At 36.6% G+C, this 121,896-nt stretch overlaps 1 protein-coding gene across 2 annotated transcripts; it reads right to left on the minus strand.

The window, feature by feature from the left end:
* Window positions 1–9,667: 9,667 nt before the first annotated feature.
* MEMO1 (mediator of cell motility 1) lies at window positions 9,668–120,517 on the minus strand. Of its 2 annotated transcripts, XM_052648314.1 has the most exons (9): window positions 120,188–120,517; window positions 71,554–71,635; window positions 59,714–59,782; window positions 52,722–52,834; window positions 50,366–50,477; window positions 29,930–30,072; window positions 21,914–21,990; window positions 11,685–11,789; window positions 9,668–10,334 (listed from the first exon to the last, which is right to left on the minus strand). In XM_052648314.1, the coding sequence occupies exons 1-9, from the start codon at window positions 120,246–120,248 to the stop codon at window positions 10,203–10,205; spliced, it is 894 nt and encodes a 297-aa protein (XP_052504274.1). In that variant the 5' UTR covers window positions 120,249–120,517; the 3' UTR covers window positions 9,668–10,202. The 2 variants fall into 2 exon arrangements, with proteins under 2 accessions (XP_052504274.1, XP_052504273.1); XM_052648313.1 differs by lacking the exons at window positions 9,668–10,334; window positions 11,685–11,789; window positions 21,914–21,990 and adding an exon at window positions 25,040–25,325 and having other exon boundaries at window positions 120,188–120,381.
* Between the last annotated feature and the right edge of the window lie 1,379 nt (window positions 120,518–121,896).

The raw sequence follows: 121,896 nt of genomic DNA on the forward strand, positions 1-121,896 counted from the left end.
AGTTCAAGTAATAAACCAGCAATAACTTAAACACTACATATTTACCTAAATTTCTATTAGCTAAAAAAATTTTTTAATCTTCATTTTAAAAACAAGCTTAAATGAAGGTAGAAATTTAAAACACCACTTACTAATAAAGTAGAATCTGTACATTACACTTGAAATGCAAATTATAATCAGGTGATTTGGAATCCAATATTAATTCTAATGCATAAATACCTGAGTGGAAACTGCCATCCTTTAGATACTCAATAACAAAACTCCATGCAGAATACCAAATCTAAATTTCAACCTGTTTTAGTCCTAACCACGGTTTGACTTTCCTCATTCAATAATGTAAACATTTAGCTAAAAATTACTTCTGTTAAGAGACAATAAATGTGAAGATTTTTAAAACAGTAAAAAAATACAAATCAAGCACTGCGAGGTACAATATTTTCCTAACACAAAAACTACCAGAACCATAATCACTAAATTATCTGTGGCAATTATGGAGATCTACTCCTTATACAGAAATTTTGAAATATTTTAACTGTAAAACATGCATCATTGTTTTATCCAAGTTAATTTTCTTGGACACTGTACCAAGTAGAACTTTGAAGAACAGACTAATGCTGTTCATCAAATTAACTAACATCCAGAAATATAACATTGCTAAATACAAGTACTTAACATTAATGCTTTGGCCACTTCATGTGAAGAGTTGACTCATTGGAAAAGACTCTGATGCTGGGAGGGATTTGGGGCAGGAGGAGAAGGGGACAACAGAGGATGAGATGGCTGGATGGTATCACCAACTCGATGGACATGAGTTTGGGTAAACTCCGGGAGTTGGTGATGGACAGGGAGGCCTGGCGTGTTGCAATTCATGGGGTCAACAAAGAGTTGGACACGACTGAGCAACTGAACTGAACTGAACATTAATGTAAGCAGGGAGCAATTTTTAAACCTTAACAAAGTCAGGTTGTACTTAAATACTCAGTACAGAGGTACTGTATAAGTGGCCTACTGGTGATGGAAAATATGTAAACTCTGAAGAGAGAAATTTTTCAAGCTTGTTTTACATCAAGTTATCGTAAGACTGTTCACATTTAGCACAAGGAATCAGCTTCCAGTAAAGACAGTAAAATGATATTCCACATTTTTTATCTAACATTCCTTATAGAAAATATTTGGTCTTTAGGAAATGAGAATTCCTTCTTGATACATTTTAAAACCATCTCTGGTTCTTATTCCAGCTTTTGAACCTATCATACTGAGATGTTTCAAATGTCAAAAGCCTTGACTGGACTTGATAAACTAGGTAGTTGTTGGGATATAACATGACTAAAAAGTAACAAGATTGATTTGTTTTACACAATTGAGCTTATACTTATAAAATGAGTAAGACTGATTTTTTTTTAAAACAATTGAACTTATAAATGAATAGTTACTTGTATTCTGGCCTGGAGAATACCATGGACAGAGGAGCCTAGCAGGCTATGGTCCACAGGGTTGCAAAGAGTCAGACACTTAGCAACTTAGCACACATACACAAGCTATTCTAGTATGCCACTGCAGGGATTTTGAGGAATTTCCACTTTAGACCAGTTTGATGTATCCCAGGAGAAAGTCAGACTTATTTTCCCTTGAACATATTTTTCCCCTAAACCGTACTATCCAATTTAATCACCCAACTGACCTCTGATCATTTCTAACAGAAAAATGCAACCTCACAGGTCAATAAATGCCCTGTCCTATATTAAAAAGAACATGGCAGAATGTGAAGGTACCACAAGCAACTATATTGAAGGAAAATACTCTGTATACACTAATATTTTTGCTTAAAAAATACAAATGTTTAGAGATGCTACTTTACAGTAAGGATAACTAACTAAAATATATTCTTTAAATATTTTGTTTTTCCTATGGAAAAATATCTGTGCATGATAATCTTAGGATGGCCCCATAAACACAACTATAAACTTGGTTAAATTCATGCATGTTCCATCACATAAATCAAATAGATAATACATTTCAGACACACAAACATAACTTTTACATGGGGACAAAAAAAGGTTGATAATATGTGCCTAAAATGAATACAAATCTCCCAAATCAATTTTCAAAAATCATATAAACATTATTTCTAATTTTTAAAAAGGTATCAAAGAATTACAAAGATGTACTTACAATACACTGGACTTAATGTAGGGCTTCTTCAATTTAAAAATGCCCTATTCCTTAATCCTTAATAAATCAAAAAGTTTTTTACTTAACAAGGACCAAAGAACAACCTTTGGGGAAATTAGCCAGGGACTAAATTTATCCTTACAATCAATGTTCAGCAAGGCTAACCCTGGTCCCTGCTGGAGAATAACCAGGTCCAAATAAGAGATGAGAAAGTTGGATTCAAGTAGACAATAATTTGTAACTTTGGCTGAACCAAATTCCATGTTAACCCAATTTCTACCAAAATAGATAACACTGCGTCCTTATAAAGCATCTGGAAAATCAGGCTATAATTTTTTTAGAAGAAAAGAATAAACAGATCTAGTAGAAAGATTTCCACATAAGACATTTACCTTGAATTTCTACTTAAAGAGCTTTTTACCTTGAATCTTTGTTATGAAATGAAGCTAAGGAAACAATTTTGAACATGGACATGATTATGAGACTAATAAAGTCAGAATATTAAATACTTGTTTTTAATTTTATTCACAATAACTGCCTTTAAAAAAATCTTTCTTATCTAACAAACACTGGTAATGACTTATTTTTCAAATCAAACATGTTTTTTAGATGACCCCAGAAACTGAGACAGGATTCAAAGACAACAATTTCATTTGGGAGGTAATGTCAGAAAACACTGATAAATGAATCGGAAGTGAGACAGAGAAGAGGAGGAAGAAAATAAAGTCTTCTTTATTAAACAGTCCAGTCTTTCTGCTGCAGAGGACAGTGAGGTCTAGCCCCACTGCAAACTCTAAGAAACATGCCTCGAAGTATTACCAGAAGGGTAAGGAAGCTGGAAAAATTATTCTCCGATTCGCATCCGATCTGCCTGCACGTGGATGAGAAAATCCCCAACAGAGCCGCAGGTACTTGCAGGACACTTTAATGCATGAACTGGAATGGTGGGAGTCAAGTGTCTGCTGCAAAGTCTCACCATCAGAAAGACTTACATACAAATAAATTTCATTTTCTGTTATGATCTCCTAACAAAGAAGTAGTGCATTTTTAATGATGAAAGCAATGGATCAGAATTTTGAAGTCTAAAAGTAAACCTCCCAGGAAAAAGAAGTCTGCAGTTATTAGGAATATTTTAATCCACCAAAAGAAATCTATTTTTGCCAGAATTAATCAAAATAGACCTTTACATAAATGGTTCCCATTTTTACTGAAGCCACACATGCACATTACTGTTTGAATTCAATGTGATATCTCAGAGTGAGCACCAAAAACAAAACACAGAATAATATTATATAGTATAACATTTGTAACACACAGAACTAAAAATTAGAAGAACTGAATTCTTAGACTAGCTCTTGATACTAACTAGCCAAACAAATTAATATGTCATGCTATTTATATGGGCTTAGGATTCCCTCAGTAAAAATGCAGCAATGTATGGCCTTCTTAAAGTTGAGATTAAAAGAAAAACCCGTGAACATATTTTTAAAATTAAAAGTATAATATGTTAAATAATAGGGTATTTCTTTATTATTGTCATAAAAAGTCAAAGGTGGAAAGGCCCTTAGGAGTCATACTATTCACTTCCAGCACACATTAAAGAGATAACCTCTGCTCTAGGAAAGACCTGTGATATGTTCCAGCAAATCAGTAGCAACTGACTGGCAAAGCTGAAAATGGATTCCAGTTCAAAGCTTCTAGCACCCCATAGCATCTTTCAATTGAGAGCTGGCTGGACATGTCATTGGGCAAACAGGTAGATAACACATAAATAACAGTAAACACCATAGGATATTGTAAAACATGAGCCAAGAATCGTAGGCCAGTGGTTTCAAATTTATCACTTATATTACCATTCACTTCACCTGGCATTACACAGAATTTAGGAATATAAAATTCTATCATCTTTTAAAATTAATAAGAACGCTGGTTCCCACATCAAAACCTGAAAATAGAAAAAGCCAGTTAAAATTGTTTCCAGTTAAAAGGCTTATGATTTCCAGTCCTTTAAAAAGCACTTCATATAGAGCATGAAGTTTTTGTTCTCTTTGCTTTAAAAATCCAATTCATCAGAACTAAACAAATATCAACTGAAGCCTCTTAGGTGCTAGATTCAAATGGATAAATCTTAAATGGGAAAAAAAACTTCTCAGAAAAAGCTGCTATTTAAAAAATTGTTAAGGTAAGAATATTTTATTAAATCTAGTATTTAATTTTAAAACTTACAAAACTCAGCCTTGTCATGTATATGACATCATTCATATATCACTCTAGTTTTCTTAGTTTTCATCTTGCTTTAATACTTTTTACTTAAGTACATATAATATCACATTCAGTAATTCAGAGAATACTGTGGTGAAAAAATTAAAATATTTTCCAAAGTTTACATTGGCAGGCTTAAGACCAAAACTGATATACATGGCCTTCAACAGGTTCTTCATGGTACTTGCTTGCTCTTTGGTTTCCTTATTAGGCTGATAGGAAAAAAAAAAATAGGACTACATCTAGTAAAGTTACAAACCTCAATTTATACAGTATGAGATATGCATTTAAATACAATGTGTAATTTATAAAGAAAAACCAACTGCACTGTATTATGGCTTTCAAAATCAGGACAACTGGCTTTAAAGTTTTTTCTCATTATTTTTATAGGGTGATGGCCAAAATCTTGTATTAGAATTAAACACATACAAACAAATACTGCAAATGTGATACTCCCTAGGAACAAACCATCTGGGACCACTGGAAAAGCCTTGAACAAATGACAAATCTAAAACTCCTAAGGTTCTTCACACAGGACCCAACAAACAGAACGTATTAATAAACTCATGACAGGCAAACAAACTCTGTCCACAACAGTGACTTTAAAAAAGCAGAGGTTCCAGTTACTAGCATTACTTTTATCACAGGCATACAGCCTGGTCAATGGGATACTGTGACATGTCACTTAGTAATATTTTGACATTAAAATAATGTAACGGTAAGCTATTTCAATACCCTTTTCTGCTAGTGATACAGCTCTGTTTTGGATTAAAACAGAACCTCTGCTTAGGAAAAGCTAAGTCACTTTCACTAATAAGTAACATCAGTTTATAATCTCTGAAAGTCAGTGTTAAAAGATCAAAATCAGTGTTTACTTTAAAATGATCTCCCTTAACAGTTCCCTTGACAGTTTTACACAAATGAATTTTCATATTTGTACTAATTCCATTACCTGTTTTTCAGCTCGGTGATCCATAATTTCAGGTCTATACAGGTAATATGCCCCAGTGATGCTGATAGTATAGGGATTCTACTTTGAAAACCACTGATTTGGCTTTTGTTTGGATACTTCAAATGATTTTATGAGGAAAGGGCCGATTTTCATTTAGAAATTCTCATATGGAACCTTAAATGTGGAACCAGAAACTTTCATTTCTTATAATTCATTTGTCCACCTAGAATAAGACAGAACAATTCTATTCCTTCTTATACATGGCAGTCACTCAAATGTCTGAAGAAAACCCCCTCTCTTTATTTACTCCAAAATAAATATCACCAATACCTCTGCATTCCACTCAAGCCTTTCTACATGCTGTCTGCCTTCCTATGAACACTACAGTTCATGTCCCTCTTGATATGTGGCACTTACAATTTAACACAGTAATATAAAAGTTTTAGTCTTAGTATCAGAGTGCATGTGGTTTATTACACCCTCTAGTCAATAATAATTTTATAATTACATTAGACCTTTCAGCAACTGTATCACAGCACTTTTCAACTGATAAGTCTCTAGACTGATACTTCCCCTTGATGAAGTTTTCAGTGATCCAGAGTAAATGAGAAAAGAATAGTGGAGTAACTTTTCCATCAATTTAAAGTCATTCAACTTAAGTTTAACTCTCTTTTATTCTAAGTTTATGTTTTTCCTAAATATGGAGGGAGGAGGGGGTCTTAAAGTGATAGTGATGGAAGATGGTAGTTATTTTTCCAAAACCCTTTCCTTACATGACAAAATAAAGTCTCACATTTCACAATTTCTCTTAAATCTGGTCTCCAAGTGTCCTAGAATATGAAGGTAAAAAGGTTTATCTGTAAAAGGCTTATCTTATTTGGTGAAAAACTACCACCTAGGTAGCCAAGTGCTTAGAATAATTTATATAATTTTCAACAACCGATTACAATCTCTATTCTTCAATCTTTTGGTTAATTATGGCAGCAAAGCAAAGTTCCTAATCAGCTCTAGCAAATAAAAGGACTTCAAAATGCTTTAACACTAGTTCTTAAGAGTTTCTGTTTCCCTTACCTACTTCTCACTTATGTTTATAGTCCTAAACAACACTCAAACTCAGCAACCAGGCCATATATAGAAAATTAAGAGAGGGTTGGGATGACAGAAACTCACAACCACCTGTTACAGTTTAAAATTACTAAAACCATCTAGGACAGCAAACTGTGACCAGTGGACCAAATTCAGCTATCTTTTCTGTGAAAATAATGTGTCAGCGAGGCACAGACACAGCCAATTATTTCCACGTTGTCTATGGCTGTGTTTGTGTTACAGTGGCAAAAGTGAACAGCTGGGAAGAAACTATATGGCCTGAAAACCCCAAAACATTTATTGTGTGGCCCTTCACACAAAAACATTTACCAACCTTTAATCTAGGATAGGGCTTCCCTGGGGGGGGCGGTCGGTAAAGAATCTGCCTGCAACACAGAAGACTACCTGCAGCACAGGCAAGCCGGCTTCAATCCCTGGCTCAGCAAGATCCCCTGGAGAAGGAAATGTGCAACCCACTCCAGTACTCTTGCCTCGAAAACCCCACGGACAGAGGAGCCTGGCCAGCTACAGTCCACAGGGTCGCAAAGACGTGGACACAACTGAAGTGACTTAGCACAGCACTGCACAGCTGGCCCTAAAAGACTAACTGTAATCTAGGATAATGAACTGTGTGCTACCAAAGAAAAATTTGAGATTTCCAACAATAACCGTTAACTAACTCAGGACACCTACTTTCTCTACTGCAATCTGAATGATCCTTTATTCCTACTCTGTTGCCATAAAGATTTGTTGCCCACCCAAGACAGAAAGCACTTACTTACCTGCTCACTGAGCTAAACTATAACATACATTTCTCAAGGACTCACTATGAGAATAGTGAAGAATCCATGAATATACTGGTCTGTGCAATCTAAGGTTAAAAGAAAGATGCTGCAAATAACTCAAAAGTATATTATAAAAAAGAAACTATAGAACTACATAAAATTTCCTTTACATTTTGTATTTCAAATAAAAACACTTTTAAAGGCACTTAAAGTAGGAAAGTTTAAGTTCAATAATTTAGGTAATAACAACTGCATTAAATTAATTTCCTTTTGTATTAAAAAAAAGGATTTTCATGTATGCAGAGTTGAAATCAAAAGATAATACTTCTAATCCAATTCAATCAGGTAGTTTTTTCAACATAAGTGACATTAGAATCTCTAAAGAGCAAAGTCACAACATCAAAGGACTTTGAAACTGTAAAGTATTTAACAGACTACCTCAGTATTTTACAGTTAAAGTTTCAATACAATATGAAATATTTATGGTGTGACAAATAATCAGTGGCAGAAGCAGAGCTAGAAACCAAAACTTCTCTATCAGTTTGGAACTCTTTCTACTTTGTGACTAAGTAAGAAAGATATGCTCATTCCAGAAAAAAGTAATATTGAAGTACTTTGGATATTTAAATGTACAGTAAACATATTCAGAGGGCTATAGCCAACTCAATCTAAAAACCCTCTTGTGTTTTTTTATTAATCAATCAACTATAAAATTACAGAAGGGAGAAAAATAATTCATTATAAAGCCACTCCTAATAGAAAGATCAAAAGAACAACCAACTATTTGCTTAACAAATTGTCAATGATTAGAAAAAATAGTAATAGTGAAGTAGGGGGCAGTATGATGAGTACTTATATATTGCTAATTTGGTACAATCTTTCTGAAGGGTAACTTGGTCATATTTTAAAGAGCTTTGAAAGTTCTCACCTAAATAGAACTAGTCTAATATAGAATTCAAATTTCACATACAAAGATGTCCATCCCACTATTTATAATTGTGAAATATTAGAAACAACCTAATATCCAAAGAGAGAATTGGTTCAATTATGTTATATTCATACAACAGAATAATAGGCAGCCATTTTTTTAAATCACATTTTCAAAGACATGGGCAAGTACTTATGACGGGGAAGTAAATTATAAAAAGCAGGGTATACAACTATATGGTCAGCAAAATCTCAATTCTGTTATTATGCACACACACAAACACATATACACACCCATACATATAAATAGCATAGACAAAGATTGAAAGGAAATACAAAAAATATTAACAGTGTTATCTCTGGATAGTGAGATTGAAGATAATTTTTTTCTCTTCTTTATACTTATCAATATTTTCTAAATTTTCTGTAATAATCATGTATTAGTCTTATATCCAGAAAACATTAAAAATTTACTCTGTAGTCAATTTTGAAAGTTTTATGGTCTATGTAATAAATAAGGAATAAATATTTACAATACTCAAAAGTAAATCTGAATGTTGGGAAATAAATCAATAACATGTAAGAATATAATTTCCATACATGTATAGGTGGGTAATTTTGAATCCAAAAGATTACAGTATTTCATCTCAGTTCTTGAGTATAGAAAGTTGGTATTTAGTAAGAAATGCAAATCTTTAAATAAAATTGGTGCAAGGCATCTAAAAATTGTGCTATTCTGGCATAACATTGAAGATATAAATGCTCTCCAATGTGATATAAATACCCAGTGTATATTAAAATAGGTATAATCTAGTACATACATCATGGCCAATAATTAACTAATTGAGTTACATTTTTTTTTTTTTTGCCAAAGTGACTAGGATTGATCTAGGCTAAAGAAATACAACACCATACCATTATTTTAGTTGGAAGAGCCGCACCAAAAATCATGACAAAAAACACTGCAGAACTATAAGAAAATCCAGTGGTTTTCTGTTGTTATTGTTAATGACTTCTTGCTAAAAATTCAAGTAAGACAGTCAAACTGCTTGGAGCACTAAAAAAGCATAGCAGCAGTGTATGGTCTGCAATGACTTGAGAAACACTAAGAACATTCTTCATTGTTTCCTCATTTGCAGACTACTGCCTATCAAACACCATCTGAGAATTACAGAACTACATCTGTGTTCTTTACCAATCTTGAATTTATACTGTATTATAATATAGTCATGACACAAAGTGATGTCACACATAAAAAGGCAAACTGTATGTAATTTTAAAAACTAACTTTAAAATATGACTCTATTATCTGTGATTAAAAAATCACATAAATATGTAAAATATAAAAATACATCCTAACATACTTTTACATAAGAACTAAAGTTTACCGCTTTTAACATAAAAATTCTGAAATGGAACTAATAAAAAACAATTTTCATATGTACCACAGAGCAATAAGTTTAAATCAGACTATTTTGAGTTGTGTAGCCCTTTATTAGCAACTAAAATAGAAGGTATCTGTTGTACAATATGGGTAGTAATTGACTATAACTGGAGAATTTTATATTCTAATACAGATCATTTATAAATGCAACTTCTTTATTAAAAAGCTTCCACCCTTTTTGTTTGTTTGTGTACAATTTGCAAAACTATTCTGAAAGCAGAGTATATGTGCACAAGTCTGCAAAGAGTGCAAATTAGGATATGGTAAATGCTTCACAAGTTACTTTCAAAAAACTGACTGCCACAACTGTGCCTTTACATTGCCTGTTTTTTTTTTTTTGATCAAAATATTTTGATGCCAGCGTTCCTTCCACTGCTCTAAACTATAAAGCATTTTTTTTAATGAGTTGAAATTAAGGAAGGACTACACCTACTAGAAAAGAAGAGAAGAAAGTTCTATTAGTTTGAGGTTTCAGAATCCCCCCAAACCAGGACCAGTATCTTGGTAAGGGTTAGGCTGGGACCCTGGACAGAGTATGAGTATGTGCAGATGGCATTCCTGAGGATTCAGAGCTTCAGTGAACCGTGAGTGCTCCAGCTGCATAACTCACTGAACTGTCTTGCCAGTTTCTACACTGGCTGGACTGGGCATAATTCAAAAAGGAAAAGCTCATATTCATTCCATTCTTCTGCAGCTCTGTGATAGCCTAGGAAAAGAAAAAAACTGGTTATGACAGACATCACATAAAAAAGTGAGCACTCTCTGAACGCACCCGTAGCTTAACTTTGTTCACTTCACAAACGAAGCCTAGATCCCTCCCACTCTACGTTTCTTGGATTTCTCATCATCTCACATTAAATAGGAAAAAGAAAGGATTCTTTATTTTATTCTCTCAAAGAACATATCCTAATCTAGCTTCTTGATAAACATCAGTCATCTTCCACTTTATCCCTCCCTGTATTTAATAAAGCCACTTAAAAAATAAAAAAATTTTAAAGCACAGTATTTTTCTTTCTATTCGCTAAACCAAATCTTGCCCACTTTCGTCTTGAAATGTTGGGAGTCTTTTCTTTGTCTGACATTGATTAAATTTTAAACGTATATAAGTTCAGTACCAAATCTAAGAGGTATAATTTAATCTAACTGTAAATTGGTTCATCATTTTTAACTAAAATTTTACTTAGTGAAGTTTTATTTGATTCAATTCAAACTTTAGTAAATTAGTATAGATTAGTCTTGTTTAAATTTCAAAGATCAATTTAAGCCTTTAACAGGCTCTTACAGTCAATACTGCTTAAGAGGAGACCTTTCCTAAAAATCCACAGTGTACTATCTTTCAAATTACAGTACAGTAATGCTAGACTTTCAGGTTTCTACCCTAGACTATTCTAGACTACATTACCAATTCCATGATTTCTCTACCTCTCCGAACAATGAGCCCATTATTCCTTCCTCTTCCTATTCCTGAGTACACACTTTCTTCTTTTTGAGTCTCACATTTTCTTCCAATTTCAGTTTTATTAGGGAAATTAATGTTATTATCTCTTTAGAAAGTCCAGTTAATCAAAAACTTCTGCCTCTTTACCAGTCTTTAAATGAAATACTATTGTCTTTGTTATAAGAAGAAAAACATACCATTTGCCTTGCTTTATTAAATTATCAATATCTAAAACTCCAGCACAGAATCTTCCACTTATTTTTCATGGAGTCAAGAACACTAAGGAAAACCCCAAAATTAGTAAGACCATGTTTACTTTGGTTTATATTTGTAAAGAGCATACTGGAACTGGCTAAGAGTCAAGAGGAAAAAATGGGTTTCAACTCTAAAAAACTCTCTTTATTTGAAAGAAAGTCTTGGCCAGTCATACAGTGATAAATAACCTTAAAAACCAAAACAATAAAATTTAAATTATCTTAAAGGTACTAGAAAGAAAATTTATTACATATACCTAAAACTACAGCTAATAAGCTATCACAGATGGTATCAATTAAGATATTCCAAAACATAATAAGATTAAATTTTTTTAAAAAAAAAAGGCTTCCTAAGGATACTCACATTTAATAACACCCCAATGGGATGTCTTCCACATATAGTATTATGGTATTTCTTCAAGTAATTGCTAAAAGATACAGGATCTAATTGTTCTATAATACTCATACCCTAAAAAAAAAAAAAAAAAAAGAAAGAATGAAAGAAAAAGAAAATAGGACAACTTATTATTTCCTAATTAAATTTAATTACATTTAAAACAGCTACTTAAAGCTAATGAACATAATTTTTCAATAAAGAAAACACATTACTTAGTGAAGTTGATACTTCACTCATTTATCCAAGGTAATCTCATTACAGTGAACTCTCAACAATACACACATTTTATTAACAAAAACATTTAATCCCCAGTTTAGTTTTCTCTAACCTCCTGGGATGTTTCTACACCACGTTTCCCAGTTGCCACTCAGCTCACAAATCCTCAAACATTTCAGGATTTTATATTTTTCATATGTGTGTGTACACACAAGATTTATACAAGTAAACCTGTTGCAAAAATTTTCATACAAAATCTAAAATTAGATTTGATATATGGTTATTTTTCTCATGTCTGTTATATAACTCATACCACTGACATAATCAAGAGCTGATTATAATTTTACTACTTCCATTACATATACATAAATATCAACAGTGTATAAGGCATTTTAATTATCAGTGATTATTTAGGTATGTGATAAATGATACCACAAACTAAGAAAATAGTTAATATATTTTTAATCAATTTAAAGCTCATAACAGACTGATAAAAGCTTAAGCAAAATAGGTCTTTACAAACAAGCTGAAAAAATAAAAGTTCTCTCTCTCTTAAACTAGAATGTTTTGTTTTCAAAATTTTAACTGAGAATCAAAATTTTTTAGACTACTATTGAAATGACCTCTGATTTGGACATTTGTTTACACTTAATTCTGTATTCTGCAAGTGTCTTCAAATGTGTTCATAATACTTCAATATAGAGCAACTTTAACTCATCTGAATCAAGCAAATAAACCAATGATTCTAAACTCATTCATTCACTAACTACCTCACCTTATTTTCTTACCCAGCTAAAATACTTTATACTTATGTTCAATAAACTGGATTAATATCCTCTGGGAGAAATGTAAATTGTGGTTAATTAATGAATCAAGTGACATAATTGTGTCTTTTTTTAACATAATTTGTGTGTTTTTAAATTGTATTTCAACATATTTTAACAAGCACAATGTAAAAGTATCTACAGTAATCAGATGAACACTCATCTGGAAAATGATAGCAGTTAGCAAGTGACATAGTACAAATATTGCAGTGGCAACATTTAAATCAAAATTTAATTTTATAAAGAATCTTTCATCAGAATATCCAAGTTTTTCATAAACATTATCATATTTTTCTATAAATATATCTGAAAGATAAGCCTATGTGTGTGTAGTCAACTTCCAACTTCTTGCACATCAATTAGCCACTCAAATTTATCCACAACCAGTGTTTAATGCTAAGTTGGTTTTCTCCTTCAACTAGGTGACTTCCAGGTCAACATTCTCCTAGAGAGAAATATGAACTAATTTAAAAGTTAAACCTAAGACAAACAATTAGTATTATGATTTTGGTACACAGAAAATCACTCAATATGTTTCTAAAGCAAATAATAATACCAAGATGTAATTATAAATCTATTCCATAAATATGAATAATCAAGGTCTAACTCCCTAAAGATGAAGAAACTATACATTAAAAAGGTTAAAAGCATGTCTTTAAATTTCTAATCCTAGGCTCCTTCTCATTTACTTACTCTACATCATACAGAATAACAACAGAAATATCAATAAATCTTTAATACTTGCACATAGCTACAAAGGGTATACATCTTATAAAAGAATTTTCAAAACTCCTGGATGAAGTCTAGGACAGCTTACCCTAAATCAAATTCTACTTTGTAATAAATTATGTAACATTAAAGGTACAATGTGTACCTTAATATTAAAATCTCAAAGCACTCTGAATAAATGTATCACATATATATATAAACATGAATAACTCAAAGAGAAAACTAATTATCACATTTGTAGAAGACAAAGAATTCAAAGCAAGTGGCCAAGAAATTTCACACAGAAAATATAAAATTATAAATATAAAGAAGACATTACTAAATAAAGTGTTCAAAATGAAGATACAATAGTTAAATTACAATCCAGAAAGCAAAAAATTGAGGTAATGGAAGTTAAGAGATTAAATTTAAAATTTTAATTCCCTGAAGTGCACTGTGTACCTACCAGGGCAAGAATCAATTTTATTATACTCAATTCTCTGACAAATACAACACTTAAGAGGTATGCCTTTTTACAAATAAGGGATAGAAAAATTAAGGCATTTCTCATGAGTGAACCTCTCCAGCTAGAAAATTCATAAAGTATGCAAAAACAATAAAAATGATTAGTAAAACTGCAAAATGGAACACCCATTAATTAACACAGAACAGTGACAAATAAACTTTTATATATATTTATGTTTTGATTCTAACAATTCTGAAACTACTATTACCAAAATTCAAAGAAGATAAAAAATGCCAGTTTGATGCTACTGCCCAAATTCCAAAAAGATGAAAAACAAAAGTATTTCCCAAATATGCCTAAAGAACTCTTCTATTTCTTAAAATACTGGAAGAGATGATCAGTAAATCTAATGTCCAGGTGACAGAAAGCTTGGTAGGGCCTGGTATATTGAGAATTTGAACTTAATCTAATAGGAAGCAGTGAAGTGGGTCACTACCCATTCAGTTCTAAGATACAAGAAGACATTATAAACACCAATTGCCTACCCATCACAATGACCATATGAGTTTCTGAGGAATTTAGCAGCTTTGGCAAGAAATCCTCAGATTGAAAGCTAACTTCCTACCTCTAAGGGAAGAAGAGCAAAGGGAATCTATCATTGTGCTGACTCTCCAAGTAATAACTGAACGTTTGTAATGTCAAACCCTACCTGGTCATCCTAAACTGAACAGGCAGTTCACCTAGCAGAGCTGCAAATTCAGAACTCTAATAAGATAACAAAGGTCTTCTCTTTTTAAGTCTACCTATATATAATAAATTACATACATTTTATTTAATTTTAAATACTATTACCTAGAAATAATCTCCCTCTAAAGAAACAAACACCAAAAAGAGTAGCAAAACATTTTTAGAAGTCTTTGAGAAATAAGAACTGAACCATATCTTTCCATTATTAACACATAACTAAAACTATATTATCACATCATTAAGACTGTGGCCTTATTTTTTTAAATAAGGATACACATTTATGTTGGAGAGATGGGTACACATTTAGGAAGATGAGGTAGGAAAAGGAAATATTCTAGTTTCTTTAAGAGGTACCAAGATAAAACCTTATAATGAAAGAAGTTTTATGGGGGAAAAAAACCACTCTAAACACAGCAGTGCTAAGAACAAATGTACTAATAAATAGCTACCTTAAGGAAGACATTGTAAAACTAGTAGCAACTACTGAAGAAACAACCAGGCTAAGTTCAAGGGAAAGTGTGAGGAGACAAATATGAACAATTTCACTTTCAAAAGACTCACAGGAAGAAAAGAAGTTAAAGTTCAAAGTAAATAAAGTGACTATTATAAATCTGGAAGAAAAAGAAGTTTAAAAGATGACTACAATGACATTTCAGATTCTCTCTGCCAAATCATAAATGCCAGTAGCCATAAGGAAACACTGGTCGACATCAAAAGCAGTATGGAAAAATAACCTGCAATTAAATATATATAAAACATGTATAAATGTGGCTGCTGTTTCAAGTATGTAATCTAAAAGGTTCACAGAATCAACATCTTAAAATGTGCTCTGCTTTGGTCACTATACAAACTGAAATTGCAACATACTAATTACCAAAACACATGGCCAGTAGTCAGTAACATTGTAAGGCTTTCAGAATCTACATCTCTTACAACTAGTTACTTTTTTTCTCCGAACTACAACATTTGAAAGATTCAGCTTGTTTTCCTATATATTTTTCTTTCCTTATGTGTTTTCTTCACATAATTAATTTCCAAGATATCCAAATGCTAGACATAAAACAACTCCCATCAAAAATCAGCAATTTTGATTTTGGAGCCTAAAAACTTTATTTTCTAACATTTTATTAACTACGTTTTAAAAGACTCTTCTGATAACAAAAAAGGCACCAAAACTTAACATAACTTTCCCCAAAAATCTAAAATTTTATAATTTTATACTTAAAAATAATCTTTTCACTCTATCAAACTTTCCAAAGGTATAATTACAATTCAGAATTGCTAACATTTTTGCAATACTCGTATAGAAGTATCCTACTATATTCTAAGATTGATAAACAGAAATTATGATATTAATTCTTAAACCATTTACAACATAAAACGATACTCATAAAAAGGAATATACAGTAGGATATTCACCATTTGGTCACATAAATCAATTAAGAAAACACACTGCGTAAGAGCTGGCATAATAGTGAGTGTATAGATATACTTACATGTATAAAATCATATATACATAAGTGTATGTATAGAGCTAACTATTCTTGTTATTTTAATCCATTTATTCTAACTCCCAGAATGGATTTATAACTTGAATTAACAGCATGCTCATTAAAAAAAAAAAACACTTAAGAGTCCTTTTAAAATTATATAGACATATATTACAGAAGTGTTTCAATAAATGGACCACAAAAATCAAGTTCAAGTCAAATGTTATATCAACTATTAAACTCAAGCATATTAAAATGAAGCAAATATTCAATATTTATTCCGAAATTATATTCCAGGCTATTTAAATAAAAATTTTAAAGCTAACCTCCGATAATCTTGGACATGTAAAGTAAGGTAGATTTGGAATTCAACCTAAAGCTTATTGGTTCTCCTGAACAAAAATTTCTAAAAGTTTCAAAGCCTAAGAAGTGAGCAGAAGAGGCAAAAAATTTCAGAAGTTACAAGAATCATGCCAATGGGTAAATGTGACTCCTCTTGCTCTTCCTCAAAGTAACCAGGGTCTAGTTATCCAACCGATCATACACATCAAGAAAGACAAACAAAGCTAGTCCTTTTAATATAACCTAAAAATCAACAAAGTTAAAAGGCAGGCTAAAAGAAATGTTAAATATAGATGTTTGTAATATACAACATACACAGAGAACAATAGTATTACTTAAATATGTCCTCTATTCTAGAAAATTCCAAATGATGCTATTATATTCAGTAACTTCAGAATACCAGGTAAACCAATGTTTTGAGGACATTTCTCTTGTGCTAAAAGCATCAATTCATTGATTGATGAATTCTTACATTTGCAAATTTAAATGCTGCCTGATTAAAGTCCACAGATTATTTACATAGCTGAGTAGGAAACAAAGGGAAAGAAAATGAATAGGAAATTCTGTTCTATTTCAACAGATCAGAGTCCATAATAGGCTAGCTCCAACTCACCTTCAAAGATGGTTTTGGAATACAGTTGTTTGGACTCTCTCCATATTATTAAAAGGGGATCCCCAGGGGCAGGTATGGGCAAGTCTATTTTGAGAGAGTTCCACAAGTGATTTCAGTTGTAAAGACGGGGTTGGGAATTACTGCAGTAGACAATCCCATCTCTGCCTTGGCTTTGATTAACAACTACCTGTTGAGAACTCCCAAACTTACTCCAGATCTCTTCTCTGAGCTCCAAACCAATACAGTTAATCCATTAGCAAAGCCCTGTTGAATACAAGAACTCAAATCTATGAACTTCTTTCCATCTTCACTAATACCACCCTGGTTCAAATTACTAGCATCTCTCCCCCAAACTCCTGCCAATGCCCACTGTTACTACTCCTGATCCTTTTGCAGAATCCATTCTCTATACAACCAGCAAAGCAACCTTTAAAATAATTATTTTATTATTCCATCATTTCACTTCCCACTGTATTCACATAAATTTCCTATCCTGGAAGTTAAAGCCCTACATTTCCTGATCCCCTGCCCACCTCTCCTACCTGAGCTGTATCATTCTTATCCCTATAACCCTGACCTTTTTCCCTTTCTTCTAACACACTAGCCTCTTCCCATCATAAGGCTGTCACAATGGCAGTTTTGTCTAGAATGTTCTTCCCTTTGATCTACTGAGTTTGTTCCTTCTTATCATTTATAACTGAATTTAATGTTCCTCCTCAGGAAGTCTTTTTCCAAGCATTCAATCTAAAGCAGCTTAGAATTATATGCTTTTTCAAAACCCTGTTAATATTTTCTGCATAGCACACATCACTTTTGAAAACTGACTTATATAGTATATCCTTAACTCTTTAAAAAAAAAAAAAAATATGCGTCTCCTCCAGATAGAATAAAATTTCTGTGAGATCAAGTGAGCTTATTTATTGCCTTATTTTCACCAGTGCCTAGAACTTTAAATGCACTCAAAAATATTTGGTGAAAAGAAAATCCAAATGCCTACTTGCCTGATATCTCCACTTGGATGCCTTGCTATTTGTTATAGCAAATATAACATATCCCTAATATTTGAATTTATGATCACCCTACCTTGTAAAAAAAAAAAACTAGTCCTATCACCTTGTGATTCTGACCTAAGTGAATAGAATGAAGATATAACCAGCAGCATCAGCCAGAAAATTAGGAAACATCTTTTTTTTTAATTTTTAAAAGATTTTTTTATAAATTACATCCCATATACAATTATTACAAAATACTAACTCTATTCCCCATGTTGTACAATACATCCTTATAGGCCTATCTTACACCCTATAGTTTATACCTCCCACTCCCCAACCTATGTCGCCCCTCACCCCCTCCCCACTGGTAACCACTGGTTTGTTCCCTGTATCTGTGAGTCTGCCTCTTTTTTGTTGTATTCACTAATTTGCTGTATTTTCTGGAAGGAATTACCCTTGCCACTTCCTTCTCCTCCGAGTTTTATCATCAGTCTGTCTCTAAAATATACTGGACACATCCACTCTGTCCCTCTCTCCCCCATCATCAACCCAACCAAATTACCATGTCTCACTTGGATAATCAAACTAGTCTACTCATTTCTCCTCTAGCCTACGTCCAACCCGTTTGCTGCAGTACAGCTATATGATCTATTCACATACAGTCTTCTTTTATCACTTTCCTATTTGATATCCTTTAAACAGCCTGTTCTAGATTCTCTAGCGTAATTTCTCACTCTCTCTCATCCACTTAGCCATTGATTTGACAGATACACATACCGAGTACCAGAAACAGGGTGATACAAAATAAAGATCTTGATCTCATGAAGCTTACAATCTAATGGCGGAGGTTTTTACCAACAAATCAACAAATATTAAGTCACACAGTAATAAGTACTAAGAAGAAAAATAGAACAGGGTAAGATTTTACACTGTGTGACGGAACAACAAAAGGTCTTACAATGGTAGATTCCCAGATCGCTCAGTAGTAAGGAATCTGTCTGCCAACGTAGGTTCGATCCCTGGGCCGGGAAGATCTTCCCTGGAACGGAAGATCCCCTTGAGGAGGAAATGGCAACCCACTCCTGTATTCTTGCCTGGAAAAATCCCATGGACAGAGAAACCTAGCAGGCTACAGTCCATAGGGTTGCAAAGAGTCAGACCTGATTGAGCGCATCATGGAAAGGTCTGAGAATAACGGTTCACCACAGGGGCTTAGCGGAGACCTGTGGGCGTCTTTCTAGATGCTCCAATGCTCCATCATGTCCAACTCTTCGCAGTCCGATAGCCGGCCAGGCTCCTCTGTCCATGGAATTCCCCAGGCAAGAATACTGGAGTGGGTTGCCATTTCCTATTTTAGGATATCTTCCCGACCCAGGGCATATTTCTGGGTTGTGCCAATAACCAGAAGATACTGCTGGGGGATTTAGTGGGTGGCAACCAGAGATGCTGACTGTCCTGCAATACAGGACAGTTCCACACACAAGGAACTGTTCTTATCCCTTAACACTTTCATATGTCCATATATGAGAAAAAACCTGTTTATAATTATCCATACTCTTAACACCATTTTACACACAAACACAAAGATGTTTTGCATGATTTTAATACACCATAGATTTCCCAAAAATAAACTATCATATAAACTGAGGGAAAACTATACTTTGTTAAATTTACAGTTTTCCTAAGAATTATTCACCATTTTAGAATTGATGAATTATTCATTCACCCATGTAACTTGGTAATGTAAGTCACAAATATAAACATCTTTAAATAGATGTTTGTGTGTAGCTGTTGAATTAATGATACTCTGTAAGTATCTAACTACTCCACTGTCTCCTCGAATACAGTTGGTACCTGGGCATGTACATTATCAAACATATATTAATTTACTATAAATTACTTTTCCTTTTATTTCTTCCTCAGATTACAATTAGGGTATTTGTTTAATTTAATTATGTACACAGAAATTATATTATATTAATTATATTATAATTATATTAATTATGTTATATTATATTAATTATATTCACCAACTCAATCATTTGAAAACTATTTGCTGGGCCCCTACCTACGTTTCAACAGCTAGTCTAAGCACTTTGGATACATTCGTAAAGAAAACATATATCCTTACATAATAAATAAGTGAAACATTTAGTTTCTTAGAGGAAAAGTAAGGTGGACTATGGATGCTGAAAGGGTGGAGTGTAAGATGTGCCAGTAGGCCTCACTGGGAGGATGAAAACCAAGCAGTCATAAAGTAAGTGAGACAGTCCAGTGCAAAGGGCACAAGCTCTAAGCTGGGGCACGTGTATGGCATCACTGGGGAACAGTAAGGAGACCGGTGTGTCCAAAATGCCTCCTAAACACCTTACATATCTATATTGTAATGGCTTCTTTCTAAGTCTACTAGATGATGAGACTGTAGGATCAATTAAATTAGAGATCATGCTTTCTCTTCTTAGTATCTTCAATACTTCATATAGTATTAGAATACAGTAGACACTCAATAACCATTTGCTTTATGAAGAAAATAAATGACATAGAACCGGAAAAGTTTTCCGAGGCAACTGAGAACTAAACCTCAGAACAGCAAGATTAGAATAGTAGCCAGAAAAGAATTAATTGACCGACATGACAATATAATAAGGCCAAAAAAGAAAGTCAGTGAATTAAAATTCAAACAAAATTTCAAAGGCAAAAGTATTAGGCCATAATCGGATTTAAAGTAACATGATAAATTTAAATATGATAAAATCTCCTGAGTAACTGCATTTATTCCATTTGGCTTTTAATAAAATACTACTACTCAATATAATCTACTTATAGCTTCAGATCCAAAATCCTTACTAAAATGTTTTTCTATTTTAGACCAAATATTCTTATATTAAAACATACCCATAAAGCTTATCACAAACTGGCCAAATTGATTTTAAGATTACAGAGTGAAAGGCTGATAAGCGTTTAAAGATAATTTAGAGACTAAGTCTCTCCAAGTCTCTCATCTTAGAGAGACAAATTGAGGACTATAAAACTGAAACAATCTGTTGAAGATCAGAAAAAATTAGTGATATATTTGCTAGATTTAATATTCCATTATGAGTCAATACCAAAATGATCTGCATGTCTCTAAAATATCAAATATTATCTAAAATATTAAATACTAAATATTAAATATTAAAGCAAGTACTCTGACCACCCTACCTCAAGGAAAACTTGAGGTTTTGACTCAAGACCTGCAGGATATATTGACTGCAGGTTTTGACTCAAGATCTGCAGGATATTTTGACTGCAGATTTTGACAATATCTGCAGTTTTGACTGCAGGATCAATATCTACTGTATTCCTGGGCTAGTAAAGAATACAACAATGTTTTAAAATTCTAATTTAAAATGAATCCAAATTCCATTTAAGAAAAACCCAAATGGCCAAAAAATAGAATTAAGTAATAAAATAAACTTAGAATTTACTATGGTTGCTTCTGCTTAACAGTAAGTAATGGCATTAGTATCCTATTGTCCCTAAATCCAAGACATTCCCCAAACAGTATCTAAAATCTGTATCTATTCAAAGTATAATTAATTAATCAAATAAAATTAAGATGAAGGAAATCTCTACTAATAGAACAGGGATTATTTTATAATCAATATCACATGATTACAATATATATTTTGCACATTTAAAGATAGGGAAAGAATTATCAGCCCATTGTATACCTTAACATAATAAGTCTTGAGTCACTAATCTGAAATTAAAGAAAAAAATCTTAGAGCAGTAAAACCCCACACCTGAAGGACTTACCATTTTATCTAGATGTTCAATGGATCTATAAATCTCCCCCTGGGATTCATCATAGTAACTGTAACGGAACCTTTGACCTTGAAACAAATATCATGTACAAAATAAAATAGGGAAAAATTAGAAGCTAAAAAGAAAGCAAGCGCTTACCAAATAATTTCAGTTCTCATGGAAGGCAAAGCACAGCTTAAGCCTCTGAGAGAATGATTCCCAAGAGCCCTTGTATGTAAAAATAAAAGGCATTTTTGGGAAGGTAATAAAGAAATGATATATCATCAGTGTTTTACAAGGTTAAAAACTATTTCAAACTGTAAAACCTTAAAGTCACAAGCAATACAAAAGACTAAGGAAAAACAGTTTAAAAGTTAGAAGCATTGTTAAAACATATTATATCGGTCTATAATGGAAAGTAAACCCAAAGAACATGATTCAAGAAGATTTGGCTTAAGGAAACTATCTCAGTATAACAAACCAACGATAGCTTGGCTTTTGTTGTACAAATGCAAAGATTTAATCTCTACTACAGAAAATAAAAAAAAGTAAGTCAGGGATATATGTGGCTTGTATAATTTTTATGATCTAAATTTTAAAATTTATGTCATTGTTGCAAATGTTAGAAAACAATTAATACAAGTGCCTTTAAGTAGGATACACAAAAGTATAAATTTAACAAGTAGTTCTACTCTGACAATAAAGTCTCAGTAAGGGTTCAAGCACAGAACAATCAATGTTTAGTTATTCTCCAAAGAACAGAGAGGGTAAATGGAAGAAGTTTAAAAAGGGAGATGCAAAAGCCTCAGGAAGTGAATTTTGCTTCCTACTATGTTCATATAAAAGCCAAAAGTTAAACATATTCATAATTAATTACAGATTATTCTTCAACTGATTATGTTGTATTTCAGATATATCAAAACTTGTTTTTCAGCAATGCCTTTATTTTCAAGAATTCATTATTTTTATATTCCTTATTTTCAAAGATGCACCAAAGTGCAATTCTGAAGGCATTAGAGTACACTAATCATGTACACACATACCATGCGTCTTTGTGCTGAAATTTTACAGCAAAGTTCACATAGCTAATTATTATCCTCGCATCTGAGAAGATGGGTTTCCTTGACTAGATAATTATGATTTTTAAGTTTTCTATTTATCTCACTAAAAAATATCATCTTACAGATCACGAGCTATGTAAAATTATAAAACCCTTTGGATGTCCTTTTTGAAACTACACATTACAGTTTTTAACATTTCATTAACTTGTTGATGCTAATCATCTCTGATAGTCACTTTCTACAATATACCATATTTCCTTAGCTTTCACATATTAACTTTTCACATACATTAACATGTACAACCACTCCATGTGGCAATTCTTATTTCCCCCCACCTCCCCACCAAGCACCATTATTAAATCAATACTGCATCTTACAATTCATGATATCCTAGAATCAAGCAATAGGGTTCTGAGACAATTACCTGCATTCTGAATATTAACAACCTTTTCTGGTAAACACTGGAGATTACTGTATGTTGCTATAACTATCAGATCTATTACAGTTCTTGAACTAAAAAAATTCTTAAACAGTGACAACTCTATCACTCAGTATCTCTATATTAAACAATTCATCAGACATTTCCTTCAAAACTTAAGAGTTAGGTACAGCTTTGTTTTCCTTTAAAGAATATATGTACTTACTCCTACCTAACACACGTTACATAATTTACTCTATTTTTCCTATTTGCCAGGCTGCTCTCAGAAGGTTCAAAGCCAAATCTAAAGTCTATCATAATAACTTAGTGATTCAATTCCCTGGTACTAAATTTCTACTTTTATTGCAAAGTTCTTTTGATAAAGCTGCCTCACATCGTCTGTGAAATGAATAAACAATCAAATAAACAATCCTGGACAAGAAAATTCTAACTCACTGTCACTGTAATTAGAGTAATATTCTTGGATGAAATCAAGATGAATATTCTTTGAACCTGAGCTGCTTCAGGTTTTTACTAATACATTCTCTTTTTCTTACTTCTGACAATAACTGTTAGTTTTAGTTGTCAATAATCCCTGTTACTGGGACATAATTGTCTTATCTCAAGATGGCCACTCTCAAGTGCAGAGAAAAACGTGTGTAACTTTGTGACATTTGCTATTCAGAAGTCTTTTCTACTTATTTTCAATTTTAGAGCTCCTGTTTCAAATTGCTGAAGTTGGTTAAACCTGCCCTAATCATACGTCAAAAGTGTAACTATATTTTAAAATGCTATCTTATTCATATGGACCATTTTCAATGTAACTTTCACTTAAAAACTACTTCTGAAGACAGAAGTACACCCAATGTTTAAAATAAGTTAAAATACTAAATCAACATGTGATTTAGTAAGAATGACAAAATACAAAGAAAATCAATGAGCAAATGTTTTAATATTTTGTTATCTACTTTTTGCTATGTTTCAGTAGCCATCTCAAATTTAGGAGCTGAAGAACTGAGTAGAAATATTTGATACGCACTGAAGAATTTGTTAAGAAGCTAAATTCACACGTCTATAGCTACTACATTGAAAAAAGCATCTTACTTGTAACAGCTCAAACTGTCTCATGATAACTTAATTATATAAACATTTCAAAATTACTTCAGTAATTCATTCTGGTCAATATATTTGGAGAAACCATCAAATTTAAAGTAAACAGTTGCCATTATCCTAACCTAAATGCATTAATATGTACATACGTATGTATGCATATACATGTGAAAGCACATGGGTACACACACATAACAAGTTTACTTAAACACCATTTGGAATTTGAATTGAAAAGATTTTTTTGCTTCTAATTATTAAAAATAAAGTTTGTCAAGATTTTATTTACTAAGAAATAAAAGAAACGACACTAATACAATACATTGCTCATTAATGCACCTTCAAATATTGTTCATTTAAAATATATTATGATTTCATGTATCTTATCAGTTTTGCTTTACAGTATTTCTAACATTCAGTAAAGCTTATGCATCTAAAGTGAACAAATACGGTTGCCTATGTGCCTGGAGAACTGGACGTGTGAACTTTTATATAAGTATGAATTAAGCATATCACATAGTAAGAGAAAATTACTTACCTGAAACTTATCCTTTCAGAAGGTACACTGGGAAAATGGATTCTTTGAGCCCCTGTTTCAACTCCAAGTATGAGCTTTCTAGCTTTAAGAGCCATTGACACTGCCCCTAGGGGCAGCACAAGCTTTGGAACTCCCCTAGTGAGTATGTCAGTAGTTTCTTCAGGTGCCTTCCCTCAGTTCTTTTCAAATTCAAAAGATGAGAGGAAAAATAACCCAAGAAAAAAATCCTGTAAAGCAGAAACCTTACTCTTTGAGGGAAGGAGGGTAGCTCATTTGTGAATCCATTCCAGAGCACGCTTTCTGAGAAAAAGAAATACAGGTAAGTAATTTTCCCATCTCCAAAGGTGACTGGTGATTAATGAGTGGATTCACAGAGTGTGGAGAATAAGCTCCAGGGATGTCTGTTTAACACACAACAATCAACTAATGAGGACAAACATAACAATGAATGGTACAAGAACCAACACTACTTTTGAAATACCTCAAAACAGAAAGTAAAAAAAAATATTAACCATCTCAACATTAAGCTATATACTAGATTGCAGAAATAAACAATGAGCTTGGAAAGTTGTTCTATAAAGCCCCCAAAAGATCAGTGAGTAAGACAGACTTCCAGATGTATGTCCAGGAAAAACTGTACTATTATACATTTACTTAATCACCTTATATGTTTAAATATTTGAGTTCAACCTCACAACACCTGTGAGATAAGACTATTAGACCATTCTACACTAAGGACCTAAACTAGGGACATTTAACTGAAATCACTACCAAAGACAAAATGTTTCATAAAGAAAATATTATCTAAGTAGCATCAAATAAGGTATTTATTTTTATAAGCAAAATACTATAGTCCTTTCATTCTGAAGTCTTAGTTATAATGTAAAAGTATTGGCTTTATCTCAAACTTGCAAAAGATCAAAACCCTAAAAATGTGAAATCACTATGTACCAATATTTGTGAAGACAAATATAATATCTTGAAAAAGATATATTTCAGGAATTAGCTAACTTAAATCAACTTAAATATTTAGAAAATAGTAATACCCAAGAGACTAACAACAGAAAGGGAGAAGAATATGAATAATCATATACTAATACATATCAAATTAGAAATGCCAATTTTAATAAGTGACATCTATTTATTAAAAATTATGTAAATATACAAATGCAAGTTTACAGATAAAAATCCAAACCTGCTGAAGTGACTGTAGTATAAACCTTATTCATCTTTTAACAAAATAATTTCTCATGAACTTTTACCAAATAAATTTATTGAAACTGATTTGAAATTAAAACTATCATTTAAAAGGAAAATTATTTAATAAACAGAAGTGTGAATCCACTTTACAGAATCAACTTCTGTTAAATCCAGTTTCATTTAGAAACTTCTCGGAAGTTAACTGAAAGTTATGTTAATGAAAGCTGTCAATAATCTACATTTGAAAGTATAAAGTTCGGGATGATCGGGAAAAAGCAAGTATTAACAGAATATATGGAAAAGAGAAAAAATAAAACTCAGGAAAACAGAATACAAATTCTACTAACTAGAAAAACTAAAAAGTCCTGACCACAGACAAAATTCTCCATAATGGAGCCATCCAACAGGATGCGGACTTGGTGAGTAAGTGCACAACGTGTGGGGACAGCATCATTTAACCGTGGTGAAAGTCAGATACGAGCAGCAAGTGTCCTTTCGCTTCTGTTACTCTTCCTGATATTCAAATGTTATCAGAGAAACACCATTTGGGGCTCCCAAAAAGCAGGGAGATTCAAATGAGGGGACAGAAAGACAGGGCACAATAGAATCTAGGTTCCAAACTGTCCCTTTGCTTGTCTCACCCAGAAAGAAAAATTCAGAGTATTTTAATCTATTTTTTTCTTTCTCCAATATCTCTTTCAAGTCTAAACAAGAGCTAAGTGGGATCAGAAAGATGAATCTCTTTAAAGCAAAACACCCCTTTAAAAAATTAATTTTTATAATGGACATTGGCTAACAAATAAGGTTGACAAGGCAAAATCCTTCCAGTTACACACATGTAGGTCTCTCAACTGTCTCTATCATTAAGTTTTTCATTTTATTTTTCACAGAACCTGGACTGAATATAAAGAGAAACACACCCGCTAGAAATAAAGATGTCGTTACTGCCAGTACTCTAACATATTATTTAACAACAACAACAAAAAAAATCCCACTGTATATATCTGAGCAATTGGTCAACTGTACCATAATCAAGTGACTTCTCTTAAAAAAAAAAAACCAAGCTATTCAGAAATGTGAAGTGTGTTAAGAGCCTAACTCAATGAAACTTTTAAGATCTCTGAGTACTTGAGAAAATTAATCTTTCCTGTGAAATGATTCTGAATTCAGTGTTATCATTACTTAAGCATGATAAAATCAATCCACATAGTATCATTAAAACAAGAAGAAACTAAGTACTGTAGTCATGAGAAAAGGCTATATTTTTGAGATGGAAATTACTGTTCATTCACATAGGAAAGAGGACCAGTGCCACTAGAGCATGAATTTGAAAAATATGAAATTTAATTTCTGTAAGTAAACACAATTTAACCCATAACTAGCCAATGGTTTATATTATCTCAATAGGCATGTAAAGGAGAAAATAAAGCTTACTTTACAAGAATGGCAGTCACTATTGCATTGTAGAAAGGAGTCTACCAATTTTGGAATATTGTCCATGTAACTCTTTCCACTTACCCTCAAACCTCCATCAAATTTCCTAACAAATATTAGTACAGTGCTTTCCATAAGCGCAAAGTAGGCATTTAATGAGCATTATTAGTGACAGTTATACTGAAAAAATAAACACTTGGAAAGGTTCTATTACTTAACCACTAAATGTAAATATAAATATGTTTTAGTCTCTTGACAATTCCAATAGCTAACATTTACCAGACTTTGGAAAGTTTGACTTCTTTTTTGTAATTATAACCAGAAAATTCAATCCTACAATTTAAATGCCAAAATTTTCAAGAAATTAGTAGACTAAATGGCCTAAATAATTTTCCGAAGATTTAAATAGATATAAACCAAATTTGTTTTTCTCTCTCAACATTCTACTTAAACACAGTAGTGGACTAGGATTTGCTTTATAATCACCAATGAGGTAAAAAAGGATGAGTTCACACAAAAGCAACATTAAAACATCTACTCGTCTTTTAAGTGGATTTATGTTGTGGTTGTACTATACCAACATTGAGGGAGAGTCTAGGCCCTGAAGAATACTATCATATCAGGGAAGTGAATTATTTAAATCACGAAGTGATTTTAAACAATTCAAAGAGCCTTAAAAGTGAAGAGGAAGGGACACATGCTTTAGGAACTTTAAATTTCTAAAACATGCTTTATTCATAATACTAAGAAAAATAGCTTTCCCCCAAATAAAGATACTTCCCAGTTTTATTACTAAACTTCAAAATCCCCAAGAAAAGAACCCTTTCAGATCTAAGTAATACACTTCTATCCATAAAAAATAACTTCTGCCAAAGGTAGCAAACCAACTAGCAAATAGAATTTGTTATTAAAGAACCCTGAGAGCCTCTTAAGGAATTTGGCGAGGTAGCAGACAGAGCTACCTGCGTACCCTAAACCAGGGCTTTCAACCTCAGCACTATCGATATGTGGGCAAGATAATCCTGCACATTATAGGATGTTTACCTAACAGCTTTGCTGGACTGTACTAATTAGATGCCAATAGCATCCCCACCTCCTTCCCACTCCAGCTATGAGGACCAGAACTGTCTCCGGGCTTTTCCAAATGTCTCCTGTGGGGATAATCAGCCCCAGCTGAGAAATCAGTGATAACAAAATATTTATCTATACCATTAGGGAGAATGTTTCTCTTGAACTGAAATCTCAAGGCCACACACAGTGCAGCATGATGTAAGAGAAGAAGAAACCAGCCTATCTAGGCCTGATAAATGTAGAATCAACTCTGGCAATCAATGACAAGACATGTAAAGGCCAGGGTTCCCTATAGCTCATTAAAGGTGTTTTTCTGGCCATTATGTAGCTTAAAATTTATGGTGTTGAGCCTTATGTTTTCACCATAATCAAAGAAACAGCTGAAGAATGAACAGATATTGGCATCCTTAAACCATTAAATCAATGAGTCAAAGAGTGTCCTAAAACGAATAGGATTTAGAAACATTCTATCACAGTAATGGATAAATAGAACAAACTGTATCCAAAGAATTCAAGAAAAAAAATTCAACCAAAAGAGGCATCCATAAACATCTCACTTCCTTTATGATCTATTCGCTGTGAAGCTTCTTTATTTTTTTTTAATTCACAATAATAACAAAAATCTCTTTGAAGTTCTTATCCTTATGAACCAGTGAAGACCACAGTGCTAATAGCTAACATGTTACAATCTTTGGAGGATACTTTGGAGGTATAATCTTTGGAGGCAACTATGGGCAAAAATTAAGCACCAAAGGCAAAAAAAGAAAGTAGAAAGGACTAATTACAAGAAAAAAATGTGGAGCAAGACTGGCATAGCACACAGTGCTCTTCTTCGTTCTAAAGAACATCTGTTTTATCTGCCAAAAAACTAACTTCAGAGAATCTATCACACAGCTCTACTTAGAAATGGGGTTAAAAGATCTTAACTCCTACTAACCTAAGTGTCTAAGCAAGGATGCCCTCACAGTGTGAATCCAATTATACCAGTCGCCTTTGGAAATGTATCCATAATCCCCTATTTACAGTCTCATCCTTTTTAAATGACCGAGAGTTTTTCATTCACCTTTATATATTATTGCTAAAAGTGTAACTTTCCAAGGAAAGTGATAAATAACTGAAGATCAGAGCTTAGAATGAAAAGATACCTTTAACCACAAGTACATAATTTCTACCATGAAATGTTAAAATCTAGAACTTACCCCAATGGCAGAAATCAGAAGAAACCACAAAGAGATTACTAGGATCCGCTAGGTATTTACTGAAGAGTTTTCCGAATTCCTGTTCTTTTGACTCACTCAGAGCTCCAACCAATACAGGAATAATGGTAAACTCATCCTTATGGCTTAAAGAAAACAGAAAGGAAAAAAAAAGTCATTTAAGAAATATAATAAAAATAGATTTCCAATGCTTGGCACTAAAAAGTGGAACATTTATTAACAGTGGTATGGATAATATACATAATGTTGTTGAATCCTTAAAATCTATAAATTAATATTTAAAGAAAACCATTTAAATATGAGAAGTACAGAATATTAAAACTATCTATGTAAATTACAGAAATGTACACTAGTTCTTTAGGTAAAGCAGCTTGGTAAACGAAGCTATTTTACTACTAACAATAACATCAAATATAAAAGTAAGCTCACGAAATCACTATCATCAATCTTCTCAACTACCCAGAAAAGCTACAATCATCGCTGCCCAATGCTTCTGCAGTTTAAAAGAGCATTAAATTTTTCCTTACTTAATTTAATTCTGATTGTAAACACCACCATTTCTGGCACTAGCTCTATAAACCTGCCAAGTGAGACCCACAAAACTTATCTTGGCTCCCAAAAGATTCACCAGCTGCACCTCACACCTAAACTAATTAAACAGATACAGGACACTCTGAAGATACAACTCAAATTTCACTGGCATCTAGGATGGACATAGAATTCAAGGAAATAGGTATTAATTTCTGGCAGCAAGAAAAAGATACCACGCCCATCCACAATGTCTACAGCATATTTACAAGTCCCTTTTTCACTCTACAGATTGAAAGATTTATGGAAAAGGAACAAAGCAAATTAAGAATAACCGTGACGGGCTATAGAAACAGACCTTTAAATTTTTTCATTGTAGTGAAATTTAACTTACATATATCCAATATTATTTATATTCTAAATGACCCCAGATTTGACATTGTAGAAACATGAGTCATGCTTGTCTGACTTGTTCTGAACAGGATAAAAAAAAAAAATCTTATGATAAATGGTTTTTAATATGATAATCTGGCACTTAATTGATACAGGACAAACAGAATTTAAAGAAGGGTCTGTAAAAAAAAAAACTAGGTTTAAGTATTTCCAAAATAAATGTTAGCTCAGCTTCATAAAGCTAAATTCAGGGCACCCAAGCGCCTCCCCCAAAAAGGCCCCCTTACCCTTGTCAATTGCGAAATAAACAGATCATACAGATCTCCAGTCCCTCTGCAATGCAGGGGCTTCTTGGGCAGAATCTGCATCTATGGAGTAAGAAAAAAACAGGAAGCTGGCAGAGGAAGCTGCCATGGGATATCTCTTTCTATGATTCTTACCACTGTGCTTCACAACTGCGTGAATGAATAGGGGCTTTTCAGTAAGGTAAGAGTGATTATCATATGAAAGAAAAGAATTTGTGCTCTAGAAAAAAATTCAAGAAGATTGTTATGAGTTGTTCTAACTTCAAGTACTACCTACATAAATAAAAACACTAAGATCATTAAAATGAAACAGTAGGGAAGCAGAGTATAAAAAAAAACAAGAAGTCAGAAGAAATGGGTTCAAGTACTATCTCTATCACATACAAACAAATGTTGATTGCAAAGATAAGTTACTAACCTAAAAATTTATCTTATTTGTAAAATGATCATAATTACAATATCTAATTCATAAAACTGTTAAAAAGTGAGGAATACTGTAAGAAAAGTACTGTCAGTGTTAATTTACTCTGAAGAAGCATCACAAGTCTACTCTGTAAGAGCTACCAAACCACTCAGTTAACCTCAGTTTGAGCTATCTATACAGGGGTAAAAGTCTCATACTGAGAAATCCAACCTCTGAATTAAGATTCATCTATCTACCTCTTTGCCATTTCGCTTTTTAAAAAATTATTGTTACTACTGTTCTCTATCCCCACAAAGCATAAATCAAAGAAGAGAGCATTTGGCTTTGAAATGTGACATTCCTATAAAAAGTCCAGAATCCAAGTTGTGAAGCTGGTCTTCCTAGCGAAAGAGTATAAAATCTTGCCCTCAAACAACAATTATAAAACTGAATAAAACTGTCCAAAAAACAACCATTTTGTGCTCTGAAAATCAAGCAAAGGCCAAAAAATACAATGAGAAGAGTTAATTCCTGAAAAATAACGTTTTTGAGAAGAACAGTGCAAGCCTGGCACCTTACCAGGAACTGCCTCAATCCTCCCTCCTTCAACATTATGGTAAATGCAAGGTGAGGCTGGCAATGAAAAACCAACAGCTTTGCTGTTGAAGGAGGCTGACTTTGGCTTGGGGCAGAGAACAGAATACCCAGACCCAACAGGAAACAGAAAATCCTGCCACTTTTGTAGCCTGAAATGACCACACCATTTGAGCCAAGCCACAAACCTGAGGACTACCTAGAAACCTAATAGGGAGGTCCTAGGAAGGAGAGAGCCATATAGGGAGGGATAGGATAAATTCACAAGTTCTGAGAAGATGCCCTGGCTGAACAGGAGGCAGCACATGTGTGCAGGGGAGGTCCAGAAGGCTGAAGCTCCACCCAAATGCCAGGGAACCGGGAGAATGAGAGCAAGCACAAAGGCGAGTGGAGACCTGAGGGACAATAAGCTCTTACACATCCCTGGCTGCCTGGAAACAAGGGATGCGTACAAGCACTGGGAGACCAGAGAAGACCCAAGAGAAAGAAAAAGAGGCAAACTTGAAAACTTCTAATGTTCTCCCCAAAACACTCACAACCCACCAGCACACGGTGAAAGCTATATAGGCCCAAGGCATTTAAACACAACTTCCAAACAAACAGTAGCTAGCACCAAGCAGTGCAGACACCAGGGAGAACTCTAGATCGAGCTGAAAACAAGTAAGAATGTTTTAAAAGCTGAGGAGATGCATCAATAGCCAAACACTGGAACAAAGATTCTGCAGACAGAGTCTATGAAAGGTACCTTTTTTAAAAAATGAGGGCTTCCCTGGAAGCTCAGTGGTAAAGAATCCACCTGTCAATGCAGGAGGTTCAACAGCTGGTCCAGGAAGATCCCACATGCCTCAGAGCAACTAAGTTTGTGTGCCACAACTACTGAGCCCGTGCCCAGCAGCCTGGGAGCTGCAACTACTGAAGCCTGCAAACCCTAGAGCCTATGCTCCACAAGAGAAACCACTGCAGTGAGAAGCCCATGCACCACAACAAAGAGCAGCCCCTGTCTGCTGCGACTAATAAAGCAAGGAAGACCCAGGACAGCCAAAAATAAATGCATGCATGAATGAAACCATCACCACTATCATCTGAAGAAAAAAATTGATAAAATTACAATAAAGTTGCTATAATATACTGTACTATGTAAAAGTTCAGTTTCAAGGAAAAAAAAATTCAGAGCCAAAGAACAAGGAAACTGTAACCCATTCTTGGGAGCAAGGAGAGAGCTAGCAGAGGCTGTATTCAAGTGGAATTGGATATTAGATTCAGCAGACAGATTTTAAAATTATATGCTCAATCACTCAGTCGTGTCCGACTCTTTGCAGCCCCATGGACTGTAGCCCACCAGGCTTCTCTGTCCATGGAATTTTCCAGGCAAGAATACTGGAGTGGGGTATCTTTTCCTACTCCGGGGGATCTTCCTGACCCAGGAACTGAACCAGCATCTACTACACTGGCAGGCAGATTCTTTACCACTAGCATCACCTGGGAAGCCCCTAAAGTTATTATAAATATGTTTAAAGAAATAAAGGAAACTATGCTTTAAAAAGTTTAATGTATACATATACACAATGACTACAGCAAATATCAACAAAGAAATGTAAACCATTAAAAAGAACCAAAGGGAAATTTTGGAGTTGAAAAGTATAACTGAAATGAAAAATTCACTATATGGTCTGAAGAGGAGAATCAATATTACAATAAAGAATCAGTAAAATTAAAGACAAAATAAGTTATCCAATCTGAAGAACAGAGGAAAAAAAAGACTGAAGAAAAATGAATAGGGCAGTGGAGACGTGTTCACAACATCAAATACAACAGGATGCACACAATGAGAGTCCCACAAAAGTTACAGGAAAAAAGTTAGAAAAAATAATGGCTGAAAACTTTCCAAGTTTCATGAAACATTTATCTAGAGATCAAAAACACTCAACAACCCAAAGTAGGTAAGTATAAAAAGATTGCCAACCTAGATACAGCACAACGAACTGACGAAAACCAAAGACAAAGAGAAAATCGTGAAAGCAGCAAAAAGACAATGACTCATTACCTACAGGATAGTCTTTTCAACAGATAGTACTGGGATAATTGCATAATCCATAGGACAAAAAGTGAAGTCAGACCTTTACCTCGTACCATACACAAATTGGATCATAGACACAACTATATTATAAGCTAAAATTGTAACACTTAAGAGAACAGGGTTCAGCAAACATCTTTTGAAATGGGCCATACTAGGTTTTCTGGGCTATACAATCTTTTTAGCAACTTCTCAACTGCTACAGTAAAAAGAAAGCAGCCATAGTCAATAGGCAAATGAATGGGTGTGTCTATGCTCTGATAAAACATTACAGTAACAAGCTGTCAGTGAGATATGGTCTGCAGGTTGTGTTTGCTGACCATGTTCAAGAAGAGAAAATCTATGTAACCCTAGATTAGGCAAAGATTTCTTGATATCAAAAGTGGAATCCATACAAGAAAAAAAAAGAAATAAAGAAACTGAATCCATCAAGAACATCTGCTCTTCAATAAACACCATTAAGAAAACAAACAGATAAGATATACCATGGGAAGAAATCTTTGCATATCAATAAAAAACTTATGTCCAGAATACAAAAATCTCTCATAACTAAGTTAAAAGATAAATTATCAAATTAAAACTAGGGCAAAATATATGAACAGACATTTCACAAAAGAAGATACACAAATGACTATCATATGAAAACTTGCTCAACTTCACAAGTCACTGGGGAGATGGCAAACTAACACCACAGTCAGCTTACACTACACATCTGTCAGAAGGGTTGTAATGTAAAGACTGACAATACCAGGTATTGGCCAGAATATGGAGAAACAGAACCCTCATGCTTTGTACCCTAGAATATAAAATGGTCCCATCACTATGAAAAACACAGACTTATCATATGACTCAGCAATTCCATTCACAAGTACCTATTCAAGAGAAATGAAAACATATATTCATATAAAGACTTGTACAAGAATGTTTATAACATTATTCCTAACAGCCAAAAATGAAGATGATCCAAATGCCCATCAACTGGTGAATGGTTAAACAAAATGGGGCACAGTCATACAATGGAATATCCACTTGGCAATAAAAAATGAATGAACCGTTAATACACAATGCAACGTGGATGAATCTCAAGAACAGTATGCTAAGTGAAAAAGGACCGACACAAAGGACTACATATTGTATGATTCCATTTATTTAAAATTTCCAAAAAATACAAATCTACAGAGAAAGAAGGTAATGGGTACCTGAGGTTGAGAATAGAAGCAGAAATTGTCCTCAAATGAACACAAGGTCTCTTTTTTGGGTGATAAAAATGTTAAAACTAGATTGTGAGGGACTTCCCTAGTGGTCTAGGGGCTAAGACTCCATGTGCCCAATGCAGGGAGCCCAGGTTTGATCCCTGGTTAAAAAACTAGATCCCATATGCTGCAGCTAAAGATCCTACATGCTATAACTAAGATCCAGTCCAGCCAAATAAATAAATAAAAATAAACAAAATATTCTTTTTAAAAAAACTAGATTGTGAAAATGTCTGCACAAATCTATAAACTCATCAAAAATTTTACAGGATATAAATTCATACTTCAAGCTTCAATAAAACTGTTAAAAAAAGAAAGAAAATCCATCTCTGCTACCTGCAGCAGGTTACTTACACTATCTATCATCTGTCATCCATAAAAACAAAGTTAATAAAACCCACCTTACAAAATACCTACGAGCACTTTAGTAATACAGATGAAAGTTTTAGCCCTTATTTTTCTGTCCTATGCCTTAATCCAGGCTGTGGAAAATTACTGTATCCAAGATGTGTAACAAACAAAAAAACTGAAATCACAGAACCAATAGTGAAGCACTCTCCTTAAAAACAAACAATATCACTCTATATCACCAATGCTTTTACTGGTACAGAGTACAAAAAAGTCTAAATTCTAATGTAAATATTCTAACATAAAAATGTGAATTCTGTAGCTAACACAGTTCTATAGTTAATGTTATAGTTAATAACACTATATGAACATCTGAAACTTGGTAAGCGTAGATTTTAAAAGTCCTCATCAGAAGAAAAATATGAATTCTAATATGAATATTCTAAGTGATAAGAAGATCATTTAAACGGCAGTTTTCACGAAATTAGCGGCATATAAATAACTGAAATCTTATAAGTGATGACATTTTAAACTAGATCAAATACTGTATACAAATAGTTATTTGATTATTCTTTCCATGGCATTTATTTGAACATTTCTCCTGTGAACAACATTGATGAACACGAGAATTTTCTTTTCTATACAAATCCTTCCAACTTTCCAAAGATTTTAGAAGCAGTCTAGAGCTTCTCAGGTGAGAATTTTTAAAAAATCATAACTAAGCCAGTCAAAAGAAAAGCTATTCTTATCTCTAAGATGCTGAAGCTGTTGCCACAATAGCGCTATATAATTTATTCTCCTCTCCTCTTTTAGATAGAAAATATTCATAGGAGGAAAAAAGAGAGGACAAAACATATGTAGATAAATACTAAAAGTCTACTCTGATAAAAATAAAATATACTCCAATCTTCTCAAATGTCTTATGGTACCTCTTGCTCATCCTTTTCATGGTCACAGAAACAAAAACTGTTCCATTACAATCAAAAATGAAATTTTATTTATTTTGGAGATACTCCATGCTCTGTAATTCTAAAAAATGCTCTCTTCCTGATATACAGGTACTAATCCAAAGGAATCTTCTATGTTCATGAAAAAGAGAAACTGAGCAATATACAAAGAAAACATACGTTTGCTCTAAAATCTCAATAAATGACAATTTAAAAAAACAAGATATATGCAGAAATACACGACCAGGAGTATGAAAGTCAAAGGGTAAGAACACATGTGAAAATCGCACTGCTCTTGTGGCTGTCATTTAAGCTGGATGGGGGTGGAAAATCTCAGGCTGTTTTCTATGCCCATAGACAAGTCATTCCACCCTGTTAAAGAGTAACTACATAAGAGCATACCTTACTTTTTCTCTGATCATTTTAAATAGTTGAAGACCTTGACTGAGGCCAAATCAGAAAGGAAAGAAGAATCTTAAGACCTAGTACAAACCTAAACTATAAAGGAGTTAAAATGGTATTCAGGTGAATCAAAAATTCACAAAGTTGGAATGGCAATACGGCAGCCTGGAACTGGGAAAGTGGCAAGGGAATTCTGCAACTGGGTTAAATTCAGCAGACTTGTTGCGGAAATCCTTAGAAAGTCCTATGTGTAAGACTGGCCTTTGGGTACCTAGCAACTTGGATTCTGCAATGTTATTTAGGTGGATTAAGGCTCTTTTTACCCACTTGGGACATAGTACCAGCTTGCCTAGATTGTTAATATATTATGTGATTATGGCAATGCTTTCCTTCTGCAAGTTTCAGTATAGCTTTATAGTCTTAGTTTTATGTCTATATGACTAGCCCCTAACAAAAATCCTGGATTTAGAATCTTAAAGCAGGCGTCCCTGGCCAGAAGCACTGTATACGTGTTACAGTGCTGGAGGAACCACGTTCTGTTCGGCCCACCCCTATGGGACGGAGAATGCTGGAAGGCTACATTCGGATTCCTCCAGATTGTGCTCGACACGCCTTTTGTCCCTTGCTGGTCCTGCTGCGTATCACATCTTTTCTAATAAACCAGAGTCCTCATACATCTATGAGTCCTTCAACTGAGGCTGGTCGTGGAACTCTCAAAAACGGTGTTAAAGGCACAGAGACGGAAAGGAATCATAACGTGGAGTTTCAGGGAACCCTACGTGGGAGAACTCCGCTAATCTTTTCCTCTTGATCAAATTCACCTTCAACGACAGGGATACACATACAGATTAAATGCAGAATACTGTGACTCACTGTGAGAAAGAATAAACTAGAAAGACCCAGAAGACATCAGGCAGAGCCAAAGAAAATGGGGGAAAAGAGAGGGAAAGGGAGAAGGGAAACTGTCAATGACAACTAAAATTAACATTTAAGTCATTATAAATCTTTACTGTTTGATCAGGTAAGGGAATACAGTGAGACTATCAAAATTAATTTCAAAGGGTATACCTTTCTGAATTTCCATTCTGGTACGAAAACTAGTAAAAAGAGATTTTACAAGGGCAGGTGTATTTCAGGTACCAGAGAATCTTACTGAACTCTATTATGGAAACGCAACTGTTTGAAGCAAAACAGTAGTATGGTGAACTGGCCCAAGTCAGCTTTCAGAATTATGGTCACACCAGTATTTTTTACAGAAACATTCCAGTATTTCGATGGAAACAAGTCAACATTTCCATGCCCTATGTTCTCCTAAAATTGTATCTGGTTTACACCAAAAAGTTAACATCTTGACCATCTCTGATAATTGTATACTCTTACACATTAAAAGTATTTTAAATTATTTTACTCTCCCACACAGAAATATTTACCGAGTTTTCTTCATTGTCCCATAATCTGCTCAGTTTTAGCCATCATTACTTTAGTCCAAAGCCTCCATAATTTCTAAACTATTTCTATCAACCTCCTCCAACTCTAATTCATCCTTCACAGTACCATTATGCCATCGAAGAAGAATACTCTTACAGTCAAGCTCTAATCATCACCCTCCTTCTCAAGAACATTCACTAGCTCTATAACAATCAGGGAATAAAATACAAATATCTTAAAATGACATTCAATGCCCTTCATAATCCTGTCCCAACCAACCATTCCAGCTTTCTAATCTTGGCCCTCTTACTCTCTGCACCTACAAGGTCACCTACTCAGATGGTTCCAGCCCCATGTTGGTACCATATATGTGCAAAAGGTCAGATAAGGTATATGATAACAAGAAGTGGCAGGATCAACATCAAACTGAAAACATTCATATCTGTGAAAAACTTTTTCTACCTATGCAGGTCAAACAAAAGTCATCTAGAGACAGACCTCAGATACTAACCCAGACTTCTGTAACTTCCACAAACTAAGTCAGGTAGGTTCCTGCTCTTAAAATTAGCTTTCTTACTTCCACATTTTATATTTACAGTATTCTGTTTCCAACAGAAAATTCTGCCTCATTCTGTGAAAACTACAGTCATCCTCAAAGTACACCCAAATATCATCTTCTTCATAATTCTTCTCTGTGCTCCCCTAACTCAGCTGTCACCTTCATCCCTTTTTTTCTGCTTCTATAAACTCTTCAATTATACTTATTACATTTTGAATTATATTACATTTATTTATATACAGTTCTTATTCCTCCAACTGGACTATATGCTGAGGAAACACACAATATTGACTTATTTTTGCATCACTCATCATTCCCTGCATAATTAAGCAACTCTACTTATATCTGAAAAATTCAGATTAACCAAATTTTTAAATTTTGAAGGTTCAATTCAGTTTAGTCACTCAGTCATGTCCGACTCTTTGCGACCCCATGAACCACAGCATGCCAGGCCTCCCTATCCATCACCAACAGCCGGAATCTACCCAAACCCATGTCCACTGAGTCAGTGATACCATCAAACCATCTCACCCTCTGTCATCCCCTTTCCTCCTGCCCCCAATCCCTCCCAGCATCAGAGTCCTTTCCAATGAGTCAACTCTTCGCATGAGGTGGCCAAAGTATTGGAGTTTCAGCTTTAGCATCAGTCCTTCCAATGAACACCCAGGACTGATCTCCTTTAGGATGGACTGGTTGGATCTCCTTGCAGTCCAAGGGACTCTCAAGAGTCTTCTCCAACACCACAGTTCATAGCATCAATTCTTCGGCACTCAGCTTTCTTGATAGTCCAACTCTCACATCCATATATGACTACTGGAAAAACCATAGCCTTGACTAGATGGACCTTTGTTGACCAAGTAATGTCTCTGCTTTTTAATATGCTCTCTAGGTTAGTCATAACTTTCCTTCTAAGGAGTAAGCGTCTTTTAATTTCATGGCTGCAATCACTATCTGCAGTGATTTTGGAGCCCCCCCCAAAAAAGGTAAATATCTTTAAAACAATCAAATCTTTACATCAATAACTAGTAAAACTGGACAGGGAGGAATTACCACTATGGAGCTAAAATGAGTTTTGCTTACTAGCCTACTTAATTACTCCCTATAAATAAAATACATTATTCTTAATTTGAGATTAATAGAAACACTGGAAAAGGAAACACCTCTTCTGTGTTCTTGAGGAGGTGGCAAAGATAAAACACATCCTTTGTCCAATCCAAAACAGCAAGTTTTAAATAATAAAATCAGAGCCACGAACTGGTAATAAGTCTTTCAAAAAGAAGGAAAACGATATAGTTCATAAGCTCATATCGACATAGAAAAAAAGAAGCACATTAGAAAGGAATAAAAGAATTTAAAATGACATCTTTATTTCATTTTTATTATCCTTAATTGATCTAACATAATGATTTGTTCAAAATAATACAGCAATAATGAGCTTGGTAATTATAGTTTATGAATGATAACAATGTTATAAGGGATAAGAACAAGAAATTGCAAATAATGTGAGATACCTGCACTGCATGAATCAGTACAGTGTTATTTGAAAGTATACTTGCATCAGTTGCAAATGTACATTGCAAACTTCACAGCAACCACTAAAGAGAGTAAAAAGAAGTGTAACCTATGCTAAGAGATGAAAGAAAATGAACTTGCATTAAATGTTCAATTAAAATCAGAGGAAAAAGAAAAAGAGAGTAAGAAAAGAAAGAACAAGAACAGTGAATAGAAAATGGTAAAAAATGTAACAGATATTAATCCAACAATATCAATAATCTTTTAACAGGTGAGTGGAAAGGTAAGTTTTCATTCCAATCCCAAAGAAAGGCAATGTCAAAGAAGGCTCAAACTACCACACAACTGCACTCATCTCACATGCTAGGAAAGTAATGCTCAAAATTCTCCAAGCCAGGCTTCAGCAATTCATGAACCATGAACTTCCAGATGTTCAAGCTGGTTTTAGAAAAGGCAGAGGAACCAGACATCAAATTGCCAACATCCGCTGGATCATCAAAAAAGCAAGAGAGTTCCAGAAAAACATCTATTTCTGCCTTACTGACTATGCCAAAACCTTTGACTATGTGGATCACAATTAACTGTGGAAAACTCTGAAAGAGATGGGAATACCAGACCACCTGACCTGCCTCCTGAGAAACCTATATGCAGGTCAGGAAGCAACAGTTAGAACTGGACATGGAACAACAGACTAGTTCCAAATAGGAAAAGGAGTACGTCAAGGCTGTATATTGTAACCCTGCCCATTTAACTTATATGCAGAGTACATCATGAGAAATGCTGGGCTGGAGGAACTACAAGCTGGAATCAATATTGCCAGGAAAAATATCAATAACCTCAGATATGCAGATGACACCACCCTTATGGCAGAAAGTGAAGAAGAACTAAAGAGCCTCTTGATGAAAGTGGAAGAGGAGAGTGAAAAATCTGATTTCAAACTCAACATTCAAAAACTAAGATCATGGCATTGGGTCCCATCATTTCATGGCAAATAGGTGGGGAAACAGCAGAAACAGTGGCTGACTTTATCTTTTTGGGCTCCAAAATCACTGCAGATGGTGATTGCAGCCATGAAATGAAAAGATGCTTACTCCTTGGAAGGAACGTTATGACCAACCTAGACAGCATATTAAAAAGCAGAGACATTACTTGGTCAACAAAGGTCCCTCTAGTCAAGTCTGTGGTTTTTCCAGTAGTCATGCATGGATGTGACAGTTGGTCTATAAAGAAAGCTGAGCACTGAAGAATTAATGGTTTCTAACTGTGGTGTTGGAGAAGACTCTTGAGAATCCCTTGGACTGCGAGGAGAGCCAACCAGTCCATCCAAAGGACATCAGTCCTGGGTGTTCATTGGAAGGACTGATGTTGAAGCTGAATCTCCCTATACTTTGGCCACCTGATGCGAAGCACTGACTCATTTGAGAAGACCCTGATGCTGGGAAAGACTGAAGGCAGGAGGAGAAGGGGACAACAGAGGATGAGACGGTTGGATGGCATCACCGACTCAATGGACATGGGTTTGGGTGGACCCCGGGAGTTGCTGATGGACAGGGAGGCCTGGTGTGCTGCGGTTCATGGGGTTTCAAAGAGTCAGACATGACTGGGCCACTGAACTGAATCCAATGATATCAATACTCTTTTAATAGGTGAGTGGAAAAACTGACACCGCCATAAAATGGGCTATTATTCAACAACAAAGGAAAACAAGCTACCAAGCCATAAAAAGACTTGGAGGAATTTTGATAATATATTACTAAGTTCAAAAAGTCAACCTGAAAAAGCTACATATTACATGATTCCAACTACACGATATTCCAGAAACTATATGGCTATGAAAACAATAAAAAGATCAGTAGTTACCAGGGGTCAGATGGAGGTGGAGTGAAGAGAGAAGATGAATAGGTAGAACACAGGGGATTTTTAGGACAGTAAAACTACTCTACATGGGACTATTAAAGGTTGAGAGACATGAAATGAAGCATTTGGCAAAGCCAAAGACTATACTAACACAAAAGAGTGAATCCTAATTAAACTATGAACTTTATTTAATAATCATGTATCAATACTGGTTCCTCAATTTTAACAAATACATTATACTAATATAAGATATTAAGAACAGGAAAAAGTTCAGTTATTAGTAATTAATACCATACAAGGCATTTGGTATTTGATAGTAGTTTTCTCACTCAGGGAACTCAAAAATATAATTAATAAGAATAAACACAAGAAATTATAAGAGTTAGGCTTAACAATCTGGATAAACTATACAAAATCAATATTTTTTTTAATATATATAATGGTATAAGTACTGAGTTGTCAAATCCTAACCACAGTGAATTTCTAAGATTGACTTGAACCTAAAATCTAAGATGAAAGATTTAAATACAGTATACTGTGCTTTCAAGCTGTCCATGTTACAAAAATATTAGCAGTAACAAAAACTACTATATGGCTAAAAATGTAATATTTTTACAGTGAACATAAGTATTTTTACAGGGCCATATTTCTCAAACACTTCAAAAGTTACTAAAGAATTGTACTATTTACTTTGCACATTTTTCTGAACAAAAAAGGACTAAAACTGAGGCAAAGGAATTGTTCTATATCTTGATGGTGTTGCATATTTACAAATCAACATTTATCAATATTCATAGACTTCTATGTCACAAAGAATATATTTTACAGTGAGCCAAAATCAATTAAAATTTTAAACTGTAAACAAAGAATAAATGAGAATAATACAGAGAAAGGAATAAAAGGCAGGAAAGATAACAGAGTAAAATGCAAAGAAAAAGAAGTGGCAGCATGTTGTTAATTTTAAGAGTGTGTTAGTTGCTCAGTCGTGTCCGACTCTTTGCGACCCCATGCACTGTATGTAGCCTACCAGGCTCCTCCATCCATGAGATTTTCCAGACAAGAATACCAGAGTGGGTTGCCATTTACTTCTCCAAATTTTAAGAGTAAATAGCTTTTTCAAGATAGATGATTTCTACATATCCCAACTTAAAAATATCTCTTAAATGCAATCATATATAATATTAAAAATTATTAATTTTGACAGTAAAGATAATATATGGAAAAAAGGATCAGAATAAAATGCTTAAAATAAGACCTCCTCTTAATATGAGATTATTATTTAATTACACAAAAATGTGTATGTATAAGTCTTATATATATATATAGATACACACACACAAACACACACACAGACAAACTTATATATGCATACATGTATTTTAGCATTTCCATAATAATCTTCACTGCCAGTAAACACTGCTGAGGAGAATAAAAGAGGGTTTCACTGCTCATTGTGTATGCTTTTAAATCATGTACACCCATTTTTTAAAAGGACAGATTTAACTTAGCAAGGACTTTATGGGTCATTTCGTTTTCTCCTCTCTATTATTATTTTTTTTTTTTAAAGAAAGCTCTAATGAATATCACTTTTAAATCTGCTCAATATAAGAGAATTATAAATAATACACTTAGATATTTAATTTTTTAGCCCATCATAATTTTCATAATAGTGAAAAATGAGGGAAAAGTTTTAAAATTAGGCAACTGAAGTACTACATAGTCATATACTGGAAAGTCCTATGTATACCCAATTAAAAGGAGCTTTTAAAAAAAATGTAAATAGGTTCATGACATAAAAAGCAGCTAATTAAAAAACTCTGACCTCATTTTTGGGAAATATTTAATGAAAGTATTACAAATAGATTGCTATTAATTTATTCAACAATTAATTGATGAGATCCTGTTTGTGCCAGACACTGAGATGGGTACAGAATATGCAGAGTAAACCAGCTGCCCTGGAGTAGGGGACAGGTCAGGGGAAAGGAGAGAAGGGAAGCAGACAGATATACATGCATACATAACCTCCCAAAAAGCTATTTAACTGCAGTGCTACCGTGGTAGGCTATCTACAAACACAATCAACAGAATTCCTCCCACCTCTGAATGCTAATGCCATTCCTCCCATTAGGTACAATTTTTCCCTCCCCTTGAATCCAGTCTTCCAGTTTGCATTGTCAAGTAAAATACGGCACAAGTAATACTGTGCCACTTGCAAGCCTAAAGATTAAGAGACCTAAAATTTCTACTTACTTTCTTGCTACACTGAATTGCCATGTACTTCAGGATAGATCAGCAGGAAAGGGAAACCATGTGTAGAGAAAGGCCCTGAAGAAAAGTAACAAGTGGAGACAGGACCAAGATGAGAACTAAGGTGCCTAGGAGACAACCTGCATTAAGCCCCAGACAGAAAGTGAGAGCACCCTGGAACCTCTAGCCTAAGTTAACCTATCTTACCTGACAGCAAATGAAATGGAAATGACTGGTTGCCACTCATCCCTGAACACAAATTTCTAGCCCAAAGAATCATAAAGAAAACAAAAAAAGTACTTTGAGGTGATATGCCATGCTACAACTGATAACCGAGACCAAAAATGGGTGCCTGGAAAGTGTATTACTAAAAGAGACACCTAGAAAATATAATATTGGCTTTGGGGACAAGAGGCAGGTGGAAGGTGAAAGGGCAACAAGGAGCCTGAAAGTAGACACACAGTAAGGACACTGCTAGAAGAAGGGCTATCCATATTATTTCCCGGCAGAAAATAATTAGCATAAAACTGTCACACGACAAAACTTAGAAGATTAGAGCATCTATAAATGTAACTAAGATTCCCCAACAAAATATTCAAAGTGTCAATGGCTTCTTCACAGCCAAATATGAGGAGATGCAAGAAGAAAAACATGAGCTAAAGAACTAACTATAAGCAGAATTTAAAAGAAATATTTCTAACTAAGAGTTTCTTGGTTAGAAAATAACTGTTTCTCATCACTAGCCTCTACAGAGAACCAAACACTGTCAAGCAAACAGCCTAAGGACAAAGACCAAATACAGAGTACTACCAAGAACATGGGCTCAGAATCATCAAATCGAAACCACATCTGTAAAAGCCTGTGTTAGGACCACAGGAAGACTTCAGACCATGTTTGCATATTCTCTCAGGCAGGTAAAAGGGCTTCTAAGAAATTACACGGGATGTGAGAGTTGGACTGTGAAGAAGGCTGAGCGCCAAAGAATTGATGCTTTTGAACTGTGGTGTTGGAGAAGACTCTTGAGAGTCCCTTGGACTGCAAGGAGATCCAACCAGTCCATCCTGAAGGAGATCAGCCCCGGGATTTCTTTGGAGGGACTGATGCTAAAGCTGAAACTCCAGTACTTTGGACACCTCATGTGAAGAGTTGACTCATTGGAAAAGACTGATGCTGGGAGGGATTGGGGGCAGGAGGAGGATGAGATGGCTGGATGGCATCACTGACTTGATGGACGTGAATCTGAGTGAACTCCGGGAGTTGGTGATGGACACGGAGGCCTGGCGTGCTGCGATTCATGGGATCGCAAAGAGTCGGACACGACTGAGCGACTGAACTGAACTGAACTTGGGCTCCAAAGTGGAGAGAATCCTGTCTCAGTAAGAAAGTGGAGAGAATCTTGTCACAGTAAGAACTGTGGATGTGACTTTTGTCTAATGGAATGCACTTTTAATCTTATATATAGAAAATCCACAATGTGGTTAACGGAGTTCTATCAGTTTGTACTAAAATAAAACACTATCTCAAATGAAAAGAGGCCTTTAGGCTTTTAACTGTCACCTACAGCAGAATAAAACTGCTACTGAGATGCAAACAAAGCCCATTTCTTATGGAAAAGTAAATAGGACTAAAAGAACAGAGCCAAGAGCCAAAAGGACCCAGCCAAGAGCTAAGAATAATACAGATCTTCCTCAGCTTACAATGGGGTTAAGTCTAACTAAATCCATTATAAGTTGAAAATACATTTACTACACCTAACCTACTAAATATCATAGCTTAGCCTAGCCTACCTTAAGTGTGCTTACAACATTTTTAATAGCTTGCAGATGGGCAAAATTATCTAAAACAAAGTGTATTTTATAATAAAGTGCTGAATCTCTCATGTAATTTATTGAATGTGCTATGCTTAGTCGCTCAGTCATGTCTGACTCTTTGCGACCCCATGGATTACAGCCCACCAGGCTTCTCTGTCCACGGGGATTCTCCAGGCAAGAATACTGGAGTGGGTTGCCATGCCCTCCTCCAGGGGATCTTCCCAACCCAAGGATCAAACTCAGGTCTCCTGCACTGCAGGAGGATTCTTTACCAGCTGAGCTACCCGAGAAGCCCAACTTATTGAATACTGTACTGAAAATGAAAAACAGAATTGTTGTCTGAGTACAAAAGGTTTTTTAAGTGTATTGGGTGTTCACCTTCTTGATCACATGGCTGACTGGGAGCTGCGAATCCCTGCCACTGCCTAGAAACATGAGAGAGTATCATACATATTGCTAGCCTGGGAAAAGATCAAAATTCAAAGTACAGTTTCTACTTAATTATGTATCACTTTCACACCATCAAAAAGCCAAAAAATCCTAAGTGGAGCCAGCATAAATCAGGAACCATCTGTAATGAATTATGAAACCACTATCAAAAGATAGAACCAAGCCATAATCAAGGACATTTTCTGTTTCCTGGTTAGATTTCAGAACTGCTTTAGAACAGAGACTACTACATGCTTTTCATTTTTCCACCCTCCAATGTGATTAACTGTCTTTGTCTCAAAACCACATACTAAGTATATTGCGGGGGGTGGGGCGGGGTGGGGCAGACAATGGGGAGACTTGCCTTCCTAGTTCACAGGTATCCAAATCAAAAAGAGCTGCATTCAAGGAGCCTCATCCACATCCCAAATAAATTCAGATGATAAAATAATGAACTTTGAACCTGATGTCATAACTGGATGAGATTTCTGGGCATCTTAGGAGATGTCCTCCATGTTGGAGAAACATGAATTGTCTACCAAAGGAAGAACTGTGGTAATCCATCAACAAAGATGCCTGCCAACAATCCCTCCTACTTCTGTACACATATGCTACTCCTCCCATCAAGAGGTAGTATCTGTTTCTCCTTTGGCAAACAAAATGCAGTGGAAATGATGATATGCAGTTTTAGGCCTAGTCCTTAATAAGCCAAGAAATGTCTGGTTTTGTTCTGTTACCCAGAATCACCATGTAAAGAAATCCAGACCATCCTTCTAGAGACAGGCCAAAAAGATAGAAAAGCCCTGGCTGATTAAAAAAAAAAACAGGCCATGGAGAACAAATGAGGTATCTCAAGTAAAAGTCAGCACTAAAGTCATCTTGGATCCTCAAGGCCTACTCCAGTCTCTCAGTCAGTGTCTTGTGGACCAGAGCAAGGTGTTCCCTACTCAAACTCCTGACCCCAAAATTGTGAGCAATAAAAACAGTTATGATTTTAAGTCATAAGTTTTGAGGCAATTTGTTATTCAGTAAAGGAAACTGATACAGGTAATGGTAAGCTAGGTGACACAAGCAGTGCTTGCAGCAAAGGTTACAAAGGAAAAGTACTAGGTGCTTTTGAAAGAGTCAGTATTAGGGATCCTAACGGCACCCCACTCCAGTACTCTTGCCTGGAAAATCACACGGACGAAGGAGCCTGGTAGGCTGCAGTCCATGAGGTCCCTAAGAGTCGGACACGTCTGAGCGACTTCACTTTCACTTTTCACTTTCATGCATTGGAGAAGGAAATGGCAACCCTCTCCAGTGTTCTTGCCTGGAGAATCCCAGGGACGAGGGAGCCTGGTGGGCTGCTGTCTATGGGGTTGCACAGAGTCAGACACGACTGAAGCGACTTAGCAGCAGCAGCAACATAATCTGAGAGATAAGGAAGGTTTTCCTGAGAAGTGATATACTTAAAAGTGGTAATTTAATGTTTTTTAATAGGGAGGAAATTAAAAACATCAATTTTGTTCACTGGTTTCAAATTTCTATTTTCCTACATTTCCACATTTACACCTGTTTTACTTTTGAAATAACATTTTAGCCAGGAACAAAAGTTTTTTACTGTCCTGTTGCAGTTGAAGAATGGGATGCTCTGATGGCACTAGCATTTCAAAAAGTAAACAGGCTATACTGCTTTAAAATTTTCTGAAGAATTAGAATGTATTAAAACACAAATAACCTAAAATTGGTAAAGAATCCGCCTGCAATGCAGGAGATCCTGGTTCCATTCCTGGGTCAGGAAGATCCGCTGGAGAAGGGAAAGGCTACCTACTCCAGTATTCTTGGGCTTCCCTTGTGGCTCAGCTGGTAAAGAATCTGCCTGCAATGCGAGAGACCTGGGTTCAATCCCTGGGTTGGGAAGATCCCTTGGAGAAGAGAAAGGCTACCCACTTCAGTGTTCTGGCCTGGAGAATTCCTGGAGAATTCTACTGGGTCGCAAAGAATCGGACACGACTGAGCAACTTTCACAACCTAAAATTATACTGCTTACAATTTAATATCACTCTATTTTTGCAAACTTCTTCAGCTATGTAATCCCTTATAGTTATTTTTGTGAAAAGATGTGGACAACGTGAGACTGAGAGAAATAAATAATACTTTGATAACAGAATTAAGACTGGAAATAACTCCCAAAACTGCAATAACAGAATAAAACCAACATGAAAAAATTAAACAAAATTAATTGAAGAGACATTCACCTTTAGGGTTAAAAAGAAATCAACCACTGAAGCACAAAAGGAGAAAATAATCTAGTTCAACAGTATAAAAAACCCTTGGGGTTTCAGCTGACCACAAATATATGAGACAATAGTAAGCCATATCAGCATAAAAATTGTTAATCTCATACTTCATTAACACATTTAATTAACAAATATTTACTGTAAACCTAAGACATACCACTTATTTTCCTAAGAGAATACAGTAATGAGGACCAGAGAAGGAATAATCTCACCCTATTTAGAACTAATCAAACTAAAAACATATGGAATATTAAGTCCATATGAAGGAAATGGTTGAAAAAATTACAGAAATGTGACCTTCAAAAGAAAAATGTTCTAATTTGAATATTGCCCTAAAGAAGAAAGAAAGGTCTTAAAACAATTCTTTCATTTTACCAAAATAATGACTACTATGTGACAGGCACTGTGCTAGGCACTGGGGTAAAAGTGGAAAACAAAATGTCCCTGTCTTCACTCTACTTATCGTCTAGTGAGCATGCTATCCTCAAAGACCTCTTAGCAGGCACCAAGTCAGCATTTTTTATAACAGAGATCTCTTTTATAAGAGATCTATGTTATATATAGATTATCTCACTTATTATATATTACTACATAATAATTGCTTTTATAATAGAGATTCACATACTTTGATAAGGGCTGAAATAAATTACCTCCAAAGTTACTCCCAAATCTAAAATTTTATGATTACTTACTTGGAGCACTATACCATGAAAGAATATAATTGTTATTCTGAGATAAATAAATATATAATGAATAAGATAACAGGCAAACCAATACATACAAACACACAGATACATGGGTTTTCTTGTTAATATTTCTACCTAATGAAACAACCATGCCACTTCATACATTTAACCTTCATAGCCAAACTACTCAAAACCAACTTCAATCCACATTCAGAAAAATCTAATCTCAAATTCTTTATTCCACTGTACCAAGAATTTTTAAGTCTCTTTATCCTAGTGATCATCTTACCCTAGTTAAAATAATTCCAAAGAAATTAATATCCATGATTTCTCTGGGATTTCTTATATTAATTAGTATACCTTTCCATGGCTTTAGCTGTATAAGGCAAATGCATTTCAATACTGTGTTCATCTTCATCTGTCTGCAGAGACATGCGTTCAAACATTCCTGTCTTCCATAGTTCTCCGTAAACTAGAGGTTTCAAAATATAGTAAAACAAATGTATTAATGTATATCCTTATCCTGTGAGACTACCCAGTAACACAAAACTACATGCTTTGGCAAGAGACAAAAGTATCACGTAATATTCTCCTTTGGCTTTAGTTTTAAAAAAAGGAAAAAACAACTAGCTTCTTATATAAGACAAAACAGTCAGACACGTAATGATTTACTCAGCATTTTCATATGTTATATAGTTACATAAAAAATAGTAATTTAAAATTATCATCAGGTCCTTTCATTATATCTAAAATCACCTCTAAGTTTAAGGTTTTCCTTGACCTTAATCAACCAGTAGATACTAACAAGAATGGTTGATCAAAACTCCTACTGAAATATGGAAAAATCCCCCCGACTACTTCCTCATGAGGTTTAATAATACAGTTTTTGAGTTTTGTTTTATTTTTAAATAAAATGTATAGGATTATTGTTTTACACCTTAGGTTTTGCTATACCAAGAACAGAAAATTCCTACTGAAAATGTTATTTTCCTCAACATTAAGAATTAAACTTGTCAGGTAGACTGGAATATAAATTTACCACAGGACTATGCCTTAATCTTAAATTTTTAAAATGATTTAGCAATTCAGACCCTTCTGATGAATTATACTTAAAACATTATATAGCAAGAAAATAATGGAATTTAATACAAAAAAGACACGAAGAATATTTTTATTTTATCATTGAACAGAACCAGCATTTTCATAACTACAACCTTAAATGGGTTTACCAATATCAAAGAAAGAAACAAATAACTGTATGACTTCTATGAAACTGTATCTGATTAAAAATTCTCATTGTTAGGCTATCCAAAACCAAACTTTTCTGAATGCTCTAACAAGGTTTTACAAATCAGGTGTGACCCAGAGGGTGGATGAAGGTAGTAAAAAGGTACAAACCTCCAGTAGTAAAATCAGTAAGTACTGGGGATGTTATGTACAACATGATAAATATAATGAACACTGCTGCATGTTATACATTAAAGCTGTTGAGAGTAAATCCTAAGAGTTCTCATCACAAGGGAAAAATATTATTTTGATTCTTTAATTTTGTATCTATATGAGATTACATTCACTAAACTTATCATTTCATGATATATGAAAAGTCAAATTACTGTGTCATACTTTAAAACTTATAATGTCATATGTCAATTATATCTCAATAAAACTGGAAGAAAAAATAAAAATTTTAAAAATTTAACAATTACATACCCTAAAGCCATTCCAGGGAGTAAGGTTACAAATATTCCAGTTTTGTTAATTAGCTATATCCTAACAACAAAATGCTAATACTCTATAGACCCCAAAATTATGAAAATTTAAGCCTAAAGTTTAAAAAGAGGTGACCATTTCCTTTGCAAACAGCTTCTTTTATTCTACAAAAGAATTTGCTGCAAAATTTCTTAAAACAATAAACACTCAACATAATTAAAATATAATTTCATGAACTGGAAGGATATACACTAAGTTCATGAATGTGGCTACTTTTGGGAATGTGGGAATGTAAAGTGAGTTCAGATGAGGGGAAAGTCTGAGTCAAGTGTGAATGATAAGTACATGAGTGTTTGTTATAGTAGTTTCCGTACTGTTTGGCATTTTTAAAATTATGTTTACCCATTCCTCCAAAAATACCATTAAAAGTCGGAAAAATTTTACTTTACACATTCAGTGTACAAAATGAGACACAACTAAATAAAAAAATGTGATGCCTGGAATCTTATTTTAAAAATGAAAATAACAGGTATGTTTTATAAATAAAATACACTTAAGATTTATGTAGCACTCTTCTTGCTGAGCTTCACAACTACAGGCTCATTTTTTCCCATAAAAACCATGAACAAGGAAATAAAATCATTATCCTCATTATCCATTTACAGTGAGGGATTTGTTATACACAGAGGAAGACTAACCTGCTCAAAATCTTTCAAAAAGTTGTTGTGGGTACCAATTTCTTTTCTGATGGTACAATGAGTACATGGTACTTCCCTGATTATAAATATAACCACTACAGTTCAGAGGCTAGTGAATCTACAGATTCTTGTGGCTTGGCAGAAAAACTGCAGTTGTCCTTTAGGCATATGGAAGATTTTCTTAGTTTACACCAATTTTATTTTTAAAATTGAAATATTACAAAAGTAATACTTTTAATTTAAAATAAACTCATAATTCCTATTTTTAAAAACTTTGTTTACAAGCTGTAAGAGTTCTATATACTTACTCTTTTGGTCAATACGAAGGTCATACAGAGGTGTTCTATATATATCCACACTGGAAAGTGCACATCGAGAAAGGGGCACATGATGAGAAGGCCCAAGGATGAAAATTCTCCGGCTAGGAGATATACAACAAAAAACACAGGACAATTGCACTTCTACACAAACTTTATTAAATAAAAAGAAAAAAAAAAGTAATTTTTTAAAATTATGTGTAATACTGTTTTCCTTCTTGATTTCATCACCTACTGTTACATGCTAAATTGTGTTCCCTTAGTATCATACGTAAAGTCCGCCCCGCCCCGTACCTTAAAATGGAATCTATTTGGAGATAAGGTCTTTGAAGAGGTGGTTAAGTTAAAGTGAAGTCATTATAGTGAGGCCTGAATTCAATATGACTGGTGTCTTGACAAGAAGAGAAGGAGACACCAAAGGTGCACACATACAAAATGGTAACTGACCACGTGAAGAGACATCAGGAAGACAGCCATCTGCAAGCCAAGGAAGGGGCCTCATAAGAAACCAACCCTGTCAACACCTTCATCTTGGACTTCTCCAGCATCCAGGACGAGGAGAAAATAAATTTCTGTTGTTCCAATCACCTAGTTTATGATATTTTGTTATGGCAGCACTAGCAAACTAGTGTACCTAATGACTTGCTTCTCAATTAAGTTCAGTTCCTTATCTCTGTCTTTCTGTTGAAATGGCTTTAAAAGAACCATGTTCAATACCTGGAAATACCAGTTACTAATTATCTACAATAAACCAACTGACTATGCTTAAAATCACCTCTGTATTCACAATGGCTAGAACACAGGTTTTCAACAGCTACATTAATTGCATTTTAAACATTCCAGCTATTAAATAAAATCTCAAACACATTCTAAACTTGCCTACAACTTTAATAAAACTACATAACAGTATAAAGTCTGAAAATCCAACATATCACTAGAAAGAATTATTCAGATAAAGCTATTTCCACGTTTCACCCATGGCAGAGAAGAAAGGCATCTTGTTGAGAAGAACTCAGTGTAATAATAAGCTTTCTCTGTTCCTATTCAAGTAGAAGTCATTCCCAAAAACAAAGAAACGTAATTATGTGTTCTTTGCACTATAGGCTAAAGAAAAGAATGGGGCTAACTTGTAGCTTAAATCTTTACAATCCCTTTATCTTAAACATCAAGATTAAAATTGACGAATTCTCATTTTATCTCAAACATCTCTATGATCTTAATTCCAAAACTCTCCATTTTCTCTATTCTCCCAGATTTATAAGAACAAAACTTTTCCCACCACACACACACTCACAGACAGGAAACTCTAAGTAAAAAGAATATATATATGTAACCTACACACCTAGAAAATTAAGAGCTACTCATTGCTCGATTAAGGGACAAACACTCAAAGACTGAGACACCAGAGCTCTACCTGTTTCCCATCAAAAACTTGCAGGCCAAGGAATGTGCGCCATATTGCAAAATATTTATTTTGATAAAATTCTATTACAGGTAAGAAAATTAACCTACAGTTGAGTGTATCTTACTTGCTATCTGAGGTGTTAGGAGGGTTGGGGGAGCTAGGAAAGATGTTGGTAAGGAAAAGGTGATTCTCAGTTTAGGTCCAAAATCTCCTGAAGAAACTGCAATCCTCAAGATGTCACTCAGAGCAGACATGTAAGACCACAAAGCGTTTCTAGTCAGAAACATAATCCCTTTTCTCACCTCCCCTGCTAATACTCACTTCCTGTCATCATCTCTATGAGCAAATCAATAACGTATAAGGAAAAAAAAAATCAAATCCACAGATTCCTAAATGAACAAAAAGATACCACTATGTTTTCATACCTTAATGGCATGTAAATAACACCACACTTTTTAAAAGTAAAGTCTAATGTGAGACATAAATAATGGTATATCTGAGTGTTTAGGAAACTTGCTTAAGGACAAGGTACTATATTGGGTTGGCAAAAAAATTCCTTCGGATTTTTCCACAGGACATAAGCAGAAAACTCTAACAAACTTTTTGGCCAACCCAGTATGAATTAAGAGCTAAGTAAGAAAAGAAAAGCATTTTTATGATTGAGGAATGTATTTTTAAGAAAAGAAGACTAGAATACTTAAAATCAGAGCACTCCTGGAAATTCAGGATAATTAAAACATGAAATGACTTTTATAATATCAATTGAGGCACAGATATATTTCATAAGTAAGTGTAACAGGGTTCTTCTGACAGTGACTAAAAGATGAGTATTACTTCAGAAATAAAGACCCGAGGTCAGAAAGCCTAACTGCTTCCTCTAATTTAATACGTGGCTATTCGTCTTGCTTGCGTTTTCGTCAGACTCAACCGAGATGAAAAGATAAAGCCTAGTGCGGAAAAGAGCTCCCATCAGTCTGAATTATCCAGCTGGGTACCCCAAAGGTTGAAACTCACCCGAAAGCAACATAGTGAAGTTCTGCATTTAGTTAAGAGAGAGACCAGGGAAAAAAAAAGATTTAAGTCCCACCATTACAAAATCCTTAAAAGTGATATACCCAAAAACAAACCAAAAAAAAGCTAGGTATTGTTGAAAAGAAGGAAAAACAAAATACACACTGAGTGAGTACTAATCTCAGACTGAATCTCTGTGTTAGCTATATGCTAAAAGACAATTAACAGCATAAATAAAAAATAACATCTTTTCTCTTTCTTCCCGCCTAGACCACTAGGTCCATAAACACCTAAGCCATACACATATTTTGGAGAGAAATGGATAATATAAGCTTTGGAAGTAATGCCACTTTCTCTCCCTTTAATTAATTACAAAGTGCTTTGTCATAAAGGAGTTACTTTTAAAATATCTGCATATAATCACTGTTACCATACATATAAAAGAAACCTTTAATATGAAAAAATAGGAAAAAAAATCAGTAGGCATTCTTTCAGGAAATAATGTAGTTTACATATAATTATACCTCCAGAGAATCCACATTTGTGGAGTTACTAAGAGAGTAGTCTGTGCACTCAACACATGAGTTACTTAAGTGCCTGTTCTCATAAACAGTCAACTATTTATACTAAATAATGGAACACAAGTAATTTTTTTTAATGTTTCATAGTAAGCGGAGATATTTTAACTGAAAAATAAAATGTCATGTGGCCCCAAAGAAGATTCCTTTTGGCTCTCTTTCTGCCCTGCAAGGTTTTCTGAATGATCCAAATTAAAATCAAGTTACTATCTAAGTAACATCCTGAGTTTCAGTTTTTAAAGTTTCAGTAATAGGAAAAGACTTTGCAACTATAAATATGGGAAAGAACTTAATGTATCATTTTAAAAATTCCTTAAAGGCCCAGAGTACTCTTTCTAAAATATGAATCAGATCATATCACTCTCCCACTTAAAATGTCTTTCAAAGGTTTTTCATTTTCATGGTCAGAGGATAAAATCCAAAATCCTTAAAACAGGTTCTAAAGTCTCAAATGAACCAGTCCCTCCAGTGTGATTCTCTCCCACTTAGATCACAGTACTTTATGCACACTGGTCTTTGCAGTGCCCTGATGACAAGGATACCTCTGCCTATTTCAAAGCTTTTTCACATTAATTGCTTCTTTTGCTGGCTTAAAGATCATCTCCCCAGAGATGTCTCCAATACCCTATCCACAATATAAATCCAATCACCTTGAATTATAGCAGTTCTCAAAGTGCGAACTGTGGATTCCTCAATACCCTTTCAAAGAGTTCACAAAATCAAAACTATTTTCATAATAATACAAAGAAGTTATCTACCTTTGCAATGTGTTAAATTTGCACTTGTGGTACAAAAGTGGGACTGTGTAAACTGCTGGCTACAATAAAGATAATGGAATAAAAATGTACTAGTAGTTATGTATTCTTCATCTTCACTCATGCTGTTTTTTTAAAGAAAGTTTCATTTCATTAAATGCTGAACTCTGAATACAGTTTTATTAAAATATGCTGTATGACAAAATGCATTCAATTTGAGGTAATAAATGCACAAAGCACCTCTGCAACATACAGAAGCATGTCTCAAGGAAAAAGCATTTGTGTGCTTTTGAGTTATGAGCTAAAGTAGACATTTTCCCCATGGAACACAATTTTCAGTTCAAAAAATGACTGCAGAGAAATTGTGGTTATTCCAACTTAGCTAACTGGCAGAAATTTTCTAGAAAACAAACAAAATGAGCCTGACTTCATAGAAAACATTTGACATATTTGTTGCCAATGATAAAACTGAAACTTTTAAGTGAAAGTCAGGACTTATGTAAAACTTGTATCACTGTGAGATTGACAGCTTCCCAATAATTAAAAATATTTCTAATGAAATTGATGGTGATATTAACAAATTTTTTTTACATTGTATGATGAAATGTCAACATTTGAAAGACCTGCTTAACTCAATGAACAAGTATTTTCTAAATGTTCATGTAAGATAAAAAATCATGCCAAGGTAAAAGATCTATTCAAAGCCCACGCACAAAAGATGATCCTGGTGGACATGTAGAGAATGGGAAAGTAAGAATGGAAGCCAGTGTATCAAGTTCAAGCTTCTCTCTTGGGCTGTTATTTTTTCTCTATACTTATTCCCAAAAGCATGTGTTCTCTATCTTCTCAAAAGGACTCTGAAGACATTGCAAATCTCAGGGAGAGCCACTTTCAAGAAAATAAAACTATGACTGTCAATGATCATTTTCAACACTCAGACCTTCAAATTTATTTATTCAGAATTCAATTCCAATATACTAATTACAAGAATGAGGTGATCACTCACATTACCCATCATTTGTCTTGCTTCTTACTGATCGCCTTTATCATCGCCTCCTCAGTCCTTCCTTTTTACCTTTTATTCTCTTTCCTTTCTACCATTTTTTCCCTTCCATTCTTACTGTCCATCAGCTTATACACACAATTTCCACTTATATCAATATAGACTCTCTATGTACTCCCAGGCCAAATTAATTCTGGGGTACCCTTTCAGTACGTATCATCATCAAAAAAATTCTGCCAAACCGGAAAACGTTTGGAAAAGGTTGTTATATGAACTAGCCTTGATTACAGATGGTTTATAGACCAGGGTCAAATAAAGGACGTTTCTAAAAAGCTTTACAATCTAATTTCTACTTCACCCTTATTCATGAAACAAGTTTAAATTATACATTAAATATGTATTATGAAATATCTGTTAAAGATGCGCCTCAAATCATCTGGCAATTTTACAGTCTTTAATAATTTATTATTAAAAATTTACTAAAAATAACTTTCAATAAAGGCCTGATAAAGTGTGCAGAACAAACATACTACATAAAAACCAAAGAGAGCAGCTTTTTTAACAATTTGAACAAACTGCTCAAAGGCAAGGAAGCAGGCTGAGGGTGAGATTCTCTTTTTAAACTCATGGCTACTGTGAGTTACTTCTACATCTCACCACGAATGATTATACTTCATCTATGCTAGTACAGGTCTAACCAATCAATCAACATCTGACAGAATTAAAATTTTCCAGCAGAAATTTTTGAACTTTCACAAATTTCTTATTTTAGAGAGTGGTATACTAAGCTTTTAAAGTTCACAACTTTCTCATTTTATAGAGTACTATATGACTCAGTCTCAATTTGCCAGGAAGATTTTTTTAAGCTAATTTCAGAGCTGTCATTAAATTATGATGAGATAATACACTTCAAACACCATATTAAATTCACTGTCAGATTCTAAAACAATTCAGATACCTTTTCCTGTCAATGAGAAATTATTCTTCATTCATTAACCAGAATTTAACAAGTACAATAAAAAATTTTCAATTATAAAGTGATTAAAATAGAAAAAAGGCTTTGGATTTTTCTTTAAAAAAGTGTTCGACTCCAGGTTTTCAAAGAAAATTTTAAAAAGCAAACTATTTAACTGGTAATGTTCCTGGACCCACTATCACTGAGTGCATTCATGGGGGCAGGAGGGGCACACTCAGCTCTGACAATATCTACCTTGAGACATCAGATTCCACAGGTTAAGGGTTCAGTCCTACAAGAATGTCCCCACAGCTATCTCCCACCTCAGATGCCAGCTGCAAGCCCAGGTTGTCACTTAGGCTTTACAGATTAGAGATTCCAACAACCACCTCCTTGAATTTCAATTCAGATGCCAATTAAGTCCAGGTTATTACCCGTACTCCTGACAGGCTGATTACTTCCCATGACCCCCTCCTTGGGTTCAATTTATTTGCTAAGGCGGCTCACAAAACTCAGAAAAACATTTCACTTACTAGATCATTGGTTTATTATAGAAAGATGTAACTCAGTAATAGCCAGATGGAAGAGATGCAAAGGGCAAGGTAAGGGGAAAGAGCCAGGAATTTCCATGCCCTCTCCAGGCAGGTCACTCTCCCTAAATCTCCAAATGTTCACCAACCCAGAAGCTCTCCAAACCAAAGCCTGCCCTTTGGGGCTTTTAATCACGATAATGATTGATTCAACCTCCAGGTCCTCTCCCCTCCCCAGAGGAGGTCAGGAAGTGGAAATGAAAATTCCAACCTTCTAAACACAGCTTGAATATTCTGGCAACCAGTCCCCGGTCTTAGGTGGGGGTCCAAAAGTCACTTTATTAACATACAAGAAACAGCTTTTTTGTCAATGTCACCACTTAGGCAAGTCCAACAGTTTGGGGAACTATGGAAGAAGACTAAATATATATGTGAAATATATTTTGATCCTCTAAATGACCAAATATATATTTCTTACAAAATCACAATAGTGTATTAACCATCTAACATTTCCAGAACTAAATATTTTACCATCAAAGGGAAGGTAATAACCAAATGCTCAGATAATGAAAAACAGTATTAAAGCTTTTTATAACCTACATGTTATAACCAAATTGATAAAAAGTCAAATTCTTAATGAAATCAAATATATAATAAATATGTAAAACAAATTACTTCAGTGACAAAGCAAGTATGATATAATCTCCAACCACCTAATCAAAATGGAATCTAGCTATATTACTTACGTAATAGATGGATCCACTTGTTTGTAAGCATGAGCAGCACAAGACCCACAGTACGTATACCCTGCATGGCTACAAAACAAAAAAATGTTCAACTTAATGATCAGATTCAAAAGCAAATCATTCTGGGAGAAAAATAACTTCTGAAAGAAATATAGTAATTATGGTAAACATAACAGAATTATGTGTATAGATTAAAAAGCAATGTAGGGAATGATGCAACTTCTAGAATAGCACAAGGAACACATGATTGTTCTGTGTTCCAATTTTATATGTTAAAAAGTATTTTGTAATTTTTTTGTTTGATCTGAAGGAAAATTAGATTTAAAATTTTCTAGGCTTATTTGAAGTTGCTGATGTAACACTAAGGGGCTTCCCAGGTGGAGTCAGTGGTAAAGAATCTGACTGCTAACGCAGGAGATGAAAGAGACTCAGGTTCAGTCCATGGGTTGGGATCCCCTGGAGAAGAGCACTACAACCCACTCCAGTATTCTTGCCTGGAGAATTCCAGGGACAGAGGAGCCTGGCAGGCTATAGTCCATAAGGTCACAAAGAGTTGGACACAACTGAAGCGACTTAACACGCAATGTAACACTAATAATAATATATGAGTTTTTAACATTCCTGTTCAATATCATCAACAGACTATTACATACACAAAATGATAAGATTAAAAGCAAGTCAAATCAGAGCAAAACAAATACCCTATAAGAAACAGCTCATGTCCCTCTGCATACATAGAGGTAAGAGAACTGACCTGGCCTTTTATGTATCATGCCCTTTCATTTTCTCTCACTATTACGCATTCTATCCTTCTCACCCTCTGGTCTTAGCTTTACATTAGTTCTCTGATCACCCATACAATGACTACGTTTCAGAACATCAATTTTCTTTCTTGATCCAAGTTATGTGAGTCTAGAAATATTTTCTTTAATGCTTCTAGTGTGTGGGCAGTAAATGTTTAACAAATGGCTCTGCAGGGGGGAAAAAATGTATACACACGTACAGAAGCTTATTATAAATTTTACTGAAACAAAAAGATATATATCACACAATTTCCAAACAATGAAAAAATATGTAACATCCTTTACTGCAAATTCCGCACAGGCAATTGATTGTCCCAGAATGCTTTCCCTGATTTTAGCTGACCTCTTTAATCATTAGCCAAATAATGACTGCAAGTGACAAGAGTGAAACAATGAAGACATATGTCTGAATTTCACTCATTCAACAACTTGAAAAATGTCTTTTGTTTATTAGACAGTAGTTTTTCAAATAATGAAAAACATATTTTCTTCCTCATTTCTTTGTGCTAGTCACAACTGTAAAGCTACAGACATAACACAAAGTTTAATCTGCGTTATTAACCTTTCCCCATTTCTTTCTTTGAGTATAGACATATAATCAACATAAAACAAAGTCCTGATTTGTAGCAATCTGCCTATTAATGTGGAGTAAATCATTCCTATCGTGGCTAATTTCAAGACGCACAGTAAACTGAAAAGAAAAAACACAGGCTGGGAGAAAATATTTGTAAAGCATATATCTGATAAAGGATTTATCTCTAAATATATAAAGAAAAAGCAAATATCTGATATAAGATTTATATCTGATATACAAAGAAATTTCAAAACAACCTAATGCTTTAAAAAGACACAGGTAACTATTTTACAAGACAAAAAGAACTCTGAAGACTGGTTGTACAACAATGTGAATGCACTTAACACTACTATACAAATGGTTAAAAAATCCTTAAAATGGTAAATTTTATGTTATGTATATTTTATTAAGATTTTTTAGAATTTTTAAATAGAAAAAGATGTGAACAGATACTTTCAAAAAGAACACATGGGATGGCGAAAAGCATACAAGAGAAGGCTCTACATCGGTTAGTCATTAAGGAGAGGCAAATGAAAACAATGAGCTACCACTAAACACCCACTAGAATAAGCTAAAATAAAATGAGTGGCCATACCAAGTGTGGCAAGGATGCAAAAGCGAAACTCAGTCTGTACTTGTGGAAATGCAAAACGGTACAACTACTCTGGAAAAAATGGTTTGGCAATGTCTTTTAAAAAAAAAAGCTAAGCATACTTCTGCTATATAACTCCTGCCAGCTATTCCACTCCTTAAAAAAAAAAAAAAGCATTATGTGCACACAAAGATTTATACTCCAATATTCATCCCATTTTTATTTGCAATAGCCAAAAACAGAAACAGTCAACTATCCCTCAAAAGATGAACTGATAAACAAATTAAAATATATCCATACAACAAAGTAACTTTTCAGCAATAAAAAAGGAACAAACTATTGACACACTCAAAATAATTATGCTTTAAAAAAAGGAATGGCAAAATAAAGAAAAATAAATATGCTGAATGAGAGAATACAGACAAAAGTTTCATATTATGATTCCATTTAAATAATTCTATAATTAAAAATGTTTAATTTTGAAAAAGAATGTATACATATGTGTGGGTAAAACCGAGTCACTTTGCTGTAAAGCAGAGACTAACCCAATACTGTAAATCAGCTACACTTAAATTAAAAAAATAAATAATTCTAAAAAATAAAAACTATAGTGACAGGAAATCAGTGGATGTAAGAGGGTGGGGAGAAGGGCAGAGAGGTAAGGAAGGCACAAAGAAACTTCTGAAGATGAGGAGTATGTTCACTGTCTTAATTGTGGTAATGATTTCACAGGCATATACATATTTCAAACTTACATATAAAACTGTACACTTTAGATGCAGCTGAATAGAGCAGCCCAATAGAGCTGTTTTAAAAATGGTACTCATCTTAACTAAACACAGAAAAAGAGAGTCACATAAGTCAGTCACAGTCATACAAGATAGCAATGTGCTTGCTTAATTAGGACTAAAGTAACATGGGACATATGCTAAGCACACTGTAATCCCTGAAGACTTTACTAATCAGAGTAATGGTGGTCACTCCATTCTCACATCTCTGTCAAGGAAGCCTATCAAGCTGCCTCAGTATAGCAATATTCTCACAACCCAGTTCTAACCTTAGCCAGAAGGTAATGTAAGTTGTCCTATGGCTTAGCAAATTCAGTTTTGCTGTCATCCTGTACTAATCTTGATACTCTAGACTAACCAGAGGCTCTATTTGATCCAATTATAACCCCCATCTTTCAATGCCCAAGACACCAATACCAACTGCTTCAGATTCTTAACACCTGTTCCTCATCTTAACATTACTGGCTCCTTCCAATCAATTCAGAAATACACTGTCTTGCCCTGCCATGTGGACCTTAAAATTCATCTGATCCATCCAGACCTGTCCCGGTCTGTCTCAAACGTGAATGACATTCAGATTTTCAACACTGCTTTGCTCTTAGTTATCACTCACTTCACATTCCTCCACTTCTCAATTCTTATATCTTAAACTGGTCCTTTCTTCTTAGATCTGCTTTTCAAGACCTTAGTTACTACTTGCTCTTCGTGTATTTAAAGGCCCTGAACCTCAATCTATGCTCCCATCTCTAAATCAACCTGTCTTTCTGAGTCTCTCCCGATTTTACCAATGCTGTTACTACTAAAGCTTAGTTCTTTTTTTAAAATACATATTTTAACTTTTTATCACAACTCAGCGATTAAACAACATAGCTGATTGACAATGTTGTGATGTTTCAGATGCACAGCAAAATGACTCAGCCATACATATACATGTATCGGTTCTTCCCCAAACTTCCCTCCTATCCAAGCTGCCACATAACACTGAGCAGAGTTGCATGTGCTGTATAGTAGGTCCGTGTTGGCTGACCATTTTTAATATAGCAGTGTGTACATATTAATCCCAAACTCCCTAACTATCCCTTTTCCCAGCTGAACATCTTTTCATATACCTCTTGGCCATCCGTATGTCTTCTTTGGAGAAATATCTATTTAGGTCTTCTGCCCTTTTTTTGATTGGGCTGTGTGTTTTGTTGATACTGAGGCAATAAGCTATTTGTAGATTCTGGAGACTAATCCCTTGTCAATCAAATCATTTGCAAATATTTTCTCCCATTCTGTGGGCTGTCTTTTCATATTGTTTATGGTCTCCTTTGCTGTGCAAAAGCTTTTGAATTTAAATAGGTCCCGTGTTCGTTTATTTATTTCTTTTATTTCCATTACTCTGGGAGATACACTGAAAGAGATATTGCTGCAATTTATGTCAGAGAGTATTCTGCCTGTTTTCCTCTAGGAGTTTTATAGTGTCCGGTCTCACATTTAGGCCTTTAATCCATTTTGAGCTTATTTTTATATACAGAGTTAAAGAATGGTTTCACTTTTTTACATGTAGCTGTCCAGTTTTCCCAGCACCATTTATCGAAAAGGCTTTCTTTTCTCCATTGTATAATCATGCCTCCTTTGTCATACGTTAACTCGCCATAAGTGTATGGGTTCTTAAGTGCCGGACTTCTTAGAAACACTAGATTCTTGAAGAACAGGTAGGACAGAAATAGTAAGGAAAGGGAAGGGAATAAAGGCTGAAGGAAAAACATGAGCAAATGTCCAAATGTATGATGTAAATGAGAAAATATGAAATTGGCCTGAATGCAATAAGAGAGTAGTACTAAGACAGAATGAGACTGACTCATTATCAAGTCTGGACTTGATAAAACAAGTTTCTGAAAAACTGATGTATGCTTTTGAGCAGGGAAGTGACCCTGTGAAACTGTTATCGTGTACTGAAAAACAAGCACAAAGGACATTAGGGACAGAAGTGTTACATGAAGCTCTCTTGGAAACTGTGATTTGAGGTAGTAATGTCATGGTCTAGAATGGTGTCAGTGTCAGTGTCAGTGGGAAATGAGAAATCAATGCACTAGAGTCTAAAAAGAAAAACTGACATATCTTAGTGACCAAGCAGGACGAAGAAAAAGAAGACAGTTATGATTAACGGTGGTAACTAACATCTACTAAGTGCTTACCACATGTCAGGCAATCTTCTGTGTTAACTCAAAGCATTTCTTTTAATCCTAACAACTCTCTGAGATAGGAGTTACTATTTTTCTCTTTCTATAGGTGGAGAAACTAAAGCAGAAAGGTTTAGAAACTTGCTCAAGGTCATACAGATAGTAAGTGGTACTCCAGGATTCAAAGCCAGGCAGTAGAGCTCCAGAACCCATTCTTAACCACTAAGAGAGACCTGTACATATTTGAAGGAAAAGGGGGAAGAGTCCGTGGAGTTGGAAAAGTAAATGTCCTAACAACTGAAGACTAATTCCAGAATCATATATCCTGTAAGACTACAGGGAAAGGTGACAGCTTTAATAACATGATTAACTAAGGTAAACTTGTTTCATAATAAGAACTCAGATATCATGGTTTTAGTCCTTTCTGAAGCTGAAGGCTTAAAAGTATGCTTGAATGAAAGATAAAATAGTGGCAAAGAGAGAGGAGTCTTAACCTGGATAAAGAATACATTGAAGTGTATCTTTTTTTTAAAAATCATTGAGTATACCATCCCTCTTATCCCCCATAGTGAGGAACTCTACTTGTATGCAAGGACTAAGATCACAGTAAAAGAAGAGAATTTCTATTACTTTCCTTTATCCTGGCCCAGATACACGGTAAAGAATAAAGTTGTAGTAATCATCATCAATTCTCACCAGTGATCCTCTGTCCCTATACCTTTCTCTTGCTGACAGAATCTAATTCTACAGGCATGTAAAAAGCTTTGCTAAGGGAATGACTACGTTATTTTCTTTTGTGCATGACCGCCAGAAGAGCAATGAACACTTGCGCTCTACAGATATTTGACGATGCGCCATAAAAGTGTGTCCAAGTCAGTCTTTTTAAAGTTCGTAAAATCCTTAATACAAAGACATCCTTGCTAGCAGTTACAGATCACTCTGATTCTTAATGTAACTTCTCATGAAAACAAATACAGAATTATACTCTAATATCTATAATTTGTCATTAGGCTAGAGCTATGCCTCTAAAAACCGATCCTTCTTTTAATGCAGAGTACTTTCGTTTCTCCCTTTATATCTACACAGCAGACCCTTTATATCAGCAAGTCCAGTTCCTAACCTACCAGAATTTGTGCCCTTTACAGAGCTGCTATTAAATGAGGATGCAATGCCACTGTCCATGATCTGGTTAAGTGACAGTTTTCCATACAGCGACCTTGCAGCGTGATATAATTTAAATTCCTACATCAGGAACATTACCAATCGCTACATGAACTTTCACTTGTATCAACCATGAATGCCAAGTCTACAAATATTCTGAAAGGCTTTTCATCAAAGAGGATATAGGGAATCATAAAAGAACACTTACTTGACTGCAACAAAGTCAGAATCTAGTAGTCCTAGTTCTACTGAACAGCAGCAAAAAATGCAAAACAAAGACCGCACTAGATGAAATGAGAAGACTGGACCAGATGAAATGAGATCTCCTTTCTAAGAGATTTAAGAAAAGTTTGCAACCTTAAGTTATGATCTACAAACCTAGAATCTAAAGTTAAAAACCCCTGTGAACATACACATTACTACATATAAAATAGACAGCTAATAACAACCTGTTGCAGAGCACAGGGAACTCTACACAATTCTCTGTAATGACCTTCATGGGAAAAGAATCTTTGAAAAAAAAAAAAAGTGAATATATATATATATATATATATATGACTGATTCACTTTACTATACACCTGAAACTAACACAACATTGTAAATTAACTATACACCAACAAAAATTTGAAAAAACAATAAAAAAAAATAACACCTGTGAGCATACAGGATCAAGCTAGGGGACAACTGGCCCCAAACAGTTCACAGAAGCAGCAATCTCCATACTGCCCTCTCAATTTTATTCTGCTGCACCTAACTTTGTATTCTTTTCTTTCATAGGCATGGCTCAATGGCCCTAAAGATTCCTGCTTCAATAAAAAATATCAGTAGATTGTTATACCCCAAAAATGTCCAGGTAAAACAGCCATTATTCAGGATATTTTATTTTTATAATTGGAACCTCACAAATATTAAGTAAACAGTGTTATGAGCTAAAAAGTCAAGTAAGAATAAGCTAACCACAATGTTGCATACTGAGTTTCTTTTACTGCTGGAGTATATATGATTTGACATACTGCCATGAATAACCTGCCACTTAATATTAACAAGGACTGCATATCTTTAGGAAATTAAATTAACTAGATAATTTATGAAGATTCACTATTTCATGATATACGCTGGTAGGAGCTCTATAGGTACACTTCACTATATACAACTTGGTCTTCTATGTAAATATTTCTTGGCTTTCAAACTGGTTTTTATACTAAAGGTAATACACGTCCACAGTAAAAAAAAAGAAAAAGAAAAAAGTCAAACAATGTAAAAAGGTACAGAATGAAAAGTAAAAGTATCCTTTATTCCATACTATTCCTACTAGATTAGCCACTAAGAAATCAAACTAACAGACTTTTCTGGTGGTCTAGTGGGTAAGACTCTATGCTGTCAATGTAGAATATGCCATGTGTGTAGCCAAAAACTTATTAAAAAAAAAATCAAACTCTATTGTAAATGTATGGTGGGAGCCTTCAATAGTCATTGTGTGTGCATGCATGCTAAGTCACTTCAATAGTGCCAGACTCTTTGCAACTATGGACTGTAGCCCACCAGGCTCCTCTGTCCATGGGATTCTCCAGGCAAGAATACTGGAGTGGGTTGCCATGCCCGCCTCCAGGGGATCTTTCTGACTCAGGGATCGAACCTGAGTCTCTTATGTCTCCTGCATTGGAGGCAGGTTCTATGCTTTACAGCAAAATATGGTTTCATCATACAAATTAAGCCCCTTCTACAATCACTGGCTTATATTTTTATATTCAGTAAGAGGTTTCTTAAGTGATGTATACCGATACAGCTCCATTTTAACGGTTGCTGAATTATTCAAAAATATTGCAAGATAAACAATTCTGGCATCAAAGTATCTGGCAGTCATGGCAGGAAGGCTTTTGGAACTCCTAGTTCATGAGATCATTTCAATATATATCCCTGGGCCACATACTGTCTCCTCTGCCTTAAGGAACCTGTAGTTCTGTTTCAATCAAAGGATAAGGATATTTTTTACTCAAATTTTTTTAATCCTTCTCCCAAATGCGCCTGCTTATATGTCATACAGATTAGAATTCTTTAAGACGGATCAACAGTTAGTTTATGGGTCAATATTTATTCTTCTAATAATGTCAATAATAAATGACATTATTCTATTTAATCTACATCAAGATAAAAAGGACCTACTGTTTAAGCATTTTTGAAAGTGTGCTACTTAGGTTCTGGGTTTGTCTTTTTAAGGTTCCCCTTGTATGATTTATTCTTATGAAGGCACAATCTAAGAAAAGGTGGTCCCAGAGAGCTAGAATTTATAACATTTTAAAAATACGTTTCTTATTTTAAATAAATACAGAAATGTTAAAATTTTAAGTTGTCTAATTACTATATAAGTATGTTCTTACAAAGACCTTTCTGTGCCTGTGTCATGTCCAACTCTGTGACCCCACAGACTTTAGCCATAGCCAGGCTCTTCTGTCTGTTAGATTTTTCCAGCAAGAATACTGAAGCAAGTTGCCATTTACTCCTCCAGGGGATCTTCTCAACCCAGGGATCAAACCCAAGTCTCCCATGTCTCCTGCACTGGCAGGAGGATTCTTTGCAACTGAGCCACCTGGAAAGCCCTTGTGCCTATTTAACAATAAAACATTTGTTATTGCTTTTCTACCTTAAAAAAAAGAAAGGTAACTCTGGAAAAGTTGCCTCTGGAAACCATATAATAAGATGAACTTAACTATATTTAAAGTTTTCATATATTAACAAAGTAGAAATTATTTATATATAAACTACAAAGTCACTATATGGCAGAAACATGCACACCAAAGCCAAAACTATTTTCAATATTCATTTTGAAACCTCAGGTAACTTAGAAATTTTTTACAAATCAAAGTATTTGTAACTCAGGCCCAAATATCTCATTTCCCAGGCTACTTCCAAAGATTTCAATTTAAAACTAACTACAAGAAGGAAACAAGCATAGCTAGTTTTTCATGAATAACTAACCTCATTTTAATTTTATGTTGATTCAGTTCAGTTCCCACATTTAGAACAGGTTTTATCTAGGAAGTTAATATACCATAATAGTCAAGTATCAGCATAGAAATGGGAATGACAATAGAACATATATTATGAGATACTATAAAAAGATGATTATTAATCTATCGTTTCTCACCCAACTAAGGATCTCACTTATACAAACTTCCCAGCTTATCCTTGCATCAATTTTTCTCTACTGGATTGTGTCAACATTATAAACACTTTAATAACTCTCACTTTACATTGACACCATATTCCCATTGCCCTATTTCCTTGATTTATAGCAAACTTTCTCCCAAAAAAACCTGTCTATATTCACTGTCTTCATTTCCCTCCTTGATTCTTTCTTGAACCCACTCCAACTGTCCTTTCATCACTACCACTCCACAGAAATTGTTCTTACTGAAATAACCAGCAATCTCCACAGTATCCAATTATCAATTATCAGTCTGCATCTTATTTGACCTACTGGCAGAATTTGACACACCTGATCTTCTCCTCCCTGACACATTTTCATCCTTTTACTTCCCAGAAACATCACTCACTCTTGGTTTTCCTCCTTCCTCCCTCGTCCTCCTTCAAAATCTCCTTTGCAGATATTCATCTTCATCCTGACCTCTAAATAAAGCTAGCTTGCCTAAGGGCTTAGTCTTTGAATTTCTCCTATTTTACTCCCTAGGCAACTACAGTCCAATTAGACTTTAAGTGATAAGTTACACACTTAACTGTGTTAAGTGTGATATCCCAAAATAGCCTAGCCCTTGTTCCTTGTACTGCAGATTCACATATTTAGCTGCCCATTTGAAATCCCCACTTGGATATCTAGTAGGCATCTCAACATTACCACAGGGAGAATAAAATGTTAGATTCTTTACAAACACTCAAAATTCCACTCCCCACCTCTACCCTTCTTTTTCCCTTTAATTAATATAAACACAATTCCATCCTTTCAATTTCACAAGCCAGAACTTCAGTCATCCATGACTTTTTCTTCTATTTTATTAGCCTCAAAAATACCCAGAATATACTGTTTCTCATCACCTCTGCCACTAGAGCTCCCAGTCAAAGCCGTTACATCATCTCTTTTCAGTACTAGAGTAATAAGCCTCCTAAACAGACTCCTCGCCTCCACAAAACAAAAAGTCTAGACCACAGCAAGAATAATCCCCTGCAAACCTAAGTCAGATGGTATTACTTTTCTGCTTAAAGCTTCTCCTTACTTGCCATATAACTTGGAATGAAAACCAAAGCTTTTATGATCTCCTACAAAGCCTCCCCATAATCAAGCCCCCACTGCCAATCTCAGCCACTGCTCTTCCACACACATATGCCTCTCCAGCTACACAGGCCTTGCCTTTCCTCAAACACACTAAGCATATTCTGTCCCAGAGCCTCTGTCCTTGCTGCTTCTCAACCTAAACTCTCTTTCCTGGGTATCTGCACAACTCCTCTCTCACATCATTTAGGCTCAATTGCTACTTAACAGGGAGAGTTTTTCTTATTATTCTATATAAACCAGCAACTCCCAACCCATGCTGTCACTCTCAATCCTTTTATCTGCTTTAGTTTTCTTAGCGCCCAACAGCACTCGACACAGCATTATTATTTACTGTCCACATTCCCCAAATACTAAAAGGCAAGCACTATGAGTAGTGATTTCAATCTATTCAAAGAGCAGCACAAAGAAGAGCATCTAGTATTTAGCCTGATAGACATCTGCTGAATGACAAAATAAGTAATAGCAAGTCATTATGCTAAAAGTTTTATAAAGATTAGCTCATTTAATCGTTAGAAAAACTATATGACGGTAATATCATGATTCTAATTTTACCAATAACACAAAGGCACAAGAGATTTAAATAACTTGTATGTCACACAGTTGGTAAGCAGTGTAGTCAACTTCCTGAATCTTTTAAATGAGATCAACTTAGATCTCATTAACTAAATGTTTGGCACATAAAATAGGTAACATTTATATAATACTTATTATGTGCCCAACATTAATGTAAGTTCTTTATGTGTATTTACTTGTTTAATTCTCATAGTGTTTAATAAGTGGTTACTATTATTATTTTCACTATTAATTATTTATCAAGTTACCAACCTGAACTCGAGAAGTCACATAAAAGATGCTGCTGTGAGAGAAAAATAGCAGAAACGCCAACATTTACCAAATCAAAATTAACTGAATTCATACCATACAAACAGTTAACTGTGTTTGTTAGCTTGTAATTCTCAAAAAGTCCTCTAACACAGACAACAGATTGCCTTCTAATAGGCAATAGACTGCCTTCATTTAAAAAAAAATCTACCCATCCTCTAAAATCCTGGCTGCTAGTCCATATTGCACCACATTGTGTTTAATACACTTTTATTTGTAAGTTTAAAATTATGTGATTAAAGTCAATCTTTTTAATGTTTAAAATAGAACTTACTCATTTGTACCAAATACTACTGCAATCACCAAGCTTACCTAATGTTTCAACTGCTTCAACTAATGTTTAACTGTTTCAAAAGTCAGTTTTATTACCAAAAATAAAATGTGAAACTTCTGCATCTGAGAAAATAGCCAATTACTTTACCTTTGAGTTAAAGTGAAAGCCACAGCAATCATGAAATTTAGTGAATATAACTTCTTCATTTCAACACAGCATTTGATTTTTAATTTTTAATTCAATCCATAGACATTCACCCTTTACTAAAAATCAACACATGAAAGATTCTGGGTAAAGACCCTTTAAACTTACGGTGCAATAATGGCTCTAGCAGGTCTTTTTGTAGACTGTACTTGTGAAAGCCAACCTTCTAGCTGGGCATTCAGCTGCGGTCCTATAAAAAGAGAAAGAGGTAAACTGGAGTGAGCAAAGCAATACAGTACCATTAACCATACATGACACAAAGTTCTCCCTGAGCTTATTTGGGACTCAAATAGCTTAATGGGCAGTGGATCATCGTTTTAGATCTTAACGTGTGAAACTTAACCAATTATAAAGTTTCCAGGAGCAAGCCATATGATAAAGACAAGTACTGATTAAATAATATTTGCTTTAATCCATCTACTTATTTATTTACAGTCACCTTCGTTCAAGACCACCACCACCTCCTCAAACCAAGGTACTGATCAAACAGAAAACAACAGTATATGAAAAGAAAATAACTGAATATTTCTGGAGCACCAAAACCTGCCTTAATCACTAAAATCACATCTACAGTGTGATCATTACAATACTCAGTGATTGTTTCTGCCATCCACTCCAGCCCCTATTCCCATATCATATCAATAACCAGGAACTGCTGCTGCTAAGTCGCTTCAGTCGTGTCCAACTCTGTGCGACCCCATAGACGGCAGCCCACCAGGCTCCCCCGTCCCTGGGATTTTCCAGGCAAGAACACTGAAGTGGGTTGCCATTTCCTTCTCCAACGCATGAAAGTGGAAAGTGAAAGGGAAGTCGCTCAGTCGTGTCTGACTCTTAGCGACCCCATGGACTGTAGCCTACCAGGCTCCTCCATCCATGGGGTTTTCCAGGCAAGAGTACCAGAGTCGGGTGCCATTGCCTTATCCAAACCAGGAACTATACCACCTCAAAAATCTCAGGTTCAGGCATCCCACTCTCTATTATTATCCCACTTCCTATTATTCCAGTTCACTTCTAAAAGTCTGTTGGAGTCATTTTGCCAACTATCCCTCATCCTCTCTTCTCCACTTCTTACACCTATCCTGAGATTTGATGATCCATCACTATAATCATCTCCTTGCCTGTGGCCTCCTCCTTTGCTCCTCTCTTCCTCCATCATAGGCAAATCATAGTTAAAACCAGCATTCCACCTAACACAGCACCTCCACCTGAATAGCTGAATAAGACTGTAAAGAAACACAACCATAAGAACTTTGAAATTATGTTCATAAATTTCAGAAGACCCTTAGGAGACAAAGCCCAGAAATCATACCACAACGACCTAGGGAATTTGCTCCTTCATCTTTAAGATAAAGAATTACTTCATATAGCTTCTCCTTTTATCTTAAACCGTCATCCCTTTCCCATTCCCAGCAGATGATCAACCTTTTCACTTTGTTAAGGAAAAACAAGCAGCAGCAGAATACCCAGCCACCCTGGTTTGCTCAGGACTTCACCAGTTTTAGCACTGGAAGTCTGGTGTCCTGGGAACTCTCTCAGTCCCAGGCAAACCTGAATGTTAGTCACCCTAAACTCAGAAGAGAACTACCTCCTCTTCCTCTTTTCCTGCTCCTATCAAAAGAAAAACAAACTACTTCTGCACTGGGTCCCAAATTGTCTTCCTTTCTCAAAGACTCTGCTCTTCCAACTATCCTTTTCTCCGGCTCTGACTTGTCCCTTTGTATGAGATAATTATCATCGGCATGCAAATTTAAATTTTTTTAATTAAGAAAAAGGACAGGCTAAACAAGCCTCTAACAAGCAACTCAGGACCATCTTTCTCAAGGACCCAGTAGCCATCTCTTTGAAATGTGATCATCAAGGAGGATAGGAGCCTAACTTCAGAGGGTCACCTAGCCCCAAGTTGCTAAATTACTTCCTGTCATAAAAATACGTAAGTTTATTTTTCCTGGGATAAAGCAATTAGCTAATACATTATGGTCACCCTGATTACCAAGCGAATTTAGAATGAACGATGTGTGACAAATGTTGCTGTCAAGTCCTCTTTCTTGAGCACTACTTATTATTTATCCTAAGAATATGCATGGAATGGATTTTATCTGCTTAGCTGTATAAAAGGATAAGTGTTCTTTAGGTCTTTGCAATCTCTTAGCAGACAGCTGGTGATGTGCATTGTATTCAAGCTTATTACTTGTCAAAAATAAAATTGTTTCCTTTCTCAGAATTGTTATATTTATTGAAAAAGTTCTTAATTTAGATATGAATGTTTATAGCACTCATGTTTATTTATGTAAAAACAAAAGCAAAATGAATTCAAAATATTCTTAAAATTTTCTTCATATTCACAATCTGATTTCTAAATTTCTTTTTAACTCAGTCATCAATGACCCTGTTTTTCCATAATATCATCCTCTGTACCATTTAAGGAAGTAGAATGTGATATTTCTTTTTAAAATGCTCCTCTACTGCCTCAGAATTCTCCTTCAAGCAACTGACACACATTGTTCAAGTTGTGATGCTACACCTTTCCTGATGTTACCAAACCAAAAGGTATCACCAGAAAGTGCAACTAACAGGTTTCAGAAGACAACACAGACCTGTTCATCTCTTCCTTAAATGATATGTTACCTGAAACACCAATGGGTTGCATTATCTAGTCATACCAACAGGATTAATTATTGAGTTTGGGTATATGTAGGCAGTGATAACCATTTCACAACTGACAATGATTTAAAGATGCCACCGACTGCAAAACGCATTTCAATTTCAGAAATACTAAAATATGGGGAAATCTATATCTTTAAATCAATGAAATATAGTAGCACTATGAAAACCGCACTCTCCACAATATTCTGGTATTTTTATTTCAATGGAGAACAGTGAAAAAAATCATCAAAGACTAGCTGTAACCAAAACTGTTTCTCAAAAGGCTTCCTGAATATAACCATCTCATTTAATTTAAAAAGTAACATTTCAGCAGTTCTCCGCAAATCCTTTCCCTCTTTACTGTTGTCTTACCTTGATCATATACTTAGAATTTATTGCTATGCTTTTTACAAAACTAAGTATTTTATTTTTAGATACATCTCAAGGGATGCTATTTGTTTTTATGTATCTATGACAAGACTCCTCACACAGAAAATAACATGCCCTTGGGAACACAAGAACTGTCTGACTGAATCTGACCCCAAGCCCATCCAGAGCAGTACATAGCAAACCAAAAACACAGAAACAATCTTGTTGTAAAGAAAATTATTGTTCTCCTTGATAAAAACCTCAAAGGGTCAGACCAAATCCAAATATCTTGGATTCCTTATTACCCACTAAAATTACAAACATAAGAATTTGTTTGTAATTTTTGCTAAACTTTGCAGTTCAGAATACAATTCATCAGGGCAAATAACTATCCAGTGAACAATCTTCAGTGCACACCATCCAACTCATATCTGGTCAAGTGGCTATCACTTAACCACATTCCTGCCCACTCATCTAGTCTTTAAAAAATTTTCATATAGTTAATACCAATTCCATTGGATTTCATACCTAAAAGGGATTTAAAATTTGAAGGATCACCGTGTACTCCTCCCTTGAGGTGATTTACAAAACCATAATCTGAAAAATGGGTTCAGCACTGATTCCTTTAACAGTCTATTAACTTGGAATCACTATTCTGAATCTATTTACAAACAAATTCCCTATCCTTATCAAATGCTGCCACTGAACTCCTTGAGAGTACCTGGTTATAGTGTCTCACCTCAACTCTCTTTAAATATCAATATACTGATTTATATCTGCTATTTCTTCATCATAAAAAAAAAAATATGGGGGAACACATATAAAGACAAGGGTAAAACAATAATCCTATAATTATGACACCAAAATTAATATTTTCCAACTTTCCTGCTAATCTTTAAAATGATAGACAATTCTGTAAACTGCTTTTATTTACATAACAATACATAAGTATTTTCCTATATTATGGACACTTAACATTTTATAGTTAAATAAGATTTCTTTGTGTAAATGGATCACTGGTTTCCTTAAATATTACTCTAATATGTTTAGATTTTTTCTAAGTTTTTGTGCAGTTATAAATAATTCTATAACACACATCTCTATTTTCATATTTTCAATTATCTCCTTTGGAGACTCTCAGAATGGAATTACCATGTAAATCAATGTGAATCTTTTTAAGATTTCAAAACATGTATTAAAATTGTTATCCAAAATTGCATCCCTTCATAATTATGCACCATGCATGAACAACACCTGTTTTACCATACCCTCACCTCATTTCTCTCATTTGATAAAAATTAAAATTTAATGCCTGACCTCAATTATATCTGGCATTTCAAAATAAATCATTCTATTTCTTCAAAGCAATTAAAATGACTAAAATATATATATATTGACTCTTAAGATATGTATTTTCTACTTAGACCATGGAATAGCAACATGGTGTTAATAATGGGTAACTTGTGACTGGTAGAATACTGAAGGTTTAACAAACAATTACTATCTATTGGCCTTTACAGTTGTTGCTGCTGTTCAGTTACCCAGTTGAGTCCGACTCTTTGCAACCCCGTGGACTGCAGCAAGCCAGGCCTCCCTGTCCCTCACCATCTCCCAAAGTGTGCCCAAGTTCATGTTCATTGCATTGGTGATGCCGTCCAGCCATCTCATCCTCTGATGCCCTCTTCTCCTTCTGCCCTTGATCTTTCCCAGCATCAGGGGCTTTTCCAATTATTTGTCTGTGCACATCAGATGACCAAAATACTGGAGCTTCAGCTTCAGCATCAGTCGTTCCAGTAAATATTCAGGATTGATCTCCCATAAGACCGACTGGTTTGATCTCCTTGCTGTCCAAGGGACTTTCAGGAATCTTCTCCAGCACCACAGCTCGAAGGTATCAATTCTTCAGTGCTCTGCCTTCTTTATGGTCCAGCTCTCACAACCGTACGTGACCACTGGGAAGACCATACCCTTGACTATACGGACCTTGGTCAACAAAGTAATGTCTCTTGCTTTTCAAAATACTGTCTAGGTTTGTCATTGCTTTCCTGCCAAGAAGCAATCATCTTCTGTTTTCAAGGCTGTAGTCACCATCCACAGAGATTTTAGAGCCCAAGAAGAGGAAATCTGTCACTACTTCCACTTTTTCCCCTTCCATTTGCCATGCAGTAATGGGGCTGGATGGCATGATCTTAGTTTTTTAATACTTAGTCTTAAGCCAGCTCTTTCACTCTCCTCCTTCACCCTCATCAAGAGGCTCTTGAGTTCCTCTTTGCTTTCTGCAATTAAGAGTGGTATCATTCGCATATCTTTGATTGTTGATGTTTCTCCTGCTTATCTTGATTCAGCTTGTAACTCACTCAGCCCAGCATTTTTCATTATGTGCTTGGTGTACAGGTTAAACAAACAGGGTGACAACAGACAGCCCTGTCATACTCCTTTCTTGATCTTGAACCAATTAGTTGTTCCATACAGGGTTCTAACTGTTGCTTCTTGATCCACATACAGGCTTCTCAGGAGACAGGTAAGATGGTCTGGTATTCCCAACTCTCTGAGAGCTTTCCACAGTTTGTCATGATCCACACAAGGCTTTAGTGCAGTCAATGAAACAGAGATAGATGTTTTTCTGAAATTCCCTTGCTTTCTCTTTAACCCAGTGAATGTTAGCAATTTGATCTCTAGTTCTTCCGTCTCTAAACCCAGTTTGGACATCTGGAAGCTATTGGTTCGCATAATGATGAATAGCCTAGCATGCAAGATTTATTAGCGTGGGAGATGAGTGCAATTGTTCGATGGTGAGCCATTCTTTGTTACTACCCTTCTTGGGAACTGGGATGAGGACCAACCTTTTCCCATTCTGTGGCCACTCCTGAGTCTTCCAGATTTGCTAACATAATGAATGCAAAACCTCAATGGCATCATCTTTAGGGATTTGAATAGTTCTGCTGGAATTTCATCACACCCACTAGCTTTATTAACAGCAGTGCTTCTTAAGGCCCACTTGACTTCGCACTCCAGAATGTCTGGCTCTGAGTGACTAACCACACCATCGTAGTAATCCAGCTCATTAAGATCTTTTTTACACAATTCTTCCAGGTATTCATTCTATCTCTTCTTGATCTCTTCAGCATATACTAGGTCTCCACTATTTTTACCCTTTATTGTGCCCAAGTTATCCATTATTGAAGTTTAGCAAACAACTACCATCTACTGGCCTTTACAGGAGATAAGTCAAATTCAAAACCAAGCCTATTATGTATTATGCTTAAGTTTTAAATCACTCACAATCATAAATACTTTCACATTCTCCTGCCATTAAATCTTTTTAAGTAATGGGGTATTTTTTTTTAACCTTTTAGTAACAATAATTCTTTCTCCTATAATAGTCAAAAAGTGGTCTACAGACCAGAATCATCCAATGTGTTTATTTTAAAGAGAGATCACTATGTCACCACAGTCTCTGGGGATGGTACCTACAGCTTTTAACAAGCTTTTAGCAAACTCTGCAGTGACTGTGATACACACTTTGCGGGACCACTGCCATAAGAGCATTAATGTGTGCAAGAACATGCTGTATGAATGAGTATATGAACGAACGCAGCTAACATAACAGACCCTTGGTGACGAACTGTCTCCACTCCATAAATAAATCACATAATCTATAAATTAGCAATATAAAAATGCATGAATTGTTGTCTCTAAACTATTTGAGGGTTTCCCTTGTAGCTCACTGAATCCATAAGTGATCCACTATTCCTTAAAATATACATGTTTATTTTTAATAGTGTTTCTAACCTCTCACTTCAATCAATGCCTCACCAGCTTTTCCACTCGAACAACCCTGATGACAAAGGAAAATAAATTCAAGATTCATAAAAACTGGATGATAAACAAACTCTAACACCTTCGTAGTCCCAAAATTTATGTGAATGTAATAAACTAAATGACAATACAATATCCATAGTAATTTCAAAACTCCCATGCTCCTACCTGTGATTTAAATGGAGGCCCTAAGAAGATACACCACATTTACCCTCTAACACCAGGGTCAAGTGCTCTAATTAGGAAACATGAAACAGAATCATAAAAAGCAAGAAGCTAAAGTGGCACAAATGCTTAACGTTGAGTCCACAATACTTCTTTAATGCATAAATAACCAGGACTTGTTATTTTCTCCCAACTGCAACTAAAATTTTTTTTTTAATGTTTCTTTGAGTTACAACCAACCAGTTACTACTACCCAATCTGGATAATTTGATACCAAATGCAAACACACAATTTATGGGAAAATAAAACGAGTCTGCCTGAATGGAAAGAATCAGAAATAGGATAACTTTCCACACAAGGAAACAATTTTCAGGTAACTGCTCAAAATAAGTTTCTGATACCAACGGTCAAGATGGCAGAATAGGAGGACGTGAAGTTCTCATCTCCTAACAGGTCAGGGCTTGGGCCTAAGCGCCTGTGGTGGTGGTGGTGGTTGTTCAGTCACTCAGTCATGTCCGACTCTTTGCGATCCCATGGACTGCAGCAGGCCAGGCTTCCCTGTCCTTCACCATCTTCCGGGGCTTGCTCAAACTCATGTCCATTGAGTCAGTGATGCCATCCAACCATCTCATCCTCTCCCTTCAATCTTTCCAAGCATCAGGGTCTTTCTAATGAGTTGGCTGTTTGCATCAGGTGGTCAAAGTATCTGAGCTTTAGCTTCAGCATCAGTCCTCCCAATGAATATTCACAACTATTTCCTTTAGGATGGGCTGGTTGGATCTCCTTGCAGTCCAAGGGACTCTCAAGAGTCTTCTCCAACACCACAGTTCAAAAGCATCTATTTTTTTGGCACTCAGCCTTCTTTCTGGTCCAAGGCCCTGTGGTAGAAGCACCAAGTCCAAGCTGCTGAACTTACAGAGTACTTCAACCCTAAGAAATATGAATCCATGTGAGCTCTTCCAAAGGTCCGCATCTCAGCACCAAGACCCAGTTCCACCAACTGCCTCCAAACTCCAGTGCTGGACACCTCAGGCCAAGCAATCAGTAAGACAGGAACACAGCCCAACTCATCAACCAAAATGAGATGACAGAGAAATATGTTACAAATGAAGGAGCAAGCTAGAAACCTATAAGAACAAATAAATGAAGAGGAAAGAGGCAACCTACCTGAAAAAGAATTCAGAGTAATATTAATAGATGATCCATAAACTCAGAAATAGAATGGAGGCACAGATTGAGAAAATACAAGAAATGTTTACAAGGACCTAGAAGAAGTAAAGAACACACAAATGGTGATGAAAAACACATTAACTGAAATGAAAAATACACTAGAAGGAATCAACAACAGAATAACTGAGGCGAAGAACGAATAAGTGAGCTGGAAAACAGAATGGTGGAAATAACTGCCAATGAGCAGAGTAAAGAAAAAACAATGAAAAGAAATGAGGACGGTCTCAGAGACCTCTGGGACAACATTAAATGCACCAATCTTTGAATTATAGGGGTTTCAGAAGAAAAAGAGAGTCTGAGGAAATATTTGAAGAGATTATAGGTGGAAAACTTCCTTAATATGGGAAAGAATATCAGGCCAGAAAGAACTGGCAAGATATATTTAAAGTGATGAAAGTGAAAAACCTACAATCAAGATTACTCTACCCAGCAAGGATATCATTCAAATTCAATGGAGAAACTAAAAGCTTTACAGATATGCAAAAGTTAAAATAATTCAGCACCACCAAACCAGCTTTACAGCAACGCTAAAGGAACTTCTCTAGGTGGGAAACACAAGAAAAAAGACCTATAATAACAAGCCCAAAACAATTAAGAAAATGGTAATAAGAACATACATATAATTATCTTCAATGTGAATAGATTAAATACTTCAAACAAAAAACATAGACTGGCTGAATGGATACAAAAGCAAGACCCATTATATGATGTCTACAAGACACCCACTTCAGATTTAGGGACATACACAGACTAACCGTGAGGGGGTGGAAAAAGATATTCCATGCAAATGGAACTCAAAAGAAAGCTGGAGTAGCAACAGTCAAATCAGGCAAAACAGACTTTAAAATAAAGACTATTAGTAATACAAGAGACAAGGAAGGACACTACATAATGATCAAGGGATCAATCTAAGGAGAAGGTGTAACAATTATAAACATTTATGCACCCAGCATAGCAGCACTTCAATACGTAAGGCAAACACTAACAGTCATAAAAAAGGAAATCAACAGTAACACAGTAATACTGGGGAACTTTAACACCCTCATTCATACCAAAGGACAGATCATCCAGACAGAAAATACAAGCTTTAAATGACACATCAGACCAGATAAACATAATTGATATTTACAGGACATTCCATTTGAAAGCTGCAGAATATTGTTTCTTCTCCAGTGCACATGGAACATTCTTCAGGAGATCACATCTTCAGTCACAAATCAAGCCTTGGTAAATTTGAGAAAACTGAAACAGTATTAAACATCTCTTCCAATCACAATTCTATGAGATTGGAAATTATAGGGAAAACAAAAATTGGAAGAACACAAACACGGGCAGGCTAAACAATATGTTACTAAATACCCAAGAGATCACTGAGGAAATCAAAGAGGAAATCAAAAAATACCTAGAGGGACCTCCCTGGTGGTTCAGTGGTAAAGAATCCATCTGCCAATGAAAGGGACACCTGCCTCAGAGAAATGAAGCCCATACACCACAACCACTGAACCCAGACACTGCCTCTCCTGGAGCCTGTGAGCCCCAGGGCCTGCGTGCTGCAGCTGCTACGTGGGCTCCAACACATGCCTAGAGCCTGTGCTCCACAACAAGGGAAGCCTCCTCAACGAGAGGCCTGTGCACCGCAATGAAGAGTGGCCCCTGCTCGCCAAAACTACGAAAAGACCATTCACAGCAACAAAGACCCAGCACAGTCAACAAGAAAACAAATAAAAGAATTTTTTTAATCTTCCAATAAACGAAAGTCCAGGACCAGATGGCTTCACAGGTGAATTTTATCAAACATTTAGAGAAAAACTAATAACACCATCCATCTCGAACTCTTCTGAAACAAACAGCAGAGGAAAAACATTCCCAAACTCATTCTACAAGGCCATCACCACCTTAATACCAAAAGCAGGAAAAGATAATCACAAGAAAAAGAAAATTACAGACCAATATCACTGATGAACACAGAAAAATTCTCAACAAAATATTAACAAATTGAATTCCAAAACATGTTACAAAGGATTACATGATCAAGTGGAATTTATCACAGGAACACAAGGATTCTTCAATATACACAAATCAATCAATATGATACTCCATATTAACAATTCTTGACCAGAGACACATTAATACATCTTTTGTTACCCAAATGTTATTGACCAGAGATGTATCAATACATTTTTAGAGACTGATACATTTAACATCACCATGCCAAGCTATCAGAGCTTAAAACTGACCAAAAGTTCATTATACAACTTATGACTGTTACTATCATTCACATTTTGTTTGTTCCCTTAGGTTTTGGTTTCAACCTTTTGTACATTATAACTGCAAGTTTATTACCATAAAATTTTCAAAACTGATAAATCACAAAATTTTGAGTGAAGAATTTTTCTGTGAATTTTATGCAGATACTTTCTCTGATGAACCTACCCCAATACAATAAGTACCATATACAGAAAATCACAGCAAACATCATTCTAAATGGTGAAAAACTAAAAGCATTTGCTCTAAGGTCAGGAATAAGACAAGGATGCCCACTCTCATCACTATTATTCAACACAGTTTGGAAGTCCTAGCCATGCCAATCAAGGGGAAAAAAGAAAAAAAGGGAATCCAAAATGGAAAAGAGAAACTAAAACTGTCACTGTCTGCAGATGACATGATATTCATACTAAGAAAATCTTAAAGATGCCACTAGAAGACTACTGGTGCTAACCAATGAATTTGGTAAAGTTGCAGGATACAACATTAATGCACAGAAATCTTTTCCATTCCTATAGACTAGCAATGAAAGATCAGAAAGAAAAATTAAGGAAATAATCCCATTTATTTACCACTCCAATGAAGAGAATAAAATACCTAGGAATAAATGTTCCTAAGGAGCCAAAACACCGGTCCTCAGAAAACTACTAATATAAGACACTGACGAAAGAGATCAAAGATGACACAGACAGTGAGCTATACCACGTTCTTGGATCTATTTTCATATTCCAAATGAAAATGACATGGAAAAAAACTTATAAACACTAAACCAAACAACAAATCACTGTTAAACCTAAAATAACATCTACATTACTAATCTAGGTTAAAATAAATAAACCCAAATTGTTGGGACTTGCTATTGGACCAATAAAATATGTATCAGAGGGTTGGGATACATATATATGGACCAATCTGACAATACTTCCCTGTTACCAAGAAGGGACTTCCCCCTTTCACTTTACGTCCCTAGGTTTGATAGTTGTTGTTTAGTCGCTGGATCATATTTGAATCTTTTGTGACCCCATGGACTGTAGTCTGCCAGGTGCCTCTGTCTGTGGAATTTCCCAGGCAAGAAGATTAGAGTGGGTGGCCATTTTCTTCTCCAGGGGATCTTCCAACCCAGGGAACCTGTGTCTCCTGCATTGGCAGGTGGATTCTTTACCAGTGAGCCACCAGGGAAGCCTTCCTAGGTTTGATATCCATTACCAGATTTCTGGTAGATAGAATCAAAGAATAGAGAAACAATCTAGAAAAGAAAGGTCCAGAAAAGAGAACATTAAACACTTTAGTAGTATTTTTTCAGTTTATTTTTATTGAAGTATAGTTGATTACTAATATCTTTCTTTTTATAATTTTTTCCCTGAAAATGCAACACCTTCAACAGTTTGTTTTTTCTTTTTTTTTTTAATTTTTCTATCAGGTACTTGAGTTATTGTCCACAGCAATCACGTACCAGACAATCTAGATAAGTCATTATTACTTTTTGAAGTAATTAACAATAATCTACCACAATTTTTGTTTTTGCACTTTTGCTGTGACATGTTTGAGGCCTCTTTCCTTTTTTTCACAATTGTTGGTACTGCGTGTGCCAGCTCATTGATTTAAAGACTGTTTCTGATTTTGCAACCATAAGATGCAAGCAAAAAGAATTTCAGCAAGTTTTTCCTTGATAACTAGCCAAGAAAACATGCCTAATGTGAACAGAAATGGGCATGCCAGGTATCAGATAAGAAAAGACAAAGATAATTGGTCAGAAAAGCCATCAAAATAAAAGGCCTTCTAAGGAGTTCTGAGACTGATGATTTACGGGTAAAACTAAGTTTGGAAACTAATGGACATGGTTAAGCAAGAAAGTGAAGGTACATGTGTGCATCCACTCTACCAAACACTTTCCATATCATTTGAACTGTTTTCATCAAGCTGCCTAATACTGAAATAAATGTGTTAATCTAAAACCTGCCCAGATTGAAGAACACCTGGTTTAAACCCAAGTGGAATCTCTCCCAGTCCCAGAAGATCAAACCAGAAAAGTTCTGAGAGCCTCACAGCCATGCTCAGGCATTAGCTCCTTTAAGAGGCCTTAGATAATGTCACTAGCACTTTCGTTTAAATTATAGCCACCACAAAAACTCTATTAAAGAAATAAAAAACGCTCTTTCAAACCCCTCTACACTTAGCCAATTTGAAAGACATACAGATAACTACTCAACCAATCAATTCTATAAACCAACATTACCCAAATTTTGTCAGCAAAATCAGAAGACAGACCTTTGTGCCTAAATAAATCAGAAAGGGGTGAGTGAAAGAATGGATCACGACTAAACTTGGGAGGTAGAGGAATGACAGTACACTGCCAGTGACACAATTAAGACCAGGAAGTTTGTTCCAAGATGAAGACTTTGACTTCAGACACACTGAAAGCTTCTGGAGACAATAAGGCAACCAGATAAAGATATCCAATTGGTAAAGAATAAGAGTCTTAAATGCAGAAAAAAAGGACAGAAACAGATTTTGGAGTCATCTAATTACGATGGTTAAGTATGAACGTGTACATATCAATGCTGACAACACAAACGTTAAAAAACTGTCTTAGGACAGAGGTATGAGTATGAAGCTGACCCAGCAAAAGTGGGCAAGGAGATCAACACAAGACTAGGGGGAAATAAAGTACACAGAAAGCAAAGAGGTAAGATCTTCAGGAAGATTAGCAGAATCTAATCCAATAGTCTGTAATAAACAAGCATGATGAGAACCGAAAAATGCCAAGAAATATATTTGGTGACTCTGAGAAATCAGTAATCTTAGAACAATTACTTTCCAGGGCTTGGGAGTAAAACCTGCATATACAAGTAGTTACAGACAAGATAAATTACAAAAAGATGGAGTCATCAAATGAAAACACTCCAAGAAGAACTGAAAGCAACTATCATTGCCTTCTTTTTCATCACCTCTAGTTCTCCTAATTTGAAGTCTCCAACACTTCAAATACATCCATTCACTCACTTTATGAAATATAACCTTAACCTACCGGCATTAGCAATCATATTTTTATACCTCTCAATAAACCAAGCCATCTATTAATGTCATGGGAAAGTCAACATTTGAGTATGCTTTTGGAATATTATCCAAAATAGATAGCAAAAATTTTTGGAAGATAAACAGTTTTAAGGTTTTTTCTACATATTCACATTTAAACATGTATTACAGGTTTACAATCCTGTAGCTAGTTCTATAGAAATTGAAGCCAACATTTCATATTAAAAAGGAAAGTGATAATTAAAATTACTAACATTTAATATTGGTAACATAGCTTTCATCTAAGGACATAAAAGCAACGTTTAAACATCCATTAATGCTGACCAAACAATCCTGCTTGCTCCAGGAGCATACAAGCATCAACATGTTTAAAATCTACCCTAATGACACACAAAATGGTTTAAAACATTTGTGATTAATATTTAAATAATGACAATAAATGGGAATATAACAACAAAAGTTATTTTGGATAAAATACTTCAGACTAAAAGTAAATCTTCTGAATGTGAACTTTAGTAACTGTCATTCAGAAAGTTAAGAAAAGGACCAGACCAAAATCTGCCTGGCAATGCAGGAGACATGGGTTTGATCCTTGGTCCAGGAGGATTTCACATGCCGCAGAGCAACTAAGCCCTTGCGCCCCAAGTACTGAAGCCCATTTAAATCATGCCTGTAAGCCACAACTACTCAGCCTGTGTGCCGCAACTACTGAAGCCCAGGCGTGCCTAGAGCTGTGCTCTGCGACGAGAAGCCACCACAACCAGAAGCCCACACACCACAACGAAAAGGAGCCCCTGCTTCCTGCAACTGGAGAAAGCCCAAGCAAAGCAACAAAGATCCCATGCAGTCAAAAGAAATAAAATAAATAATAAAGGCTTAAAAAAAAAAAAAAGAAAACATTTGCTAAGTAGACACCATGAACAAGGTAACAAATGCAACAAAAGTATACTGTTTTCATTTACTTTAGATACACTTGATATTCACTTCAAAAAGAGGCAAGAAAACAACTGCAAACAAGAACAGGAAAAATCAGGGAGTTTCCTGGTGGTCCAGTAACTGAGACTCTGCACTCCCAAAGCAGGGGGCCTGGGTTCCATCCTTAGTCCAGGAGCTGATCCCCCACATGCCCCAGCTAAGACCTGGAAGAGCCAAATAAATAAAGGAATATTTTTTAAAGATTAAAAAAGGAGGAGGACAGGAAAAACCAGATCTTACAGTGTACTTACAACTGGAGATATCAAGGGGACATTTCATACAAAATAGGCATGATAAAGGACAGGAACAGTAAAGACCTAACAGAAGCATAAGAGATTAAGAAGAGGTGGCCAGAATACACAGAAGAACTATACAAAAAAGGTCTTTTTTTTTTTTTAATTGGAGACTAATTACTTTACGATATTGTAGTGGTTTCTGCCATACACTGACATGAATCAGCCATGGGTGTACATGTGTTCCCCATCCTGAACCCCCCTCCTACCTCCCTCCCCACCGCATCCCTCAGGGTCATCCCAGTGCACCAGCCCTGAGCATCCTGTCTCATGCATCAAACCTGGACTGGTGATATATTTCACATATGGTAATATACATGTTTCAATGCTATTATCTCAAATTACGCCACCCTCGCCTTCTCCCACCAAGCCCAAAAGTCTGTTCTTTACATCTGTGTCTCTTCTGTCTCACATATATGGTCATTGTTACCATCTTAATGACCCGGATAACCACAATGGTGTGGTCACTCATCTACAGCCAGAATCCTAGAGCGTGAAGTCAAGTGGGCCTTAGCAAGCATGACTACAAACAAAGCTAGTGGAGGTGATGGAATTCCAGCTGAGCTATTTAAAAGCCTAAAAGATGGTGCTGTTAAAGTGCTGCGTTCAATAGGTCAGAAAATTTGGAAAAGTCAGCAGTGTCCACAGGACTGGAAAAGGTCAGTTTTCATTCCAATGCCAAAGAATGTTCAAGCTACCATACAACTGTACTCATTTCATATGAGGGTAAGATTATACTTAAAATCCTTCAAGCTAGGCTTCAGCAGTATGTGAACCGAGAACTTCTAGATGTACAAGCTGGGTTTAGAAAAGGCAGAGGAACCAAAGATCAAACTGCCAACATCTGTTGGACGATACAAAAAGCAAGGAAATTTCTGGAAAACATCTACTTCTGCTTCACTGACTACACTAAAGCCTTTGACTGTGTGAATCACAACACACTATGGAACATTCTTAAAGAGATAGAAATACCAGACCATCTTAACCTGTCTCCTGAGAAACCTGTATGTGAGTCAGGAAGCAGCAGCTGGAACTGGACATGGAACAACAGACTGGTTCTAAATTGAGAAAGGAGTATGACAAGGCTGTATATTGTCACCCTGTTTATTTAACTTTTATGGAGAGTACATCATGTTTAAGGCCAGCCTGGATGAATTACAAGCTGGAATCAAGACTGCTGGGAGAAATATCAACAACCTCAGATATGCAGATGATACCACTCTAATAAAAAGCCCCTTGATGAAGGTGAAACAGAAGAGTGAAAAAGCTGGCTTAAAACTCAACATTCAAAAAACTAAGACTACGGTATCTGGGCCCATCACCTCATGGCAAACAGAAGGGGGAAAAGTAGAAACAGTGACAGAATTCATGTTCTTGGGTTCCAAAATCACTGCAGATGGTGACTGCAGCCATAAAATTAAAAGACACTTGCTCCTTCGAAGAAAAGCTATGACAAACCTAGACAGTGTATTAAAAGGTAAAGACATCACTTTGTCAACAAAGGTCTGTATAGTCAAAGCTATGGTTTTTCCAGAAGTCATGTACAGATGTGAGAGTTGGACCATAAAGAAGGCTGAGCACTAAAGAACTGATGTTTTTAAACCGTGGTGCTGGAGAAGACTCTTGAGAATCCCTTGGACTACAAGGAGATCAAATCAATCTTAAAGGAAATCAACTCTGAATATTCATTGGAAGGACTGATGCTGAAGCTGAAACTCCAATAATTTGGCCACACGATGCAAAGAGCAGACTCAGTGGAAAAAGACTCTGACGCTGGAAAAGACTGAGGGCAGAAGAAGGGAGCGACAGAGGAAGAGATGGCTGGACGGCACCATCAACTCAGTGGACATGAGTTTGAGCAAACTCCAGGAAGATAGTGAAGGACAGGGAAGCCTGGCATGCTGCAGTCCATGCAGTCCCAGAGAGTCAAACATGACTTAGCTACTGAACAACAGCACAATGTGACAGGCACAGTACTGCGTTCCTTAGAATGTTATTATTGGTTAACTGTCATAGTAATCATATCACATAGTTATTATCTCTAGCTTACAAATAAATTTTAAAAACAAAGTTTCCCTGGGACCTTCTCGGTAGTCCAGTGGTTAAGACTCTGCGCTTCCACTGCAAGGGGCACGGGTTCAATCCCTGGTTGGGGAACTAAGATCCAACGTGCCACATGGCATGATCAAAAAAATATGTTTCCTCAAGTTCATACAGCTAATAAATGGCAATGTCAAGATCTTTCAGTCACACTGGTCTGTCTCTGAATGCCACCGCACACTGCCAAATCTGAATGCAAGTGATCCAAGTGAGCCCTAGCTTTCCTACAGAGCTAAGCCTCAATTTCCTCTTCTGTAAAATGAAAAGGGTAAACTCAATTATGTCTGTAGTTCCACGTTACTGTAACATACTAAGAGGTAGATATTTAGGCTGATGCTTACAGAAGATAATTATCAATGGCTCAGATGGTAAAACGTCTGCCTGCAATGCGGGAGACCCAGGTTCAACCCCTGGGTCAGGAAAATCCTCTGGAGAAGGAAATGGCAACCCACTCCAGTACTCATGCCTGGAAAATTCCATGGATGGAGAAGCCTGGTGGGCTACAATCCACGGGGTCACAAAGAGTCGGACACGATTGAGCAACTTCACTTTCACTTTACTAGGTATAAATCCACGCCATCAGCTTTCATTCTATACTTTCCTCAAATGTTATATCAGAAACTAAGAAAGATCAAGGTAGGAATGACAGAACAGACAGACATCGAGAAACTCTTTCCCAAAAGTGAGAAAATGAAGAAAATTAAGTAACACTGAAGACAACTTAATTACTCTTAAGAAATTATACCTTTCTTTCTTCATTTATTTTTAATTGGAGGATAACTGCTTTAGTTCCCCAACCAGGGACTGAACCCAAGCCACTACAGTGAAAACGCCTAACCACTCAACTGCCAAGGAATTCCCTACAAAGCCTCTTAAAGTTTTGTGAAGTATGAATCTCAATGTATTTTCATCATTAAAAGAATCATCAGATGGCACTTATTAATTGATAACATTATTTAGAAGACTTTGCTACTTTACTTCAATTTTGTTTAGGAGAAGGTCTGGGTTCCTTGGGAAAACAGGAAATGTAAAATTAAGCCTGGAACATCTTACACCAGATGTAGTGGTTAATTTAGTACGTCACCTAGACGGAATTATGGGGTGCCAGACCTTTGGTCAAACATTATTCTGGGTGCGTCTGTGATGGTGTTTCTAGAAGAGATTAACATCTGAATCTGCATACTGAGTGAAGTAGATGACCTTCCCTAATATGGGTGAGCCCCATCCAATCAGTTGAAGGCCTTAACAGAACAGAAAGGCTGGCCCTTCTGCCAGAAGAGGGAATTCTACATCGAGCCTGCAGGTCTGGCTCCCCAGGTCTTGAGCTCACTGGACCCTCAACTGGAACTACACCCACCCCCCTTCCTAGGTCTCCAGCTTGCCTATTGCAGGCCTCGGGATTTGTCAGTCTCCAAAGCTGCGTGAACAAGTTCATTATAAGCAATCTCTTTCTACAGATACAGAGATGGAGATAAAGAGAGAGATATATCCTGGTATATTCTATTGGCTGTGTTTCTCTGAAGAACACAGACTAACACACCAGAAAGCAAGAGTCATCAAAGCCTATCAAGGCCATGCTGAAAGGGTTCAAGAACCAGAGGCTCCCACTGGCTAGAGATGAGGCAATCTGAGCATCTTTTAAGTCTGCGTTTCCAATGACCCTTGAAGACATTTGCCAGTTACCTTTGGATACTGCTAGGGAACCGATTCATTATTTTGATAACTGGTAAATAAATTAAAAAAATCAAGCATTATTCATCCTACTTCTATATTAACTGTTCCTCTGGATAGCCAAAAAAATCAAGGATAGAAAGTATTCCTTTAAAGAAGTGTTAGAGATAATAAATGAAGGTAGAATGATAAAAAATATCACCACTTTACAAGCCCTAACACATTAATAAATCTAAACGATGATCACAGAGGACTACCAACATCACCAAAAAGAAGACAGCCAGACATTTGTTACTTCCTGACAAAACAAAAACTCAGGGAACATAATACTGAAGGAGAAGAACAAAGTTGGAGGGCTAAGGATCGACACTACCCAATTCCAAGACTTAATATACAGATACAACAATCAAAACAGTGTAGTGTTGATTAAAGAACAAACTGAGTAATGGAATAGAATGGAGAACCCAGAAAAGGACCCTCATGCATACAGTCACCTGATCTTTGACAATGGAACAGAGGCAATACAACAGAGAAAAGATATCTGAATTTTCAGCAAACGGTGATGGAACAATTGGACAACCAGGGGTTATACGGTAAATCTCTGCGCCTTCTGCTCAATTTTGCTATATACCTAAAAGTGTTGAAAACAAACTCTATTTTTAAAAAAACAATAAAATAAATGTTTAATACATAAGAGCTATATCAACCAATTAAAATGTATGGCTCTTATTTAAATCCAAACTTAAAAACAGTTTTAAAAGAAATTATGGGGGCTTCCCTGGTGGCTCAGTGGTAAAGAATTCACCTACCAATGCAGGAGACATGTATTTGATCCCTGATCCAGGGAAAATACCACACGCCACAAAGCAACTAAGCCCCAGCGTCACAACTATTGAGACTGTGCACAGAGCCCAGGAGTTTGCAGCTGCTGGAAACTTTTCTTACACGAGAGCCTGTGCTCCACAAGAGAGGCCACTGCAACAAGCACACGCACCACAGCTGGAGAGTAGCCCCCTCGCTGCAACTAGACAAAAGCCTGCACAGCAGCAAAAACCAACCCAGCCTCCCCAAAAGAAAACAGATAACTACGAAGAAATTATGACAGGAAAATGTGAGCAGTAACTGGATATGAGGGAATTAATGGTTGTTTAACAGTGATAGTATTAGTATGGGTACGTTTTTTAGAGATGTATACTGAAATGTCTACAGATGAAATGATATTCTGGGATGTGTGTTAAAGAAATGTAGGGGCAATATGATGTGCAGGGCAACTTTAAGTGGTACAGAGGAAACACACAGGCAATGGGCTTATAATTTTGTAGTTCCATGTTGTGTGTGTTAGTCATTAAGTCTGACTCTTTGTGACCCCATGGACTGTAGCTCGCCAGTCCTCTGCCCATGGAATTCTCCAGGTAAGAATACTGGAGTGGGTTGCCATTTCCTCCTCCAGGGAATCTTCCAGACCCAGGGATCGAACCCATGTCTCCTGCATTGTGGGCAGATTCTTTACTGTCTGAGCCGTAGGTAAATGAAAATTCATCATCTTGTTCACTTCATTAAAATCACAGATTTTTAGAGGTGTAAAGAACTTTAGAAATCAGAGCACCATAAACACGAGGGAAAGAAAAGGAGACAAAGCCAAAAAGACCTGAGTATGTGACCTGAACTTTCTGTCTTTGTTTCCTTTTCTATAGAGGTGAGGATAAAACACTTGCCTTCCTGGGGTGGTTTAACATTAGATGGAATAACACTTACGAAAACATGTGTTTCCTTAAAGCCAACTCTCTTAACCCTTTCTTTCCTAAAGTATTAAACAAACATTAGCTCAACTGGTTCAATCTCATTTAAAAAGTGAGAAAAAAAAATCTCCAAGTTCCACATGCAATTAGCTCCTTCCTAACAATACCATCTCTTCATGGGCAATAAGCTTTGTATAAATATAGGATAATCCAGGACTTCGTTCTATAAAGGAAGGCGAAAAATAATGAATACTAAATTGTTTTGTAGTTATCGGCCTAATTTCATTAAATGAAATTGCCATGTAGAAATGTTAATAGTTCCCAATCATTTGGTAATCAATAGTAACTACTTCTAATAAAAACATAATTCCTAAGTAAAACTTTATGGTTTTTTTAATGTGTTGGTGTTTAGCAGAGGTTTTAAAATTTTTGATTTGTTGTTTATATATGTTCTGAAAACAGTTATTATCAAATTACCCTCTGACCTCTGTTCTCAAATATTATCTTGGAGAGCCACTTGAGGCCTCAGAACAATGAGGGGCTGCCCAGGAGGACTAGCTAATAGGAATCAAATTCACAAATGCTAACCAAGTGTCAAGAGTCCTGCCTCTGTGTCTCAACCCCTGGTCCAAGAGCCATATTCAAGAGAACTGCTGATGTAATTAATAAAAATTCAGACACCACCCGCCCCCACCAAAGCCTAACTCAAAAAGACTAAATCAGAATATACAGGAAAATATCAAGCCTAAACCTAGCAGATAAAAGCACTTCATTGAAGATTATTCTATTTCTTCCTATTATCTATCCTTAAATATCTTCCCCCTGGCCAGCCCTTGAAATGATCTTACCTCATTCAAACAGTTCCAGGTATCTCACCTTTGAAGTATCTGATTTTCTCTCACTTGGCAACAGGATGCATCTGCAGACCTAAACTCTGCCTGGCTTCAATTAACACCAAGGGACCCAGAGCTACCAACACCCCAGCAGGGCAGACTGCAAACAGCTTCTACCCTGGTTTCACTGATTCTGCTCAGAACTCTCCCTTGCTGATCTCCTGACCTGGAAGTCTGAATATTGCACTGCCTGCTACCCTATTGGTATTAGCAGATTTCCATCTCCTGGTAGCAAAGAAAGTGAAAGCAAAGTCGCTCAGTCGTGTCTGACTCTTTGCGACCCCATCGACTGTAATCTGCCAGGCTCCTCCGTCCATGGATTCTCCAGGCAAGAATACTGGAGTGGGTTGCCACTTTCTTCTCCTGGTAGAAACCTTCCATTTATTTGGCTCTGCTTTCTTAAGACGGAGAAGAAAATGGCAACCCACTCCAGTACTCTTGCCTGGAAAATCCCATGGGGTCGCTAAGGATCAGACACGACTGAGTGACTTCACTTAAGACTAAACTGCAGTGTGATAAATCCTCCAAGTGCCTCAGATTAATTACAAAGGAGGCCTCCTCCTCCTCTTTCACTTTTTATCTCCTTGATTATAAAACTACCTTCAACTTCATATTCTTACATTCCAAACTCTATGCTTCCCCCAGAATTCTTGACATACAAACTGTTTTGTTTCACAATTTAATCTCTATTTGTGTTTTTTGTTTTCATCCCAATTTTACTGTCAATGTCCCTAATAGATAGAATTTTAGATAGTAAATACATACTCTCTCTAAACAGGATATTTCTATTCCAGGTTTTTAACATGTTTTCATCCTCTAGAAAAATCAGAGTTCTGGTTCAATTTACAGTATACTCATAATAACAAAATTTTAAACTAAAAAAATTGGAAAAATATGGGTTTGTAAACTACTAAAAAATGTAAAATACCAATCTGACTTGATCTTATATGCGTATTTTCACTAATATTTATTAATAATGTTTATTTTAGATAAATGTTATAAATAATTCAATACCATCTACCTTTTCTATAGAAAAGCTAGTTATTAGATCCAGTTAGCCATTTAAGACTGTATTAATTACATAGGAAACTTTCTGGGAGGATTCCCAATACCCAATATTTCAACAGAAAGTTTCGTGAAACCACCACCTGTACCAAGTTCCTGAACATCCTCGGAATCCCCAAAGAAAACCCCGTACCTACTAAGCAATGACTCCTCATCCCCACCTACTGTCAGCCACCAATCTGCTTTCTGTCTCTGGGGGTTCACCTCATGGGGCTATTTCATGTACATGAAACTGTAAAATTTGTGACAGTTTAAAACAGCTAATTTTATATTATCTAAAATTTACCTCAATAAAACAAAGATAATTTAGACAAATCTTCACTCATAGTATGATAAAAATGAAGTCAGTAAATCAGAAAGTGCTAATTATTCTCTCTCCTCCTCTAACTCTAATTTTTTGTACCTGCCTAATGTCACAGAGGGCTTCCCTCCTAGCTCAGCTGGTGAAGAATCCTCCTGCAATGCAGAAGACCCCGGTTCAATTCCTGGGCTGGGAAGATCTGCCTGGGGAAGGCACAGGCTACCCACTCCAGTATTCTTGGGATTATTCCCTGGTGGCTCAGCTAGTAAAGAATCCGCCTGCAGTGAGGGAGACCTGGGTTCAATCCCTGGGTTGGGAAGATCCCCTGGAGAAGGGAAAGGCTACCCACTCCAGCATTCTGGCCTGGAGAATTCCATGGACTGGGGTCGCAAAGAGTCAGACATGACTGAGCGACTTTCACTTTCAATGTCACAGACATCCATAAAATATACACCTCGCTCTGCAATACTAAATAAGGGCACTTTATCCACTACATTTGGGTGGTTTTTTGGGTTTTTGTGGGGGGTTTTTTGCCGCACCGCACAGCATGCAGGATCTTTGTTACCTAACCAAGGATGGATCTGTCCCCCTTGTAGTGGAAGTGCGGAGTCTTAACCACTAGACCACCAGGGAAGTTCCAACTCACTATGTTTTTGCCTGATACTCAGCAAAGAAGCAAGGTCAGTATATCTCGTCATTTACAGTTAACAATTTAAACATGTGAAAATTAGTTTCAATTAACATGATATTGGTTGGAAAACTATTCTTTGTTTTCATATTCAAGACATAACTGTTTTAAAAAATTACATATACCTAACAAGATGATTTATGTAACGGATACTTACATATATCCGTTATGCACCTTTTTAATGACTCAAATTGGCTTCTAAGTAAAAATTAAAACATATGAATACATTTGTTTTCTCATGGCTTCAAGATCTCTATAAATTTACCATTTCAAAGTACAAAATACCAATAAACTGATAAAAAATTTATGGACAGATGTAGAATACCAAAATCTAAGTTAACTCAATCTTGTATTCATAACCACATGTCATCAAGAAAAACAAAACAATGATCATGAGTAATAGAAATGGGTAGTGAAATCTTAAAAGTGCTAAGAGGTACACTGAGTTTTCTTAAAACAGAACAGGAACACCATTAAAAAAAATTTTTTTTTAATAAAGTTTCGCCCATTTAGACAGTCAGCAGTAGGAAAGTAAAACTAACGTAAAAAATAAAAATAAACACCAGCACATTTCGTGAGTTTTATGATTCCTAAATTATGCATTCTCCTGGGACAACACTTCTTTAACCAGATAAAGTTGGGATTTGAGGAAAATCCTCAACTCCAGATCTGTGTGACAGAGAGAAGAGTCAGCAGGCAGTGTATATACGATAGGGTCTTACTGAGGCCAGTAACCGAAAGCCTAAACACCTAAACCCATGGAGGAGATGCCACCCATGTTTAAAGAACACTTAGCTTACACATCCTTTAGTGGTTATCCAGAAAAGGGCAGTAGTGTCCTAGTTCCATTTCTTCCCCACCCCCTATGTGGGCTGCATGCTAAAAAAACAAAGTGGTTTTGCCTAGAAACAAACTGCAATGCAAGTACACTGCAATGATGAGCTGAGAAAGGAGTCTAGACTCCAAAACATGTTTAAATATGGTAGAAATAAAAAATGCTGAAAATAATGTAAAACACATACACCGTTAACAACCTAGCATTAGTGGTCACATTTCTAAAACTTACTAAACATATATATTCACGTACTAAGATTATGAAAACACAACTGAAGAAAAGAACCCACAGTGTCCACAAAGTTGGATTATACATGCAAACCACCTTCTCTTTAAATGGCCCATAAAATGAAAAGAGGGTTAAGTTTAACTTCCATCTGGACTCTTTTTTTTGGCTGCACCATACATCTTAATCTTAGTTCCTTGACCAAGGATTGAATCCGAGGCCACGGCAGTGAAAAATGCAGAGTTCCAACCACTGGATCGTCGGGGAACTCCCTTCATCTAGACTATACGATAGCTAATTTCAACTATTTTTAACAAATATTTCTCCTAAAATTAGTGCTCCTCAACTGAACACTTAATAGGAGAAAGATAAAGTGGCAACTGAGGAAGCAAATTTTCAGACAGTTTAAAAATTTTAAATAGTTCAACATAGAAAAACACTAGTGAAGTCAAAAGCTTCCCTCATGTTCTAAATTCCAAATTTAGAACATATAAGTCAAAGCTATAAAGACTATATTTTTAAAACCAATGTAAGTTATTCAAGAAAACTGCTTTGAAATATCAATAACTAAATATATCAAATGTCAAGGGAATACCCAATTCTAACTACTCACAATATTAATTACTATAATCGTATTCTTGCTATTTATACACACCAACACAAAATATACTTGGTTTTTTCGTTTAGAGTGTCAACCTTTCATTTCTTGATGAAATTAAACACCAAAATCCTCCAAAAGAATATAAATTTTCAGATTATAAACTTAAGCTATATAATAAGATAAACAAAATGAAAATGTTTATTAAAAAGCATTACTAATACTGCCATGTATAACTTCTTATTATTGAGCTTCTTATGTGTATAAAACACTAACTACATAACGGTATCAGTCACAGCCAGTTCCATCAGCTTATCTAGTTGGGGAAAAAGCTAAACCAAACAAGGTAGGATATACACAACGCCTAGGGAGGGATTAAAAGTTCTGAAGAAGAAAAAATGCTGGGAAAAAATGGACTCAAGTGTTAACTAGAACCACAGGAGAAGACAGCAGGGTATTTCCAAACAGAAGGAAGCTATGAACAAAATCACAGAAGTGGAAATGACAATTCCAGCTGCTTCAAACAAAAGCCTGCACAGTTGACATGGGGAGAGCTAGAATGGGTGACCCCTTAAGGCCTACATTAAGGAGCTAGCTTGTTATCCAGATAGACAGAAAATGGGTAGCTACTAAAGTTCTCCTGCTTAAAGATATGTTTTAATTATAAGAGCTACATATCGAAACGTGTACCTGTGTGGGTGCCCAGTTGTGTCCAAGTCTGTGACCCCATGAACTGCAGCCTGCCAGGCTCCTCTGTCCATGGAATTTTCCAGGCAAGAATACTGGAGTGGGCAGCCCTTTCCTTTTCCAGGGGACCTTCTCTACCCAAGGGTCAAACACGTGTCTCCTGCATCTTCTGTACTGGCAGGCAGATTCTTCACCACTGATCACTCTCGGTCCCTGTACCATTTACGCACCGTGCATGGCTAACACTTTACACATCCAGAGGCTTTTAAGGCTTACTTCTGCCTTTACTGATATTACACTCTGAAACTCCACAAAATAAAACTTGTTTTGAACGTTAATTACTTCCTAATATTTTATTTTCAAATGAATATATGTTTAATAATCTAGAATATAGAATATTTATTAAAAAAACTTGCATGGGAAGTAATATGGAACGTGGGTAAGAGCTCCAACTGGGGAGGCAACGGGTCAGAACACAATCACAAACTTCATAATCTCGAACAACCTAACACTCATCTTCCTCATGTGCTTGTCTTATTAAAAGAGAAGTGCAAGTGCAAACGCCTGACATATAGTAAGGACTCAATAAGTGTTGATTAATAGTCATTAAGCCAGAAGCCCTACTATTATTAGAGGCTGGCTCATTTGAACTTCGGTGAGGGTACATTTGCACTTATTTTCTATTCCCCAAAATTCTTAATGTAAAGCTACCATGTATTTTGTAAACACTTCCTTATTAACTGGTATATAGAACCCAACTGTTGATTACTATACCAGATGATGGGCAAACTGGTAGACAGACTGTATCTAAGTCCATAACCCAAAATACCTTAGCTCGGTTACTTGAAGTGTTAGTTACTCAGTTGTATCTGACTTTATGACCCCATAGACTGAAGCCTGCCAGGTTCCTTTGTCCATGGAATTCTCCAGGCAAGAGCCCTGGAGTGGGCAGCCATTCCCTTCTCCAGGGGGTCTTCCCAACCCAGGGATCGAACCCAGGTCTAATGCATTACAGGCAGATTCTTTACCACCAGAGACAACAGAGAAGCTCCAATTACTTAAAAACAGCACTTTAAAATTTAAAGAAAATTGAAAGCTGGTGATTAAACTATATTAAGATTAAAATTCCAATGCTAATGTAAACTACCAGTGAAACTTTGAAATATTTTAAGGACTTTAATTTTTAAATCATGGCTCTTCATTCAATATTTGTTTTAGTATAAACATTTTAATGCTTGATCAAAATTTTTTTAGTTCTATCTGCCTTCACATGGATTCCCATTATAATTAGGATAAAACCCAAACCATTTTAGCAGCCCTCTAAGACTCTACATGACATAGTCCTAGTCTCCCTCTCCAACCCTCTTTACTGTATTTCAGCCATATATAGTCTAACTAGAAATCTCTCTCCTCAGGAACTTCACAGCATTCAACACTTCAACTTACTTCTACCTCTACAGAAAGGCCTCTTCTAATCACCCTGCATTTCACCTCTAACTATTTCATCTCTACTCACTTCTTTATTTAACTTATATACAGAGTACATCATGAGAAACGCTGGACTGGAAGAAACACAAGCTGGAATCAAGACTGCCAGGAGAAATATCAATAACCTCAGATATGCAGATGACAGCACCCTATGGTAGAAAGTGAAGAGGAGCTAAAAAGCCTCTTGATGAAAGTGAAAGAGGAGAGTGAAAAAGTTGGCTTAAAGCTCAACATTCAGAAAAGGAATAGCATCTGGTCCCATCACTTCATGGGAAATAGATGTGCAAACAGTGGAAACAGTGTCAGACTTTATTTTTTTGGGCTCCAAAATCACTGCAGATGGTGATTGCAGCCATGAAATTAAAAGACGCTTACTCCTTGGAAGAAAAGTTATGACCAACCTAGATAGCATATTCAAAAGCAGAGACATTACTTTGCTGACTAAGGTCCGTCTAGTCAAGGCTATGGTTTTTCCAGCGGTCATGTATGGATGTGAGAGTTGGACTGTGAAGAAGGCTGAGCACCAAAGAATTGATGCTTTTGAACTGTGGTGTTGGAGAAGACTCTTGAGAGTCCCTTGGACTGCAAGGAGATCCAACCAGTCCATTCTGAAGGAGATCAGCCCTGGGGATTTCTTTAGAAGGAATGATGCTAAAGCTGAAGCTCCAGTACTTGGGCCACCTCATGCGAAGAGTTGACTCACTGGAAAAGACTGTGATGCTGGGAGGGATTGGGGGCAGGAGGAGAAGGGGATGACCAAGGATGAGATGGCTGGATGGCATCACGGACTCGATGGACGTGAATCTGAGTGAACGAACTCTGGGAGTTGGTGATGGACAGGGAGGCCTGGCATGCTGCGATTCATGGCGTCGCAGAGAGTCGGACATAACTGAGTGACTGAACTGAACTGAACTGATAGTCAAATGCAGAGACAAACAGTAATTATGGTTACAAATGGCATAATGCCAAGTAACCTTTCCAATCTGGCCACAGCTGACTAGAACAGGAATGGGGGTCTACAGCCAAGAAGAGTGCATTTATAGGCTGGCCAACAGCTGGTAAAGTAGCCTCAGGAGACAAAGAATTCTACACAAAGCAGAGATGGAGATCACTGAACAGTCAGCTCCTTGCCTTCTACCTCTTACCGTTTATTTATTTAGAATTGAAGTACAAATGATTTACAATACTGTGTTAGTTTCAGGTATACAGCAAAGTGATTTGGATTTTTTTTTTCAGATTATTTTCCATTATAGATTACTACAAGATATTGAATATTGTTCCCTATGTTTTACAATAAATTCTTGTTGCTTCTCTATTTTACGTATAGTCATTTGTATCTGTTAATCCCATACTTCTAATTTATCACTCCCCTCTCCCTTCTCCTTTGGTAACAGTACGTTTGTTTTCTATGTGTGAGCCTGCTTGCTTTGTATATAGATTCATCTGTATTTGTTTTAGATTTCACATATAAGTGATGTCATATAAATTTGTCTTTTTCTGTATGACTTACTTCACTTAGAATAACATTTTCTAGGTTCAACAATGTTGCTTCAAATAGTAATATTTCATTCTTTTTTATGGCTGAGTAATATTCCATTTTGCACACAGACATTTGGATTGTTTCCGAATCTTAACCACCATAACTAGCACTACTATAAACCCTGGGGTGCATGTATCTTTCTGAATTATAGTTAACACCATAAAACTCTTAGAGGACATCATAGGCAAAACGTTCTTGGACATAAATCACAGCAATACTTTATTAGATCAGTCTCTCAAGGCAAAAGAAATAAAAGCAAAAATAAACAAATGAAACTTCATCAGACTTAAAAGCTTTTGCACAGCAAACGAAACACCAAGAAAACATCAAGACAACCTATGAAATGAGAAAAAGTATTTGGAAATGAAGAGTCCAACAAGAGCTTAATTTCCAAAATATTCAAGTAGCTCATATAACTCAATATCAAAAAAAAAATCAAGAAATGGACAGATAACCTAAACAGACATTTCTCTAATGAAGATACACAGATTGCCAAGAGGCATATGAAAAGATGCTCAACACTGCTAATTCTCAGAGAAATGCAAATCAAAACCACAATGAGGTTATCACTTCACATCTGTCAAAATGACCATCAGTTATAAATAAGCTCTGGGGATCTAATGTACAACTATAGTTAATAATACTATATTGTATACTTGAAAATTGCCGAAAGAGTAGATGTTAAATGTTCTTACCGAAAAAGGTAATTATGTGAGATGACTGAGTGTTACCCTTCTGTGGAAATTATTTCACAACATATAAGAGCATCAAACCATCATATTGTAAATCTTAAACTTACACAATGTTATATGTCAATTATGATTCAATAAAGATGGAGGAAGAAAAGGAGCTATGTCATATACTTTTCTATTTCCAAATCCATAAAAAAAAGCTACAATGCTGAAAGTCATAATTTATCTGTCGTGGTCTGAGTATGGGTTGGAAAAGAATTTCCAGACACAAGGCAGAATGAAAGAAGAATAAAGTTTATTAGAGTGGGCAGGGGAGAGTCATTGCCAGCACAGCAGGCCAGCTTCCTGGTAGTCAGGGAGAGCCAACGGTGAAAGACAGTGAACAGGGGTTCTTGATTCATTTTTATACCCTGGGTGTAAGGAGTGGGATAGGGGTCTTACGGGTCATTTGCTGATTGGATGAAGCATGTATACTGGGTAGGAGGAAGAGGAGGGCAAATACCTTCTCCCTATGGGGTAGGAGGGGAGATGGGTTATACTGTTTCATTAATAGTTACAACATGGGGGAGGGAAGGATGATAAGGGTCTGGTTTTTCGTTCCTGCATTCCAAGACCCTCCTTGGTTTTATCTGCTCTTTCGTCCTTGGGTCATCACAGTATCTAAAATGACTTATTGGATGGTTATAAAGAGCAAAGGCTTTATTTTATTTACCTACTTATTTTAAATCACAAAACACTGTTGTTCCCTCTTCTATTAGTTTTAACAACTGTTTAAATTACATTTATTTATAAAGAGAAATGTCTAATCCACAGGCAATTTTACAAACCAGAAACTGTAATCTGTGATATTTAACTTAAAAACTAGTAGAACAAAGTTATTCACATAAAGTCCTCAATTTATTAATAAAAAACTAAGTTAAAGTCATTTCTTATATGATCAGATACTTTTCTTCCATATATTCTTTTCATTCACTCATCTATTTGATAAATCTCATAAAATGTCTATTATATGCCAATACTATTTCTGGTACTAGTACTGTGAAGACAATAAACAAGACAGGTGGGTCTATGTTCTCATGGGGTATACATTCTAGAGAAGGGAAGCCAAGAGTAAACAAAGTAGCTTCAAACTGCGATGAATGCTATGAAAGAAACAGACTATTTCATTGCTACTTTATGAGCAATAAAGGAAGAATAAGTAAGAATGACAGGAAAGGCACCCCAAGCATATGACAACTGAATTGCAACCTGAAGAAGAAGAAGAAAGCAGCAAGAAAAGAGCTGGAGGAAGAGACTTCCAGGGAGAACGAACAACAAGCACAATGGCCCGGAGGTCAGGAACCAGGAAGAAAAAGGATCGGTTTCGTGAATCCTAAAATATAGTGACCAAAGGAGAGAATGACAACCGACAAGGGAGGACAGACAGGCATAAGCCAAATCATGCAGGTTACCTAAAACCAGAAGCTTAAAAACAGGAGGTCACCAAAGCAGCAATCATTAAGCAGTACAGCCATATTATCTGACTTAAATATTTTTAAGTTCTAAATATTTGTAAACTAAGCACACTACAAAATATAATGAAAGACATAATTTAAGGCTAACTCTGTCATCATATATTAATATTTAGCAAGTTGGTGTCAGACAAATAGCATAATAATCTAGTCAGATTAGTCATTCACTCACTCATAAAGCATTTAGTGAGTTCCTGCTCTGTGCCAGACACTTCTCTGGGTGCTAGAAATACGAACATGGTAGTGGTGATGTCATCTTCCACTCTGAGCAGTAAATACAAAACTAATAATGGTGATGTCATTCTCTACTTTGAGCAACCCAGTCTTATTGTATTAGAACCAACTCTGGTGTGTGGTAAAAATGCAGACATCAAGGAAGAAAAAAAAAGCAAACATCTGGGTCCCACATATCAGCAAGTCTAACTCAAAAGTTTTATGGTAATCCCTCACCACACTTTGAAAAACATAAGTGAGGAAGTTTATCAAAATCACATGTAATTTATAAATTACATCTCCCCATTTTCCTTGAGCCATTATAATTAGGAGTATATAATATGGCATAGGGTGTGCTGGGGTGTGTATGTGCGTGACTAGTAGAAGGAGTATACAATATGGCATAGGGTGTGTGCGTGTGTGTGTGTGTGTGTGTTGGGAGGTTTAATCATAATTGCCAAGGAGGAAGTAAGAATTTCTGCAAACCGGAGGTTCTCAAAGTCCAAGACCCTTTTGACTAGTAGAAGGAGTATACAATATGGCATGGGGTGTGTGTGTGGCATAGGGTGTGTGTGGGGGGTGTGTGTGAGGTTCTCAAAGTCCAAGACCCTTTTGACTAGTAGAAGGAGTATACAATGTGGCATAGGGTGTGTGTGTGTGTGTGTGTGTATTGTGAGGTTTAATCATAATTGCCAAGAAAGAAATAAGAATTTCTGCAAACCGGAGGTTTTCAAAGTCCAAGTGCATGCGTGTGTGTGTGTGTGTGTGTGTGTGTGTGTCTGTGTGTGTGAGGTGTAATCATAATTGCCAAGGAAGAAGTAAGAGTTTCTACAAACCGGAGGTTTTCAAAGTCCGTGTGTGTGCGTGCGTGCGTGCATGTGTGTGTGTGTGTGTGCGGTTTAATCATAATCCGTGTGTGTGTGTGTGTGTGTGTGAGGTTTAATCATAATTGCCAAGGAAGAAGTAAGAATTTCTGCAAACCGCAGGTTCGCAAAGTCCAAGACCCTTTCAAAAGGTCCATCAAGTCAAAACCATTTTCAAAATACTAAAAACATTATTTGCTTGTTTCACTGTATTGGCACTCATTGAGATTCACTCACTGGCATTGACTCGATGGTTCAAAAGTAATGGTAGACATCTTAGCATTAGTACCACACTATACTAGTAGTCAGGAGAAGGCAATGGCACCCCACTCCAGTACTTTTGCCTGGAAAATCCCATGGACGGAGGAGCCTGGTAGGCTGCAGTCCATGGGGTCGCTAAGAGTCAGGCACGACTGAGCGACTTCACTTTCACTTTTCACTTTCTTGCGTTGGAGAAGGAAATGGCAACCCACTCCAGTGTTCTTGCCTGGAGAATCCCAGGGACAGGGGAGCCTGGTGGGCTGCTGTCTATGGGGTCGCACAGAGTTGGACACAACTGAAGCGACTTAGCAGCAGCAGCAGCATACTAGTAGTCATTACATTCTTCACCACCCCACACTAACCACCATTCAAAAAGTTTCATTAAAAAATACCTTTGACCAAACTGTACCTATAAATATACACATTTTATAAAATATCTAGCCTTGACTACACACTTTCTTAATATTCTGTGTTGAATGGTTGTCCCAGGGCACTTACACAACTGCACTGCAAGCCATGTTTTTATAGAAAATTATTTTTCTTGAAAGAACGATTCATAGACAAATGGTTACTTTATCCTGGGTATTTAGCAGATATTTCCTTGAAATAACATCAAGGAAAACAACTGTCAATATCTATTGCTAACTACAAAATTCAAGCTTTGAGAAAAGCAGAATTTTGCAAACTTGTTTCTCCCACTGTAGATTTAAAAGCTTCCTACTTTATCACTTTTCTGACGAGTATGTGAAATTAACAAATGTGATTCTTTAACACTGAATAATAAAACATGTAAACACTCGTCAGATCTGCATAACCCAAGGAACAAATATTTTCCAAATGATTAATGCAAGGGGTTAAAAAATCCTGCGTGGATGGAAACATTCAAAGTGGAGGACAGACCAACTGATCTTGAAAACTTCATTTCACTGCCATGATTTCAAATTTCACACTGCAATAAAATCTTTCTGAAACTGGAGTTCACCATCAAGGAGCACATTGTTTTGATTTAGTTGACAGTTTCACAGGTATGTTAAAAAAGTGTAACTTATTGGATGTCAACTATATGTCTGTAAAAGTTTAAAAAATAATAAACTACCACTTGAGTTCTTGTATAGCATCAAAGAATAGCCACAATTATCTGAACAGTCTATTAAAATACTCTGTTCTTTTCTAACTACATATCTGTATGAGACCAGAATTTTCTCATATGCTTCAAGTAAAATAACATTAGAAAATGCAGTAACAGATATGAAAATCCAGCTGTTTTCTATCAAGCTAGACATTAAATATATTTGCAAAAATGTTAATAAATGTCAATCACCTTACACCTGAAACTAACACAACACTGTAAATCAACTCTGCTCCAATAAAATTTTCTTAAAAATGCTACTTATGTTAACATGGAATGGGCTTATTGTTGTTATTTTAAATGAATTAAATGTAAATATTTCTTAAGTTCCTCAGTTTCAATCTCTAATTTGATAGGTATTAATAGACATAATCCACAAAAAACAAGTTTTGTGAGGTTATCAATAATTTTGAAAAAATATCTGCTGTAACATGAAAGTGTTGAAAGTGTTAGCCGCTGAGTTATGTCCAACTCTTTGCGACCTCATGGACTGTAGCTCACCAGGCTCCTCAGTCCATGGGATTTTCTTTTAAATATTTTTATTTATTTATTTGGCTGCACTGGGTCTTAGTTGTGGCATGTGGGATCTAGTTCCCTGACCAGGGGTCAAACCTGGAGCCCCTGCATTGGCAGCACAGAATATTAGCCACTGAACCAATAGGGAAGTCCCTGTCCAGGGAATTTTTCAGGCACTGGAAAAATTTTGCAGGCACTGGATACTGGAGAGGGGTGCCACTTCCTTCTCCAGGGGAATCTTCCCAACCCAAGGATAGAACCCGGATCACCAGCAATGCAGGCAGATTCTTTACTGTCTGGGCCACTAAAAAGATCTCCAATTATTAAAAGTGTAAATACAAAAAGGCAAAGACAAAACATGAGAGACTGGCATTTTACACTTTAGCTTCCATTTGCTGAAAAGGGGGAGAAAATAATGGCATGTCCATATGTGCTTGTATATGCATGAACACTGGGAACTCAAGAATCTGATAAAGCGAAGCGGAATATGGGATACACAAAAAGGTACCAGAATGAGACTTCTCAATGAATTACCTTTAATCTTAAAACACACAAAATGTATTTTTAAACTTTTAATTTATAGTCTAATTTAAAGGACATAATCCTAAAGCCAGTATTAAGCCATAATTCAAATGCCTTTTCAATTTTTAGGCGCTCAGAAAACAAAAATATTTAACCTTTTTTTTCCCCTCTCTGAAGCAAAACAGTATCACTAGCAACTATCAATAAATACTTATGCCAGAAGAATAAGTATCTAAATTAATCCATCACCTAAAAGAAATAGTAATGAATAAATTAATTATTAAGAAAATACTGGGAGTTCCCTGGTGATCTAGTGGTTAGGATTCAGGACTTTTCACTGCCATGGTTCCACTTCAACCCCTGGTCAGGGAACTGAGATTCCACAAGTCGCACAGTGTAGAAAGGAAAGGAAGAAAGAAAGAAATATTCAGGTGAAACCATGAAATCAGCAGTTATTTTAATTCTTTTATACTTCAAAGATGTCACTGATAGAATTAAAAGCAAAATTAGATACTGCACAAGAAAAAAAAAAAAAGAATCAGTGAATTGGGAAGATAAAGCAAAAGAAATTATCCAAAAGTAAGCAGAGAGAAAAAAAAGAATTCTCAGTGAACTGTGGTTCAATATTAAGCTATCTAACATACTTTTGTTTGGAGTCTAGAAAACAAAGGAAGTGAAAAAGAAAAACATATGAGATGATAATGATGACTGTTTTTCCAAATTTGCTGCAAACTACAGCCCACACATCTTGAGAAACCTGACAAATCCGAAACAGGACTAAATTCAAAGAAAATTATTCAAAGGCACATGATAATAGACTAGCAGGAAAATGGTAATAACTTTTTAAAATCTTAAAGTAACCAGATGAAAAAAAGACACCCTGAATTCACAGGAACAAATATTTTAAAATCACAGAATTCTCAGAATCTGTGCAAGCCAAAATACAACAGAACATTTATAAAATGCTAAAAGAAGTAATGTCAACATATCTACTGAATTCAATACCTACCAAACTACCTTTCAAAAACAGAGTAAAAAAAAGCTATAGAAATCAGGGACTTCCCTGGTGGTCCAGTGGCTAAGATTCTGTGCTGCCAATAGAGGGGGCCCAGGTTCAATCCCTGGTCAGAAAATTAGATTACACATGCCAGAACTAAAACCCTCCGCAGCCAAATAAATATTACAAAAAAAAAAAAAAAGCTACAGAAATCAAAACAGTGTGGTTGTGCATATCCCCTGGTGGTCCACTGGTTAGAAACCCACACTTTCATTGCCAACGGTGCAGGTTCAATCCCTGGTTGGAAAACTAAGATCCTGCAAGTCGTGAGGCAGTCAAAAAAAAAAAAACCACAAATAAATAAAATAGAAGATTATGGTAGTGACATAGGACAGACAGAAAGACCAATGGAATAGAACTAAGAATCCAGAAATAAACCCAAAAATCTATGAACTATTGGTTTGAATTTTCAACGGATAAAGAATAATCTCTTCAACAAACAGTACTGAGACAGCTAGACTATCCATGAGCAAAAGAATGAAGTTGATCTTAACCCACTCCATTTACAAAACTTATATCGAAATGGATCAATAACCTAAATGTTAAAACTAAAACTCTCAGAATACAAAGGCAAATCTTCATAACCTTGGATTTGCCAATGGTTTTCTAGAAATGATATCAAAGCATGAGTAACAAAAAAAAAGACAATACTAAACTTTGCAAAATTAAAAACTGCACGTGAAAGAATATTATCAAGAAAGTAAAAAGGCAATCTGTAGGATGGGAGAAAATCCTAGCAAATCATATATCTGATAAAGGATTTCTTTCCAGAATATTACAGATATTACAAACTCTTACAGGTCAACAACAACAAAAAAGCAAACAACCCAATTCAAAAATGGGCAAAGGACCTGAAGATACTTCTCCAAAGATGATTACAGATGGCCAATAAGCACATGAAAAGGTATTTAACATAATTAGTCATTCAGTTCAGTTCAGTTGCTCAGTCGTGTCCGACTCTTTGCGACCCCATGAATCGCAGCACGCCAGGCCTCCCTGTCCATCACCATCTCCCGGAGTTCACCCAGACTCACGTCCATCGAGTCAGTGATGCCATCCAGCCATCTCATCCTCTGTCGTCCCCTTCTCCTCCTGCCCCCAATCCCTCCCAGCATCACAGTCTTTTCCAGTGAGTCAACTCTTCGCATGAGGTGGCCAAAGTATTGGAGTTTCAGCTTTAGCATCATTCCTTCCAAAGAAATCCCAGGGCTGGTTTCCTTCAGAATGGACTGGTTGGATCTCCTTGCAGTCCAAGGGACTCTCAAGAGTCTTCTCCAACACCACAGTTCAGACGCATCAATTCTTCGGCACTCAGCCTTCTTCAGAGTCCAACTCTCACATCCATACATGACCACAGGAAAAACCATAGCCTTGACTAGGTGGACCTTAGTCGGCAAAGTAATGTCTCTGCTTTTGAATATACTATCTAGGTGGTCATAACTTTTCTTCCAAGGAGTATGCGTCTTTTAATTTCATGGCTGCAATCACCATCTGCAGTGATTTTGGAGCCCCCCAAAATAAAGTCTGACACTGTTTCCACTGTTCCCCCATCTATTTCCCATGAAGTGATGGGACCGGATGCCATGATCTTCTTTTTCTGAATGTTGAGCTTTAAGCCAACTTTTTCACTCTCCTCTTTCACTTTCATCAAGAGGTTTTTTAGTTCCTCTTCAGTAATTAGAAAAATACAAATCAAAACCATAATGATACAAACTCAGTCTTTAGGATGACTATTATTTAAAAAAAAAAAAGGAAAATAACAAGTGTTGCCAACGTTGTGAAAAAAAAAAAACAGAAACCCCACACACTGCTGGTAGAAATGTAAAATGGTGCAACTGCTGTGGAAATCAGCTTGGTGTTTTGTCAAAAAGTTAAAACACAGCATTACTATAAAGTGAAGTCACTCAGTCATGTCTGACTCTTTGCGACCCTATGGACTGTAGCCTACCAGACTCCTCTGTCCATGGGATTTTCCATGGGTCCTGGAGTGGGTTGCCATTTCCTTCTCCAGGGGATCTTCCCAACCCAGGTATTGAACTATATGACCCAGCAATTCTACTTCTAGATAGATATAAAAAATAACTAAAAGCAAGATTCAAGCAGACAGTTGTACACCAACATTCACAGCAATGTCACTCACAAAAGTCAACCGGTAGAAATAACGGAAACGTCTGTCAACAAATAAATGAATAAGTAAACTGTGGTATATCATACAATGGGTAGTACTCATTTTTAGAAAAGAATTCTGCTAACATGCTACAACCTAAATGAACTCTGGAAACATGCCAAGTTAAATAAATCAGACATAAAAGGACAAATACTGTATGAATTCACTTAAATGCACCAAGGACAGGCAAAACCATAGATAAAAAAGACGGGTTGCCACGGCTGAAGAAAGGGGTCAACAGAGAGTTAACTGCTTAAAGCGTACAAACCTCCAGTGGGAAAGATGAAAACATTCTAGAAATGGGTGCTGGAGATGGTTGTAAATAACACAAATGTGCTGATGTCAGAAAAGTAGACAAATAGAAATTGGTAAAATAGTAAATTTTGTTACATATATTCCACCACAATTTTTTTAGGTGTCTTTGTATACCTGGGGCCTTGCCAGATAGTGTATGCCAACAATGTGACTTACTGTGAACTCCTATTTTTGTTCTCCTGCTAACCTGGGCCACATTGTATCAGTATGACCTCTGCAGGAGACAGGAGGGCTAGAGACTGAGTAGCTAGTCACAAAAGTGCCCATGCCTACAGACTGACCCTCAATAAAAACCTGGGTACCAAGGCCCGGCTGAGCTTCCCTGGTTGGCAGTATTTCACGCTTGCTGTCACGCATCACTGAGAGGACAACTGGACACTCACACCTGGTTCCTCCTGGACTCCACTATACGTACTTTTCCTCATTTTAATCTGTATTCTTTCTCTGTAATAAACCCCATCTGTAAGTATAACTGCTTTGATCCTTCTAACAAATCATCAAACCTGAAGGTGGTCTTGGTGACCCTTGACACACAAGGAAAAGCATATACCATATGTAAATATTAACCACAAGGAAGCTGGACTGGCTTCATTAATACAAAACAAGAAACAACTCAAATTAAGAAATACTACCAAACAGAAAGAGGAACATGTACTGTCATGCTCAGTTCACCAAGAAAGTGTAACTCCTAACAGGTATATCAGAAAACAGAGATTCACAAAACTTGAAGCAACAAATCAACAAAACTAAAAGAGAAAAATAGACAAATCCAGAATTACAGTTGGAATTTTAATACTCCTCTCAGGAATGGACAGACAAAAAAGGAAAATCAATAGGAAAGTTAGAAGACTTAAATACAACAACCCAACTTAACCTAATTAATATTTAGAGCGCATTCTACCTCACAACTACAAAAAACATACATTATTTTCAAACAAACACAGAACACTCACCAAGACAGACCATGTAATGAGCCATAAAACAAGTCCATTGTTAGATATCTGAGCCCAGGGGAGAAAAACAGATGCATCATTTCCTAAACTTATCTGACCATAAACCCTTTCTGCAAAGGCATCTCCAAGGACTATTGTTTCTCAGAACACTTTGGGAAAACCTATTCCATTCATTTTCAATGTCTCCCCCTAAGTCTCCTCCTAACTGTGACTAACAAGAGTCAATAAATAACACCCTTTCCTTGACTTCCCAGCCAGGATTAGTTAACACTTTGTTATTAACTACTTTGTTAGTTAACAACTTGGCTGTTCAGTAGCTCAGTCATGTCCGACTCTGCAACCCATGGACTGCCGCTTGCCAGGTTTCCCTTTCCCTCACTATTTCCCGGAGTTTGCTCAAGCAAACTCATGTCCATGGAGTCGGTGATGCCATCCAACCATCTCATCCTCTGTCGTCCCCTTCTCTTCCCGCCCTCAATCTTTCCCAGCATCAGGGTCTTTTCCAAAGAGTCGGCTCTTCGCATCAGGTGGCCAAAGTATTGGAGCTTCAGCTTCAGCATCAGTCCTTCTAATGAATATTCAGGGATGATCTCCTCTAGGGCTGACTGATTTGATCTCCTTGCAGGCCAAGGGACTCTCAAGAATCTTCTCCAGCACCACAGTTTGAAGGCATCAATTATTCGGCGCTCAGCCTTTTTTACTGTCCAGCTTTCACATCCATGCATGAAGACATCATGAAGTATACACAAAAGTCCTAAGGCAGGTATAAGCTTGACGTATTTGTGGAACAAGAAGGGGGCCTGAATGGCTGGAACAGCATAAGGTAAACAAAAGGCAATATGAGATAAAATGAGAACGTTGAGCAGAGGTGAATGCATGTAAAACCTTCTAAGCCTTGGCAAGGATTTTTAAGTACGATTTTAAATATTAATATGATAGGATTTTTAGAAAATAATATTATCTTATTTACATTTTGAAAAGATCTCTCAGGCTGCTGTGTAAAGAATAGAATGGGAACTAGGCAACCAGTTAGGAAGCTCTGGGAGCAGGGTAAGAGACGGCTAAGACCAGAGTCGCTTAAACCAGATTAAATGTGCTTTTCTAAGAAAAAAAACTATATAAATTGTGTTGAGATGCCTTAAAGCATTTTCCCTACTTGGCTCCCAGGACACCTTCTCCTCACCAGAAGCTTCATCTATCTTCCTTACATGATAACCCTCACCTCCTCAAGTGCGAAGTGTTCTAAGGCTCACTCACAAACCTCTTTTTTTCTGGCTACTTTGATTTCTACAGTGATCTCATCCAGACACTTGGCTTCAAATATATTATCTGCGTGCATGCTCACATGCTCAGTCGTGCTCAACTCTTTGCAACCCCATGTACTGTAGCCAGCCAGACTCCTCTGTCCATGGAACTTTCCAGGCAAGAATACTAGAGTGGGTTGCCATTTCCTCCTCCGCGGGATCTTCTCAACCCAGGGACTGAACCCATGTTCCCGCCACCTCCTGCATTAGTAGGCGAATTCTTTACTGCTGAGCCATCCAACATGATGATAATTCCCAATCTTATATCTCCACCCTAGGCGTCTCCCCTAAACTCCAGACTCACATATTCACTTAACTATAAAGCACACATCTCAAACTTAACAGACCAAAATCAAGCTTCTAACCTTCCCCCTCCAAACCTGTTTCTCTTCCTTATCTCAGATAACAGCAATTCCATTATTGCAATCTCAGGGATAAACCTTAGAGCTATCCATGACTCTTCTCTGCCTCTCATATCTCACTTTGAGTATGTCAGCAAATCCTTTTGACTCTACCATCGAAATATATCCAATAATCAACCACTTCTTATTCTCCCTCACAGCTATTACTCAATCCATCCCCACCTGTAAGATGGAGTGCTACTTTCCTCTTAACTGTTGGTGCAGGCCTTGCCACTGCTTTCACCACACCCCAACTCTAGTCTACTCTTAACATAGCAGTCAAGCTGTTAGAGTTCAGTCTAAATTAGATCCTGTCATGAACTGCTCAAAATCTTCCAATGGCTATCTCACTCAAGTCCTCACACTGGTCTTCCAGACCCAATATCATCTGACCACAACACCTTTGTGCCTCTGCCCCAGCTATTTTATTTTCCTCTTAACCTCATATCAAACCACCTCATGTCACTTCATTCTAGTTGCAATGACCTTCTTGCATTCCTCAAATACTCCAGGCCTGCTCTAGCCACAGTACCTTTGAACTTGCTGTACCCTTGACCTGAAATTATATAGAATACAAGGCTTGTTCTTTCACCTACTTCTTCACTCAAATGTAGGTCCAGTGAAGTCAACCCTTTCCTTGCCATTTAAAATTCCTCCCATTCTTCAACATTCCTCTTGCGTCAGCTCTTTGCTTTGTAGTTCTCCAAAGCACTTTCCTCTATCTAATGTACTTTATGTTTTACTTACCTTATTTATAGCCTGTCTCCAACGAGAATATAAACTCTATAGCGATTCTGTCTGTTTCATCTTCTTCTAGGCACCTGTCCCTAGAGTAGTACCTTTCAGACAGAACTGAGTCTGTCCAATACTGATAAATATGTTAAATAAAGCCTCTACAGAAGTGTCAAGTTTTGTTAGGCCCAAATTCAAATCCTAGATTTGATTTAATCCTTGATTAATTAAATTCTACCAATTCTCTTGTCAGTTTTTATACCATATCAATAATACTCAATATTTCATAAATGTTTTTTAATCACGTTTTTATTATTTTATAATATATTTACCTGACAATTATAGAGGTGCTTACTGATTCCAAATAGCTCAACTTCTTACTTACTCTGGCATTACTATAATTAGAAAGAACACTAGGCTTCAGCTACAAGTCCTAGGTTCAAATTCTAGCTCTACCACTTAACAGCAGATGACTCAGGCAATTTAGTCTCCTTCAAGTCTTATTAGTTTCTCATGAATAAAATAGCAAAGTGGGGGTGGATTAATGACCTGCCCACCCTACCTGTCCTACACCTAATCATAAGATTATTCTGAAAATAAAAATGTGTGAGACAATGCTTTACAAACCATAAATGAAATATAAGTGCCAATTAAATGCAAATATTGTAGTAAGGGAAAAACCTGACTGGAACAGAAAATCTCAGTGTTTGGGAAAGCATACTTACTCGCCCCTAGTCTCAGAGTCAGACTGGCTCTTCCACTTACTATACCTTAAACAACTTAAACAGGTTTCTCAAACTCTCTGAGTCATGGTTTCCACATCCATAAATGCAGATAATACCAAACTTGTAGCAGCCTTTTGAAGATTAGAAGTTACATACACATATATGTAAATACAACTACAGAATACATTTAACAAATGACATCTTTATTTGGTGTCTTGACTTTCTTCAAAATAGACAAAAACTCAAAAGTAGATAATATAAACTACACCACGAAGGTAGGGAAGATTTTTGACTTGGAAACTGCACGTGAAAGGACAAGAGAGAAAGTGAGAGAGAGGTAATTAAGCAATAATCTCAACAATTTACCTAAGAAATTCGTTCTTTCTTTCTTGTCTTTCTCCAACATAAAATAACAAGATGAAGCACAAAGAAGAAAGTTCATTTCAAAACTAAATACTATACAGTATTTTCTCTTCAAAGAATGTGTTTGTTTCTCACACACCAAGATATATTTTGACACTCTAGAACTCAAGATACAAGCAATAAAAAAAGGTTGTGGTTTTCCAATGATAGAACCCTGATATAATTCTATTAAATATATTCATGAAATACAACAGAAAGAATTAAAACAACTTAAAAAAGCAAACTGCTATTAAGATATATCAAACAAACATTTCAAGAATACTTTATGAAATCATTAGACTCTGATATATTTCCTTACTTCTATGGCACTAGTGATTATAAGCTATAACAACCAATTTCCGGGGGCGGGGGGGAATACTCCCACATTATATACACACTTAAGATATAAAATATACCAATTTCAGAAAACATTAAAATGTAATACATCCCTCAGAGATGTTGAAAATGTTCTGTTTCTTGAGCTGGAGATAGCTACAGAGTATGTTATATTTCTGGATATTCATCAAAGTGTACCACCCATTTTACACACTTATTTATAATTTTTCTATATGTACATTTCAAAATAAATCTATGTAACCCACCAAAACCATACAGATACAGCTATCAAGCAAATGAATTACTGATCTTACTATGAAAGGTGAAAAGAAAGCTTTTAAAAGAAAACATAGCAAAGTTAAATTTCATGGGTAGAGATTTCATAAATGGAAACAAAAGAACAATAACCAATTGTTAACCAGACTTCTTTAAATTGAAGAACTTTTGAGTCACCAAGACACCAAGATCCTGAAAAAGCTACAGAGCAGAAGATATCTGCAATACTCCTATCTAAAAAGACTATATCCAAAATACATAAAGAACTACATCAACACGGAAAAAGTAAATACTCTAGTAGAAAAAGGGCAAAAGACTTAAAATACATTTCACAAAAGCAGAAGTTCAAATGGCTAATATAAAAAGATGCTCAATTTCAACAGTCATCGGGAAAATAAAAACTACAATCAATGTCACTACACAGCCTCCCAGCAATAACCAAAAATAAAAAGACTGACAATACCAAGTGTTGGCAAAGATGTGGAACAACTGGAACGCTCTCACACACTGCCGGAGGGAGTATAAGTTTATGAAACCACTTGGCAGAACTTCAGCAAAATCTACTAAAAATGAATATATCATAGCCATAACTATGACCTTTCCACTTAAGGTACATACCCAATAAAAATGCATATATGTGTTCATCAGGAAGTAAGAGTACAAAAATTTCCAAAGCGGCAAAACTGTAAATAATGTAAATGTCCATCAACAGTAGAATGGAAAAACTGTGGTTTACTCATAGAATAGAATCAGTTCAGTTCAGTTGCTCAGTCGTGTCCGACTCTTTGTGACCCCATGAATCGCAGCACACCAGGCCTCCCTGTCCATCACCAACTCCCGGAGTCTACCCAAACTCCCGTCCATTGAGTCGATGATGCCATCCAGCCAACTCATCCTCTGTCGTCCCCTTCTCCTCCTGCCCCCAATCCCTCCCAGCATCACAGTCTTTTCAAATGAGTCAACTCTTCCCATGAGGTGGCCAAAGTATTGGAGTTTCAGCTTCAGCATCAGTCCTTCCAAAGAACACCCAGGACTGATCTCCTTCAGGATGGACTGGCTGGATCTCCTTGCAGTCCAAGGGACTCTCAAGAGTCTTCTCCAACACCGCAGTTCAAAAGCATCAATTCTTCAGCACTCAGCTTATAGCTCAGTTTGTAAAGACTTTGCCTGCAGTGCAGGAGACCCGGGTTCAATTCCTGGGTTGGGAAGATCCCCTGGAAAAGGAAATGGCAACCCACTCCAGTAATCTTGCCTGGAGAATCCCATGGACAGAGGAGCCTGGCAGGCTACAGTCCATGGGGTTGCAAGAGACGGACACAACTTAGCGACAAACCCCCCAAACATTAGAATAGAATACAATAATAATAAACAAACCACAGTAAAACATGAATTAATCTCAAACATAATGTTGAGCAAAAGAAGCTCAAACAAGATATACTACATGATTCCTTTTATACAGAGTTCAAAAACAGACAAAACTTCCCTATGGTGTTAGAATACAAGGAATACAGTGCAAGTTGAGAATTCCAGTACTGACATTTGCTGAGCTGGCTGCTACTTACAATGATATCCCTATTTTGTGAAACTTCAATTGGCTGTACACTTTTCTCTATGTATGTCATATTTCTTTAAAAACCTTATATGAAATACAGTCCCCCTAACTAGTGAATCAAGATTTCTAATCCTTTTCTACCAAGATTCTTCACCTACATCATGCTCAGAGACTTAACTAGCAATGGTCCTATATGACGCCCAATGCTCTTAGGGATTCAGACATCAATATCTTTGTCCGAATCTCCTATATGCCAAGTACTTTAATGTTCACTTGTTCAGATACTTATTGAATATCTACTAAGTTGTACAAAACCAGCGCTGAGAACTTAAGGTATAAAAAAAATTAGTAGCAAATGATCCCTGGCTTCTAGTTCATAATCTTACAAAAGACCACACACATGGATAACAAGGTAAATGTATAGAGATACACACCGGATATTATGGGAACACAAAGGAACATCAACGACAGACAGTGGGAGGAAAGGCATCAGGGTAGGCTTCTAGGAGGTGTTAACACCTGAGTCCTTAAAACATTAGAAGTTATCCTGGTGAAGTGCATTCCAACAGAGAAAATAGCTCGAATAAAAACACAGTGATAAGAAACAGCATAGTGTATTTAAAGAAACAATGAACAGCTGTTAGACATCGCTTAAGAGTAGTAAAAGGGAGAACTAGGATGGGACTGGGGGAAGTGGCAAGAGATAGAAAGATGCCAAGTCATAAAGGACTTAGACCTTATCCAACAGGCAAGATGGGCCAGTGAGGATTATGCAAAGAAATTATGTGGTCAGAGAGATTATCCAGGGAGCAATGCAGAGCATAGACTTAAGAGGAATCAAGCTGGCAGAAAGAACAGCAGTTAGGAGAGAGTTATAACTGTCCAGATAGAAGATAAGGGCCTGAAACAATGAAATGAAAGATACAACACACCCAGAAACAAATACAGAATACAGTCATTATACTGCTGATCTAGAAGTCACATTGAGAACCACTAACGTATACTATGTGTCAACGATTTTTTTCTGTAGGCCAATAAATAGTAAAAACTTTAGGCTTTACAAGCCACATACAGTCTCTACTGCACTTCTTGGTTTTTTTTAAACCCTTTAAAAATGAAAAACCATACTTCACTAGTGGACTTTACAAAAAAAAAAAGTCACAGGCTGGATTTGGACTGCAGGCAATGTGAGTTTGCTGATCCCTGCTGTACACCCATAAAGAAGTGAGGATTAACCGTCCTATGAGATTAATTTTCCTAAAATGTTTCTTGTGTATCAGTGCCCCACTCAGAAACTTCTGCACTGGTCGTGACTGCCCACTGCATAAGTCAAATCCCTATGAATGCATAGGGATCTACACCCTAGCTTCAACCAGGTCCTTGAACCACACCCCTGTGAGAACCTTCCATTCTTGTTAAACTGACCTACTTATACTCACCTGCCTCTGTATCTTTGTGGTGTTCCCCAATATACTTTCCCCTTTCCAAAGCTACCCAAATACCCTTCCTTCGAAACATAATTCTAATCTTTTGAAGTGATTCCACCCTCCTCCTAGCTCCTAGAAGCACTGCTTCAATTTATCTGATATTTACTTGCTGTCCTGAGTTACTACTTACTTCAAATTATCTTCCTGGAGGGCAGGGAATACTTGATACTTCTATCAATGGATCTAGCATATAGCTAGATGAAGATGTGTGTTATAAAACACATATATGTGTGCATACACTTTTTTTTCTGAACTAGCTATATAAATGAAGCATACTTTATTTCTCTCTTTTATCAGTAATTGAACACTTCAATTCTACAGACATAATCATTTAAATGCTGTAGGAACTACAGAATGACAATCCAAAAGCATGTCTCCTATTATATGTTTTTAGGGTTAGTTTAAGGGAACAACAATAACACAAGTAAAATTTTTCCAATGGTCAATGGTACCAATCTAGGTACACTGGGGTCTAGGGGTCACTAGATTAAATCAAAATTTACTTACATATCTTTTTACTCATTTTTAAAACATGAAATCAGCTTTTAAAACTAAATTGTTTTAAATTAACCCTTAATTATTACTTAAGTCACACACACACACAAGCCACACATGGTCTGAATTTTTTTTAACAATAAACTTCTCCATGACAACTCACATTACCAAAATGACATTGACTTCATTCAGAATTTAGAGAAATGAGAATATAGTTTAAAAATTTTTTTAAGTTGTCCATTTTAGTTCACTATTGATAGTTTTAAAAACACAATGTCTTGAGCTAGATTAAAGAATTCTTAACATTGAGAAATTACTGAAGACTTTTCAAGTCTGAAGTGTGAACTATGCCTTATTTTACTATGAAAAGAATGTTCAAGAACCTATAAAAATTGCTCCAGAATCATTTGCCCACAGTTCAATGCAAACTACAAAAGAAGTTTAAAACACTTTTGAAAGGTATAGAAGACAAATTAACCAAAAGATGGTCATGAAAGTGAAAACTGAGACTCTGTAACGCTTCAGAACACACTGAAGAAAAAACGTTTAGTGACTTACAACCTTGAAAAGACTATTATTCATTGATAAATTTAATAGTAATAGTGCACTGACTGGAAGAGAAACCCAGGAACCAGTGACTCCCATTCCTGTTCTGCCACTGGTCTGTACAGAATCTTGGGCACATATGCATAAATTGAACAAGAAAAGCTTAGCTAACATTCCAGGTTGTGAGACCTGATGAAATATTTATGAAGTACTTTGGGACCATGAGGGAAGCCACTGTAACCATGAAAAGTCATCTGCTTAATGCAAAACTATAGCTACCTGTTAGGCCTACAAATCCTTTGTGTCTTCTTAACACAGGAAATCTTCAGTGAGTCAGTAAAGTGCATGCATTTAATGAGAGCTTAGCAACCTCAGAGAAATTAATTATCTTGCAAATCTTTGTCTTCTCACAAACCATGTCACTGTCCAACCCAACCATTTGCAAACGAAAACATGATCTCACTCACATTAAAGAGTTGGGTCTAGTTATTGATAAGCCAGTACCAAATGAAGGAAAATTCAGGAATCACAGTGGAACTTTGTCACTTAACAGAAATGTGACTCCAGAAAGTAATCCCCCCAAACAGTCGTTCCAACCAGAGCTTTATTAAAGGGAAAATCCCTACACTCTTTTACATAAAGAGCTCTAAAATGTTTTTGGACAGTGTCGACAGAAGATTAAATTCACTCAAAACCTGACCACCGCGTTCGTTATTTCCAGCACCTGCTCGGTGTTGAGGCTTGAGAGGCCGCTCAGGAAAAGTGCTGATGCCATCTCCAGCTGCCCCTTTCGTGAATGACAGTAACAATGAAAACACCGACAAAAGAGCTGGGAGGCCACCCCAAGCCCCTGCTTAACAGTACTCCTACCCTACCCCCAACGGGCTGAGCTGCAAATCCCAGGAAAGGGCCTCCTCTCCCAGATCTCCCAAGCCCAGACCTTGCCTCCAGTCTGACAAGCGAAAAAGTACTACCCTTCACTCCTCTCAAGACGGCAGAGCACCTGAAGAGGTGAGGGAGAATGCGGCCTCCCGTTCTCAACTGTCGGGGTGGGGTGGGGGGTGGAGAGGGCGAAGGGTGCCTGGCAGGAGGCGGGCGAGCAGAGCCCGGGTGCACCCGGGAGGCTGAGAACTCCCCGGGTCCCGCGGGCGCCGTTCGGGCAGGAGAGGAGAGGAGAGGAGACGGGAGGGGAGGGAAGGGGAGAGGAGGAAGGCGCGTCCCTCCCGCGGCCGGAGGGTCGCGCGGGGGAAGCGGGACTCGGGCGCCTGGTGAACGGTCCTCCCCAGGGTGGCTGCGGCCGGCCACCCGCTTCCCGGGAGCTGGAGGAGGCGACGAGGCTCGGTCGGGTAGCACATTCTTTGCCCAAGCCGGGTCCCGAGGGAGGGCGCAGGCTGCCGAGGAGGCAACTCTCCCTCTCGCCCAACTCCGGGCAGAGCGTGAGGGTGCCCGGCCCCCCGGGCTGCCCGGCAGGATGCCGCCCGGGTCGGGCAGGCGGCGAGGCCGGCCTCCGGCCCGCTCCCTCCCCACGCGGTCCGCGGCCGGCGGCCGTCCGCGCCCTCGTCCCTCCCGCCGCCGCGCGGGGCCGGGCCGCCGACCTCGGGCGGCCGGGCGCCGGGCCAGGCGGCGGCGGCGGCGGGCGGGCCGGCCGGCCTGGGGCCCTACCTGAGGCTGTGTACCAGCTCCCGGCGTGACTGGCTTCCCGGCAGACCACTCGGTTGGACATCTTGGTGCCTGTGCCGCCTATGGTGCACGAGGATGAATGAGGAGGCGGCGGCGGCAGCGGCGGCAGGAGCGGCTCCGCGAGGGGACGAGACACCGCGGGCCCAGCCCAGGAGGAGGCGGCAGCGGGGAGGGGATCGACCCGGCCCAGGAGGAGGAGGAAGAGGAGGAGGCGGCGGCCCGGGAGGAGGAGGAGGAGATGGCAGCCGGGGCGGTGGCGGCGGCGGCAACAATCACCACAAACTCGGGCGGCCGCCGGAAGACGGGGCCCGCGGCGGCCTCACACCGAAGCTCGGAGAGCCGTGGCCCCGGCCCCCGGAGTCGCCGCTGCTCCCCAGCGGGGGCTGGTTCCTCCGAGCCGCCCCCACGGCCCCCTCCCTTCCCGGTCGGCCTCCCCGAGCCACCGCCGGTGACCCCACCCCCGTGACTCCACGCCCGCCCCCTCCCCCCACCCCCGGCGGGACTCCCCGCACCCACCCCCACCCCCACCCCCGGCCGGGCCCTCCTGCCCGCCCGGCTGCCGGCCCGCCGGCCCCGCCCCGCCCCGCTCCTCCTCCGGCTGCGCGGCGAGGTCAACGGCGGACACCGGACAGGCCAGACGGCATCTGGGGTCGGGCGGCCCCGCGAGGAAGCAGCGGCGGCCGCGGCTCTGCGCACACAAAAGCCCAGGGCCGGGGCCTGAACCGGGGAAGGCAGCCTAGAGAAGAGCCAACGCTTCCTTACTCGCCACTCTAACGGGTCCTGCCCACTGAGCATGCCCAGCAGCCGCTGCCAGGCCCGCCGAGGAATCTCACCGTGCACGCTCCGCTCTCCGGGGTTTAGCGGCAGCAGAGGCGGGGAGGGGGAGGGCGCGGGGAGCAGGACGCAGCCGCAGGGCAAGCCCCCTCCCCCAACCAACTTCCTTAAACCGAGAACACCGAGGGCTCTTCGGTGCAGCTTTCCACGTGGAAAGTCCCGTCTTCCCCACCACACGCAGGAACCCTTAGTGGGTGCTTACCCCCAAGGCTTCACTCCTAGGCACGCAAGTCTGTCGCCACGTTGGAAAGTTCATTTGCAGAAGCAGGTGTGCCTGTGGTGCAGCAAATGCTGTTTTTGCTTCACAGGGCACCCTTACCACCTAATCGTGGCTTCGATACTGTAAAGTTGTCTTGTTTCGATTTATGTTTATGTAAGTGCATATCTTAACTCTGTACCTGGGCGACAGTGTGACATAGCTAGCCTCAGTTATTCTCATCTATAAAATGGTCGTAACAATACTCGAGGTGTTAGGAGAGCCTAGTACATTGGCTTCCCTCATAGCTCAGTTGGTAAAGACTGCCTGCAGTGCAAAAGACCAGGGTTCGATTCCTGGGTTGGGAAGGGGTAAGGAAATGGCAACCCACTCCAGTAATCTTGCCTGGAGAATCCCATGAACAGAGAAGCCTGGCTGGCTGCAGTCCGTGGGGTTGCAAGAGCCAGACACGACTTAGCGACTAACCCCCCAAACATTATTTCCAACCCTCAATTATCTTTTAAATCCCACCGCAAGTGTCAGAAACAAAGAATTAGATTAAAATTATATAATAATCCCAGTAAAGTAGAATATCTTGGACCTCCAAGAAAATGTTATGGAGTAGACCGTTCCAAAACTAGGAAGAGAGTAAGAGCAAATG

This window comes from Budorcas taxicolor, chromosome 11, assembly GCF_023091745.1.
Source record: "Budorcas taxicolor isolate Tak-1 chromosome 11, Takin1.1, whole genome shotgun sequence".
NCBI classification, from domain to species: Eukaryota; Metazoa; Chordata; class Mammalia; order Artiodactyla; family Bovidae; genus Budorcas; species Budorcas taxicolor.

What these genes read in the sequence shown, in the direction of transcription:
- MEMO1 (XM_052648314.1), bottom strand. Translation starts at nt 120,248, where the DNA reads ATGTCCAACCGAGTGGTCTGCCGGGAAGCCAGTCACGCCGGGAGCTGG. An exon ending in TTCTGATTTCTGCCATTGGG is followed by an intron (nt 21,991 to 29,929) that starts GTAAGTTCTAGA and finishes ATTTGTTTCAAG; the next exon opens with GTCAAAGGTTCCGTTACAGT. An exon ending in CCATTGGGGTGTTATTAAAT is followed by an intron (nt 10,335 to 11,684) that starts GTGAGTATCCTT and finishes TTCTTTTCCTAG; the next exon opens with GCTATCACAGAGCTGCAGAA.